This window comes from Uloborus diversus, unplaced genomic scaffold (assembly GCF_026930045.1).
Source record: "Uloborus diversus isolate 005 unplaced genomic scaffold, Udiv.v.3.1 scaffold_575, whole genome shotgun sequence".
Lineage (NCBI taxonomy): Eukaryota > Metazoa > Arthropoda > Arachnida > Araneae > Uloboridae > Uloborus > Uloborus diversus.
In genome coordinates this window covers 1-122,245 of record NW_026558764.1, presented here as the reverse complement: position 1 = coordinate 122,245, position 122,245 = coordinate 1, and the positions used below count along the sequence as shown (strand labels likewise).

Below are 122,245 nucleotides of genomic sequence, written 5' to 3'. Positions count from 1 at the left end.
TTTTTCCCTTTATCGCACTTATCGGTCACAAAGTCCCACAAACAACTGCTCTCGTGGAAACCCGAGGATTTCATTGAATCTTTTTTGGATGACCTGACGATTAACTGAAATGTTCACTGTTCGTTTTTGTACACTTTTCGGACATCGACTATCATTTCCAAACCACTTGAAACGGCATGCCGTTTCAAATGCTGTTTGTCGAGGTACAACAAGGAAAAGAACTGTTGTTCTACTTGGTTAAACAACTTAAAATAGCAGGCATTTCGCTTAAAATTGTAAGAAAACCAAAAAACAATACATAAACTAATTAATATATTGTAAATTATTTCCTAATAAAGTGAGAAACAAAAATAAATTATGTACTCATTAAAATGAAATTACCTTTCTTCCATTCGATGGTACAATTTTTGTCCGATATTTTTTTTACCGCACCCTGTATACTGCCGTGCTAAGCAAAAAAGGGGACTTAGCAGTTGGACTCAAGCTGAGATATTGTATTTTAAAGTGTAGCTCTTCCATATATTTGAGTCATTCTTGATCAAATGATCCTAAAACATTTTATTTATTAAGTAAAATACGAAACAGAGAACAACTTGGTTACAATAACTCAAATTTGTTCAAAAGGGCTGGTATGACTACTTTTACTACTGTGCTTAGCACGGCCGGGTGAATAAACTTAAACTCCAGTTTAATTTTGGTTCAGCTTAAGAAAAACCAGTTTAGTTTTGATTTGGACTTAGATTGGATTGGAAAAAATCAAAACTCAATAGCTTTCATTTTCAGAAAGTAACATTGTATTATTTTCTTCCAAAAAAAAAAATATCAATCATGTTTGAAAGTCGAAAATTTCAGAAGTTTCAAAGGCAATCTAAAATAGAAAATGTAATTGTTATGATTAGACACACATTAGCCAATATTATTGGTTGAGTGACGACTTGACTTATTTCTGGGTTTGACCATGAAAGCCCTCTACTCAGTAGTAAAATAAAAAGGTTTTTTCTTCTAATTAATCTTACATTTATGTGTATTTCTGTCAAGCAGAAAAAGAAGATGTGTGGATAGCATATATTTTTTAATACTTAACCCTTTATATGTTACAAGAAACACGGAACTGTTAAGAAACCCAAATTTTATTCATAAAGAAATCAAATTTCCCATTTTTTCCTATTTTTCCCGAAAAAAACCGGTTTTTTTCCACCACTTAAAAATTTCCGGAAATTTTACATCTCTAATTGTAATATTTGAAATCAACATGAAATTGAGTTGGTTAGGTTAGAAACATAATCCAAATACTTATTTCCTATACATAAAATAAAATAATAAGCATTTCATGGTTGCTATATTATGTAATAGTTTCAAACAAAAATCATACAAAATTTTGATGTCCGATTTCGCTCATCATATCATATGTTTACAATTTCAGCCTTTTATGTTCACCAATATTGTAATTTTTCTGCCTTAGTTACTAGTATGTGAGACATGCAAGCCTTTTTCTAATTGCTTCTCGTCATCCAAACTGTTTGATAGTATTTTTTCCAAAACTGGATGAAAAGATCCTTGTGGAGAAAAATCTGAATGTTCTACAACATCTGTTGTGTAGTGTTTCACTGGAGGAGTTGTTCTTTTAGGTGTTTTTTTTTTTTTTTTTTTTTTTTTTTTTGGCACAGTTTTATTTCACAAGGAAGACATGGTTGCCACGCACCTGAAAATATGGAAAATCTGGATTTGTCATTGAAAATGAAACACCTAAAATGGTCAGGGAATTGTCAGGGAAAGTAGAATGAAATTTCTCGAAATGTCAGGAACTCTCAATTTTTGCATCTGATAGGTGAAAACTGTTAATAAAATGAATAAATAAATAATTATAAAAAAAAACAAACGTAAATTATGAAGCTCTGATTTATATCATTACATTTTATTTTGCTTCTTTTGGAAAAAAATCAAGCCATGCATTACTAGTATTTTTCGCAAAGTACATGTGATCGTACTAGCATTTTAATAGCCTTCATTTACCTTTTTTTTCTTTCTTTTTCATGAAATGAATTATCATAAAAATTTAACGCCTTAAAATTTTAGCTTTTATAGGTTAAACTTGTTTTTTTTTTTTTGGAAACTTGCCAGCATTGAAAGTGACTTTGCCAAAAATTGCTTAGTGTGTTTGAGATTTCAGTCCATATGCATCCTTTAAGTTTTTCCATCATTTCAATAGTTGGAATTTATTTTAATTAATTCTGGATTAGAATGACTTTATATATTTATTTTTGCCAACTTTAACTATTATTGAGTTTGGCACGCTTGGCTTCCTTAAGAGGTTTTCCACCTCCAGCTTAGTCACTCCTATGCCATGCTGATGAGTGCATTAATAAGCACAAAACTGCAGTCCTCGGCTAGAATTGACTGATCTGGTGTGTATTTCATGTATTATTGGTTAATTAGCAGTTACATTTTTTTTTTTTGTAAAAATACTAAATTGTAAAAGTCCATTTTAGACGAATAGTGTAATAATTTTCTATATTCTTATGTATTAAGAATATGGATTTTAAATAGAATCATCATTGCAGAGAATATTTATAGCATTATATTGTTACTTTTTAAACAGAATGAACTATAATTTTTATAGATCCTTGCTCTCCAAAGAAAGATGTTACGATTTTATCACAATGCAGATAATTTTTTCCCATGTTTATGTTACAGTTGAGAATAGTGGCAATGTCGATGTTTTGGAAACATCCATTGTGGTTTTGTTAAAACATTGATGCTTTAATTTTGAACACCTTTTTTTTTTTTAATGTCAATGTTTTTTAAAAATATGTCACACCACTTTTTGAGAGTGTAGTATCAGCAACGGTATTTTTGTCAAAAATTTGAAAGAAAAGTAGCATTATGAACTGGCGAAATGCTGTTATTCATGCTGTAATGAGGGAGGGAGACTTAAATCAAATGGGATTTCTTATAACAGGGTTCGTACGCCCTTGAAAAACCTTGAAAGTGCTTGAAAAAAAAAAAGTCATTTTCAAGTGCTTGAAAACTTTGAAAAAGTTTTAAAACCTTGAAAAAGTTTCTTAGTGCTAAAATTCTCTCAAAAATCAACGAATTGTGCTTAGAAGTTTTAAAAAAGTATTTCACCAATGCAATTTTCTGAACATGTGTTCAGTATGCAACATCGCGAAAATTGCTTCCGTGTTTGGGATTTCAATCCTTTTGTATCTTGTAAATATTTTGATGTTTTTTACAACCGAAAGATATTTTGACATATGGTACCTTAGATTAGTTTATTTTTTGTTTGATTTCATTAATTAACAAAGAAATTAATTTGGAAACCATGACAACATTGAACTTACTCGGGTTTCGCGGAAAATTGCTCTTGTGTTTGAAATTTCAATCTTTTTGCATCCTGCAAATATTTAAATATTTTGGCTAATCAAATGTTAGTTTTGCATATGCTACCTTAGATTAGTATATTTTTTGTTTAATTTTAATAAAAAAACAAATAAATTTATTTCATGGGAAACATGCCACGTCGAACGAACTCAGACTTTGCGAAAAATTGCTTCTCGTGTTTGAAATTTCAATCTTTTTGCATCTTGCAAATATTTAAATATATTCACTAATCATCTACGGTAGCAAATTTTCATATTTGCTACCGTAGATTAGCATATTTTATGTTTAATTTCAGTAAAATATAAGTTTATTTTATGGGAAATATGACAACATTAAACTTAAGAGTCATTGTCTGTAAGAATCAGGCAGTTTAAAGCATTTGTGATTGTTGACATTTTTAATTTTTTTTATTTTCACATATGTTGTTCCTTATCATAAATGTAATGTAAATCCGAAATTTGAGCTTTGTCTGACTCACCGTTTTTGAGAAAACAATTTTTTTTTGTTTAGGGGGCGTGGCACATTTTTGCCGGTTTTTCAAATTTGCAGATTTTAATGTGCTTGTTGCTTGAAGCGCCCTTATAATGACATGGATTTTTTAATTCCATATTACTATATGGTCTTGTTAGATACTGTTACAGCTGTCAAATAGGTGACACTAAGATGGCGACGCCCACAAACTCCGTTTAAAAATGACCGAAAATGAATTTTTTTCTATATTCAAGGCCAATTTTCTCAAAGCGCCTTCATGATGACACCAACATTTTTAGATCATTTTCTAGCCACACTTACATACATCAAAAATATGTATCAAAATCGGTGTCACTATAAGGGCGTCAGCTGATATTGGAACTTTTATTCAATAAATTTCACAGAAACACAAATATTTAAAATCTAATTACAACTGTCGCCCTCATAGCAGATATCTGATACTACATTAGGTTGATAACCAACATGTTTGTCTAACATTTGCACAAAAAAAATCAGTGTCACTCCTATTATTTTTGGAAATATAATCGTTCCAAGTTAGTACGTTATGGCGGTTTTTTTAATATTTATTTATTTAATATTTTCACACCCAGATTTTTTTTGTATATATTTATTTTTAATTTAATACAAAGAAGTGTACCTTATAACATAAACAGCTTTGGGCAGCAAGAGAGTCTTTTTCTGGAATAGAAAATGCTCGTTTTGATATAGGTACCAGGTGGATCTATTGTGCATAACATGTCTAGACTATTATACCAATACTCGTCTTGTTTTTTCCGGTCAAACAAATTTATTTATTCCAATTGTTCTTGACATGCATTTGACATAAACTTGCAAATGGTCAACTTCTACTCTTTTTCTGGGATACCATGTTTTCCCATGCTTTAGTGGTACAAAATTAGCAGTTTTCAATAAGAGATGACCGTCTTTCTGAAATTGGTTTGACTTGATTCTTAATGTTTTCTTCTTTTTGGTCTAAGTTATCCTCAAATTCAGTTTCAGATTCTGAATGTTCGCTTTCTTCAATATTCTCATTTGATGTATTGAGAATGCATTCGTTTTTTTTTTTTTTTGTTTCTTCCATTGAAAAAAAGGATAGGATTTGTTTCATAGTACAATACTCGGAAGCAACGAACAGTTTTTTCCCCGTTACGAACTGCATTTCTCATCTAGTGTGCAACTTGACAGGGATGTTGTTTTTTCCCAGTATTTTCACCAATCGTAAATTGTTCTTATAAATACTCCTTCTGCTTTGAAGTGAACTTGAACTGAGCTCGTAAAGATAGGGACCATCCAATTTCATTAAATTGAACTTTTGGCAATGCAGGGGTATTTATTAGTTGAAAATTTGAAGCATTTATATAAGATGTTTGTAAGAGCTTCTCTCTATACATCTTTCGTATAAAATCCATTTGCAAGTTGAGGTCAAATGTATGTCAAGAACAATTGGAATAAATAGATTTGTTTGGCTGAAAAAACAAGATGAGTATTGGTATGATAATCTAGACATATTATGCACAATACATCTGCCTGTACCTATATCAAAACGGGCATTTTCTATTCAAGAAAAAGACGCTCTTACTGCTCAAAGCTGTTTATGTTAAAAGATACACATTTTTGTATTAAATTAAAAATAAATATGTTCAAAAAACTATCTGGGGGTGAAAAGATTAAATAAATAAATATTAAAAAACGCCATAACGTACTAACTTCGAACGATTATATTTCCAAAAATAATAGGAGTGACACCGATTTTTTTTGTGCAAATGTTAGACAAACATGTTGGTTATCAACCTAATTTAGTATCAGATCTCTGCTATGAGGGCGACAGTTGTAGTTAGATTTTAAATATTTGTGTTTTTGTGAAATTTATCGAATAAAAGTTCCAATATCTTCTGGCGCCCTTATAGTGACACCGATTTTGATACATATTTTTGATGTATGTAAGTGTGGCTAGAAAATGATCTAAAAATGTTGTGTCATCATGAAGGCGCTTTGAGAAAATTGGCCTTGAATATAGAAAAAAAATCATTTTCGGTCATTTTTAAACGGAGTTCGTGGCCGTCGCCCTCGTAGTGACACCGATTTGACAGCTGTAATAGTATCTAAGAAGACCATATAATAATATAGAATTTAAAAATCCATGTCATTATAGGGGCGCTTAAAGCAACAAGAACTTTAAAATCTGCAATTTGAAAAACACGCAAAATGTGCCACGCCCCCTAAATTAAAAATTTAATTTCCCAAAAACGGTAAGGCAGACAAAGCTCATATTTTGCACAAACATTACATTCATGATAAGGAACAACATTTGCAAAAATAAAGAAAATTAAAAATGTCAACAATCACAACCTGCCTGATCCTTACAGACAATGGCTCTTAATTCGCAAAAATTTGCTTCCCTTGTTTGAGATTTCAATCCGTTTGCATTTTGTAAATATTTTTATATTTTTGGCAATTAGTAGTTATTTTGACACTGCTACATCAGATTAGCTTATTTTATTTTTTATTTTAATAACTAAAGAGTTAAAGAATTTATTACCTTGGTCTTGTTTAATTATTTGCTTATTTATTTTGTAATTTTGAAGGATTATCTTTACCTAATTTTTGGTCATAACAGATTTTTAAAAAAAAAATTTAAATTTCAGCAGTTGAGCACCTAACAAATTAACTTAAAGTTTGTATTTTAAACATAAAGTTGATTTATATAATTTTATTAATAAGTACATCATTTTTTTATGTCTGCTAAAATAAATAAGGTGTATAACAGGGGTGGTTGTGTTATGATTATTCACTTGAAATTCAGTAGTGTTCGTTTTTATGCTTTTATCTCCAATTTTCTCCTTTTCCTCAAATGTTCAAAATTACTACTTTATTAAGGTTGTGGGTACTTGGAGCTTACTGAAAGAGGCTTTAATCAGCAAAGTGGTAGATAGCTTAAGGAGGGTCATTCATCTTCATTTGGATCTAATAAATTGACCAGTACCAGCCTAGCTAGGCCCAGTGCCTGTTGCTGGTTATCAACAGGCACTGGGCATGGTATTTCTATGCAGAATATTTTGACTTAATAAACTATTTATGAATTGTATGCATAGCAAAAGCTATTGTTGTACATATGTATATTCAAGTAAAAGGGGTCTTAGTTTTAAAAATTATTCCCCCCCCCCCCTTGCCCCATTTTGCTCTTTGAAACTTTCAGGTAATTTTTTATGAACTCACAAATCACAATTACACGCTGAATATTATTGCCTTTCTAAATTTAAATTCTAATTTCAACAATAACCCATTTTTTCCCAAAATAAAACTACTTTTGTCATAATATATGTCAACTTCTTGTGAATCTTTTCAATTTCGAAATATGGCTCTATAAATCTGAACTTGTACGTTTATTGTCTATTGCAAGTTAATCAATGAAAGCTGAATAGGCTCAAGTTTGCATTCAGATTATTTATCACTGCTTAAGCTGCTTTTGTATATTTTGATGTGTAGAGACTGTACTGTGGACTTTCATAAACTTTTCTTACTTCCTATTTTTTAAATTTACTCGAGGACAGTTGAAATGCCTTATTGGCTGAACAGCTAATAAATACATACGAATAATTGATTTGCATACTTATAAATGATTTGCAAACCTAATATTTTTAGAACTTAATAGTGCAAACTGAAATAACTTTCTGGGTAGTGTTTTGTCCTAACCGCCCTTATATTGTAATAAACCACTGTATAGATATTGGAAATAAATGTTGAAACCGGGGGGGGGGGGGAGTGACTTCAAAACTCCTCTCTGGCAATGCCATTGAACTTGGTTATTTTAGTTTCTTCCCATGAAAGTTAAAAGCACTTATGAAAGGTTTTTCTTTTTTTAAGTATTAATTTGCTGATTCTAGAAAATATACAAACCTCTGACTCCTGCAACCTTTGAAAAACCTCAAATTAAACCTCTTGGTATCTGCTTCTCTTTATGACCAAACTTTTCAAACATTTTCAGAAAAACTTTCAACGCAGTAGATTTTTCACCAAAGTGTCTCTCGTTGTAGAAAAAGCAATTTTGTTTTCCTATACTTTTTTGTATTATTGCCTTATTTCTATGTGTTTGTAGTAAATGAAATCTGCATACAATATTTTTAGTACAAATTTATGATATTGCCCTTGAAAACAAAATTTTTTACCTTGAAAAGTACTTGAAAAGTGCTTGAATTTTTTTCTACCTAAAGGGTATGAACCCTGTATAATATGCTCAGTTATGCTAGAATGGTCTCTAGTACATATCATTATGCTATAGGAAAATGTTGCAAAGTAAGAAAAAGTGCTAAGAAAAAGTTTTGAGTAATAAAATGTTTGCATTGAAAGGGCAACAAACTTAAGAAAATAATTGCAGAGATTTAAAAATGAAAGTTATTAATTGGAAATTACTGGCCTTTTCAAAGCATTTCTAGTTAAATTTCAAGTTAGTCTTAACTTAAACCAGATATTGATAACAATTATCGATAATGTTTTAAAGCATTTTTTGGTTAATAAATTAGGTTTATTTACAGTAAAAATTGTATTGATATTAAATAACGTAAGGAACATTCATTATCCTGGAATTTTTCCTAAAATATGGCCCCTGTGCCTCGTTTTGACCACCCAGTATTTGTGCTTCGAACAGATCTTTTTAGTTTTATTTTAAATATGCCATTATGCAGATGCATATCCCCTAAGCAAAATCATTATTCCTTTGAGATTTTTTTTTCTTAATAAATTTCCTTTTTTTTTCATGTCAAAATTTCTTTTTATTTCTACCAAATCTTCACTTCTATCCCAAGTTAGACTAATTGAAGCAAAAATTGCATTATCTGATTTCTATTATGTACATTTTTATTTCAAAAGATTATATTTTAAATAAATATACTCTTAATAATTCTATGTACTCTTTACTTTGTAGCAAATAAAAATTTCTTTTTTCAAACTTGGTTTATACATTTCAATAATTTTCCTTAATTTTGTACGATTGAAGCAGCAATAGTGAGGATAATGAAAGCTCGAAAACGGATGGCGCATAGCATTTTGGTGGCTGAAGTAAGTTCTGTTTAATTTTGTTAAATGTGATCATCTTTTATAAATATCTGAATGAACCATCAAAGAATTCTGTTTAAAATATCATTAATCATCTCTCTTATCATAATTAATGTGCATAAAATGTAGAAAATATTTACTACAATAACCATAGGTTTATAATTGAAGTTAAAAATCCATTTTACTTTTGTTTCTTCTTAAATTTTAGTTTTGTATGTAAGAATGTGGGTTTGCTTCAATAGTGATTTTTCACCTTTTTTAACTTAGGTAACAGAACAATTGAAGTCCAGGTTTTACCCAAGTCCTATTATTATTAAGAAAAGAATAGAAGGTTTAATAGAACGAGAATATCTTGCGGAGAACAGCAGAAGACAGGTAAACTGATATTTAATTATTTCAAATTTCAATGGGTTTATACATTTTAAGAGATAGCTAAATCCATTTTGACCAAATTTGGAAAATGTCTGTGCCTATGTTTGGAAATGTTTTTTTTTTTTTTTTTTTAAATCCTCTTGCCACTCTAGAGCAAAACATACTATGTGGAATAGAACAAAATATGGCCCATATATGTACTCCATCTGAATTAGTGGTAATCAGTGTTTCTCACCAATTCATTACTCCAAGGGGTGGAGTGATAGAACTTCTTTTTCTTTTTAACAGGGTTGCCACGCACCGGGAAAACCTGGAATTGTCAGGGAAAATGAAAATGGCCGAAAATCAGGGAAATGTCAGGGGAAAATGAAAAATTGCATTTTTCCGATCGATCTTGATCATCTTGATCGTTCTTAGCGCGGCCCCCTGCGGTCCTATGACGTCCAAAAAAAAAACTTTCAACCTTGTTTTTTTTCGCCGATATTCCCATTCTTCGTTTTGTCATTCCCCTCTTTCTTCTTCCCCCTGCAGTTCTTTTTATCAACTCTCTGCCATTGGCGTGTGCTCCATAGCAGTGGGCAGCGGACATGCTCAGAAGGTTCTTTTCTTCCATGTTTGAGCGGGCTCTGTTTAAATGCTTCTTGTTTTACGTCAGCAGTTCTGAAGTTGTTATGATACACAGCACATTGTTTTGTCTGCGACTGAAGTTCTTAATGAGCTGCAATAATCCTTTCATATTTTATATTATTTTTTTTAATTGATTAATGAAATCGTATTCTTCTAAACAATTTTGTTCTGTAAATTTAGTTCATTAGACAATTTTTAAACTTAGAAAGTTTCTTTTTTTACAGAAGTATGGCTAATCTTTTAGTATTTTAGTAGTGATCTTTAAAGACTTTCAATGCCCTTCTTTTTTTCAAAATAAAAGAAATCCGATTAAAAAAAAATCTGCACATCAGAGAAGTTTCTGATCATTGCTCAAAATTTAACTTTATGACAGGGTGGCCCAAAAAAGTGATTATGGCGCAAGTTGCGCCATCAATTTTTTGGGGGGAGGGGGGGAATTTTTAATTATTTATTTTTACTTTATTTTTATTCAAATTATTTACTCATATTATTTTACTTTATTATTTTCATCTGTGTGTGTGTATTTTATTGCGGAGGAGCGAGCACACTTTTCTTTCAAAACAATAATAATTAAAAATAAATAGGTTAAAAAAAATAAAAAATGAGGGTTAAAAATAAAGTGCTAAGGCGTTCAGAAATATTGGGGGGGGGGGGGGTTGTGCCATTGAACTTGGAAGGGGGGAGCACCCCTGTTTTATGAGCAACAAACAGTAGAAAATATGTGAAGCTAAAAGATGCTTGATTTTTTTTTACAGGCCAAAGTCTAAAAGCTCTGTAAATTCAATGGATTGGAGGGGTGGAAGGCAATAATTGAAAAAGTTTAGGTTTCATATTTTTTTAGTTCAGATTATTTTAGCAATTAACTTTATTTTTGTGATACAGATGTCACAATTGTTAATTTCGCAGTTCTTTCACTTGATGTAAGGCAGTGGCTCCTCGCTATTGAAAATTAGATATGCTACATTTACATTAATTCTTTATTACAGTTATTTGCTTCACTTGTGTTAGTACATTAGGGTAGTTCAAAAAAACACTTTAAAAAAAAAGGTCTCCTAGAAAACAGGACACCACTCAATGTTTTTAGACTTGTGGATAGTAAAATGCTGGAAGAATTTTAACTTCCTATTCCAACTGAAAGCCGGTGCTCGACCCCGTCCCCAAACTTCATAAATATGGGGAGGGGGTTAAAAAAAATACATTGAACTGAAAAAACAATGTTACACACTATAATTTACACGAGTTATATGCATATTCATTGCAATAAAATAATTACTTACATAAAAAAAAAAACAGCTGGGGAAATTAAATGTTTCTAAATTTGTGACTTTTTCTATTCTAGGGCTAATGTTAAATTAAGGGGTCATTGAGCAACCTCTTAAAATTTGAGTAAGAAGCTAAAACTTTTACAGAACAATACTATTAGTAAGTTTAAAAAAGATAAGGGGTGTCTTAGACTCGACCTGAGAGAAAAAAAAAATTTGAACCACCCTAGTACATATTTTTGATTATTCCAGCTTGAGTAAATTAAATTTTTTAACCATTGTTTGTAAAGTTTGAAAATGAGGTAAGTTTTATCAAAATTTGAGATGTATATATTAATATTGAAAAATGAAGGTGGAGATCGATAACCTGGAATTTTTTTCAAAACCACCTGGAAAACCTGGAAATGTCAGGGAATTTCATTCTTGAACTTCCGTGGCAACCCTGTTTTAAGCATAACTGCTATAACTCAAAACAGTGCAAGGATTCAGGGGAGAGAATTAGTCCATTGGTGGACCTCAGAAAGAACATGCGCTAATTCTATTTTGGTGGCAATCAATTGGTAAAATAAAAAATTTTCTTGTTAATTGTAGTAGTGAACGTCCCCCATCTATTTGCTGAAAATCAGTCTTTTGAAAGTGTTGAAAGACAAAAGTGGAACTAAAAAAATACTTTTGGCAAGATAAATCAATTACGTGGGCAAAGGATTACTTGTAGGGTCAGAGCCGGATTTGGAAGTGTGGAGGCCCCCGGGGGCAACGAAGGAGTGGAGGCCCCTAATCAGGGTTCGAAAAGATCATCATATTTTTGAAAATACCCGATACTTTGATACATATCCGAATATTTTGATACACATATATAAATCCGATATTTTTGACCCGTAAAAGTTAGGATATTTTGTACACATTTTATTGTGGGGACCCCTTTGTTGTGGAGGCCCTGGGGCAGTAGCCCCGCCTGCCCTCCCCTAAATCCGGCCCTGTTTAGGGTTGCTCAAAGTTGAGTAATGCTCTTTGATCAAACCTTTTATAAACCTGACAAATTTGTACGAGCTTATATCTTTATGCTATAACTGAGATTTTTCTCAATAATACTTAAAATGCAATAGCTTCAAGCATAATGCTGCTGCTGGTCCCAAACCCAGATATCTCTCCTCTTGGCAATCTTTTCTGGGCTCCCATAAGTTGAACCTGTGGATTTTCCCTTTTCCTCTTGGTGCCCCTGGTGATGTGTTAGATGAAACATAAAGAGGGAGAGGGGGCGGCAACTGCGTGTTAGGTTAGGGCATTGTACGAGGGCAAGTCAAGTTAAAGCAATGTCTCTCCCCCCCCCCTCCCTCTGGAGGAGACCATCCAAACCTATCCTAATGTCCAGCAAATTGAAAAAATCAGCTCTAAAAAAGGAAGGAATTTTCTGTAAGAGAAAACCAGAAGAGAGATACCAAAAAGAAAGCAATATAACATTTTAGTCTGGGCACACATATCTGCTTTCTCTTGCTTACAAAAGTGGAAATAAACCAGAATAACGAAAAACTTGATCTAGGCGTTTCAAATAGATTCATTTTGTTCTCCTCTGTTCAGAGCCTCAAAAAATTACAAAAAGGAGGAGTAGTTTTTCTCACCTTTGGGAAGCAAAGGTGACACTAGCAAATCTTGTGGCAGGTCAGGCGTCTGTCATTGTTAAAGGTTGATAAGGATAAATAATTTTTCAAAAGGTTGTTCGTGGAATTCAAATGTTGCTAACGAATAGCAGTAGGGAATTTCTTCGTCACTTCAGCAATTAGAATCTATTTTTAGTTCTTTTAAACATGTGATAAATAGATAGGCTGATGTTATACTCAGATCACATCAACGGTAACAGCATAAATAATTAATATTTGAGACTAACACTGAACTAGAAACAAAAGTTGTTTCAGAAACACAAAACATTCAAAGCAGACATCTCTCTTCTCACCTTTTAAGCAAATCAGTTCCTAAATGGAAAAGTGATGTAAGCAGTATACAAGAAAGATTTTAGTTTCTCTATATAATTATATTTTCATCATAATGTTCTTTACATACAGTAAATGGTACATACACTATTTCTGTTATTGTTTTTTGCATTTTCAAAAACAACGGCTTTAGAGCGACCATCCTCCATTAACGATCACTTTGTTGAGGAATGGAGAGTGGTCGCTCCGGAGAAGTTATCTGCCTTGTGCAGGTAAACGGAAGTATCTGCAGAAATGTGTGGTGGGTTCAATACTAACAATAGGAAGATGTTGGAATTAGACTTTTTTCTTGCTTTTTTTTTCAGCGGAAACCAAATAAGCGAGCTTGTACAATAAAGATAACATACAATAGATGACAAAAATGCCAAAAAATGAAAATTTTCAGTACAATTAGCCGTTTGTACTGCAAATTTGCACCTAAAGTACAATTAGCCGTTAATATATTCAAGTATTTTTGTGAATTTGAGCTCATTAGATTTTGTGTAGCATGTGCGTAAACTTGTGAAAAAGCGCGATATAGAAACTTTTTCCTGGATTTTAAGTTGTCATAAAATCTGAACAAAAATAATTCCAAAGCTCGTGTTTTGTGATTCAATTGTAAAAATACTCGTACAGACAAACAGTATTATAAGCTCTTTTTTTTTTACATTTATCTGAAAGAACACCATCGGAAAGAAAAACTTTTTATAGGAAAAAAATATGTTCTTTCGAATGGTACCAACGAAAAGAAGATGCAAGGTGACAAACTTGAGCTACAGCGCCTTAAAAATAGGCTATTTTTTCATGTGAACCATTTTGACAGTCACTTTGGATGCCAATATTTGTTAGAAAATCAATATTTACCCTATGCAGTTATAGCCACTTAAAAAAATGTATATTGACGATATAATCACAAAGTAAGAGCTTTTGAATCACTTTTGCTCGGAATTTATGACATTCTAAAATCTGGGAAAAGTTTCTCCACTGCGTTTGTCTTGCGACTTTGCATGGGGTGCTACACGAAAGTTAATGAACTCAAATTCATAAAAATATTAAAACATCTTAACAACCAAAAGTACTTTAAGCCTCTAAAATTTCAGGCTTCCAGTGTAATAACATTTTCCACAACCTGCTCTTAAACATGGCAGTTCATTACGATAGACAGAATTTCAAGCTCAATTTTTTATCCTTAAATGAAAGAATACTTATTTTGAAAGGCTTGTACAATAAAGATAACATACAATAGATGACAAAAATGCAAAAAAATGAAAAATTTGCCATTACTGCCCTTTATCTGCACATGGCAGTTATCTCCTATATAGTTTGGTGTATATATTTTGACTAACAGTTTGGCATCCAAAAGTAAATAACATCAAAATGCATACCAAAATCATATGCAGTGAAATCCCGTTACAACGAACTTCAATGGACTGAAATCTTTGTTTGTTTGCAACAAGAATTTTGTTATAATGGAATTTCTGCAATGGAATGAAAAATAAAATGGGACTGAAAATGTTCTTGGTTGAAACAGATATTTCATATTAATAGTATTTCACGATACTATTTTTTAGATTAGTTATGCCTGAATAAAAGTTATTTTGAATGAATTTTAACTGTTTTAAAGAAAAAACAGTATTTTTTTAAATTTCAATGTTCCTGTGATATATTTATTGTATATGCTTATCAAATGTAACTTAACTAGTATATAATTATGATTCTCTGAAATTTTATTTTATTACAAAATATATTTTAAAATTTTAATTTTCTTTTAGGAAAATTTATACTTATGTAGCATGAGAACTGGAATGAAGAAATTCTTAGGTATTTGTAATGTTATAAACTTTTTATGATCATGGGGATACAAGTTATCCTTTAAAATTTTTTCATATGCTCACTTTGAACTTTGTAAATTAAGAAGCATATGGAAGTTTTCTTGAATCTTCATGTACTACATGCATTTGGCATCGATTCAACCATGTGAAGAAGGAAGCATATGTATTTTTTCTTTTTGACATTACACGCATATTTCCTTTTTGCTCATGAACTATGGACCTGAAATGGCAACATGTAGTTTTCACCCGAATCAATCCATGAAGATCGGTTGCTTAAAATAAAGCATTGTTAACTAAAGAATATAGCCTTCTATGACATCCTGAAAAATAAAGTTGATGCAATTGGTAATGAACTTCTGGTTTTTTCCTTGAACTGAAAATATCTAGCCAATTTTTTCAATTTTAATTTTTTACAATATAGAAAACTATTTTTCCTATATCATTTTATATTTAAATAATGCTACTGCAACATTTTATTTTTTTATCTTAAAGTAAAATGAAAAAAATGGCTGTAATGACATATCTTCATTACAAGTAGTATATTGCAACAAAAAAGTTATCAACAAGTAATTGCAATCTACACATCATAAGTGAAATGCAGTTCGCAATGCATCGGCCCCGATATTAAACATTTAATCCTGTTGCTTCTAATTTGTAGACCTTAGCCTTTTTATGTAAATTATAGAGTTGTGTCGATGGGGGGGGGGGGGGGGCAAGCATTTTGCTATTTATACTGACACTTCAAACATGATTTTATATGAGAACAATTTAATTCCATTAAGAACTACATGGACTGAAAAAAATGTTTCAAATTTTAATTTACCTATTTAATATAAAATCATGATGCTGTTGAGACACATTGCATTACATTGAAATCTGCTTTTAGCAGCTCTGCATAGTGTATTATATTGTAAATAAACATATATAAAATGTTATTTAAATATCAGTCAGCATGATTTATAGTTTTGCCATTTTTTCCCCCTTGAGTCATTCCACGTCAACTTGACCTAATTTTTCAAATCGTCCCCACTCGACCATCTTGGATTTGGATGACACTTTATGGAGGTGTAGAGATGTTTTTGAAACTAACCTATGCAAATCTTCAGCTTCCTATCTCAAAATCCTGAGGATCTGGGATCTCCGAAAAATGTGATCCAAAAGGGTGGATCAGCTTTCAGTGTCAATTTGCCAAGTTGAGACAAAGTTTGCAGAAAATTTTATTACGCGGGAAGCCTGAAATTTTAGGCACCTAAAGTACAATTAGCCGTTAATATATTCAAGTATTTTTGTGAATTTAAGCTCGTTAGATTTTGTGTAGCATGCACGTAAACTTGTGAAAAAGCACAATATGGAGAATTTTTCCTGGATTTTAGGTTGTCATAAAATCTGAACAAAAATAATTCAAAAGCTCGTGTTTTGTGATTCTATTGTAAAAATACTCATACGGACAAACAGTATTATAAGCTTTTTATTTTACGCTTATCTGAAAGAACACCATCGGAAAGAAAAACTTATTTATGGGGAAAAAATATGTTCTAATGGTACCAACGAAAAGAAGATGCAAGGTGACAAACTTGAGCTACAGCGCCTTAAAAATAGGCTATTTTTCATGTGAACGATTTTGACAGTCACTTTATCTGCCAATATTTGTTAGAAAATCAATATTTACCCTCTCCAGTTAAAGCCACTTAAAAAATGTATATTGACGATATAATCACAAAGTAAGAGCTTTTGAATCACTTTTGCTCGGAATTTATGACATTCTAAAATCCGGGAAAAGTTTCTCCACTGCGTTTGTCTTGCGACTTTGCATGGGTGCTACACGAAAGTTAATGAACTCAAATTCATAAAAATACTAAAACATGTTAACAACCAAAAGTACTTTAAGCCTCTAAAATTTCAGGCTTCCAGTGTAATAACATTTTCCACAACCTGCTCTTAAATAAGGCAGTTCGTTTAGAGAGACATTCGAGCTCAATTTTTCATCCTTAAATGAAAGAATACCATCGGAAAAAAAACTTATTTTGAAAGGAAAAGATCTGTTCTTTCTAATGGTTTTAATGAAAAAAAGATGCGAGGTGACTAACTTGAGCTAAAGCGCTTTGAAAATAGGCTATTTTTCACTTGAACGGTTTTGAGAGTCACTTTGGAGGACAATATCTTTTAGAAAATAAATATTTAAGCACTGTAACTGTAACCCATTAAAAACAAGTATTTTTACAATAGAATCACAAAGCTCGAGCATTTGAATTCTTTTTGTTCAGGTTTTATGACAACCTAAAATCCAGGAAAAATTTTCCATATTGTGCTTTTTCACAAGTTTACGCACATGCTGCACAAAATCTAACAAGCTCAAATTCAAAAAAATACTTGAATTTATTAACGGCCAATTGTACTTTAGGTGCCTAAAATTTCAGGCTTCCAGCATGATAAAAATTTCTGCAAACTTTATCTGAACTTGGCAAGTTGACACAGAAAGCTGATCCGCCATTTTGGATCTCATTTTTCAGGAATCCTAGATCCTCAGGATTTGGAACTAGGAAGCTGAAAATTGGTATAGGCTAGTTTCCAAGACATCTCTACACCTCTATTAAATTTCATCCAAATCGGAGACGGTCGAGTGGGGACTCCTAGGTCACTTGACATGGAATGACTCCCTTCTGTTATGTAATTAAAAACTTTTAGGGGAAATTTTCCAAGTCACTGTTACAACTTTTTTTTTAAACAATGCTTTTATGTCTACATTTACTTGTAATGGTTTATATACTGTGAAATTAAAACGTTTTATCTTGTATTTTATTTTGTATGTTATTTTATTTTAAGAAAAGTATTGACTCATGTAAAATGTTACAAAAAGTTTTTCTTTTTTTCCCCCCAAAGTCAATATGACTTGTTTAAATAAATTAAACATTAAATGTAAATAAAATTTTTAAAATACATATTGCAACACAAAAAAAAAACTAATATCAGACATATGAATGTTTAAGTTTAGTTACTTATGATTGTTTTGCTTTGAAATATAACTTGGGAAATAACTCCTCTTAAGTAGTCATTTCTTTCTGTGATTTAAAACTTCATTTTCCCTCAAAAATAAATGAAACTTTAATAATGTTACATTTATATTTGTTGATTATACCTTGTATAATAAATATTTAATTCAGTTTTAAATAGATAGCTGTATAGTTTTTTTTAATTATTTCAGATGTTAAAATTATCCTTTTAGATACTCATTGTAAAAAAAACTAATAAAACTATTGATTTGAAAGGCTTTTGTGAATGTTTTAATTCCTCTTTCTTACTTTTACCATGTTTGCAATAAAACTTTTTTTTAGCTACATTTAAATCTGTAATGAGTTGTTTCAGTTTCAAATACATTATTTTGTAGTTTAGGCTTACATTAATAGCTTTGTTACAGTCAAGTTCACTTCTTGGATCATCTGGTGGAGGAAGATTGTTATTCAATGAGTAATGTGTTTATGCCTGTTAAGTGTTACAATAATTGTTTTTAAGTTGTATATGATATTCACAAGTCTTCATTATTTTATTTATAACAATTTTCTACAGTGATTTTCTGAAAGTAAGTATCTCCCCATATTTTGCACTTATTTATTTCATGCTCCTACCGCTCCTTAGCAGTCACCGTTTTGGGTAAAATTTTAAGTTTTTGTCACAAATCTCTAAAAGTTCGGGTTTCTTTCCCTCCAAAAATTGGTTCCTCCCTCCCCTCTTTTTATTTTGCTTCAAAACCATATGAATTTTCCTTGTGAACATAATTATCCATTTGTCAAGGGCAGGTGTCATTTCCATGAAATTAATTTGCACCATCAATGTAAAGGTAGCCCAACGTATATCAGGGTTAATAACCCTTCTTATTGGGCTGCCCATTAAGAAGTAAACATTCTGAAGATCAGCGATGATACGATAGAAGTATCAAAACCATATAGAAATTAAATTGACTAAGATTTGCATGAAAGGGAGAGATATGTCAGATTTTGCTTTCTTTTAGCTTTGGATGCCATTTCTGCTTTTGTACAGCAAAAATAAAACAGTTGTTTCACATATCTACTTGACAAGTGCAAACAGGATCAGATTTCATTTATCCATTCACTCTGTTATAAATCTATTTACATAGTCATTGATTGATTCTTTTATTAATAAATTCTTAAACCCATGTTTATTTATTCATTCAGTCATGAATTCACTCGTTTTTTCAAAGAAAAACATTTTAATTGAACATGTAGAAAATAGTTCATAGGCTTTTTTTTATTGGTCGTCATACTGCGACAGACACACACGTAAGACAATCTGCAGGCACAGGGCTGGGAACCCCTGTCATAGAGTAAAAGACAAAACTGAAAGATAACAACCGTTCTTTGCATGACTGCAAGAACTGAAATGCGTTCTGAATTCCTACAGCATACTTTATGTATTTACCAAATTTGCAGATGGCACATGCCTTTTGTAATTGGTTATTTAATGTAGACTTCAAAAGTAGGGAGTGGTCTGATTAATATGACTGGCTATACATATTATTGCAAGAAAAGATTATAAAAGGTTTCGAAAGAATATAAATTTTGATGTGATTCGCTTTCTGATAAGTCACTTTTAACATTTTATTAACAAAAAATACCATAAAAACATTTGTCTATCAGATAATTACAATTAACAGTGAAATAATCACAGGAATAGTTATGACGACAAAATTGAACGTTCCATACAAAAGAATTTTAGTGTCATTAAAATAAGGTTCAAATTCGGAAAACAATATTTTATTGAAACTGGTTGAAAATATATATATATGTATGTAAATATTTGTATAAAGATTACTGGTCCATTCTCTTCATGGAATAGAAATTTGGCCCAGCATTATCTCCTCATCCAAACCTGATGCTTTGTATGAGCTGGAACACCGCTAAAAATGAAAGCAAATTTCAAACTATAAATATGCATTGTAGTTATTGTTGAAAATGAACTATTACAGTTCGGTGCTTGGGTTGCATAAGTTAATACAAAATGTACATAAAAATATTTTATGGAAACCAACTCTATATTAGGTATGAAATATAGGATTTTTTAGAAAGTTTCAGAACTGGTTCTAAAAATTCAGATTCTTAAGAAAAGTTCTAAAAACAAAACTATGAAAATTATTTTGTTTCCAATACATTGTAAGAAAATGATATGAAGATTAAATAAAAGATAAATTTGGCAAACAACAGATTTAAAAAATAGCTGCAGAAAAATATGAAATAGAATATTTCTATTTTATTTTCTATTTTGTTTCATTATTGTTGCTTAGATGAACTTTATTGCTGCAGAAAAATTCAGATGTTCTTTCTGATAGTAGGGGGAGATTGGGCACGTTGAACCGGTCTCGGTTATTTTAATACCGTTAATATTTTCTGTTTTATTTCATGACTAACAAATAGCACTATCCTACCAATCCTGTACTGAATTCTAGTGACGTGTGGTCCGCCTAAGCAAACCAAGCAATGCTTGGGCGCTCCTGCAGAGAAATTTAAAAAATAATAACTTGTTATTTTTACGCTCATTAAGGACACAAAATATGAATTTGGTAAATATTTTCTATCTTCAAAACTAGTAAAACCTGTGCAAGTTCGACCAAGATTCCCTGTGCACATTTCTCCCATCTGGCAAACAGTAAACCATGAGAATTCAACAAGTCATAATCCATGCAGAAACAGTAATGAACGGTTGTTGCCATGACAACCCACGTCACCCTAGCTTGTATCGAGCGACTGCCAAGGAAATGCGTTTTACGGTGCCAATCCAAGCCGACAGTTTGGTACTTGGGGGAAAAAGACAAAGTAGTAATTTGCTTTTGAATCTTGGACTGACTTCTATTGAATGAGAAGTTTTTAAATGCTTTGAAAGAGAGATCCCTTTTTTTTTTTGTTATTGCAACTATTTTGTTGCAAATGTACAAAAAACAGAATTCATTTGTCAATAAAGTATAAAATCCTCGTATTTGTTTCTAAAAAGGACGATATTTGAAGATGGTCTATTTTCGACACCAGTTTCGGTTAATTATGTATTTCAAATGTGTTTTTGCAATTAGTAATATTTTTTGTTTATGTTATTATAATAGTTGTTGCTGCATAACTGATTCAGCAACATTTTTCTTTTTTTTTTTTCGAATTCCGTACACATTGCTGAAAACTACAAAGTCACTTCCCATTTAGCTGCTATTGTTTGGTACGCAAAAGTGAGCTTTCAAAAAGTCCGATGCATCTCATTGAAGCATCGCTCATATAAAATGGGAAGGGAATTTTGAAGAAAAAATATTGCACTTGATAAAATTGCAAGCTGTTGCCAGTTGGTTTAATTGAGATTTAAAAAACTGGAACATTTAATAAAAGATACCTATCATCTTAAAGATTTTAGAAAAGACATTGTCAATTTAAACTTTTAAATGGTAATGAAAAATAGCAAATATTGTTTTAAAACTAACTGAAGTCTTAATCACTGGTTCATCAAATTCTTTGTGAGAACTTGAAGACTTTAGCCAGAATGCGGACCATGTATGGTACAACAAAAATTCTCTCTCAACATTGTAAAATAATCTCATACTAATCTTAAAAACTTACCAGACCCACACACCACAAATATAAATAAGCCTAAAAGCCAGGGCCCAACTGCATACTTTTCATCTTGTGCTTTCTAAAATAAAAGAATGATATACACTCAGATGTCAATGAAGATAATATAAATACTATTTTGCATTCTAAATAAGTCTTATGCTGTATAAATCCATATTTCTATGTAAGATACAGACATTGTTAAATAAAGCTTTTGAGTGTGTCATGTAGCTACTTTACTAAAAATTTTATACTTTGAATTTCAGAATCCTTGAGTTGTAAGATTTAGTCCAGGGGCAGATACAGACCAGCATTTTAATGGCGGGGAAGGGGGAGATGATGCTGAAGAAAACAATGAAACAGGAAGTATTGTTTCAACTATATACTTAAACAATTAACAATTTAAAGATTACGGCTAACATTGACGTGTTATTCATAAAGTATATGAACAGTGGAACCCGGATTACACGAATTCTGTTGGACTAGTGATAAAAGACATACCAAGCGGAGAAATGTAAAATTGGAGGTAAGACTATGCCTACATTTTTAAAAAGTGACCCTAACTCATGAACTAGGGGAAGAGATACCTTTTCTTAACAGCATCGCTCAATCTATCTGTATAATTTTATCCCATTGAGTAAGGGTTGTTATTCAATTGAGTTCCATTGATCCCCCTGTTGACAACACTTATTACCTTTTATGTTACCGTAAAGAGTGTAAAACGTATTTCATAATTTTTGGAAGTTATAAGGTCTATGATTGATGACGCTGGGAGAGGTTCGGAAGGCTCTCAAATTTTTGACTATGAGACTTTAAAAACGCTATTACAAATTTTCTTTGGGCAAGTTTATAGGAAGGAGATGGAAATTTAGTAGCTTTCCTTTCTTAAAACACATTCTAAAGTTCTCTTTGGTAATGGTAGATAAGAGGTTCCTCATGCAATGAAGAGGAAAGTTGTTTGCAATTGAAGTTCAAGAAATATGGTTTTCGATTATTTGGTACAATGGCATAAGGGGCAGGTAAGCAGCTTTTGTCCTCCCGTAAATTTTCGAAATCAAAATTCTGAAAATGCAATTTTAAGTTACTTTTAGTGATATTAGGGAGAATAGCAGGGATTAGGAACTCTGATCCGAAAATTTTCCAAGATCAATAGCCTAAAAACCTTATTTTAGACTGTCTTTGTTCCTGTCAAAAGGTTAAACCCTCTTTTAGGATCAGTGGTTAAAGTCAGAAGTTGCTGCTGTCAGGGTTGGCTCGATTTTTACCATCTGTGGTGTTTACCAATTTTATCGTGGTTCGTACTGCCTTTGGAAAAACCTGTTTTCTCCATGGTTTTTACCATCTTGGAGAGAAAAAAATATCTTCTGACTAAGCTCAATTTTTTTAACAAAACAAACATGAATTTGTCTATTTTAAGCTAACATAGGTAGTTAAACAAAAGGCAAAAGATGAAATTTTCAATCTACAGCATTGTATCCTCTTAACAGTCTAAAAAATTAAAATTTAGTGTGTGATGTGTGTCCAGTAAGACTTTAATCTACATTGCTATAACAGACGCAGCACAAATGAATTATTTTAACATTAAATTAAAATCTACAGACAAATTTCGAAAATTTAATGGAATTATCAGTTTAAGTTTTTAATCGCACAAAACTTGTCCCTCTCTCTCTTTCTCCTTATTAAAAGAAAAAATCTAGGCCTGAAACTCATAGATAGCTGCCATATTATTATTTTTCTAATGGTCTAATAGTTATTTGCTAATTAATATTTTTACAAAATAATAAATGATTAACTATAACATATGTAGATAGATGCTTGTTAGTAAACATAATAAAGCACAGCCTTCCAGAAAATAAATAAGGGCTAATAGTATTTCCTAGGTTTACTGATAAATACCTAGTTTTTCCCATGTTCTGGTAAAAACCAGTTTTTCCCGGTAAAAATCAAACCCTGGCTGCCGTGGCATGATCTGGCTCTCAGGGCTATTCCGAAATCAAAATATAAATAGGAGGTGTAGGAAATTGAAGGCCTCTTTTTTATATCAAATGTCTTTCAATACAGGGGCTTCTGCCCCAGAATGTTTAAGGATTGTAGTCTTGAAAATGCATCTTTGACGATCTTGGGTAATGTTAGAGGGAGAAGAGGTATGAGGGTAATTGTAAAACCGCAATTGTTATATCTAGGAATTATGTTAACAAAAGGGCGGTTCGGGAGCTCCCCAACGAAATATTTTTTAATTACAGCTCTTAAATCGCAATTTTAGAACATTTTTGGTGATTCTAAGGGGAAGAGAGATTCCACAGGGCCTGACCATGATCCCGCAAATTTTCTTAATTTGTAATTTTAAAAATGATTTTTAAACAACTTTTGGTATCTAAAGAGGTTCAAGCGTGCTCCCCCAGTCCTTTTTTGAAATTGCATCTTTTAAAATGCAATTGTTGCCTATCACCTATTACGCTACGGGAAGGGGGGGGGTCGGAAATTTTTTCCCCCCAAATTTTTAAGAAATCATAGTTGCTAAAACAGTTTTAAATGATCTTAGGCAATGTCAGGGAAAAGAGAGATTCAATGTCAATCCCCGGGATTTTTTTTGAAACTTAAATCTCTAGAATATGATTGTAAGACCACCTTTGCTAACGTTAAGGGGAAGGAAAATCTTTCCCAATGGAAGCTCCAGAAACATAATATTGGTAGACTTTCAATGATGTTAGTGGGAGGAGTTTTCGGAAGCTCGGAAAATTTTCCAAATTTAAGCCATAAAACCTAAATTTAAGACAATTTTGAATGATTTAGGTGAGACACATGGGGGCAGCAGAGATATCCCTCCAAAAAACTTTGAAGTTAGCTTTAAAACGCAGGTTTTGGAACATCTTTGGTAATGTTAGTGACAGGAGAGATTTGAGTACTCCTTCGGTAATTTTCGGTGATGCTTCAACAGAAATTTTTTTTGGTATTGAAGCCTAAAAACGAAAGTTCAGACCACCTTTGGTTATATGTGGAGGGAGGGAGGGGGGACATCTTGAATTTTTTCAAGTTTTAGTGCAAAAAACAAAATTTTTGACTGGAACTTAATTGTAACAATCAGAAGGAAGTATTTAGCAGCAGTAAAAAATCTCGAAGGACACATGACAATGATTGAAGGGAAATATTTATTAGACAAAATTACTACAGTTGGCATTCTAGATGAATAGTTCTCGGCGTTACAACAAATGCATAAAATTTTTGCAGACTATCAAACATCTACTACAATCAATAACTCAATGTGCTACACTTATCCCTACAATTGGTACGTCAAAACAAGATTTAACGACATTTAATAGCTCATTACTTTCAATGCAAAGTAAGTAAACTTACAAACTATCTTTTCATGTATAAGCTCACTTAATTTTGCAATGAAATAGAGGTTCCTTGTAATCCCAAAACATGTGTAGGCAGTAATCTGCAATTTTTGTACTGTATAATGTTGTTACATTTTATTTTATTTACAAGGATATTTATTCAACTTTAATTGATAAGCTTAGGAAATAAGTGGTATCCCATCACAATTTGTGATTAAAAACGTATGAAAATATTGATTATTGCATCAAAAATTCTGCAATACAAAAAAGAAAAAAACTGAACATTTTTAAAGTATGAATAGCAAAACTAAATGTTGATGCAGTGTATCTAATGACTTCAGATGCTTATTTTTATTAATAAACCAGGTGCAGATGACTTTCATATTTTAATAATAAAAATTTATTTTTTTGAAATTTTTATACCTCTACTATTTTTGCATTTGTAGAACGACTCATTTACACCAGTTCTTCTATTTTATAATAGACTAGCAAAAATACTCGGCATTGCCTGGGTTAGCAATAATTATGAGAAACAATCGTTACTTGTATTTGTCCTCTGCTTTAAGTGAAAGAACTTAAAACAAACTTTTTGACCTGATTTAAAATCTAGCTTCTTCCTTACTCATAAAACTAAAGTAGCAGTAAGTAAAAAGAGCAAAATAGTATTCATTTAGAAACGAAAACGTGAAAGCATATACAAATTTGAAGAATTTCCGAAATATGAAATTAAACTTCACATGCTTAAAAAGATTTATCAGTTAATACTTATTTTTTTTTAATGGAGTCTTACCTTCTCTGTATGTCTATTGAAGAACGAACTGTTTAAAATAATGTAGCTGCACGCCCATGTTCCCCTTAAACTTGCTTTAGTTATTTTGGAAAATTTCAATTATTGTGGGTTTTTGGTGCGATTAAAAATGTTACCGAATTTGTGGGAATCGTTTTGGGATACCTTGGATAATGCTCCCCTTCCTTACTTTGTAAAACGGTATGTTACTAATTTTTGTGAAAGAGATATTGCTAAGATCTCTTATCCATATGCTAATATACTTTTGAGCACCATAAAATGGCGCTAAACAATTTCATCCAAAATGTTTCCAAAATAAGTAGTAAAATTTGGCGATGGTTTGAATTTGTGCAAAGTCACAATAATGGAAGTTTTTGTGCTGTTTATGGATTTGCCTAATTTAGTTGCTGGATTATTTTACAGTAAAAAAATTCTTTGACTGACGATATTTTGTTTACATGGTGAAAGGTGACAAACATTATTACGTAGTCTGACTTCAAAAACCTTGACGGTTGAAAAAACTGCTAAATGCATCCGCTACTGAAATCTTTCTGCATAAATTTTGGCGAGGTTTCTGCTGTTAGATTGGATAATGATTAAAAAATCCAATAAGCACAAATAATAAAAAAAACCATTAATTACGCTAAAGTTCCGTTTAAATGGAAAATAATCAACCAAATCTAGTTATTATTAGCCAATCTTCTGGAAAAAACTTTACTTTAAGATTTGACTTGAGAAAAGCCTCAAACAGGCAGACGAAACACAAAAACATTCAACAATTCTAACTATGAACTGGGAGTTGAGATGATGCACTAAATAATGAATTGGATTGAGGAAAGCCTTCGAACATGGAACAAAAAAGCTCATAACTCTTTTTTCATACAACTTAGAGCTTTCTAACAGATGCCATCTTCAGCAGAAAAAAAAGCGCTTTAGATAGACACATAATTTTAATATGTGCACGTATTTTTTCACCGTCATATTGGGTTATGCAAAAATTTGGACAAATTAGAATAAAAAAGGAACTATCAATCGGATTTTTTTCGAACTGGTCTACAAACCTCCCCAGTACCAAAAAGAACAAACGGTGAAAGTTTAAGCCAAATCTGCCGGGTAGTTTCTGAGATCTTAGGGAACAAATTTACCAACATCCTTTTATATATATAGTCTAGCAGTACCCACACAGCGATGCCCTGCGAAAAATTTAATTTCAGTTATTAAAATTTCACCAACAGTTATAATATCTTTTAGATTGTAAAATAATCCCGCAACTCTATTGTTTATTGCCAAACTCGCGAAACAACTGCGCTACACTAACCCACCCCAATTAGCGATCCAATATTTTTAGCGAAAATGTTGAAACGAAAACTACCCTGCAGAAAAACAACGTAATTAAAAAACACACTATATCTAGGACAAAAAGGAAATTCTGTATCCCGTACCCATTAAAATGAAAGAAAATTCAAAAAATAGTCTTACATCGTCGTCATGTTGGTTCCGTCTTTTCTAATTTCTATTTTAATGGAACGTTTGCATTTATTTATAACTCGATATATTCATTTAGAAAATAATTTTACATGTTAATGGATCATTTAAAGTTTATTTGGCGAATTACTGGGGTTTCTCATTTGGCAGACGTTTTTACTTTAAATGGCTTGGTTATTTGGAAAATTACTTTTCATTTTATTAGTTTTGTTTCTTAGATATTTTCTAAGATCTATATTTTCTTTTATATTCTAAGATCTTTTATTATTATTTTTTTTTTTTTTTTTTTTTTTTTTTGGTTCCAAAAAAAAAAGTACAATCATAAAATAATGCATGATTTTGCCAAATAAATAGTTTCTACATAGGTTTTATCAATCATGCAAACAATAAGCTAAGCAAATACACTCGCCAAGATTAATAATGTGCTGTAAAGTACCTATACTGCCCTGCTAAGCACAGATGTGGTATCTGCAGTAGAGCGCAAAATGAGAAATTGATGATTAAAAGTTTTACAACTCGTTTCTTTGATTTGTGACTTAATTAAATGCTCAACTTGCGGTAGTTGTTTCGTAAATAACTTATCTAAAAACTGTAAGAGAGTATTTTTGTAAAAATCTTAATTTAAAATTAATAAATGTAGTTACGACTAATTTTCTTTTCAAAACCTTTCCATATATTAACCTATTTGCACCGTAAGTGACAATTACTAGGCATTTTTAGGGGTATCTGCACAGATACGACAAAAGTAGCTTAGAAAAACGTGCTCAATGTATCATTAAATAATACTGAAAACACCTGCTTTCTTTGGACTTAGCTGTTTCGCTTTATTTGGTAATACAAATCTAACAGAATCTATCTTCTGAAAGATACCATTTTCAAAACTCCAAACAGTTAAAACTGTAATCCATAACAATTTTCTGTTTTTTATATTCAAAGAATGTGTTTTTTTAATAATGTTTTATTTTCTAGATTCATTTTTACCGAGCATGAAGATAATTTTGGCAGCAGACGATACTTAAATAAAAATGTTACTGGCCGTAGAATGAAATGAGTTTTTTTTTTGCATGAAAGAATTAGTGAATATTTTACATGCATTTCATCTTTAGAATTCGCATTTTAAATAACCATTTAAATAGAAAAAGCTGAATATTTACTTTAACAATTATGCAAAGTTGTATTAGTTTTTATTATCAACCTGCATCAACTATTCAACGATAAACTAATTTTAATATTCTGTGTTACAATAAACTGCTACATTATTAAATTTGCTGCTTTACTAAGGTATAAAAGTCGTATCCACAAATTACTAAGGAAAAAAGTGGTAACTGCACAGATACCACATTAAAGGCTTAGTATTTGTCACTTACGTTCAAATTGCCTCAGCAAACTAAGCAAATTTGTAGTTACAACTTTTTTCTTAAAGCTTTTTTTAATATTTTGCGTTTACAAATCGCCAAAAAACTTGAGATTTAGGTAAATTAAATTACTAACGACCACCTGGTGACAATAACTCAATTTTGATAATATGTGCAGATACCACATCTGTGCTTTGCACGGCAATATAATGAAAAAAAAAACATGTCTCCGATATAATAAAGGTAACAGCTTTGAAAGAGAGACAACTCTTTAAAATCCTCCTCGTTTAGAATAGTTTCGTAAATATTTATCAGAATGGGTCTAGGAGCATTAAAAACACCCTTTGAAATAAGAGAAATATTCCTCAATATCGCCATTAAAACAAAACATACCAGTCACCCTTAAAAATAACATTAACAAAACCCATAGACTAATAATAAGAGTAGACCGAGCTATGGCAACCCTTTTGCTGCTCGCAAACCAAACCATGTGACTAGTGGGTATCCTGGCAACGGCGAACGTTGATCGTAGCAGACGACGGTCTTCCACATCTAAAGAAATCATGTTTGCCAAGCACTAAGTTAATTTTCTTATTCATAACACCCAAGTGCAAGAAAAATGCTTCACTGCTGCTGCCCATTTCCTTGCATAGAAAAATATGTAAAAGAATTACCTGTAACATTTAACAAGTATGCAGTAACATTATTACATTTTATTTCATTTCTTGCAATTATTCTTTTCCGAACTGTATTTCGATATGAAGTTCATAAATATTTCTATTAAATACTAAGTTATATCAGTGAAACTCATAGGAATACATTTTATACACTATTTTGCTAGCTTCTGGAAGTATTTTTTTATCCTCAGAGAAGTCATATGCATTTTAAAAAGGTTTTTAAGTGTTAGCAAGTTAGTCTTAATGTCGGCGACAATTTTTTTTCCGTTAATTTGAAAGATCCCAATTTTAAAATGAAAACAATCTTGATTTTTAGTTCTCTTTTATGTACACAGGGGCCAATCCAGGATTTTTTTCTCGCTACCTATTTTTGTAAAAGTATTGCATCATTTTATTTTTGTAAAAGTTTTTTTTTATCAGCATTTTGTGAATTTTTAGAGGCATCTTAAGTTTTGTAAAAAAGAAGTAGAATAAGTGAAATTTTAGTTCCAAAAGTGTAAATGTCATTTAGTATTATTTTTAACAGGTTTCGTTTTTTGGGAAGGGGGGGGGGGCTAAAAACCTAAGCAGTGCGAAAAATACCATCACAATTTCAGCTTATTGGGCTATGTAATGTGTACAATATAGGAAATTTTGAGAAAAACGGTTCCCCAAAACAGATGTTAAAAGATTGCGATAATATTGAATAAATACACTTAGGCGAGAAACAACTAAAAATTAGTTAAAATACTACAAAAAGGTTACTATTTAAGCGATTGTTCATATAAACCTGCTTAGAATTTTATTTTATGAGTAAATTTTGTTCTAAACAGAGAAACAAATTCTAAATTTTTAAATGTGAATTTTAGTGAAATTTTCAATGTTTTCGTGAAGATCCTGATTTTATTACTTGATTTTTGTGAAAGTACCGATTTCAAAACAAGCTTTTTGTGAAGGTACCGAAAAACGGTAGCAAAATCAGCCTGTATTGGGCCCTGGTACACATACTATCTTTAAATAACTCTTATTTCAATGATGAAATTTTAAAATTTTCAGGATTGTCAAATTTGATTCCTCTTAGTTTGTGGTGACACCCGTTTAATAATGCTTTGACGCTACTTAGACAGTTTGAAACACCAAACTCGTTTTGAGAAGTCAACTTATTTCTATCATATTGATTTAAGAATGTAAACTGAGAAAATAATTCAGTGTTTAGTTTACCACAGTGGCAGATTTCTAAATTGGCTACTATCTAGTATAGCTTACAGCGGACAACTTCCATAGACAGCAACTTTTTGAAATTCTAAATTCCTTCTGCATTCATTAGAAACGTAGTATCCTCTAATTTCTTTCACTATTGCAAGAAATGTAGTATAGTCAGAATGTTTCAGCAAAATATACACAGCAACTTGTTTCAACTTGTTTGCGCCGAATACTTGAAGTCAACACATAACATTACACTTAAAACGATCAGTTCCAGATGAAATAAAAGTTACTGAAAACTATTATCTAAAACTAATTACTAATGTCAAAATAATTCATAACTAAAAGAAAAACAGTTCAATCTCTGCACCAGGGAAAGAAAAAAGAAACTAATGAATGTCGATTCCATCTTAAAATAAATGTCGAGTGCCAAACTATTTTAATGCCGCCATCTAGCAACCATGCCGTCAAAGTATTCGCCAATCCCCCACACCAGTCACATGATACATGTTTGAACCAATTTTCTTCATCAGCAAGAATGAGAAAGCTCGGCCTACTCTTATTATAAGTCTGACAAAACCAGAAAGAGTCGGGTTTTTTTTGAAGACATCCATTAAATCACACATGAAAACATCGACTTGCGAAAACTAATCAAAAGGGAATTTATTTTAAATGCCCCGATACAGACAAAGCCCCAATGCGTTAAAAATCAATTACAAGAAATTTTACTTCTTGATACTCAAGCAAGATATGGTGATAAATAATATTGTTCATTTTTTCTTCAAGCTAAAATTAATCTCGCGCAAAACATGGAGGAAGAAATTTCTTTTTGAAATAAATTAATTTTTACTTTAAATGCTTATAACCTTTTTTGTAGTCATTTTTGGATGTCCGCAGCTCTAGTCCTTGCAAATATTTTTGAAATGTTTATTTTTTTCAAGCTTTCTAACAGTACAAAAACTAAAATCGGACCATTTCTTGGCATAGACGTATGTTTAAGTGGTCGTAAAATTGAGTTTTTAATTAATCTCTCCATTAATTAGCATCCTACGGAGAGAGGCTGAAATATTCGTAACCCCTTTGAATTTCGAGTTTTTTAATACCTGATTCGACCCTGAACTCGAGCCTGTTCTTGAGAATTTTGCATATGAGTGTGGAACGTTCCCCATCCCGTTTAACCCCCTTAAAATTGAAATTTCCAAAAATCTTTTCTTAGCATGCGCTTATGTTATGAAACTAACCTATGTTCCAAATTTCTGCTTTCTAGCCTCAGTAGTTTTGGTTGTGCGCTGATTGTCTGTCAGGACAAGCAGGGCCGGATTTGGAAGTGTGGAGGCCCCGGGGCAATGAAGGAGTGGAGGCCCCTAATCAACGTTTGAAAAGATCATCATATTTTCGAAAATATCCAATACATTGATATATATCCGAATAATTTGATATATGTATATATCCGATATTTTCGACTCGTGAAAGTTAAGATATTTTGTAAAAATTTTATTGTGGGGCCCCTTTGTTGTGGAGGCCCTAGGGCAGTAGCCCCACCTGCCCTCCCCTAAATCCGGCCCTGAGGACAAGCTATTTTATATATACAGATAAATGATAAAAATTTAGAAGTGAAGTCATTGTTCAAAACTTTCGAAATTCACATTAGATATAACATTTTCTTGTTGAAAATTTAATTTAGTTAATGTCGTAAACCAGCTCCTCAATATCGGAATTCGAGGAGCCATAGGTACTTCTTCTCAAAAGGTGCTTCCCAAAAGGAAATACTTCCCATACTGGTACTCTTTTGATTGGTCATTTAGTGGCTGCTTGTGTATTCAAAATTTTACGAGGCATTTTTGTATATATTTTGTCCCCCCCCCCTCTCCTAGAAGATGCATTGAATACAACCCCTTGCCCACCTCTCCCCCGGATAAATTTTGAAATGACGGGACTGATTACATCTCATTTATTTTTTCCTTTTTTATTTGTTCTTATTTTCCTTCTCTGCTAGCACTGTCCCCAGACATTTCCAGAGTTCCCGAGCAATTTACATTTGTTTAGATGCACTGAAATTTCTCTATAAGTTTTTCAATACTTTTGTGACCCAGTAGAGAATTCGGGCAAAGATTATCCTGATGAATAAAGTTTGAATACTCTCAACAATGAGCCTTGTTTCTTAAATACTTAACATAATTGCTTATCTGATATAAGAGTACATTTCAATGGTGTTTATTCAAAATCTTAAATTATGAATGAAAAAATCAGTATCTTAAAGCACATGGTATTAAATCACAATTTATTGTTAGCACGTTTTTTAGTTTTTCTTTGTATTATTCTGCTTACTTTGGGAATATTACGAAAATTGGAGGTTAATCGGGATCGTCAAATTTTGGGAACTACAATCGCTTTAATCCTATTAGCTCTCAGTCTCTGTGATTAAAAAAAAATAAAAATAAAAAAGAAACTAACAGTTGGAAACTTCGCCAAGAATTCCATTTTAACTAATCTTCCCCTGATGTTAACGTAAAACAAAATTCCTAAACCAGAGAAACTATAACAAATCAAGGTTAAGTAGTGAAAAAGAAATTTTCGGGTACTAAATATGATTTGTATACCGCAACTATGATATAAAATGAGGAGATCTCGCAGTAATTTCGTAAACAGAATCAAATAAAACTGCAATGAAGTATTGTTTGCATGTAAACATGAAACGTATGTTTTTGAAATCAAAGTAAATAATGAATAAATACCGATGTTTTTGGCACATTTCCACGCTGGGTGACATTTTTACTAGCCTTTTCGTTCGCAATTCGCATTCGTTGGCTGTTAACCATCTTGAAATCTCTGAGAAGATTATTAGTTTAATATTTTATATTTTCAACACGTAGGCAAGCGCCAGCTTTACAGCAAGTGACGTGTTTTGCTAGAAAGTCCAAAGATATAAGAAATCTGACGGTTTGCAGTTAAAACCAATATGACAGTTCAAATCATTAAGCTACAGAAGCTCCATGAGTTCAAATGGAGGCACTTTTTGGCAGAAAAATTTATTAGTGTTTCCTGAGATAACAGCTCTTTCGTAAAATGGGATACTTCAAACATTCAGAAATAGTTCTTTCAAAAAGTGCAACATCTTTCTTTTTATGCATGTTTGACTTTGGCAACACTGCCGAATCCGAAATTTAAATTTGTTTTTTTGTATTTACTTTATATTTCTGAAATTTATTTTTTGAATTTTATACTTAAATGCTTCCTTGACGTCTTTTTCAAACGAAACTAGTTTTTCTTCTGCATGGTGAGAAAAGTTTTCATTTGAACGTTGTAAGTTTTGTATATTTTTTTTCCCGCCAAAATGTTTTTCAAGACAAAACCTCTTTTCGGGCTCAAGTTTCGAACGAGTATGTAGATATCTAAAACTCTTTTTGTTTTTGTTGTAAATCTACATTATGGTCGACATACGATCGATTACCGCTCAGCATTTCGACGCTATTAATTTCAGTGAATTAAGTGAGGATTGGATAGACGAAGTGACAGAAGGTGAATATACGGATGCTGATGAGAATAGCATAAGTGCAAATGTATTATTTATTCGGGATGCAGCTTCTTGTCTGGATGATGTGGCAAATGTATGTGACGCTTGGTGCAAATTTCTTGATGGAGAGACAAATTCAAATGATATTTCTGGTTGTGAAGAGTTCACATTATGGAATGTATTGGAAGAAATGAATATCAACATACGGCAAGTTTTGGGCTTGGTATACTTGCTGTGCTATAAAGCTTCAAAGCCTGATTCTTCTATCGAAGATAAGGAGCTAGGCCTGAAATGTACAAAGTTTTATTTCAATTTATTGAAAGTGCCTGGCAGTGCAGCATATTCTGTTTATCACCCAAATTTGTTGTCTCTTTGCATAAACTGTTTTTGTGTACCAGAAATTCCTGTTGAAAATAAAATAACGTCAGAATGGAAAGAAATTGGAGACATTTTACCAGCGTATACGTCTGCTATTGAATCATTAATTCCTCTATTAAATACACTTCACCTTGGCAATGATTCAAATATAATTGAAAATATAGTCTTAAAACTTAGTGATTTGACTTCTTTCGAATCATCCTCATCCATTGATTTTGAGTCTTTATTTCTCAAGACAGGTACAAAAAAAAGAAGAAATTCATGGTCATACCTAGTTGCATCTCTAGCTTACCAAGCACTTACTTCATTAACAAAAACTGATCTGAATGGTGATATTCATGACAATTATTCACTCATCTTGGCATGTTTAAGAAAGCACATTTTGTGCTCAAAGGCTAAGAAAGCGTCTAGTATACCACATAAGTTTCTTGTCGTCAAAGATAATGCTGTATCATACATGCTTTTCAATTTAGAACAGGATCAGCCTTTGTATTCTGGAGAAACCTTAGTAGCTTTGAAACGACTCTGTCTTACAGTTTGTGACAAAACAGACTTTCGCTCCATTGTTGCTCAATCCGTTTTGAAATTGATGGTTCTTTTACTCAGTAAGGATTTTGTGGACTTCATCCAATGGTTACTTCAACTATCTGATTCGAATGACCTTAAGGATAGGATATTTGCACTTGATATTTTAAGCGAAATACTCGTTCAGAAGCCTAAAATAGACCCTGGGAGTCTTGATGAACCATTGAAAACATATTTAACAGAAATGCCAATAATTTTCCAAGTATTAACAAGGTGTGATGATACTTCAGCAGCTGTTAGGACTAAAGCTCTTGCTGTTTTGTCTCAAAACATGGATTGTATATTAAAGTTTTTCGATAAGTTTAGAGATGAACAATGGGAGCCTGAAGAGTTTGAAGAAGTGTCTGCAGTGAATGGTATTGATCGTAGTTTCTGGTACAATATATCTTCTCACCGGGAGAGATTAAACGAAATTGCATCTATACTTATTCGAAGAAATGATGATAGCAATGTGCATACAAGGAAAGCTGCTCTTCAAGCTTTGGAAAGTCTTATTTCTTTTGATAACACATATTTAAATGAAGAGAACTTGAAGGTAAGACTTTTCTGTCACTTATTTTTATTTTTTTAAGTGCAGGTTTTTCTCTTAAGTTTAGTTTTGACAAGCTTCTAACATAAAATGCTAGGAATTCTTCTAGGTTCAGTTTTTCAGTACTGAGCTGTCAAATTTTAGCAAGGGTGTAATCGCATCTCTTTATATTACACTACTCTCATTTTGGTCTTTTCCCTGCCATAGCGATCCGTAAGAGGAAAAAGAATTTTGAGTGATTTCTTTTAGTGTTTGCTTCAGCTAATAGAATAGATACCATTTACTATATGAATGTACCTAAAGTGGCTCCCAAAAGTGTTCGTACACCTTGAAATTTTGTAGTAAAACCAAAATAACGCAAAACTGAATTTGAATTTGAAGTCTAATTTTTTTTTCACATCATTCCTATGCCATTCTAAATAAAACTTAGGATTTTTTTTCAAAACATTGACCAATTTTATTTTTTAAATTTGTCAAAAAACGAAGAGACAGAGAAAAAATACGCAAAAATCCACAAAAGTCATTGTACACTGAAATATTTTCATATAAATTCATGGTTAGAGTTTTCATGTTTCGTTTTTTTTATTATTTTTGCATTTGTTCACACTGTACAGTCATTTGGCTTTAATTTTTGTTTATTCCCTTATATTCTGTTTATTATTTTTAAATGGCTGTTATTCATAAAAAACAAACACCATTTGAATTTGAATTTTTTTTTTCCTCACAGTAGCGGTAAATTGGTTTGAAATGTCTCTAAATTTGTTAATTTATGCTATTCTATAATGAAATGCTTGACAAAATGCTATAAACAAAAGAATCAAATCAAAAGCAAGGCAAGAAAAGCCAACCAGCAAATTTAACAAGGCGTGATCGGAGATTTACAGTTAAAAAAAATTATGAAAAATAGATTTTTGGGTGCTGTAAAAGTTTCTGCAGAATTTAATGAAACATTTTAAGTTCAATTTTCTCCTAAAAAAGTTCTCCGAGTACTCTGATTAGCTGGATTAAATGGGACCTCCTCCCGCAGAAATTTTCTTGTTTGTGCGAAAAAACAGAAAGCTTACGTTTTTCTTCGCAAAATCAATGATTGGCTTTATCACAAATAATCAATGGCTTAAAACGTTTTGGAATAAGGTCTTACTTACACACAAAATTAAATTCAAAATTTTTGGTTAAATTGTATAATTGTAAACAAAAAAAAAGAGAAATTTAATCTTAAGAACTTAGTTGGATCAGTTAATCAGGATGGTGAAGGTGTTCTTGGCTGAGAGTGCATATCAGTATCAAAACTTGGTAGTTTGGAATTTTTTGATGAAATAATGAATCACTCTGTTCCTTTAAATATTTTTATAAACAATTTTAAACTATTAGTCTAAAATTTGATTATCGGAAGCAACTTTGTTTTTTTTATCAAGATAACGATAAGAAGCACACGGTTTCCAACATTTGCGTCTGGTGCCTCAAAAATTGTCCTTTAGCTTAGAAAAATCTCCTCGATCACCAGATTTTCACTTAATGTAACATATTAAGAGATATCTGGAGGCTAGATTACGAAAATATGGCTTTGAAACGAAAAGAGAGCCAGAAACAGTAAGACTTGAAGAGTGGTTGAACACTTACTCAAAAATTGCACAATGGAAAGAAAAAAAAACATTGAAATCTATTTGCAGACGTTCAAATGTTGCTGTAGATGTTGAATGATATTCTACTAAGTAACAACTTAATAAAAAGTTATTATTCAATAATATAGAGACATTTTTTTACAGTGTACAAAGACTTTTGTGAGATAAAATTTCCGGCACTTTTTGGTTTTTGATTTTTTAAAAAATAAGTTTTAATATGTAAATAAAATTTAACCAATGAGTAGGGCTTATTTCATTGAAAGTTGTAGGTGTACGAACAACTTTTGGGAGCCACTGTGTGTAATGAAGAGCAATACTTACAGCGTGCGCTGGAAGAAAGTAACTGTTGGGGACTTGACTAGGTTGTCCCGCTTTTTGTCTAAGAGCAGACATACATTTCAGAAAGCTATGAAACCTTGAAATATCAAAAGAAATTTCTAGAATTCTGTGTGAGGTTTGGGGATTAACTCAAGGCCAGCTATCCAGATGAGCCAATGTAAGAGGTTATTGATATAGATAGCAATATAAGAGAAAATGGGATAGAGAGAAATATGTGACAACAGGCTGGGAATAGACCAATATGCGACTACTTTAAGGGTTAATTATGCTGTTGAGTAATGTTTTAACATGAGAGTGACCTCTCTGCACAATCAGGAACGGATTTGCAGATTAGAAGACTTGTCTCAATTCCTGTTTGGGGGATATTTGTCTGTGCATTTTTTAAATCAGCTTCAAGGGCCCCCTTTGCAATTGTAACATTGTAAGTTTGCCACTGTGCACAATGCAGTCACATTTTGGCACGGGCATGTAAGGTTGGGATTTTACAGGTAAAAATTGGTTTTTAACCAGGACTAGAGAAAAGGTACTGTTTATTTTTCAAAATATTTTTTTAATATCAATGAAGATGTTGTTCAACAACTTGAGAAATCTTTTGAAGATAATAAATACAGATTTTCCTTGAGGAAAAATGCTCCACGTGTTTTTCTTATGCGCGCCTACACGCACGCACACACACAAAACTATACACACGTAACCGCCCAGGAGAAGGGGCACTTTTGGGGGGACAGGAGCAGTTTCTAGAAACAATAACTCCAATGAGTAGGGTCCTGTTGCAACTTGTGATTGCGAAAAACCTAATTTGAAGTTAAAATATCAGAATTCAAATTAATTTTTTCTTTTACTTTTTTTTTTGCCATCGGCCATTTGGAGGAAAACTATCGACCATCTATGAACAATTGGCATCGGCCCATTGTCCAAAAAATGCCATCTGTCGAGCCCCATTATTTATAACCATTGTACCTTTAGACAAGTAATGAGCTATCTTGTAAGTTTCAAGAGAAAGAAATTTCAAAATAAGGGAAAGGAAGGGAGACAGGTTTTGGTGCTATTAAAATCTTAAACTGATAACTCCATTAAATCTTCAAAGTTTGTCAGTAGATATTAATTTAATGTGCAAATAATTCATTTGTGCTTCACATGTACATTGATGTAGATCGCCATCTTTCTCTTGCAATGAGTTCAAAAATAAGCTTGTGATGTTAATATACAGTACATTTATTGATTGTTGCATTTGACTTTTCAAATTTGTTTCATAATTTAAGAGCATGTGAAATACTTGAATGTGTCTTGTGTTTATTCCACTCTGTATTAAAGAGATGCATATTTTAATGTATAGTTTCCCTATTAATTTTCAGTTGTTTACTAGTGCCTTATCTGATAAGAATATTGTTGTTCGAAAGCAAATGATTCAGTCCATCACTGCTGTGCTAGATTCCTTTCCTACCAGTTCTTTAGTGCAGGACTGTTGGCTTAAAAGCATTCTTCCTTTGGTTCAGGATCCAGAGAATACTGTTCAGGTGAAAGCTTTTTCAGTCATAGAAGACTATTTCCTATGTAAAATTTTTTCAAACACAGAATCTGAGATGCAGTGTGCTCTTGATTTATTGAAGAAGCTCACAGGAGGAATATTTTTGGCTTATCAAAACTACGTACAGAAATCTTTTGCGTCATGGAAAGCTGAAAAGAAATTAAGGTGAATTTTGAAATATTGTAATTTTTCATATTTTTCCATTAATATCTTTTATTGTTTTAAGACTTTTATTTTTTTATTAATAGAAATAATCATCATATGATAAAACTTTGTTTAGCGTAGTGTAATTGTACTCCTGTTTTTGCAATTTTTAAATATGAATCTTTTTGAGTTACAATAAAAGGTTTAGTTTTATATATTTAAATGTTCTTTGTACTGGCACTAAAATATAAGCAAGTAGCACAATAATTTGCACTACTTGTTTATACAGGGTTCCCATGACCTTGAAAAATCATCGAATTTTATTTTACTCACTAGGAGCTTTGGAAAAGTACTTGATTTTTCAATCTATCCTTGAAATATACTGGCTTCAAAAAGTTAAGGTACAACGGTTTTTTTGCGTCTAATTTGCAAATAAATGAATGTAGAAACAAAAAATTTGGAGGATGTGTGCATTAAATAGTTTTTTATTGAATGCATCTTAAAAATTTGTATAAGTGCATTGCAAAAACAATTTATAACAAATAAAGCAAACTTTGCGGAAAAGTCCATTCTTGAAGAAAACAGAACATCACAGTGTTGTATAGCAGTGCTTCTCAACCTTTTTTACTTTGCGGCACACTTAAGAAATTTCTAGATCAACGGGGCACACTGAACTTAATTTCGCAATGATAATATAGAAATGTTTTATCATTCACTGGTAAAAAGACGGGGGGGGGAGACTTTTTTTCAAATGAATAAAACAATTATAACTAACGTAGTGTATTTAAATTTATTTGGAAAGTAGAAATATTTGAATGTATAAAGTTTGATAATGAACAAAACTACCTACAGTGGCTCCCAAAAGTGCTCGTACACCTACGACTTTCAATGAAATAGGACCCGATCCATTGGTTGGAATTAATATTTCGGAATAGGTATTTAATTATAAGATCTATGATTAATTTTCAACAAAACTACATTTTTTTTTACTTTAAATCTTAAAACTTATTTTTTTTAAATCAGAAACCACAAAGTGCCGGAAATTTTATTCCACAAAAGTCTTCGTACACTTTAAAAAATGGCTATATATTATTGAATAATCTAACTTTTTATTAAGTTATTAATTAGTAGAATATCATGCAGTATCAACAACACCTTTTAAACGTCTGGGAATATATTTCATTGTTTTTTCTTTCTTTTTTTGCGTAATTTCTGAGTAAGTGTTCAACCACACATCGAGTCTTACTGTTTCTAGCTCTAATTTCGTTTCAAAGCAGTATTTTCGCAATCTAGCCTCCAGATATCTCTAAATATGTTAGATTTTAAGTTTAAATCTGGAGATTGAGGGTGTATTTTCTAAACTCTAGGACAATTTTCGAGGCACTAGACGCAAACGTTGAAAACCATATTCTTCTTATACTTATTTTGATGAAAATCAAAGTTGTTTCCGATAACCAAGTTTTTGGCTAAGAGTTTAAAATTGGTTTTTAAAATATTTAAATGAACAGCATGATTCATTATTTCATCAAAAAATTCAAACTACCAAGTCCTGATGCTGATATGCACCCTCACACAAGAACACCTTCACCGTCCTCATTAACTGATCCAACTAAGTTCTTAAGATTAAGTTCGTCATTTTTTCTTCTATTTACAATTATGCAACAATTCAACCAAAAATGTTGAATTTATTTTCGTGTTTAAATAAGACGTAATTCCAAAACGTTTTGAGCTTATTTATCATTGATTTTGCGACGAAAAGCGTAAGCTTTCTGTTTTTTGCACGATCAAGAAAATTTCTGCGGGAAGAGTTCCCATTTCGATTCCGAGTCACAACTGACTACAACTGTATTTATGTCGAGGACTGCATACTAAGTGCCTTGCCTCCAATATTTTTTATACCGATAGATGGCAGCACCATCACCGGATCGAACAGTTAATGAGAATTTAGAACTAGACCAGAAGCTAATAGCTACCTGGTGCTAGCGCCCCCAGAGGTATCGTTTCACTTGGAGGACATTGAGACCACGAGCATATTTAACGTCGCCCAGTCCCTTTAATGACGACGGTGGATCTTCGACCATCGAGGTTCGAACTCAGGACCCTCCAGCCCCGAATCCGACACTCTACCGATCGGGCTACCACGGCCCGAGTTCCCATTTAATCCAGCTAATCAGAGAACTTGGCGAACAATTTTAGGTGAAAATTAAATGTAAAATGTTTCATTTAACTCTGCAGAAACTTTTACAATACTCAAATGTGTATTTTTCATACATTTTTTAGCTTTAAATCTCCGATCACGCTTTGTCAACTTTGCCAGTTGACCTTTTCTTACCTTGTTTTCGGTCCGATTCCTTTCTTTAAAGCATTTTATCAAGCACATTATAATAGAATGGAATAAATTAACTAATTTAGAGACATTTCAAGCCAATTTACGGCTACTGCAAGGAAAAAATTCAAACTTCGAATGGTGTTTGTTGTTTTTTACGAATACCACCCATTTTAAAGAAATAAGCACAATATTAAGGAATAAATAAACAAAAAATTTCAGCCAAATGACTTTTAAGGGTCACCACAATGCAAAAATAATAAAAAAAAACAACATATGATATTTTAATTATGAATTTACTCGAAAATATTTGAGTGTACGATGTTTTTTGTGGCGCGTTATTTCTCTGTCTCTTCGTTTTTTGATCCATTTCAAGAAGAAGATACGTCAATATTTTGAAAAAAGTACTGGGTTGTATTTAGAATGGCATAGGCATGATGTGAAAAAATATTGGATTTCATATTCGAATTCAGTTTTGCGTTATTTTGATTTTACTAAAAAATTTCAAAGTGTACGAACACTTTTGGGAGCCACTGTATATCAGACTTTGCAGAAAATAATGCTTCATATGTTTCAAAGCATGTGTCAAACATGTCATTTAAGTGCAAACTGCAGTTAAACGATTTATCAAATAATGTTTTAAGAAAGAATCAAGCAAGAAATTAAAACCAAGCACCTAATTTCCGTTTGACACTGAGCCTACCTTGAGAAGTAAAGACGTTTGATGTTCGGCTCTATGCTGGAAAGAGCTACACGAAGTTCTTGATCCAGGCTCTTTAGAGATGATCTCTTGCTGTATTTTATAAGGTGAGGGCGAAGCTGAGTTTGCAAAGATATGTAGTTGAAAATGATAGCAGCACATTAATAGCAAGACAAGAGATGGTGGGATACTCATTTTTAACCAGCAACCAAAATTCGTCCATAGGCACTTCACTCAACTTAAGTTTAAGAGTTCGGTCGCTCTTGAGGTCCATAAATTCTTCTTGCGCCTTCAAAGAAAGGTAGAATCCAGTCATACTGTTCCCCAGTGGCAGAAACGCCGCGACACGGCGACGATGTCGCGGACAACGGAACCCTATCGCGGACAGTTCTGTTCGCGCTAAAAAAAAAAAAAAAATTAAAAAAAAAATAAAAATTGTCCGCAAAAGAAAAAAAAAAAAAGCTGTCCGCACCTGTCGGACATAATGAACTGCTGACGCAGGAGAGAATGATCACACACCTGATTATTCTTGTTTGCCTGCCTGCGGCACTTATAAACCAAAACAAAACGATCTTTTTCAAATTGTTTACTGAAAAAGTAAATATAAAATCAAAATAACGTATATTTCTGTGTACAAAAAAATAAAGTCGGCATATTTGTATGATGCAAGCGATACTTAACTAACGTAGTGAATAATTTTGCTCGTTTGTTTTTATCATATTGTTAGCAGTGTTATAAAGTTCTCTAAAAACTCAGTGTAAGAACTTTTTCTTCCCGCTAATAACTTTAAAAAAAAAAAAAAAATTATCATCGCATTGAAAATGCGATCCGGCCAAATACGGTTACCAGCTTTAAAATTATCGCCATTTAGTGTCTGGTGTTAAACCTTTACACATCCTTTTTTTTTTTCAAGACTCCAAATTTTCGGTGAATATGTCAGTAATATTAATAAAATTCAATATGCACCCCTGTTAAATGGTAATTCTAAAATTATTTTATGTTAATAAACTTTTTTATTTACCTTTTTTATACTTTTATTGCTTCCATTTTGATAAATGCAATCTGATTGCATCCGATATGAGAATTGAAATTTTACTCTTTTTTTTCAACCTAACTTTGCTTCATATGGAGGCAAATAAATGAAAAGTCCATTAAAACACCATTTTAAAACGAAATTCTGTTTTTGTTTGAGTCAAAAACTTAACTGCTGAATAGATGGTTTAATTTTAGTTTTTCTGCAACTGTGTCTATAGATATTAATGAACTGTTTATCATAGGCTTCTAAAATGCAATTCTAAAACAATTTTTAAAAAATTCTTTTATGAGCCATTTTTATACTTTAAAAAAATGAATTGATTTTTCACAAATAAAATGGACCCTGTGAAAAATCCTGGACAAAGCCCTGTTCAATAGCCAACACATGTTTGCAAATGTCAGGTGCCCACCAAGGGCAGAGGGGTGAGGGGTCATTAGATTGCACCATTGAAACTTTTAGGAGGTAATTTGAGATAGATTTTAGTCTCAGTTTGGGGGGGGGGTCTCTTTCTTGGGAGGGGTGTGCTTCAAAGAATTTGGGGAAGTGAACCATCGTCTTTGGGGGGGGGGGGTCCTGCCTTATTTCAAAAATAATTATTTAAAATGACTGGTTTATTTTTTTTATTGAAACCACTCCCGAAATTTTGCAGACAGATTATGAAGTTCTAAAAGCTTGTCGCAGACAGCTACAAAACTTTGTGCCACTGGGTACTGTTCTATGTCAGTATTCCTGAAATAGTGCTTAAACTTGTCCTGAAGTATGACTAAATGCTCAGCCTCCACATTCAGCAGCTTTTCTTCCATGCCATTTCCTTCACATACCATGTTAAAGGTCCGTTTGAACATGTCCAATGAGCCACGATCAACTTCTTCTCTCCATAGCTGAATTTTTGATTTGAACCCGTTTAGCTTGTCCATACATGTAACCCAAATTCTCTCCTTGTCCTTGCATTTTCCGATTCAATTCGTTAAGGTGTTCAAAAATGTCAGCCATGTACGTTAATTTTGCCAGCCAATATTTGTCTTGCAACAAACTGGCGTACTGCATTTCGTTTTTTAAAATCAAAAATTGTTGTACCATGTCCCTCAATTCGAAAATTCTTGATAGTACCTTACCACATGAAAGCCAGCGAATCTCTGTATGAAGAACTAGGGAGTGATGATCTGCCCCCAGTTCTTCAAAGTATACAAAGGCAAGGCGAGAATTCAGTGGCCTCGATTTTATGAAATTCACGATTTTTACGACTTCAGCCAAAGCTGACTTCAGCTCTTCTGGTGAATTCTTTGCCATGAGAGCTAAACGATGGAAGAAACAGTGTATGGTTTTAATTTCTAGTTTGCTAAGTCTCAGAACCGAGCTTTGAGAAACTCCGATAAAATAAAATAAGTATCGGAACTGGAAAAGAGGAAAACAAAAGTTAAATCTGGGGCTAAAATTCTGGTCGGGAGGGTACGATCCCTGCCTGGGGAGGGGGCGATACTCTCATTTGCAAAAGATTTTTAAAAAATTCTGTATCATTAGTTGATTTTGTGGAAATTAGAATCCGTTTCCAAACTGAAAGTAATAGGAACACAAGAAGTTTAAAAGAGGCGGGGCAGCAAATCCCACCTCTCCCCTTCTTGGGTATGTTTTATTGCACATGATCCACAGGGTGAATTGAGAAGTTACAGAACGATACAAACGCTATACGGTAGTAACTTTAAAATAAAATGCATCAAGGCTCTTTCTTTTTATATAACTACGAAAATGCCGCGACACACTGGGTTCCTTGTCGCGGCGCACCAGTGTGCCGCGGCACACCGGTTGCGAAGCCCTGTTATATAGTAAAATGTCACAGAAACAATATAAAAATGGGTTGTAATAAGGAATGTGTCCCCCCTAACTTGAGTACATCGGTGGCATCAATTTTCCATGCTGTTTATTAAGTTGTCAGGCACCGGAATAGGAAGCGAAGACCAGACACAAAGTAAGCCTTGTTCCAGCTCATGTGACGACCTTGGAGGAGGATTTAAAGCAGCAGCCTACCTGCCAAGATAGTCCCAAAGATGTACTATCAGATTAAGTTCTAGAGATTGAGCTGGCCATTCCATTCGTTCCAAACCATGGTCCTCAAGATACTCCTCGACAATCCGATCTCGGTGTTGCCACCCATCAGAATTAAGTCATTACCAATATCGGGGACATATATGGGTGGTCGGTCATATTAATCAAGGATCTCAGACCAGTCAGAGTTACTCCATGGAACCACATGCAGGTCAATGTGACCACCGATGAGATCCCTGCCCAAACCATGATTCCACCATCTCTATAACTGTGCCTTTCGACAGTATTGATGGTATCTAATGTGCTGTTCCCTCCAAATCAGTAGACACCCTGAATACCTCTCCAATGTAAATCTGGACTCTTCTGTGAACAGAACAGAAACCCATTGCTGTTGGGTCAATGAAACAAGTTCTTTTGCCCAGCATAAGCGTATCCTTCGCAGTGCTTCTTTGAGCGGAACACATACAACTGGTCGTCTTGCATTGAGACCTGCATTGTGAAGACGATTTCACATCGTAGTAGTAGAGATTCTTCTTTCTAGTGCCACAAAGTGGTCTGCAACGAGCTGCAGCACAATAGCAGTTCTTCTCCTTCGGGCTGAAAAAAGTAGAAAACGGTCTTCTACAGCTGTTGTAGCTCGTGGTCGGCCTGAAACAGGTCTTCTGGTCACAGAATCTTCTGATTGATATTGATCCCAAAGTCGCTACGAGACACATTGAGACGCCTAGCAGCATCAGCCTGAAACATTGTCTCTGAGACATTTTCTAAACTCGATTGACTAATGTCACTGAAACTGCCAACAACAGTTGAAAATCAATACAACTTACACACAAAAGTACAAAAGCTTGATAATGGCATATTTTTTTCTCACTCATAAAGATATGTTCTTTTCTATAAAATAAAAGTGGCAGCTATCTTATTTTTCATAAATGGTTTTAAAGTTTGTTACTATTATTCATGCAAACTATTAGAGACGTACCGAGTAGCACTTTGGCCGAGTACCGAGTACTCGGCCGAGTTTCCCAGTACCAATTATGTTGAAAGAAGGACCACTGACACACACTGATGAATTTTGAACTTATTGAAATAGTAGTATAGACCTCCTTGTCCATATAATAGTTTTTAAACTAAGTTCCTGCTGAAATTTAACTACAAAATTTTGCAAAAATAATATTTTTTAAATTAAAAATGAATAAATAAAAGGTATGGCTTATCAAGTTGAAATTAAAACAAATTATACAAATTTATTCATTATAGATCTAGTTCGCTAAACATAAATAATTTTTAAAAGCAAAAAAACAAATGTGCAGGAACACTGCAGACACGTTTTTCTGTGTTACAAGGATCGTCTTTTCAGTGCATAACATGTGAACTAAAGAATGTAAAGGCATACGACAAAAAATTCGACTTTTGCCGGATGCCTTTAAATCAACGAACTCACATTTTGTGCATTGAAAAAGAAATTCCTCGTAACGCCAAAACACGTGTCTGCAGTGATCCTGCACTGTGCTTCTAACGTTGTTTTATTTCCTTTTATTTTTAAAGCTAAGGTATTTTTATATATCTTATAACTAATTTTAGTTTGTAGCAAAAATTCCATATTTGCACAATTTTTAACAAAAAAGTTTTAACTTTCGAGACATTCGAACCAAGATTTATTCCATTGAAGTATTTCAAACTTCATTATTCTCAAAATTTAAATTTGAATTGTAAATGGTTGCAGAAAATTATATATGCTTGAGCTTTTTTGTAAATTTTAATATATTCAATTTTTTGCAACTACTCGGTATTGGCCGAGTATCTGATCAAAATTTGGCCGAGTACCGAGTACTCGGCATATTGGCCGAGTAGGCCGAGTACCGAGTAGTTACCGAGTACTCGGTACGTCTCTACAAACTATGCATTTTATTGTTAACTGACATTTTTTTAATGGTGAGCTTCAAAAAACATGTATCAAAAACCAATTGCCTACAGCTCTAAAAATCACCCCCTTTTTTTATATACGTAATTCTACTCTTTGGACATCACTAATTTTGTGTTTACCATTATTTATTTTTTTTTTTTCAATGTATTGCAGATTCTATAGTAAAGATCTTTTACCCTTGTCATTTTTCTAGACCACACACAAATTTCAAACCAAAGGAAAACCACCATATCTTTGCTGCATTTAGTCGGAAAGTTATGCAAATTTTATGACTAGCAACTAATAATAAATGAAACTTTTATTGGAAATACGAAGGAGTTTCTTATTTGTAGAAGGAAGTTTGAGTTTAGACATCTGTGTGATATGGACAAAACTATAGAGACAATTAGATTTGTGTGGTCTAAAATCAAAGTTTGCATGTTTTTTTGTTCTGCAAATTGCGCTACATATCGATATAAATGCTTAGTAAGCAGTTGGGGAAATCACATTCTATTTTTGCAGTCATCTTGCTAGGTACAGTACTTAAAGAATTTGAGAAAAGGAAAGGTTGAAAAATTTCACTGTTCTTCCAATCCCAACCAAATTGAATAGATAGAGATCGGTCATTTAGAGATTAAAAAAAAAATTCTGGCAAATAAGGTCTACAAAGATGAAAGGGTTAGATCTTGTTTCTGTGTGTGTGAAACTAAATGATGATAAGAAGAACTTGCTGATGTGAATTTAAGTTACGATACATTGTTCAAGCTGTTCAACACAGTGGCAGCGATTCGGAGTTGCACACCCCCATCCCCCCCGAGTCGCGTCAGTCGCGTCGCAGATTTTTCAGTGACTTGCAGATAATTTTACCAAGGAACAAAAAGAAATAGATAAGAAAAACAAATAAATTAAAGGGAAAAAAAGAAAAACAACTTGGCAAAGATCGTTTTTTGACTGGAGAGGCGATGGATGCTTAATCATTTCAGCTAGAAACATAGTCGCCATATTTGGTCATTCACAAGATCGAAGTAGATAGATGCTTAAGTGCCTAAGTTTTGAAAAACAAAGCAGAATCCGGTGTTTTTTTACTAAAAACTAATGAAAATAACCTAAAATGTGCAGCAAATCTTTTTATTAATAATTTTCTTGAGAAATGAAAAATTTTGTACATTTAAAATTTCACCTTATCCTCATTGCGTTGTGCTCAGAAGCGCTAAAAACTTTTCGACTCAAGTGTTGTCTCATGAGGATTTTTATTTTTTAATTATTTTTTTGCAACAAATTCAGAAGTTTATATTTTAATTTCTGTCATAGTCGCCAGGTTTCGTTATTCCCAAGATGTTGGTATGAAAGACTCTTTAATTGTCTACGTTTTCGTAAACAGAATTGGATGTTTATTGCAATGCAAACTTTTGAAAATTATGTGAAATGTGCCATTTTTTTCGTATAATTCTTAATTGTCTTAAAAATGAAAAATTTTATCTTTAGAATATTATCTTATCTTTATTGTTTAGAGACTAATTGCTAAAAACTGACTATTTCATCTAAATTGTAGTTTTTTAAGGATTTTGATGTAACAAATTCAAAAATCTGTTTATAAGCATAAAAGTTTCACGTAAATGCCATTTTTGGCCATAAGCAATATGGCAATAGAGAAGCCTGTTACTTGCTTAAGTTTCCAAAAACAGAATTGGATCTTTACCTCAATACAAGCTATTGAAAATAACATAAAATGTACAATAAATCATGTTTTTTTTAATTATTTTCATGAAATATGTAAATTATTGTCTGCACAATTGTATTTGATCTTCATTGCTTTGGGAGTTTGCTATAAACCAAAACATTCATCTAAAATGCAGTTTCCTGCCAACTTCTCATTTACTAATTTATTTATTTATTCATTTAAAAAAAACTCAAAAACCTATTTTAACTTAAATTTTTCATATTTAAATAAATATGTATTGAGAGAATAATTGTTTTTCATAGTGCGCAGAGTTCTATTTATTTTTTATGAAAGTAGTGAAAACTTCTCTCTCCCCACACCCCTTTTTTATACTTTAAAACTAGGCGACAGTGGTGGCCACTAAGTTTTTCCGGCCAGTTGGAAAATTTCTGAGTCTTGACCTTTACCAGGGACTTGTGTATTTTATGAAAACTTAAAACAAAACTAATAATAATGCTGCAGATTATTTTCAACTGCCCAAAATAGTGTCGCAGACTGGCTAAAAAGTTTCTGCTACTGCCCCCTCTCCCCCCACTTTTTATTGGAAATTATTTTATTTTCCAATAAAAGAACCAAAACTATAAAAATTACAAAAAAAAAAAAAAAAAGAAACTTTAAAATTTTCAGAACAGGATTTACCTGTTTTACTTTTTACATCTTTTTACGGAAACATTTTGCCCCCCCCCCCTTTTTGTGGAAAATTTATGTAATTTTCCAGTTAAGGAACCAGAGCTAGAATAACAAAAAAAGCAGAAATGTCAAAATTTTCAGAACATAATTATTTGTTTTACTTTGTACATCTGTTTACAAACATTACTTAGCACAAGCAGTCGCTTTTTGCTTATGTATTCATTGTTTAGAAATCAATAAATCAATTGTTTTATTTAAACAAGCCATACTTGGTTCAATGAAGTTAATACTAAGTGCTTGTGATAACTTAAAATACTTGGAGATAAATACTGTAATTCTAATTCATGTCTAAGTTTCTTCGAGGGAAGTTATTATGTATATAATTCATCAAAATCTTAAGAAAAACATGTGTTAAGTTGTTAGATTTACGTCAATTTCCTCTTACCTGCTCTCCAAACCAGCCCTAACAAAATGCTGTACTTTTTTCTCTCTCTTTTTTTTCTAATCCCCCCCCCCATCCCTCCACACATACTTTTGAGCCCCATTTGCGGCATCTGCAGGGCTGCCACTGCAGACTAAAAAAGCAACTATTTTGAAGAATTGCAGACTATGACACTATTTTAGCCTAAAATAAGACAAAAGGGACTTTTTTGTAAAAAAGTGCTACTATTTCAGCTTAAAAGCAACCAAAAATAAAAAATACAAAGAATTAAAAAAATGAAAATGTAAAAAAATTCAACTTCAAATATCATTGGCCGAACTTTTAACTTACTCTGGTCTGCCAAAATTCGGAAAAGTTGCTTTCTTTATCGCTGAAGATAACTATAACAGCTCCCCCCCCCCTTTTTTTTTGCCATCAGACACCTGATACATATTTCTTGCCAACAATAATAACCTCATAAAGAGAAATATTACTTGTTGATTTGGTGGGGTCGAGTTGGCAATTACAACCTTGTACCTTGTACTTCCTGGTACGGAAACAAGTAGTTTAGATTTCACAAACAAATTCTAATTCAATAACAAAGCAAAGTTTAAAGGGGCTAAAGAAGCAAAGTTTAAAGGGGCCAAAGGCAATGTTTTTTAGGTATTTTAGTTACTGTGGACATTTTTACCTGCCATTTTCTCTGCGGCTGCAATATTTGGACAATGTTATTTAATGAACATAGAGTGTATTCAGCCGTTTTTACTATAACTATTTTGCTTTTTTGTTGAGGTAATTAAGACATAAATGTGTAAGTATAAAGGAAAGCTTTATCTGCAAAATGAAATGAAATTTAAGATCAGTATTAAGCATTTTTCTTTTATGATTTAAAAGAATCCATGTACTATATAAAACACTTCAGTGTGTCTTCAACACTTACTTGCTTATGTAATATTTAACTTACTTCACATTCGTAAGTACATTTAAACACTATTAATAAAGCAAAGTTTTGGAATGTGACTTGTTAAATTTTTTTAAGCACATGCTTACTAATAGCCATTACAATTATATGAGCGCTAATGTTTGCTTTGTGTTATTTAATAAACATACACCATTCAGTCTTTCTTTTTTTTTTTCGTTTCACTCTAAAGGTAAATACAACTTCAGTGCAAATGTAGATAAAAGCTATCGATTGCTTTATATGCATATGTGATTGTGAATTTAATAACCGTGTTTAGGGTGGTTTTTTTTTTTAATTTAAAAGTCCAGCATATTATAAAAAAAAGTTTCAAACACTTGATAGTTTATTGAAGTTTTTCAATTTACAAAGTTTGAACAGAACAATACCTGTCAGGTCCTCTAGTTGTTTTATAAATATCTCTAATGTATGCACACCTTTCACATTCTTATTATTGAAATAAGATTGGTACGAAACCATGTCAGGAACACCATTTATGTGTAAATGGTTAGAACTCTGCTTGTCCGTGTGAGCCCGCTTATATACCATGCAGCTGAGGTATGTCTTATTTATCAAAGTATATATAACATGATTTAATATTAATACTAATTAAAAAATAGTGGGAGACTACTTTAGATACTATTTTTCTCATTTGGCGACTATTTTGCAGACTATTTTTCATTTAAGTTGCTAGTAAAACGATTATTTTTAGGACCATAACTCAGTGGCAGCCCTGCCTCTTGTTCAACATCTTTTACAACGGGAAACAAAGTTTCATTGCAGTCAACTCCCGCTACAACACGGTTCAACTTACACGAAAGGGGTATAACGCGAATTTTTCACAAGCAACAAATTTTAGCGCTGACGCGAATTCCTTGTCGACAAAGTGAATTTTTTAGGAAGAAAGTTTCAGCTTTGTTATTGGCTACTAAACACTGATTTCATGAACGTTCTTACATCCCATTAGCATCACTGACAGCAAAAGTTCTCGCACCAAACTAGTCTATGCATCATGTTGTCAGTGCATCAAACAATCACTCATCATCTTTCTTTTTTTTTTTCATTCTACTTGTTAAAAGTTGCTAAAATAAATATAATGACACCTTAGTGCGCTGTTTCATCCAAAATTTGAAGACTACAAAACGTCGACAGTAGCACAAAAATAAATATGAGTGATTCTTCCATGGTACAATTAATTGTCGAAACAAAAAGATATTCGTAAACGTTCAGAACTTTGTTTCAATATTGAAGCTTGCAGGGTAGTCTAAGCAAAGTAAATAAATATTATGAAAATGGAAGCTGCGCTCTTGTACTGTGGATTAAAGACATCAGAAAGAGAGGCTGTTGCCATAAATGTAAAGGTTACAAAAGAAAAGGCGAAGCAATGGTATTTAAAAAGAATAACCATCTGATCATGGAGCATAAATCATCACCACTTTATTTTTCAACTCATGAATATTACTACATACTGTGTGTGCCGTGTTCCTTTACTTTATGTCTCTCCCTCTCATTGATCATTCATTTTGTGCATCTCAGAATTTTATGTTAAACTAGAGGACCCGACAGACGTTGTTCTGTTCAAATTTTGTAAATTGAAAAGTTAAAAGATTTCAATAAACTATCAGGTGTTTGAACCGTTTTGTTGAAAAAAATAAGTAAAAAGAAAATGTTTTAAGCTGCTTGGTGTGAGAATGTGTATATTTATAGCAACTTGATTTATCTAATGCAACAGAGCAGCTGTTTTATTAAATATTTTTTCTCTCGTACTTGATGGTTTGTTCCTTTAGCCATACTCAAAGGATAAAAAGCGTCCTCAGATATTAAGTGTAAAAAACTAACTACCCATCTAGAACAAACGGGAAATCCCGCTGCAACATCCCCCATATGAATCATAATTAAACAATCGAAAGGATGTCTTTTAAATAAATGATAAAGGTAAAAATAGTTCTCTGAATAAGCCAAAATCACTGATCCCCCCCCCCCCACTTCCGATGTAAAATAAAAATTCTCAACTAAAATGACTAAACACTCTTTAAAAACAAAAAACAATTCTTTGCAATTTGAAATATTTTGCCAAATTAACAAAAACTACAATAAATTATATTAACAGTAGCTTTAAAATGTAAACAAATGATCACGCAACTCTGTTTATAGCCAAAGTCGTCAAGCCACCATGTTACTGTAATCCAGCCAATCAGTGAGCAAAGCCAACTCCGACTGATTAGCGGTCCAATCTTTTGAACGAAAACTTTTAAAACTTCATATATTGCTCAATTTGTTCTTTCCACCAAAGATAAAGATCTTCCACTGCACTGATATTTTGTGTACAGAACTACCCTGTTGTAATTTATCTGGATGAAAAATAAAATTTGTTTCGTCTTTAAATTCCATCATCTTTTCCTTTAATAATGTACTGATTAGTTAGATAATCCTTAAAGTATTCATGACATTGATGCCAAAACAGATGGATTTGAGCCAAGAAGCAAATGTTGCTAGGTACGATTCTTTCTGATCAATTGGTTAGGAAAATCTACAGCACCGATCCGGTCACATGTGTTCAACTACGACAACAGAACACACGTTTTGCGTTAACTTTCCAGTACTTGACTTTAAAATATATCTCGGTCCTAAAATCGTTGCTTTCAAGAAATGAACAAAAAAAAAAGGCTTCACTCTCTCTTTATACGTTTTATCTATTCTCAATTGACATATCACAGTAGGAAATTTCATTACAAAAAGCAGAGCTGGCTTTCTTATTGTCCTTTGGCAATGGGTTAAATATTTATTTCAGTTCTTGCTCAACGATAGGTTAAAATAAATATTAATTATTTGGGAGATATAACCATCCAATGTTTACATTAATTAATTAACAAAAACACTTCCGATTCAATTCATCACGCTTCGAAACCATGCTTGCCACAACTTAATTACATACAAAAAATTTGATCAAAATCGGTCCAGCCGTTTAAAAGCCTTATGGTGACAAACATCCGCACAGAAGATTTTTATATATTAAGATAAAATGCCTTTTTTTATTTTTTAAAAACAGTAATGGTTTAATTCTTTATGTAAGAAACTGTAATCAGGGGTCGATCCAGGTTTTATTTTTTGGGTCCCCATTTTGTGAAAAAGCAAAATATTTTTGTGAAATTTCGTTATTTTTGTGAAAAAGCAAAATATTTTTGTGAATTTTCTTTATTTTTGTAAAAAAGACCTTCTCATGATTTTTTTCTTGGAAAAGATTATATTAAAGCATTTTTAGCTGTCAGATCGTTATAGAAAAGCCCTATACAGGTTTCAGGGGTGATTGCAAGTTCTTGAAGAATACCTGAAAGCTGTCAAGAGAAAATGCGCTGGGGGAGGGGGGAAGTAAGACCCTTAACATTTTATTCGTAATTTGACACATACATTACATTTATTGCTTTTTACAAATATACATATGCAAGGCACACTTTCTTAAGGTGAAAGTCTCAACAGATTTCCTGTTTGCCCCTCTCAAATACTTTAAGAGCAATGAAAATTGCACATGCAGCTGAACGTAATGATAACTCCTAATAAATACAATATGAACAGACTCAAAGATAACACATATTTCTTAACACAGAAGTGAAATACTCATTAAAGATTCCATGTATGTGTTTGAGAAACTTAAAAGTAATTAAAACCCAAAATAATACTGCACCAGCATTCAGCGTTTAATTTTTTGACATTTGACGTTCTTCCAGAGTAGGTATTTCGTTTAAAACTTTTCAATTTAATGATGTTAATAAATATATAAGAAATTTTATTTGTTTGCCTCTTAACAAGGTACAGTAAACATCAAAAATGCGAAAAATTCGTTTACCATGGTCGATGTAAGGAAATCAAGATCTTCAAAACAAATAAAAATATAAAAACATCATGTAAAATAATTTTATTTTAAGTAAAGTTATTTTAGAATTGGATTTTGAAACTCAACACAAATTAATACTAAATATATATTGCGTAATCAAAGTAAAATTTAAGATTTTCCTGAAAACAAGCTACCAATCACAAGTGTCCCTCTCCCGTCCCCCCTCTGACGCTCTCAAGCAAAAACACCTCACGCAGCAAGCAAAAAGATAAGATGGGGAAGGTGGAAGAGGCTCCCGCGTAGATGCGTACACATTTGCGGTTAAAAAATATTGTGAAAAGGCTGTCTTTTTATAAATTTTTGTGAAGGGGCTGCTTTTACGACGCGGAATTTTGTGAATGGGGCCGCTTTTGCGATGGGGAATTTTGTGAATGGGGCCGCTTCTGCGACGCGGAATTTTGTGAATGGGGCCGCTTTTGCCATGCGGAATTTTGTGAAGGGGCCGCAAAGCGGGCCCAATTTGGCGCTGGATCGACCCCTGGTAATGTATAGTTTAGGATGCTTTAAAACAGTTTAGGGGTGTTTAACAGTATCTAAAAGAATTCAGTGTGTTTCTAAAAAAAATTGTATATGTACATTTTTCTACAACGCGAAATTTTGACTTACATAAGGAGTCTTGGAACGCATCCCTCATAAAAGTCCAGACTGGACTGTATATGAAAATAATGTCATGATGGACTTTTTAGAAAGTTCATAAGAGACCCAGAGTTGAGTGTGCCAAAAATGCGTTGTTATGGGTAAAAAGTGGGATAATGTAATGTTTCTAATAAGGAAAAGTTTAATTAGAATGAACTAGATAGTTTCTGGTACTATGCTAATATTTTTTGTGCTGGGCAGAATGCATTCTGAGAGCAATATTGAGTACTGAGCAATATTTTATTACCCAAATTACTGTTAAATACGAGTTTAAACTATTTGATCCAGCAGGATAATGCCTAATGACATGTTTCTTAAACCTTACATCTGACAGGTCTTTCCAGTCTTGAGCTCATTTCTTTTGCATTGAAAAGGGTTCCTTGTAATGCCAAAACACCTGTCTGCAGTAATCTGCAATTTCTGCTTTTTGACATTGTTATTTCTTTTTTTACTTTTCAGCACAAAGGTATTTATTTAACTAAAGTTGTAAGTGGCAAAAACCTATTTTTGCCGGGTTGAAAAAAACGGTTTTTTCCACCTTTGACAAATATTTGCCAACCCTGATCCTGAAGTAGAAAGTGAGAAAATGCATTTGAGGAAGGACTACTTTTGATTTAAATTTATCAAATGCTTTTTCTTGTGTAAAATACATAAATTTAGGTTCCTTGAATTTTCTGAGTCCCTGAACATCCTTAATTTTCTTGAAAAAGTCTTTGAATTTTTTTTTAAAGATAAGATTGGAAATCCTGTTATATTTTTGGTCAAAGAAGTCCAGTTTCAAAAGTAGAAATTTTATATTAGTTTTTCTTCATGATATAATACCTCTGATAGAAATATCATCCAAATAACTTTTTGTTGATTTCAGACCACAGCTAATTATGCAGTTAGAAAAGCATTTATGTAGTGAAAATGAAGAAATTATTTGGTTTTACATTTCCATGTTTGCTGCTTACTCAGATATTCCTTCAAGAATGTTAAATCTTGTGGTTGAAGTGTTTTGCAAAAATCATGAGTCAATGACATTCCTTTCATCAATGGAGTATATTATCAAAATCTTGGACCAAGTTTCGAAAAAATTGCCAGCTGAGACATTGAAAAAGTTACAAGGTAGGGGACTAAGTGTATTTTTCTCTATAAAAATTTTTCATTTCTGTTTTAAAATATGAAATTAAATAAATTTCATTAGCTGTGTGGAACTTTGTTGTAAAGACATTATGAATGATAATAAGAAAAGCTAGGAGTTGGACGTTCGTGATATATACTGGGTTGTCTAGGGGTTTTTTTTCCCAGCTCAGAAAAAAGATGCCTTAGACAAAATATCACTTTGTTCACTTTTTCAGCATATAAGAAATTCCATACTAAAAATGAATAACTTAGCAGCAGCATGTTGTATACACACACTATCGTGTGAACTGTTGATTAGTTTATTTACAAGTTTTTTTTTTTTTTTCTTTTTTAATGATATTGCATTTATGAAATAGATGAATATTAATGTTAAGTTTTAATGCATTTAGTAGTAATCATAAAAAATTTAAATTTGTTTTTAAACACAAAAAATACATATATTTGTGTCTTAAATAAGAACCTCCGTGTAAATCCATAATATATGTCTGCCATTTTTGTTGCTATTTGTGCTTTGAACTTTGCTTCTGTTTTGGTTAGTGACAATCTGACAAATTTCGCTCATCATTATATATTTTCTGTTAAGAGCTAAAACAAAATTTACATGTTGTGCATATTTTGGTATAAGTTAAGTTCTTTATTCGCTTATGATACTTCTACTAGCGTTGGAGTTTCCTTTTCCCCAAGAGTTCATCCATTAGTTCTCTATTACTAACTCTTCACACCTTTGTTGTTTAGCCAGATTGTCTTGATACACTACTAATTTAACATCAGTGTGAAAATATTAAAGGTTAAAACAGCAATGATTCTGAACCAGTGACTGCCCATCAGTGCTTGGATTTGTAATTGGAGCGATATTGATGCATCTGTGTGTTTCTAGAATAATTTTAAACTGGTTTAATGATGTGAGATATACACCAGATTTTTGCATCGCCCAGCATTAGAATGTGCAGTATAACTTCAATTTAACGATACCGTATTTAACGATTTACTCAATTAAATGATGCATGGATTTGACTGCATTGAATGTTTACGTTCCCGGATTTAATGATATATTTGATTTAACGATAACTTTTTCCAGCTCCTTAACAATCATAAAATCGGGGTTATACTGTATAACTGAAATTTCTCGTTTATAAATGTTTAATAATATTATTTGTTTTACCCATGCCTTTACATACTCAGGGTTGCCAACTGCTCCTCATTTCACAGAGTCGCTCCGAAAAGAAACTAAATCTCCAAAACTTTTCAAAAAAGTTATTTTGCTCCTCATTTCTCACCAAATTTACTAAACGAGGTTTCTCAAGCAAGTGCGCAATTGCTTATCTAAAGTTGCCAGATGTTTCGTCATCAGACATCTTTCACCAAAGACTCCCCCCCCTCCCCCCAAAAAAAGCCACCTATCTTCCATTCTGTGACCTTTAATTTCATTGGATTATTCATTGATTTTTTTTTTTTTTGGCTATATGCATTATTGCCTCTTGTAATATTATTTTTGTTTTTAGTAATATTCTTAACCTTAAAGCTTTAACTACCATTAAAACATTCAATCATATTCAAGGTCTTTTCTTTTAGTACGAGGGGGGACCCAAAAGTATCCGGATTTTTGTTCTAAAATATTTATATATTAGTTTATTCACAAAATTTCTTTTGTCTCTTTCAAAGGGTTGAAATACACTTGTTAATTCTTTTTTTCCACTGTTAGAAGCTCCCCTGAAACTCTTTAGCTTTGACCATGTTCAGTGCCCATTGCGAAGCAGTTTTTTCAGCCTCTACATCATCAAAACGTTTTGATTTCAGAATTTTTTTCATCCTTGGGAATGGTAAAAGATCACAGGGGCCTAGGTCTGCCGTATACAGGGGTCGAGGAACGACTGACCACCCCTGAGAGTCCAAATAGCGATTAATAGTAATAGTGAAGGCTAAGTGTAGGGGACCGTTATCATGGCAAAGGAACCATTCTTCTGATCGCTCGCACAAGCACCAACTCACTCTTGTTTCTTCTAAAGTTTCGTCAATCATAAAAGGACGACTCTTGTGGATTTTTTGGCAGATTTTTTCAATGTTTTTATCATTTCGAGACAGGGTTGGCAAAAACCCGGGTTTTTTTAAAAAAGCCCATGGACCCAGGGTTTTTTGGGTTTTTTTAAATAAAACCCAAAAAAAACCCAACTAAAGCTGGGTTTTTTAAAAGAAATGTGGGTTTTTTTGTCTTTTTTTAGGGGAAAGGTGGGGTACTCGTAGCATATTGTAGCATAAGTATATGGACAAAGCACAAAAATTGTCTTGACAAAAAAAGCTGGAAAATTCAGCGTTTTCTGAAGAAAGGTATAAAAGACGACAAAATTCAAGAATGGTGAAGTTTCAGATTTTTTTAGTTTCCATGATTACTAACATTAAAAGCAAAGTTACTTCTTGAGTGATAAAACCTATTGTTTATTTGTTCGTTTTTAATTTCGACATTTTTTTTTTTTTTACTTTATTGTATTTCATTTTGTTATGCAAAACTACTGTAGAACCTCAAGTAGTTTAAATCCCTTTTTACTGAATTCCAGCTTAATCAAGACATTTCTTTGAATTTTATGTTGCCTGTTTTTCTATTTCTGTGTACGGAGTAAGAAATATTAAACTTTTTCGTAAGATAATGAAAATACTGTACATGCTATTCCGTTTTCTGTCCGACCATTTGTAAAACCTGTTAATTTCTAAAAAATATACCTTGCTTATTCGAGTTTTGTGACGTGTTGGTTTGCAGAAAATAATTCACATAAGAGCCTTTTAGCTAAAGTAGTAAGTATCCTTTGTACAATCTGCAAATATTGAGAAAATCTGACGTGACAGGACTTAGTCAAGATAATTTGAGTACCTTATTGACCAGTTGAAGGAAAAAAGTTAAATATATTTATTTAAAATCTTTGAAGCATTTTTTAATGCCCTTAAGAGTTAAGAAATACTATTAAAGTTCAAAATTCATTTTTTATGTCCATTGCCTATTGTGAAGAAGAAATAAAAAAGAAGTTTAAATTGTAAAAGTATTTAAATTAATTATTTTTAAAAAAAAGTTCTCAGAAAATTTTAAAAAACCCAAAAGTGGGCTAAATAATGGGTTTTTTTAAATGGGTTTTTTCAAAAAAACCCATTGGGTCCAACCCAATTGGGTCCAATCCGGCCAACCCTGTTTCGAGACGTTGAAGGGCGCTCAGAACGAGCATGATCTTCAACACTCATGCTACCACATTTAAAGCTCCCAAACCACTCGAAAACTTGTGTACGGCTCTTAGTATTGTCCTTAAAAGCTTGTTGAAGCATTTGGTAAGCTGTTCCATTGCCGACTCTTCAAGCAGGAAACAAAATTTCAAGCTTACAGTTTGTTCTTTCAAATATGCCATAATGAATTCACAGGCGGAAAGCAACAACACCTGAGAAAACCAACGCTACAATCAGACGTTATCAACTACACTGACGCTACTTGCACAGCTGGTTTGTGGAGGTCTCATTTTGAGCCATCTAGCTGAAGAATACTCTACTACATCTAGGATTAGCATCGCACCATTAGTTTGGTTTCTTTTGGGTCCCCCCTCGTATTATATTTTGTTATTTTAATGCTATAATGTCAGACATGTTTTGGGAAATTTGTTTATGCTCAAAGTGTGACCTAGATTTTCTAAATGTTTTATCAATTGAAAAATATTTTTTATAAAACTGTTTTAGATGATTACAGTAGAATACCTTATAACGCCAACCTATATGATGCAATTCTCTATAAAATGCACAACTTTTCAGAAGTAAACAATAGGTTTTGAAGGTAAAAAAAATTCCCACTGATTTACCTTGTAAACATGAAAACTGTTAGACAAATTAAATTATGAAAGAATTTTCATTTTCCATCTTAATTCAGAGCTTTTAAATGAAAATTAGTGTTCACAGTAAAAAGGAAATACCAGATAGTTCTTGAAAATGTAGCTGTTATGCAAACCATGAAGCTAGCAAAAGTGTAATTCGTTTTTTTTTTTTTTAATTGTAAACCATATATACAATTTTTAGTCATTCACAAATAAATACTTAGTGCTTTAATACTCATTGCAGATAGAACTCATTTGGAACTTGAAATATATACGTATCACTTTTTTTTCCATTACTGAACATAAACACGCTGAATGCGAAATGCACCTGAACTTGCTTCTCTAAGGTTGGCAATCCTGATCACTGTTTATTAAGTATGAAAATTACTAAAAGCTGTAAGAAAAAAAAACTGCTATTTATCATTAATAAAAGTTACGTATTTTAGTGTGTATGTTTACTGATGGGGGGAAAAAGATTTTCATAAACATATTTAATTTTCAGGTATGTTTCAGAAGTCACTGACTGAATTTTCTGTTCCTGTTGATTTTGTACCTTTGTATATCAATAGCTTAAGGCAAATCAATAAAAGCTTGAACGAAGAGGATGAACTACAAAAATTAGCTGATGAAGTTGTTAAGGTATGTATGTTTGTTTTTACTTTAAGGCTCAAATTTAAGACATCAAAAGAGAAAGTAGCCTTAGACAACTAGCATTACATTTTCAGATTAAAAAAAAAAATACATGTGCATTCAAAAAAAGAAATAGAAAAAAAGTGAACAACTTATTTTACAGCAGGATTGTTTAGTTTAAACCAGTTTTTTTTTTTTTTATACCGTGTGGTTTTTTCAAAAAAAAATTTTTTTTTTCTTTTTTTTTTTGAAAACTTAATTGTTTTCCCCCAAATGTTTTCATAAATTTTACGTGTTATTGCCAAGAGTAAAATAATTGATGCAAAGTAACTAGCAAAGCTATATAGTTATATATAGTCTTAATAAATGTATTATATTATTATAGACTTAATAAATTTAGAAAGTTATATTTTTTAAGGTAATGTAAGTTCGTTAAATAGTTTTTCTTTTTTTTTCTTCTATTTTTTTAATCAATGCAGCTTTCCTATTACAGTTATATAAATATGCAAGGCAAACCAACAAAGATTTTTAAAATTACATGGGGAAAAAATCTAAATTGCTCTTTTTTATTTATTCAATTATTATTATTTTTCAGTCTTTTGCATTTCAAAATAGTCCAAAAAGCATATTTCAACCAAAACTTTATTTACTTCCTAATTTGCTTGATTACTTAAGATTTATTGAGATAGATTATTCACCATTGAAGCGATGCATAGTGTATATAAATTTTAACGTTAGAATATTAACTTAGAAATTAACGTTAGAAAAAAACTAAAGAAGTCCAAGAACACTTAGAGTAGCCATAAAATTGTGCTTATACCTGCACACTTTTTGCTTCCCCGATAGACGATGCAGTCGGAGCAAGAAAAGAAAAGATATTAAGTTATGAAAGCAGAAAATATTCATGTATTTCAGCGCTCTTATAAAAAAAATTTTAAAGCCAAATTTTCACCTTTCAAAGAACTTTTTTTATCCCAATATAATAAGAGAAGTCTTGTGTAGGAATGGTGGAAGAATGAACAAACATTACTTTTTATGACAGTCTTCATTTGTAAAATATGTTAAAAGAGTATTTTTCTGAGGCTTTAAATTATTTTTTTTTTCTTTGATAAAAAAAAAAATGTATTCCTAAATGCATTAAACTGGGAGAAATAATGTCTACAATGGAAAACATAAGGATTTTTTTTAAACTGACTTGTCCTGTTTGCATAATTGTTGTCACTGATACATTAGGTAAATAAATTGAAGGGATCAGTGGATAAAGGTGTTAACTGACATTTTTAAAAACAATGAGTTTTGTTGATGGATGAAAGTTTTAAATTATTATATTTCATATAAGCTAGCATTGAAAGTCCTATTCTCATAGGCGGATTTAGGACTGAGTTCCTGGGGGGGGCAGGATTTTTTTTTTTTTTTTTTTTTTGAGCAACATTTTAAATTCCCCCCCCCCCCCAAGTTTTGGTCTGTTTTCCTTTGATGCATAAGGCCATGCTTTACTTTTTCTTTTTTTCGTTTTTAATGTGTTTTCATGCTGTCCTATTTGCAGGGGTGATTGTGTTCTGGTATTTTACCGAATTTCCGGTATTTTTATGTCCGAAAATACCGGAATTATTTTTTTTTGTTATGCTTTTATCTCCCTACCTCCGCAATTTTTTAAAATTATATAATACTCATCAAATATACCTGCAAGAGCCTTAAGATGGACACCTATCCCTTAAGATGGACAAATAAATGTCAAGATAATTTGTATAACACCAGCTCAAAAGTAACTTTGTAACCCATTAAAAATTTAATCACATGTACACACAGTATTTTGACTCAGAACTATTTAATACTATGGCAAAGATGCACTTTAGTAATAAGGGTCAAAGATTACCCCCCCCCCTGGTCTCGCTTTGAAACTTTCAGGTATTTTTTGATGAACTCACAACCCCCCCCTGTATTTGAATTGACCTGAAGAGAGGTGACTGGTATCAAGAGAGTGACGCAGGGCTCCTTTTTAAGTAGGACATAGAATGTTCCTTAATGTAGGGGGTCCGGGGGTTTGTCCCCCGGAGGAAATTTTGTAAAATGGATATAAAATTCTGCATTTCGAAGCCTTATAAGGGTTAATTGGATAGACAAAAATCTCTGGAAAAAAAAAGACAAATATATATATTTAAGTTTTATGATTTAAATGTGCGTAAGTTAATACTTTAAAGAAATGCTATACAGATTTAGAAAATATGTAACATGAGAGTAGCATACTACTTATTAGAACAATTCATAATTTATACACTTGATAAGAAATAAAATTGAAGCACACTTTGCTTAGGAGTTTCAAAGACTTGTCTAATTATTTTCAAGGTTTGGTTGGTTAGATTGGTGTTTTGGCACAAGAGCCCTAGTAGGTTATAATGCGCCAATTCTTTTCAAGGATTTTAGAACATTTAATAATTTAAGGCACCTCATTTACACTTTCCAGTCTCTGAAATTGAGTTCTAGATTATACATTTGTACAGTATTATTCAAACTTGGTAAAAAAAAAAAAAAAAAAAAAAAAAACAGCTACTTTAAGTTTAAAAGAAAAAAATAAACTATAGAATTCTCTCATTACAATAACCTTGTTTTTAATTATAAGCAGTGCAGAAAACGAAAAGGAATAGAGGTAGTGTATCATTTTTTCCGGGCTAAACAGATTAACAATATGCAGTAGAAGCAAGACAAAAGCAATCAGTACAAAAGAATTTCCAAAATACTGCATTTGGGATTAAGTAAATAGCAAGATATGAAACATCTGAGTCACAAAAATTTATTTCAAGTAATATGTTAAAAACGTAAGCACCATGATTTTTACACTTTTGATGCAGGATGTAGCAAGGAGCTGAATTTGACACATTTTGGCATTCCTCCCCCTACCATTTGTTAGAAATTTTAAAATTTCAGGTTTGTAGCCACACGTTTTCCAAATATTCAAGGTTTTCAAGCACTTGAAAATAAAATTAGTTTTTTCAAGCACTTTTCATTTTTTAAGGAACAAATCATGCAATTTTTTTGCGAGTTACGGACCCACTTCAAAGCAGTAACCTGAAGCTATGGCTTATTTATCTTATAGGCAAATCCGGCCCTATATGTAATTCACTCTTACCTGCAGATTTTTGTAATTTTTACAAAAATTCGTCAGTTTTTACGGTTAAAGGATTTTTACAATTTTACCAATCTGAACGTGTGAATTCCAGAAGGTTCTTCAAAATGTTTTGTCTGTAAGAACACAAAATATCTCATTTTTGAAGCCACGCAAATTGAAAATAAACATTCTGAGAAAGAAAACAAATCATAACGAGTAGATCGTTCTGTTAGCGCAAATGGGGCAGGGGGGTTCTTTTTGTTTTAGGTTCTAATTTAATACTTGTCAATTATTATAATAGTTGCAGCTGAATGCATAGCTTGTTTAGCCTATATTTTCATTTATATACTTGCCCAAATGGTTTTCAGTCCAAAATAGTGAATATAGGCATATATTTAGCACCCCAGTGACAGCTGTACTATTTGTATTTAATGTTCTTTTTTTTTTCTTTTCTCCCATCAGAAAAGGACATTCGCTATTCTCTTCATTTTCATTGAACTGTCCAAAAAAGAAAAATAATAATGATTTTTTTGTTTTAAGATTTTGGAAGATGTGTTCTTACTATTTTAAGTCCTCCCAAAACTGGGGTGCATTGCCCCTCTATGCCCCCCTCAATAAATCCAAATAATAATCCAAATATAAAAATTCTCTCTTCTGAACAAGTCAAAAAAGAAAAAAAAGATTTTTTAAAAATTTTTTGGAAGATGTGTTGTTACTATATAAAGTCCTCCCAAAACTGGGGGGGGCATTGCCCCCCTCTGACCCCCCATAAATCCGCCCATGCCTATTCTGTGTATTTCCAGAGATTATAGATGATAAAGGTGTTATCTAACATAAAACCGTAAATTTTTTAGTGGTTAAAAGCAGGGCTGTGGAGTCGGAGTCGAAGAGTCGGAGTCGGACTGATTTTGGGGTAAAGGAGTCGGAGTCGGAGTTGTTAGAAAACTTGCCGACTCCGACTCCGGGTTTCTTTTTTTCTTTCCTTTTCACTGACTCTCCTTGCATTTTTTAAAAACTGACTACCAATTGGTTCAATTACATGTATAAAAAGATACTAATGAGAAAATAACTGCCAATATGGCAATCAGCTAGCCTGAATGCTTACCGAACTTACTGTAGCCGTCCTCTAGTTTGCTTGCTTTTTAACTTAACTAATAGCAACTGTCAGCAAACGGTTTTGTTGCCTAACATTTTCAAGTAATCACTTTCAAATAAAAATAGAAATATAGTGTTTTGTTCGATCTCAGTTATAAAATTGCGAAAGAAACGTAACAAATTAATAAGTCGAGGCCCGTAGCTAAGGTTGAAACGTTTAAGGGTGATCGACAAATTCAAAAACGTTCTGGCGCGAAAGCACGAATCCAAAAGATCCAATGAAAAATAATCTAATGTTTTTTTTCTTTATTAAGACTATTTCTATAAGCTTGGTTCTCACTAAAAAGTATGGAACAAAATAAGTGTAAATGATTTCTTGATTGCAACACTCAATAATTGCAGCTAATCTTAAAATCTTAATATTAAGGTTAATTCTAAAGCAGACAATAAAATTTAAATTAAAAATTTAGCGAAGAAGAAATATAGGTATAGTAAAAGCTATTCGTACAAATTTGTATAGCGGCCGCATTTTGTGTAAAATTAGCTCCTGATGTATATGTACCCTATTTTCGTTGAAATTTGATTGATGAAATATAATTTAAAATATATTCGAGAAAATTTTCAGTATTAAAGTATTTATAAACTCTGAAATTAACTTTGGGTGTCATCTACCTGATGGGTGTCACCCAGGGAAAACCACCCCCTCTCAAAAACTTGGATTTAGAAAAAAAAGCTTTTTTCTCTCAAGTTACAGCTTTCAAAAATTGAAAGCACACGATTTGATCAATATCTATTTGTTAAACATTAAAGGGGGACAAATTGCAGATAATCCTTTTCAAATTTTTTAAAAGGGATTTTTAAATCATCTGACTTCTTAACTCGTAACTGTTGGAAAATTTGATTTTTAAATTGAATTTCTAACGTTGTATGCGTCTTGGGTTTACAATAAAAAACAAAATGCGAAATTTTCATGAAAAGGAATCAATATTTCAATCTCTGTTTAGAGGTTTTCCCCCTTCCCCTGAAGGGAGAGAGGGAGTTGAAAAAATACAATTAAAAAAATCAAAAACATCCGGAGTCGGAGTTGGAATCGGAAGTCGGGCGTTTCAAAATCCAGGAGTCGGAGTCGGGGTCGGAGTCGGCCATTTTCCTTCCGACTCCGCAGCCCTGGTTAAAAGTGTTTACTATGTTAACACCTTCATCCACTAGAGGGCACCCTTTTCATAGAGTTAGCACCGTTTTTGATTTGAACATTGGTTCGAAGAAAGGTTTGTGAAAGTCCTGATATTTTTGATATTCAACATGAGATATGTGAAAATTTTATTACCGATGCTAAAGTAGACATATCACCTTCTCCTGAACAATTTGAAGAGTTGACTGAAATGCTCTGCTCTAAAAACACCATCCAGAAAAAGAAAAAGAACTCCACATGCATGGAAGCGAAAAAAAGCAGCTACGGCTAGGCAGAAAGGAGAAGCTTATGTTTCCCAGACAGGCAAATTAGTAGCAGCAAAATCAGTATGTAACAGGTACTCTTTGCCATGTTAAGTGTCGTTTACAGTTTTCCTCTAAATTCAGTATTGATGACAGGACTTCCATACTAACTCAATTCAATAAACTAGGTGTGAATGCTAAAAATTGTACACTTTTTAATAGTACTGAAATTAATAGCATTAAAAAACAGAGCACAAGTGCTAGGAAAAGTAGGGCAGCTTCATACACTATTATGTCACTTTCGACTGTCAAACTATAAATATTTGCAAGACAGCTATGTGCTTTTTGTGTGGTATTTTAAAGAAAAAAGCTTGATATCATAAAAAACAGTATTTCAAATGGGTTGTCAGCACCACTTCCAGATGAAAGGGACCATCACAGTTCAAGACCACACAAAGTGGAAAATGATGTGAAAGCATATGTAATGGAGCATATAAACAGTTTCCCAGCAGAAAGTTCACATTAATCCAGGTGCTGCAATCCTCACAGAAAATACCTTTCCCCTCTTCTTAGTATCTCAAAAATGTATGCATTATATATTGAACGATGTAACGAAACTCACCAACGAGAAACCTTTTTTGTCAAAGAGTGGACATGCAGAAGTATTTTTAATAGCGAATTTAACTTGTCCTTTTCACAACCAAGAAGCAATACATGTAACACATCTGATTCCGGGAATAATGATGAAGAACATGAAGAGAATTTCAAAGCTGATTTCGAGTCAAATTTGATAGGGAATATGCAAAAAGTAATAATGGTACTGCTTTCATTACCGTTGACTTACAATAGACTATGCCATTGCCAAAATTAACATCGAAAGCCTTTTACTTGCGTCAGATGTGATTTTACAATCTAGGAGTACATATAATTTATACAGGGTGGCGACAGATCAGGGAAATCAGGGAGGTCAGGGAACTTTCTTAATCAGGGAAAAGTCAGGGAAATATCAGGGAATTTTGAAAAAATAACAAAAAATCAGGGAAAATTGATTTTATGAACAAAAAATTTTTTTGCTTTACAAAATTAAGTACTCTAATTCCCTACGCATTTTTCGCCAATTAGCTGTTCAAAAAAAATAAATAAAATTAATGAGGTACAATTATGCACTGCCACATTATTGAATCTTACTTATTAACCACAGGATGAACTTCCTAAGATAGCTTCTGTGTCTGTTAGGTTGTTTATTTTACCTAGCTTGAAATTTCCTTTTACGCTTTCAATGCTATGTAAAATAACAAACAAGGTAAAGAGGAAGCCTTCATTAATGCCTTAGCTCCTTTGCCTTTATTCCATTGTCTCGAAGTAATTAGCGTACCATGGGTCTGTCCAGGATTTTTCACAGGGTCCGTTTTTTGTGAAAAATCAAATAATTTTGTGAAAAATGAATTAATTTTGTGAAAAATCAAAAAATTTCGCAAAAAAAAAAAAAAAAAAAATTGTTAAAACGAAATTTTAGAATTTAGAGATGGCACAAACTGCATCAATTAAACTTAAAGTTGAGTGTTTTCTTCTTCTATGACGAGAAAATCATTCTGAATTTTTTTTTTCTGATATTTGGCGGGGGGGGGGGGGGGGCATCGCTCTTTCAAGTATCAATATTTATCTACCATTCTGCATTATGTTAAATTATACTAGATATATTTCTGTACAGTATTTAAAATAAGTATAACAAAAATATAAATAAATAAAACAAAATTCAGAATAGGGTTCAGCATTCAACTTTTTGACCCAAGACACTCTTAAAAAGCATGAAATTTCGTTTCTAACTTATAAATTCCGTGATTTTAACAAAAATAAAAAGAAATTTCAATTGTTTACCTCTTAACAAAGCGTAATAATCATCAAAAATTCGAAAAATCGGATTCCCATAGCGGATGCAAAGAGATCGCAATTCTCAAAGTAAAGGCATCAAAAGTATAAAAACGGCTTGTAAAAGAAATATTTTTGATAAAATTATTTTAAAATTGCATTTTAGAGTGCTATGATAACATATCATTAATATCTGTGAACACAGTTGACCCCCCCCCCCCCCCCAAAAAAAAAATAAATAATAATAAAATAAACCATCTATTCAGCATTTTAATTTTTGACTCATTACAGAAAATGGAATTTTGCTTTAAAAACTTGAAATGAGAGTTCTAACAGAAATAAAGAGACTTTTCATTTATTTGAATCCTAATAAAGCGAAGTTAGCTTGAAAAAAAGAACAAAATATGATTCTCATATCGGATGTTAAAAGATTGCATTTTTCAAAATGTAGACATCTAAAGAAAAAAAAAACGGTAATTAAAAGAGTTTACTTAAAGTTAATCATCCTTGTTAGCATCGAAAAATCAAAACCCATATAATTTTCTCCCAAAATAACAATTAAACATCGCACCGCACCGTAAAAACGCAAATATTGACAAGCCGACAAAATGATGAGAATATTTTCTAATCTCATTATAAAGGTTCAACGCCAGACGCTAAGTGGTGATATTTTTGAAGTTGGTAACCCTATCTGAAGCGATCATATTTTTTCCTCACCCTTACTATCCCTTTGCAGTTCTAAGTTCATTTCGCAGATATATATTATTATTGTTTATTAAATCATGAGCGGAGAAAAGTGCTTACCAATGCCTTTTCAGAAAAGTTTACAACAACACCGCTGCTAATTAGCTGTGATAAAACAAACAACCATTATATTTATTTGGCAGTAGCAATTATTTATCGCTTGCAGGAGCATCGGAGCATCGCAAGAGTGCCGATTTTTTCTTTTTTTTTTTTCAAAATTAGCCGATTTTGTATAAGCTGATCCCTCTAATTTGACTTAAAAAAAAAGGTTCCAAAAATTATCGGTTTATACAGAGAAATATGCGGTTTATACACAGAAATATGCGTTATTTTGCTTTCAGATTTGCTCTTTCAATAAACAATTTGTGACAGATCCGATCTTGTTTATCAGAATTTTGTGAAGGGTCCGTTTTGTTTGATCGGGATTTTGTGAAAGGTCCGTTTTGTTTGATCGGGATTTTGTGAAAGGTCCGTTTTGGTTGATCAGATTTTTGTGAAGGGTCCGTTAACGGACCCAAATATCCTCTGGCCAGACCCCTGCGTACTGTAATCACGATTTCAAGAAGAAATCTTTGGTTTTTGAATTAATACTATGAAAGCTTAAAAGTTATTACTTCTTTGCAGTTTTAATTTAATGACTAAAATTGAACTTTCAATAAAAAAAAAACTTTGTTTTTTGCCGTTATACTATTTGTTGTCACCACAGATTATAAAGATTTTCTTTTCTTCCGACTTAAGAGTGATTCTTTTATTTTATAACCAAGTTGTATTCTTCTTTTATATATTTTGAAATTAACTAATTGCTTTTTTTTTCTTGCATTTCAAAGTTTGTTACAAAAGCAATCTAAGATTTTTTTCGTTACATACTTAAATCATTTGAAATAGAGTTAACTTGCATACTTAAGTAAATATTTTTTATTGTTAAAATGCTGTATTCATTCATTAAAGCCTATGTTCTTGATTAGAGAAAAGCACCCTATGAATGGATGTCAAATGGTTTCATCTGTTTTGCATAAATATGTCAATTAGTTATATAAGAATAACTACATTACTTCTATTCTTTCACTATTACTTGTTATTCTTGCAACAATTATTATACTGTTTGAAAATTTTGTTCAAAATAATTTCAGTTACTTTTTAGTTCTATCATAAATACGCATGTTTTTAAGAGTGATTTTAATAGTTTATTAAAATTCTTATGCTAAGTGGTTTCTGGAAGTAAAGTATTTTTTTTAATTTTATTTTCTATAATCTTTCCATGTAGAAAAATTTAATATACTGTTTTGTAGGGATTTTTTTCCCCAAAAAAATTGATTTGGTATGTTTTTTTTTTAAACCATTTTATTAAAAAGTAGCATCTTTTAAAAATATATCTTTAGTTCAACAACTTTACTCAACTTAAAACGTTTCAAATACTGCATTTTATACAAAAATACAATGGATTTCAAGTAGAGCAAAGAACGAAAACCATTATCATTGGTAACGTAAATCAGGGACGATCCCTCAAGCGTAAACTATCTTAAATTCCATTATTTCCAAAGATAAATCCTTTAAAGTGACTGATTAATTAAAAAAAATAAGTCCCACTATCGATCTATAAATTACCAAATGCAATTTGAAGATGCCCTCCCCCCCCCCCCCCCCCCACATGCATCAACAAAGTAACAAAGTCCGGGAGCCATACCTCAATGAGAATCTAAGTCCAGGATTAAAGTTCAAAAAAAAAAGTCCAGTATCACAACAATGAAGAAATCCAAGTTCAAAGTCGGCCAAAAAAAATGCACAAGTTCGGCAACATCAATTCATCCAGTATGGCGATGAAGTTTCCCAACACACTAGTGTAGTAGAACATACGACCGCCCATAACCTAAAATGTTGTCTTAACCGATGCTATAGACATTGTAACGTACCAGACCATAAATACTAAAAATAAACTTTTATTTGTCTGGAGTAATTGCATACAGCTATGTACAATTAGTTTACAAAGATTGTAAATGCAGGAATATTATCCACAGAGGACTAACTTCGTTGGAAGTTCAATCCATTGGCTTTACAAACCAAACTTGGAACATTGCGTTCCCAAGAGAATTTCGGACCTCAGTCCCGGCTCGTGGCGTAACCATCTCTGCCTCCAGAAGCCTTTCAGACCCCCGAAGGAAACTTCGATTCTCACCACAGGGTGATCTGTGCTCCGAGACAAAAGAGGAGGAGCGGCGCCGTAGTGACCGCAACTTTTGCGTAATCTTGAAGGGGATCTTGTGCAAGACCGTGGGACGACTGCAGTGGTTGCGTGTGGTCTCCAAGAATGACCCCCTAACAAGACGTAATCGTGGTGGGAGGCCGAAAAGAACCGTTGAGACCTCACAGCTCCTTCCCCCTTAAAAAGGGAACTTTTCACATGGGTGGAAAGTTCAAAAATTTGGAAACAGTTCAAATAGTTTGAAATAAGTCCAACACACTGTTATGCAACTCTTGTCACACTTGAGTCATGTGTAAACAGTTCGAAATCATAGTCACGGTGATTACAGTTACACATACATGAAACAGTAATTTCTGACAAGAAGAGAGCAGTACCATTTCCATACTTGAGAGTGACTCAACCTCTTAAAACATATTTCAAAAGTTATTACAACCCGAACTAATTTAACATTAAATTTATTAATGTTATTTTCTGTACTAAAATTAACTCTAAATAATCCAAAACTATGTGATTTATCACATGAAAAATGAAAATGCATAAAAATTTCTTAGCTAAATAAAAAAAACAACAACCTTCAAACCTTTCTTTTACTGAAAGAATGAACGCCTTAGGCTGTCGACATTTTGATGTTCTTTTCCTGGCCTATGTTTGACTTCAAAATTGTAGGGCTGAAGAGCTAACGACCATCTCGTTAAACGAGGATTGGTACTTGAATTTTTATTCAACCACACGAGTGGATGATGGTCTGAAATTACCTTGAACGGTAAATTTGAATCGAGATAAAAATGTAATTTCTTTACAGCGAAAACTATTGCGGCGCACTCTTTCTCACTCGTGCAGTATTTTTGCTCGGAGGCTGAAAACTTTTTTCTTAAGTATAAAATGGGATCTTCTTCCCCATTTTCATCAAACTGCTTAAGCACTACGTCTAAACCACGATCTGACGCGTCCGTTTGCACAATGAATTCACGGTGGAAATTCGGAGCAAACAAAACTGGCTGACTCGTCAACATTTCTTTCAATTGAAGGAAGGCCTTCTCGCATTCAGGAGTTCAAACAATTTCCCCCTTTTTCGACCTCCCTTTCAACATGTCGGAGAGAGGCCAATAGCCAAAAACATCAGAATGTAGCGACTGTAGTACCCCGCTAATCCGAGGAAAGCACGAACGTGCGTCTTTGTTCGCGGAGTAGGGAAAGATCGAATGCTTTCTACTTTCGCTTCTGCTGGAGAACGGAAACCGAAACCTACTATGTGTCCCAGATACTTAACATGATTTTGCGCGAACCTGCATTTCGATGGTTTAATAGTTAGGTTAGCCTTTGAAATGCACTTGAGTACCCAATCTAATTGTTTCAAATGGGATTCCCAGGTGTTGGAATACACGGCTATATCGTCAATATACGGCACGGCGAAAGATTCACAATCTTTTAACAGTTCTGAGATAATCTTAGCAAAAATATAAGGACCATTCCGTAGCCCGAAAGGAAGCCGTAAGGGTCGAAAAGTCCCAAAATGTGTGCAAAAAGCTGCTAAATGCTGGGCTCTAGGAGTCAACCGAATTTGCCAATATCCCCTAGCAAACTCTAAAATCGTAATGTACTTGGCTGCACATACCTGTTCAACGCGTTCCTTGATATTTGGAAGCGGGAAATATTCTGTTCGAACAATTTCGTTTAATCGCCTATAATCTATGCAAGGCCTAGGATCCTTTCCAGGGACTTCAATTAGAATGAGGGGGGATAAACAGTCTGACTCCCCCCACTTCAATAATGCGTAGGTCAAGCATTCTCTGAACTTCTGCCTTCAAAATTTCATTTTGCCTATGCGAGGCACTATAAGGTTTTGAACGTATGGGTTTGTCACTTATTAATTCGATGTCATGCTCAACCAAATTAGTGAGACCCGGATCATTTGAAAAACTCTTCGAATACTTATAACTGCTCAATTTGTTCTGAATTTAGACGATCTGAAAGATTACTCGATTGAACTATTTCACTGAAATTATAGATGTTGGGGCGTTTTAACTGAATGTAAATAACGTTAAATAAATGGTAAGTAAAGAGAAGTGACAATAGCGCTGATTCTATCATCTGTTCCTTTGACTTGAAAAATTTTTTACTGACCAATTATTTTCAACCATTCTTATCTTTTGTTTTTAGAAAAGGAGGACTTGAAAGTTTGTCTTCTTGCCACACCCACTCGAAAATGTCAATGCAGTTGCATTCAAATTGATTCAAGCGAATGACATCTGTAAAAAATAATATTGTTCACCAGTTTTTGATCTTGGGTTTCTTAAGATTTTAGGCCTGAAAATTGATCTCTAGTTTTGGTTGAAGACTAGGACTGGGCGATATCAGAATTTTAATACCGTGATATATCGCTCTCCAAATATCGATATTTTCGATATATCGATACATTCATGGGAGGGGGGGTGCAAAGGATCGAAAAACGACAAAAAACATTTCTAAATATAATAATATTTCTCTAATTCAAAACTTTCCTGGGGGGGGGGAGGGCATACTCAATGGGGGGTATAGCTCAATGCATGACAAAAATGCTTCGCAACGAAGACTTGACTTGCTTTTGCTCGAGCTGGCAGGGGACACTGCCGAGCCCCCAGGTAAAACACCTAAGGATCACTAATGACATCATTGATAAATTTATCGGTTATTTGAACAAAATTTTACTGTAATCCAAGCTTTTTTACTTTTGAGTTTATATTTTTGTGGAGATTTCATGAATGAGTATTCAAACTATACATTTTTGTAATTAAATTAATTCCCGAATTTTTAAATTCCCGAGTTATACTGAATTTAAGCTTCGTTTTTGGGTAATTCATCTGTATATCTATGAAGTCAAACTAAATTTAGTTTTTAGTCAAGTTTTGATTAAAACTTTTGAGTCTATATAATTTTGTCCACCAGTGTGTTATGAGTGTTTTTTCTCTTCCTCTTTAGAAATCTATAGAATCATTATCTTGTGCAGTGTTTAAGAAATCCTCCTGTCAGAAATTAACTGAAGATGTCATGGCAAGGAAATTATGTCTGATTGTAGAAATGTGCCATTTTTATCCTTCATATATTACAGAAAATCTCCTTTTAATTTTAAAAGCATTTGTGTCATCAAGACTTACTAGTGAGTATTCAAATACTTCATATTAGTAAGTATATTATAAAACTAGTGATGTGTCAGATACCTATATTTGAATATCCAAGGGAAAATAAAGATCTGTATCCGTTTTATGTTTGGTGGATCTTAAACGGATATTTTAGTCTTACATTTTATTGCCTATTTGAAACTCTACATCTGTGCAACTATAAAATACAATAAAACTGTCTAATTTAATATTTCGTTTCTTATAAAAATTATACACGGTGGCAAGAAATAACTTGAACACAAGTGATACATTATAATTTTAATTCTAATAAAAATATTAAAACCATACTTCAAAATTAATATGAATACATTATTTCATCTAATATATTTACAAATTTTCAAAGTGGCTACCTTTAGCCTTAATACAGAGTTTTAAACATCACAAAATTTTCGACTATGGGGAGCAACTCACTTGCTGATATTTTATCCCATTTCAGTAGATGTAGTAACTTTAAACACTTGCTGCTACATCTTCTTAAACAAGTTAAAAATAATTTTTTACATTTTATTTACAAATACAGCACTGTCGCATTCCTCCTGCCTTTTCATTTGTACTGACTCTCCCATACTCTTCATATTATAACTTCTTTACGGCTATATCATTTTATTCATTATGTTTCCCTAAAGATTGATTTTTCAAAGAAGTTGTGCCTTTACACTTAGGGAATACATTCTGTGGCAAATTTTTACACTGGAAAGAAGATTAAATAGGGTAAAAATTTCGAGATCTGTATTAACGGATCTAGACACCAATGATCCGTATCCGCGGATCTATATTATTGACAATTTTGCACATCACAAATTAAATCCTCAGTTATCGAAACTCTGTTCACTAGAATTCAGTTTTTTCTTCATGGTATTGCTGCACCCTAGAGTAATGAAAGCCAGGTTATAAAACTAGTCATCAGAAGTTAGTATTCTTCAACTTGGTTAGTGTTTCCAAAATTGAATCAGTCGGTAATTTTTGCAAATTTGAAATAGAACTCATTTAAAGAAGAAAAAAATTGCATCAATGTTTTTCCTATTAACTTTAAAATGCCAAAATAAGTGAGAAATCGCCAAAATTGCAACTTAAAGCATAGTTCAGACATCATCCGCATGTCACCTTTCACCACGAGAAGCTTTCATTTGTTGCAAACGCACCTAAAGCACATGACAGTACTCTCACCCAATAGAGAGAGGGCTTATGCTCAATTTAGTTAGTATTTAAAAAATTTGGTTGATATTATTTTCGTACACTCAAAACATGTTTTTGTGCGGTAGATAGGAACCGCATTAAAAAAAAAATTGCTCCAAATTACACTATTAAGCAATTGTTTTAAAGATACGTTAGTCAATTGAGTCCCAATTTGTGTGAAATTTTCATAGACCGCACAAAAATAGGTTTGGGTGTATTTTATAAATTTTGATCATTAAAATTAGTATTTTTGACCTCCCAAACAGTTTAACCCCCTGATTATTTTAGTTAGCTGAAAAACTATTCCACTGATGCTGTTGTTGTTAGTTTATTTGACATTATTGTTGCTTGTTGAAATTTTTTCTTAAGAAGCTTATCTGAGTTTTCTTTACTAAAGAACTTGACTTCATAGACGGATTTTCTGTAAACAGCAGCTGTTCTATAAAATACTGTCAATTCATTTTTTAGACCACACAAACCGAAAAAATATTTGGATAAATTCTTCCTAAATCTTCTAAATGAGATGTAGGAAAATTTCGTTTCTGAGAACATTTCAAATTTCTTATGGTTCATTAGTTTAAAAAATACCAACTGTTGGATTAAGGACAACCGCCAGTTAAAAATAGAATTGAAATATTTTATCTTTTTATTTTGAAATTATGTGACCTTGTAATAATGCAAGTGCTATAACTTGTTGCATCATTAGAATAGAAAAAATCTTGAGTTGGAGCAAGATGATGTCAATAACGTTTTATCGTCCAGAAGAAACCAAGCGTCACCAGACACAAAACAGAATTTGGTGTTTAGATGACTGATGACCAGAATGGTTGAACACTCCAGCGGTTAAAGATTCTGATTGGTGGAAAGCACTAAAAAATTTGCTAATTTTATAGCATCTTTTTACTACGCCTCATTTTTTGCTCAAAAAATGGCAGCACTAGAATCAAATGGTATTGGGGGAAAGTGATTGTTTTTCAAGTATGTTTGGGAAGGAAAAAAGTTAAAACTATAAATTAAATTCTGCTAGTGCTAAACAAAACTTAATTTTCTTGAAAGTCAATGGCATTTCTATAGATGACTGAACACCTTGCCACTGATATGGAGCTAATATATGTACAGGGTTCGTACGGGTCATGGAAATCCTGGAAAGTCATGGAAAAAAATAACAGAATTTCAGACCTGGAAAAGTCATGGAAAATTGAAATTTTCATTGAAAGTCATGGAAATTTATTCCAAGTCATGAAAAAATGTCCTGGACAAAGAGAATAAGGAACAGTAGCTAAAGGAGCATTAGAAATCTTGAGTGATTCAACAGTATAGCACATAAAAACTATTAAAAGTGGAAAACGATCCAAAAATCAAATCTGAATTTTGAAATCTCATTGCATCCACTTCTGTCGCAGCCGCTTATTTTGAATTTTCTGTTATTTTCAATTTTCATATGTTTCATATTCTATAGTAGCAAAATTTCACGTTCTTAGTTTTGCCACGCCCCCTCAAAAAAAAAAAAGAAAAAGAAATTCAATTGCATGCGAGTTCGATTCCATCACTCGTAAGGACTTTATTATTAAATTTATCAGAGTTTATCTTAATTTGTTGAATGTTTTAGGAAATAAAGATCTTAAGTCAGGCGATAGAATACCGAAAAAGAGGAATTCTAATGCTCTAAAACAGTAGTGCCCAACATACGGCACGCAAAACTAATCCATGCGACCCACTGCTATGGTCAATGTCGGGAATTAAACGTGTTCTGGAATTTCTGAACCTATTAATTTATATGCATTTGAAAATATGCAAATTTGTAAACAAAACAAATATACTTTTGAATCAGAAGTTTGATTCATTACTGAATGGTTTTTTCAAAAAAGATCTGGTTTAGATACATAAAGAACTAAACTATGTGGCTTTACTTTAAAGAACCAAAATACTGTCAAGTTACGTGGATGATTAAAGGCATTGTTGGCTGTTGGGACACTAAAAGGTAACTTTTGAAGCAAATTTATTGAAACTTAGTGATGACTCATTCAACCTTTGTCCCACTCAATTTTATTCTGCCTGTTTAAAAAAAAAATCAGACATTTAAGCATCATCATATTTGCTTCACTGCATTTTTGCTTTACTTAAATTTATATGATGAAGACAAATAAGAATTGTGTTTAGTTTTTTAAGTGTGCACTTATATTTTTTCAATTACGAGTAAGTGCTTCAATGATGCTGTGGCATTCAATAGACGTTTTGCTAATGCTCTTTTCCAAATAATACCAAGTTGAGATTAAACAGTGCTATTCTCTTCGTATAACGTGGTCATGAAAATTTTCATTGAAGTCATGAAAAAGTCTTGGAAAAGTCATGGAATTTTTTCATCCAAATAAAGTATGAACCCTGTATGTAGTCTAATATTACTAATGTTCACCTAATGGTCGAATTCAACCATATTAAATGAATATTTGAGAAAACTTGTATGAATTTGACTATTTCCAACATTTTTATTTCTGCTCTTACTCATGTTTACTGCACATCTGAAAACATACTATTTTATACGGACACACAATACCAGAAATACTTTATTCCAATTTTGCTTTTTATCTGTTAATCTCAAAGTAAATGGGTGAGAGGGGATATTTCGGTAATGGGGGACTTTTCCAAAATTTTCAAAATATTTTTTTCTGAAAGAGCATGCTTAAAAACAAAGGTTTAAACCATTTATTGAATAATTTGAAAAAATTTAATATTTTTTTTATAAACTATTTTAATTGGTGCCTAGATTGAAATTCATTTTTTACGCTTCCGCAAATGGCATCAAAAGCGATGAAATGCCACTCATTGATGCCATTAGCGCACAGTGCAAATTATCATAACCTGAAATTGCGATTGACAGGAGAACGTAAATATTTAGCACTGCAATGGAGTCATGCACCAAAGTACATCACTTGTGACGTCATATAGACCACGCCTTATTTCCAAAATCAGACATTCAAAAAAGTTTTTAAAAAAACAACTGTTGAGAAAATAAAAAAAAATTTCTTGCTCAACATTTTTTTTTTTTTGAATGAGCAAAAAAGCTCATTCTGTCTATTTCAGTCACTAAAATTGCTGGCTTGAATAATTTTATTTTGGATGCCATGTTGCTTTGTGGTAACCCTGTGCAAATAAATATTTTCCTACTCTTTGTTTACATATGCAAAGGAAAAACATTTTTCACGCTGGCATTAGAAACAAAAAATTTCACGCCAATGGATAAAAATCGCCAATCATCCAATTTTAGAATGGAATGAAGCAGCAAAACTCAGTTTATACGTAAAACATCTGCGTGAACAATATTACTTATAAAACTTCTACTATTATTGAGTAATTTGCTTTGACATCGTCATTAGAAATATAAATTTCCAAGTATCCAATAAACGAATTCTAGTTGTGGTGACATATAACTGTCCATTCAAAAACACTGGGTGTTGTAATAATGGTACAATTTTTAAAAAAGGTCAATTTTGTGATTGTTTATGGTTGAGGGCGGTGCATAGCTAATGTCACACTTTTCAACATTTTCGACCCTCTCCCCCCTTTGTCACAAAGTTTCGCACTTCACTATACACCCTTTTCCCTTTGTCACATGTCACACTGTTTTTCATAAACCTTCCTATTAAAAAAAGGCTTGTTGTCACGTTCTCCCCATTGTATGCCCATCTTGTAACGTCTTTCCTCTCCCTTGTCACAAATTGTTACTATTTCGTAAAAAGCGGTGAAAGAACGAATGAAGGCGCTTAAAGCGGGACTTCATTCGTGGACAGCCCCTGTTTTGTGGTAACCAAACATATATTTCCCCTTGTCTTTGTTTACGTATGCAAAGAAAAAGAATTTCTCGCGCTGCAATTGGTGCCAAAATATAAAGAGCGCCAATTTCCCAACTATCAAAATCTCCCGGGATGAAATGATCCTTCAAAACTCAGATCATACGTAAAACTTCTGCATGAACAATACTTCTTTTAATAAGTTAAATATTATTGAGTAAGTTGCCTTGACCTCTACCGTTAGAATTATTCAATTCCAAACAGTCAAATGAACGAATCCTACTTGCTACATTAAAAATTGTGTTGTCAAGAGTCCCAATTGTCCCCTTTGAAATTCAAATGGAGACATTGTTGACCTTACAAATTGTGTCTAACTCCCGCAAAGAAGGTAAACACCAAGTTTAGCAGATGCCTTTCTATTTCACATTTCTATAGGTATTAAGTGAAATGAAATGTCAGAATTCAAGTTGAAAGGCTAAATCATTTTATTAATAAATCCAATAATTAACAACTGTAAATAATCTTTATCATTAATAAATGATATAAACAAGTATGAGGGATTTCAACACTACTCAAAACATCCTTCATGTTCCAAAAGAGCATCTTTTCAAAAAAACATTTGACACCCTAACATAAATTATTCTAACAATGTTTCAAAAAATTTAAGTCCCTAACTCTCATGGCGAAATTCTAAAAGCCATCCCCTAAGTGGAGGATGTCGCCTCAACAGCGAACGATCCTCTCAAAAATAGGACGATCGTCAGTCGAAAATGAGAAACGCGAGCAGAAGAAGTGATTTCCTTCTCATTTCCCCCTGCTTATATAATACAGCGCACTCAATGCACATCACACCGGATATGCCTACGTAAGAGCTCAGTCTGGATGCTTCCAGAACATTCGATTTGCCGCAGAGCTATCGGGAGTGTTGGGGAGAATTTCTAATCTAATAATATCTCCCCAATGTTTCTTTGATACTAGCAGAGTGAGTTCGGAAATAAGACTTGACAAACTATTTCTAACTTTCATGAAGTTTATTTAAACAATAATGTATATAGTTAAAAACACGCTGTAAATGATAAAAATAAATACTAACAACATAATCTCTCCACATGCTACTTCTGCATGAGATAACTAACAGTGCAACGCAAACTGCATGACTATTGACTAAAAACTTTGATGAAGTAGACCCATTGGGAAATAAGCTAAGTCCAGCTCATCATTTCTAATAAAGGGCGAACGGCACGAACAAGCAAGTTCGCATACCGATCGAGCGACCGCCTACAACAAGAGATGATCAAAGAGAGAGCAAACTAAAGCCGCGAGCAGTTTAAATATCCCCCCGGGTCATTAGCATATCAGAGTCACGTGAACGGACACATCACTGCAATCGTTAAGCACACGTGCCATCAGATTCCTTCTAGAAGCTTTCTATGACGTCTCCCACAACGGAGTTCCCGCCAAGGGTGAACGAAAGTGAAACAAACAAAGTGAAACATTCGATCGATTCGACCAATGTGAATGAGTGCTGATAAGATTCTTTTGCCCCAGTCATGCAGAATGATTGGTAATACATTATAAGTAAGGAAAAACATTCTTTTACTATTGGTGTTGTGAGGTGATGAGATAGGATTATTTACTGTTGTTATTAACAGGCATTTATGCCTAACAGGGAGATTACATCATCTCCGCTCGTGCTCTGACGTCACATCCTTCTTCCTGACGAAACACGTAGTTCGAAGTCGTTCTGATGTTTACACGTTGATTCTCCCGATACGCGATTTGAAACAAGCGTCCTTTAAGGGACAAGATTAACTGCCTTTTCATTATTAAAGAAATACAAGTGAGTAAAAACATTTACACTTAGTTTACACTTAGCTTTCAAAATGAATTGTTGAGAATATTTCTCAAATAGACGTTTTTGGCTATCAGAAATTGACATTCGTCACCTGCGCACTTGCACCCAGCTTTCCAGACAAAGCCTGTGTGACCATTATTGGGAAGCAAGAGAGCGTATCGGCAGCTAAATATTTCACTCTGTTGTTCCTGTATTGTTCCTTGTTCTGTGTATTGTGTTTGTTTTTGCTATTTTGTTCTTTGTAACCTTTTCTTGCTGCCAGCCATTGGAAAAAAAAAACATTAAAAATTGCCCATTCAAAAACACAGGACATTGCAATAATACTGAAATTTAAAAAAAAAAAAATCGTGTTTGTGATTTGTTTACGGCTTAGGGAAAACTGACAAATGAACTTTTCAAAATTTTTGATTCCTCTCCCCTTTGTCGCAAAGTTTCACACTTCACCGTACCCCATCTTCCCTTTTGCCACGTGTCACACTATTTTTCATAAACAATATTATCAAAAAAAAGCTTGATGTCCCATTCTCCCCATTGTATGTCCCTCTTGTCCTTTATTTCCTCCGCCTTGTTACAAACGGTTGCAATTTAATGAACCCCACCTTAAAGAGGGACTTCATTCGTTGTCAGTTCCTTGCAAATAGATATTTCTCTACTCTTTTTTTTTTACGAATGCAGAAGAAAAATATTTCTTGCCCTTTTATTAGTGCCAAAATGGATAAAGTTTGCCAATTTCACAGTTATGGAAGTCTTTCTGAATGAAATTATACTGCAAAACTTCCTTAATACATAAAGCTTCTGTACAAACAATATTCTTTGTAAAAGTAGAAATGATCTTTGCTGTTAAATATAAAATTTCCAACAGTCAAATGAACGAACTCTACTCACGGCAATATATAACTGTCCATGCAAAAGCACTGGACGTCGTAATAATACGCCAATTTTATCAAAAGTTTCACCTTGAGATCTCTTTGTGGTGAGAGCAAATGCAGGTATTATTGGGAGCTGGAACTAAAAGTCATCCCTCAAAATGCCCGTAGTTACCCAAAAAAGCCTCAATAATAAAAACAAATGCAAAAGAATTTCATTTCTTTATACCCAAGTGAGGAATGGCAACACGATATTATCCAGCAATTATTTCACGCTAACTATGTTGCGTGAAAAAGCAAATAAAAATGAATTTTCACTTATAATTGCTTCTAGCGCTGTTTCTAGCCAACGTAGCGAGTTCGCATTTTCGCACGGTAAAACCAGGTAGAACGTGTTTCAAAGCATTTTTCGAGAACATTCCAACCATATCATACCAAACTTGAAGCATTAAAATGCAATTTTTGTTTAGAAAAAGCAGTTTAAAAAATGAATTAAAACTTAAGGTTTCACACTTCCATCAATGAATTTCAACAATGGAAAAGAGATAAAATTAAAATTATTGAGTTTCGCTAATTAAACGCTTATAACTTTTTTCTAGTTTATTTAGGTTTGGACCTTGGACACCCTGACAATTTTTTTCGTTAGGAGTGTTTTTTGAAGACCTTTCCAACCATATCAAATTCGAAAAAATGGACCATCCGTTCACGTAAAAAGAGCCATTAAGGACGAAAATGCCTTTTTAGCCTACTTTCCCAGTAAAAATCAGAGAAAGAAGAAAAAAGCATGAAAGAAGGCTTAATACATCTTGAAAATATCCCGAAAAACAAAAAAAAGTCAAAAATAAATAAAATAGTTAGATAAATATTGAAAAATTAAAAATTGGAAAGTAGGGTATTGAGATGGGGAAAAATGTCTGTCGGTCTGTCTGTCTGTCGGTCTGTCTGTCTGTCTGTCCCCCCCTAATAACTTTTGAATGAATAGTCCGATTCGAACAAATTTTTTTTTGTTAGAAAGATCTCGGCGAGGACATCTCATTCCCATAATTCATTTTTTGATTTTAACAATCTTTCGTTCAATTTTGAACAGTTCAAAAAACTTAACATTAGCGCCTACGGGGAAATTCAAATCAAAAATAAATCTTGAACTTAGAAGCGAAGTGGCTTCAAACAAACTTTGTAGGGAAAAACTTTTGATAAAAAATATGTATCGAAAATATCTTTTTGATTTGAACAAGTTTTCGTTCAATTTTGAACAGTTCAAATCTCTTAACATTAGCGCCTAAGGGGAAACTGAAAGTCAATATAGATTCCGAACTTAAAGGCGGATTTCCTTCAAACAAACTTTGTTGGAAATAGCTCTTGACGACCTACTCCGACTCCGAGAATTTAGGGGCACCTGACACCGACTCTGACTCCTGTTCCCGACAATTAATCGGACTCCGACTCCCCGACTTCGACTCTGACTTCTTTGACGTAGCTTTGGCAAACATTTATACACGGAGGACAAATGACTGACTCCGATTCTTGGATATTCGACTTCGACTCTTTTATCCCAAAATGAGATTGACTCCGACTCCGACTCCGCTGCTGTGGTTTTAACTGTGAAATAATTATTGTTGATATGATTTGTTTTTATTTTCGCGCTCAAGTTTTAATCTAGGTATTTAGTTTTCGGTGAATAAACTCGAAAAATATGCGCAGACGATTTTTTTTTTTTTTTTGACAATGAAAATTATTTCTTTAAGTTGACATTTTATTGTTTTTTTTTTTTTGGTAAGTTATTTTGGTAAGTTCGTTTAAAAAATTATTTTTGGCAACAGGGGAAAAAGAAACGATTTTTTTTTATATGATGTATTTATTTTAACGAACTTATTATTATTATTATTTCGTTTTGAAAGCTGTTAAAAAAATTTTTTAATGGAAAGAAGTGTATTAGCTGCTTTGTTTAAAAGGTGCTGCTGTTTTATTTGTTCGTTTTTTTTTTTTGAAGAAAAGTAAGGAATATTTTATTCCTAGAAATCAGCTTAAAATATTAAAAGAAATATGTTTGAAAAAATTTGCGATTTTAGCTATTTTTGAGAATATTGATCAGGTACTAGAAAGCAGTATGGGTATACGGGAAAGTAGGCTCGTCTAGTTCTAGACGGAACTTCTTGTTTATTAATATCTCCGATAATTAGCTTTCGATTTCAAAAATTTTTTATTGATAACACTAAAACTTGGCAATAGCTACCAAACAAAAAAAGAATGAAGGAAATCGGTTCACAAACAGAGGGGAAATCGGTACCGAAAGGAAACGGCTTGCCTATTAATATATAAAGATATACAAGGTGTTCCATTTTAACCTGTAAGACCTTTATTTTGCAACAGTTAATCCTAGATGTATACTTCTATTTGCAGAAATATTCTAAATCAAATGCCGAGTTAAGATATTGAAAGTTTGAAGCAAAAACTAAAATGAGTCAAAAAATACAAAGTTTAACTTTTTATACGGGCCCTAGGTCCCCTAGCTAATATTTAGAGAAATAATCTCCATTGAAAACTGTTACTGACACAAAAAACTTGACATTTGTGAAGAATGACAGGTCGTCAAAGTAAGAGAAACAAGGTATTTATATTTTCTATTGCTATTCAAAAATAAATGCAAATGTTATGTTGTGATACGCAAAAACAAACTACAAAACCTCGAAAAAATTGAAAAACGATACCCTATGCACAAATATTATTCTTTTAAACACTTCCCCCCAGAAGGTGTTATTGACGGCAAGTGAAAAGTGGTGTAAGTCGCAAAATGCTGCATTTCATACCTCGGTGAATATTGGTGGTACTAATTTCAAATGTTTTGTGTTGGAATCATTTAATCATTTTTCAATGGAGATTATTTTCCTAAATGTACGTTAAGGTACCTGGGGCTCGTATAAAAAGTTAAATTTTGTATTTTTTGACTTTTTTTTTCACTTTAAACTTTCAATATCTTAACTCTACATGTGATTTTGAACATTTTTGCAATTGGAGGTATACATCTAGGACTAACGCTTGCAAAATAAGGTCTTGCAGGTTAAAACGGAACACCCTGTATGTAGACTACATGCTTGAAAAATATTAAAAGCGTCCTTATTTTTTTCCTGATATTTCTATAATATTGTGTGATTGATTTTTTTTTCAAAACCACTTAACAGAGTGCCTTAAACTTTGGTTTGTGATTTCATTAAAAACTTTCCTTTACAGCTCACTTAGAATTATATTTTATCTTGTACTACGCAACATATATGTTTTTGCTACGTAATGGATTTTGAAAACAATGTATTGTTGCCTCAGGGCAACATTATGTACGATATATAGATGCTTCACTTGCCAGATTGATTAACTCCATGAAACAAAAAGTCGAGAAAAGTGATGAAGAAGATAGTGTTATCCATAGGAGTGAATGGGCCCTCGTGTTACATTTTCTGCCATCGCAGGATCAGAAATGTACTGAACCAAAAGTTTAATATAAATTCACATTCTAAGCCTTGATTAAGCACAATTAAAGCAGAAATGAAGATTTTTATATAAAGTGGAGTTGATCGATTTGGCAACTGAGGCATCCATATATAGATGTACCTGTATTTAATTTATTTTAAATGGTGTCTATATTTTTCATTTGATAGCAAAAAATGATATACTTAGACTTAAGTTCTTATTTCTAAACCTGGTGTAAGCTTAAATTTATAAAATGCATTTTTTTTTCTGATGTCGATAAAAATCTATGATTCAGTGTGTACAATGACTGCTGCTTTTTTATGTTACAGAAGCAAACAATCAGTTGCCTAGCATAAGCCCTACTTTACAGAGCCATGCATTTGCAGCTTTAGGTAAACTGTGTCTTCAAGAAGAAAGCTTAGCAAAGGAACTCCTTCCTGCTCTTGCAAAAGAGATGCTGACTTCGGAGCATGGAGTAATTAGGAGTGCTGTAGTTGTCATCATGATTGAAATGTGTAAACGATATACTTCCTATGCTGATAAATATATTCCACTTATATGCCTGTGTTTCAAAGACTCGCTCTTCATTGTTCGTTTCCAAGCTGCTACAATGATTATAAATCTTTTGCAGGAAGATTACATTAAGTGGAAAAGTCCTTTGTTCTTCTGTTTATTGTCTACGATTCTTGATAAGAAGGAAGCTGTACAAGAACTTGGAAAGTATTGCTTGTGTGATCTCCTAACCAAAAAACAGCCAACACTCTTTTACGATCGTTTTCCGGAAAGTATTTTTGTATTCAATTGCTTTAAGCCTCAGAATAACAAGAATATATCTAGCTTAGTCAAGCATCTAGAAAAGTTTGCTCTTAAGGGTCCCACTAATACTGAAAAAAGAATTACTTTATATGCATTTTTACTTCAAAATATACCATATCTCAAAAGATTTTGCTTGATTCCCTCGATTGTATCAATTTTTGATAGAATTGCAGAAGGTGTTTATCCTTTAAATGAAGAGACAGAATCTATTATCAGAGATTGCTTCATGATTGTGACCTCTAAAGAACTTGAATTTCATTCTCAGAAGGTAACACCTGAAGATTCTGAAGAAAAAGAAGAAGATACTGCACCAGATGATCTGCAATTCGTTAAGCTAGTGATAATAGAGCCCCTCATGCCAAGTATTTTGAAGCTATATAATTGTGTTCACCTTGCAAAGTTAAAATTAGCTGACGATATCATACCTTTCTTAACTGAAATTTTGCAAAATCACAAATCTGAAGTGAAAGACATCCTCTCAGAAAACTTTGGATTACTCAAGGCTGTGGAAAGCCAGTATAAGAAAGAATCTATTCCAGCGCGTCCTTTTAATAAAGAGGATCATGAAGAAGGGGACGGGCAGTGTCAGCAGACACCTCAGCCACGAATGTCTATGCGATCCCAAAACATGCTTAACGTCATGCTTAATGGTGAGGATAGTTGTGCGAATGATTCAATTAACAATGCAAATAGAGAAGTTGGGGACGTGTCACTGCCCTTGAGAAAGTCTCAAAGAGGTAGCATGCGTCCGAAAAGGAATGTTGACAATATGGAATGTGAAAATGCTTCAGATCCATCTCCCGGTGATTCTGAGTCTGCAGAAGTAACTCAAGTTTTAAACGTACCTCCCATTGCAAAAGATTCCCAAGTGGCATCCACCCCTAGACTGAAAGCCTCTAGCATACCTTTCTCGAGTACACCTCGAGTTGTTTTAAAACCACTTAAGCTCCCACGATTGCAGAATCTTAGCCTCATTCAACCGTGTGACGAGGAAGATGAAGACTAACTTTTAGACTTCTTTATGAATTTGAAATATAAATACTTTCTTTCTTAATGTCATACTTTTGGTGTCTGAATGAAGCCAAGATTATGCCCAATAATAAACTAACAACATTAATTGTTTATTTATTTTTCTATATTTGTTAGCTAAATTGTTACTGAATGTTTTGGAAAACAATAAATTATCCAGTACATGTTTGTCTGAAATGCCTTTCATTAAATTTAAATTTAATTCTGCATTACATTTAGTGCTGTACTGGGAGAGGAGGGGGGAGGTACACTGTTCCTGGAAATATTTGGAGTATCATTGTCAGGGCTGTATCCAGAGGGGGAGAGGGCGACGCCCCCCACACACACACACCTAAACTTGAAATGTTTTGTACCATAAAACAGAATTTTTTTTTTTTTAATTATGTCAAGAGAAGGAAAATAGCTAAGTTTTTTTATTCTTAATTTAGTAACTATTAAACTAGTGAAAATTTGAAGAAATACAGAAAAAGCAATTCTAGTTCTCATCAGCTGCAAAGCACACTTGAAATTTAGACCCTTAATTTGTCGAGCAAGCAATTTTTATTTTGATTAATCTTGATTTGCAAAAGAATGCATAACTTTTTCAAGACTTTGCCTAATTTTCTTCATATTTTTGTTGTCTCAAGTACCTCATAAAAAAATCTGTATTTTTAGGCCTTATATCTATTTTTCAAAAAAAATTTCGGGGGAGAAACCCCCGGACCCCCTGAAATTATGGATGTTCTACATTTGACTTAATGGGACACTCTCCTGTTATCCTTACCACAACAAGGTGAATAAAAAAATAAGAAATTAAAATGAAAATAACAGTCCAACAGTGGAATCAATAAAAATCGCAACAAAAAACATCCTCTATGTTAATATTTTTATGTGTGTCAAAATGTATACATATGTGTGTGTTAGGGCAATGTGCAAAATCTGGGCACCTCCCAAAAAACAATTTCTGGATACAGCCTTGATCATTGTAAAAATAATGCAAATTTAATGTAAAAGTTTTTTTTTTTTTTTTAAATTGATGCATGCTTTAGGGATTAAAGGTGGCATAAAGTAATCTAAACTGAGTCGCTTTTTTTTACTAACTAAAATTCCTCAACCACAGCATCTACCCAACAAAAAGGTGCTTTCCTCCAAATATCTTTTCCCAACTACAGCACATATTCCATTGTCAATTTTCTTGATATCCCATGGGCATTTTTAAAAAAATCAATCGATTCATTTAAAACCACTTGAGTTTCACATAAAAGTGAATAAGACAGCATGATACACTAGCAATTAAAATGAAAATCAGAACAAATTAACAAAAGAACATAAGAAATGTTATCTTTAAAAAGAGTTCATGTAAGTTCTAGTATAGTTTGCTAATATCTTCATTCCCTGAACTCTTTGTCAAGCTCTTGGCAATTAAAATGTTTTTCATTGTCAATTGCAAATGGGAAGTGTTTTGGGGACAAATGTTTATCCTATCTCCTGTAAAGTCAGTGGCGTAACTACGTACCGCAATACCCCACAACACCGTGGGGGCTGGAAATGTTTGAGTTTTGTTTTTATTCAATTTCATTAAATTTTCCGAAAATCAAGCTTAGTTTAAAACTTTATATTGGTTCTAGGGCCCTCTATAACCCCAGAACTTATTGACCAAAATAAAATATTGGGACCTTAGGCCAAACCCTTTTTCGGGGTCCTCATAAAGGCAAACAACAATTTTTGCTAATTGCTAAAACAGTTATAGCCATTCGAGGCCCCTGAACAGAAGGGGCTCTAAGTCACGGCCTATTTGGTCTTTTCAGTACACAGGCCCTGAGTATAGAGAAGGGGGCCCATGGACCAACTTCCCTGCGCGAAATCCAAACCTCGGCACGGTGCAAAAAGTATCATACCCTCCCTACGCCTCCTGCCACGGAAAGAAGGGAAAATTCCTAAAAGAAAAGGAAAAAAAGTCGACTGTACCGGAGCACAGAAAAAGGCAGCCAAGAGAAGTTTTTGGGTAGGATCTGGATGAGGGGGGGGGGTGGAATCGCAAGGGGCCCGAAAATTTTTGAACTTTGTTTTTACTCAATCTTATTAAACTTAGTTTTGAATGCTTATGTTGGTTCTAGGCCCCTTCTAAGGCCCCAGAACTTATTGGCTTGGGGTATTGGAGGCTATGGGATTAAAATATCAGAGATCGTAGGCCCAAACTTTTTCGGCGCCCTTTTGTAGCCAAACATTACAATTCTTGCCATTTGCTAAAACTGTTTCGCCTTTTGGAGGCCCCAAATAGCAGGGCTCTAGGCCACGTCCTATTTGGCCTATTCAGTAAACAGGCCCTCTTACCCTTTTTTTTTTTTTTTTCAAAATAAATAAAAAATAGGGCCTTAGCCAAGAAGGTGGGAAAGAAGGAATCCTAAAACTAAATAATTTCTTTTTACTTTACCAAAGACAGCCTATTGTGGTTTTTTAAACTTCAATTTCGGAAACATTCTGGGAGAAAGTCTGAAAAACCTCCTTCTCCCTAATCTGTCCAAAAATCTTTTTAAATTGCTTTTTTCGAACTTCTATTCAAAAAATTCCGAACCTCATCCTTTCCCAAATTTAGGATTTTAAAATGTTAATTTTCAAAAAATTCTGGAATAGCCCCGGAACCTCATCTTTTCTCGTCTGGTCATTAAAGGTGCAATTTTGGGGGCCTCCGAACTTTAGTTCCTTTTAAAATTACCGAAGATCACATCTAAAATTGCTTATAGGGAACTTCATTATCAAAAGAATTTTCCGGAAGTTTCATCTTTGAACAGTTCGCGTTTACATAATATCTTAAAAATGCATATGTGGACCACTTTCGATGAAGTTAGGAGAAGAAATAAAGGGATTCGAAATTTTGCTCCTTAATTTTTCGCAATCAAAGTCCAAAAATGCACTTTAAAGAAGGCTTACAATCGCATTTTTAAAACTTCAACTTCGAAAAATTTACCAAGAAGGTCCCCAAAACTTGCTCTCTTCTTAATATCACCTAAATACGTCGATAATTGCGTTTATGGAACTTCAATTTCAAAAATTCTGGGCAGAGTCCTCAATTTAATCCTTTGTTGTAACGTAATCAAATGTGGCCTGCAATTGTGTTCTTTAAAGTTCCATTTCAAAAAATTTCCCGTGGAGAGCCGCCGAGCCCCCCCCCCCCCTTTCCTTTTCGTTAACATTAACGAATTTTGTCTAAAATTACGTTTTTATAACTTTAATATTGATATATTTTCGGAAAAGTCCCCGACTCCTTCCCCCAAAGGTGATTCCCAATCATGTGTGTAAAAACTTACGAAAAATTTATGGTTAAGACCCAAGAACCTACCACCCTCCTAACATCACTGACGAACGTTTAAAATCACTATTTCGGAAATTCGAAAAACTGAGTGAGAGTTCTGAACCTTATCCTTTCACCTAACGTCATCAAAGGTGGCTTATTGCATTTTTAGAAGTTCAATTTCGATAAATGTCCTGGGATAGCCGCCGAAATTCGTTTTTTCAACATCATTGAAGGTCTTTTTAAATTTGCGTTTTACGAGCTCCCCTACCAAAATATTTGTGGAAGAGAGTCACTGACCCCTTTCCATTACGTTACAAAAAATGGGTTGCAATCTCGTTTTTTAAAACTTCAATTTCGAAAAAATTACGGCAAAGGGCCCTGAACCTTCCTTTTACCACATATAGTCTGAAAAAATATTAACACGCAAGAAATAAAATGTTTAAATGTACCTGCTTGTAGCTTGTATTTATTACCCCGGGTTCCGGCTCATAATTAGTAATCAATATTTATTCACAGCATTGAGAATGAACTACCCTCTAAAAAACAACCAGGGGTGCGTACCCTTTTGAATACTATAGTATTCAAGCGTAGCTATGCTACGCTTGGGGGGGGGGGAGAGTACTCTGGTGTCCCGGTTCAACGTTTCAGAAATCTTTCAAGCCTACTTTATTTTTCCTTTTGCTTGAATAAAGCAATTCGTCAAGGTGAGTTCGATTTTTTAAAATTGTAGAAACGACTGTTAAAACCACCCCAAAGTGTAGTGGGTCATTCTCATAAAAACAGTCATTTCGAACTTATTAAGTTCAAAATAATTAAAGTTGGTGGGAATCAGATGAAACCTTTGAGATAGACATGTGTAAGGGCTTTATGAAAAAAATATTGTTCCGGTTAAAAACAAAAATATTTTTTGAATAGCATTATACCCTCAGCATTATTAAGTCACTTAGCATCATTCCCTCACTGTTGAGGGGATGACAAATTCATTAAAATTGGATTGTAGTAGGTATGCCTAACTATTTAGTTTATTTGCACACAAATGTTCTCAAACCAGGAAGCAACTTATGATCATGCAGTTTTCATGCATTATTTTATTTTATTTTTCTATAAAACAGATGTGAGGGAATGACGGAATCAGGGTTCGTACGGGTCATGGAAAGTTACGGTGGGAAAATAAGCAAAATTTTTTTCGGACTAGGAAAAGTCATGGAGAATTGAAATTTTCATTCAAAGTCATGAAATTTTATTTGAAGTCATCAAAAAATGTCCTGGGCAAAGAGAAAGCAACATTAACAAAAAGAGCATTAAAATTTTTGTGTGATTCAACACTATTGTGCATAAAAGCTATTAAAACTGGAAAAATAAATTTGAAATCTCATTGCATCCACTTCTATAGCAGCTGCCGTCTTTTTTTGTAATGTGATTTTTCTGTTTGGACATCACACATTTTGAATTTACTATTATTTTCAACTCTTCTTTCATTTTATACTAACTGCATTGCACGGTTTACCTCGAAAATAAAAGTTATGTCAAGTGAGGCATGTTCAACAATCAGGCTTCAGTTAGTGAAAAAAAAATACTATAAAATTTTTTGTCAAAATAATCATTCTTAAAGAAAGAAAACTGCAAGATGAAAATTCCAGAATAAATTAAACTCAACCCTCCATAAATTCGCAACTCCAGCGCTCGGATACGCTACCTTGGGATGATTTACAAAATCAAACAAAAAGGTAAAACATTGCATTCCACATGTGTCTGTTGGTAAACCTAGGCAGTTTGTTATAAGTATTTTATTAATGTGTTTGATGTGTCTTACATTGCTTTCAGCAACAGAAATTGTTTCATCCCTTAATGGTATTCTCGAGCTTCTCAAAATAATGTTCCTTTTCATTATTTCCCTCTAAAAAGTGAGTTGATTCTCGTAAATGGCGAAAGCGTAAACACAAGAAAACTCTGGATTTCGCGATATTTTTAAGATGCATTAAGCCTTCTTTCATTCTTTTTTCTGACTTTTACTGGGAAAGTAGGCTAAAAAACGGCTCTGCGTAAACGTGCCCCGGTCAACCCTATGCTTTTGAAAAATTGGTACACCTGTACAAAAGGTTTCTAATGAACATACTAAAAGACCTCGGTAGTAGGAGGGAGGGGCAGAGAACTAGCACCGCTCGCAATCTTGGAATCAAGATGAGTTTTTTTTTTTTTTTTTTTTTTTTTTTTGAGCAATCAGGATTGCTTATTGTTCTCTTGGCGTTACGCTGATTTTATTTTCCCAACAGCACCACCGTCGCGTCGACCGGCCTCACATTGCTGCTCCTCTTACGAAAACCGTGTCCAGGTTACCACAGTGGCGTAGCTAGGGAGGAGCGGTCCGGCCCGGGCGGCACTTTTTGAGGGGCGGCAAATTTATCATTTTGATGTGGAAAGAAACGTCTTTTCAAAATAAGGAAATTATGGTTTTAATCTGCTACTGCAGGCAAAAAGAAAATCTTCGAATAGTAAGACTTTTGTGTCTCACTACCAGATTAAAAAACTACTTTTATACAAAACTTTCTGCTTTCTCTCAAAAACTTTCAAAAGTCTTTCTTGATAGCATATCACTCAATTCCTTGTTTTTTTCTGAGAGGTGGCAGTGGACAGTCATGGGATCAATGTTTTTTTAGACTGTAGAAGTTAACTCCTGGCGAAAGAAAACAATGAAGTTTTCCAACTTTCGTAATAAGAAATAGTTAGCACTGGGTTTTAAGAGAGTTTCTTGAAAACCTACACAAATGAAACAAAAACTATTTTTTTAACTTCAGGAAAATGGTGACAGGAGTTAAGAAAAGAAGGGGGGGGGGGGGAGGTAGAAAAATGGTAACTTTTATTTATCATTCATTACAAGAGTTCTCTATTTCAGAAGAAGTAAAAGGTATTTCTGTTTTCTCTGTTCTGAGAGTAGAAAAATTATCCGATAACGTTGGATCACACGTTAGTCTATTCTTTATGGGAGGTAAACGAATTCCTATTTTCAACATTTGGTTTGGTTCCCCAACCTGGCCAAACATAAACTAAAATTGTTTTTTAGCGTATGCAGTTTCAAATTATTCCGGTTGGGAACCTCTCCTACCACCAGTCTAACTGCGTGAAAAAAAACTTCAAAATGTTTTTTCGAGGAGAACTTTCAAATTTTTCATCTCTTTTCCGTATATCCCCAAAGATATAGCTTAGAAATATGGTTTTAGACCTCAATGTTTAAAATTTTCTAGGTTGATCCCCGAACCCTGTCTTTTCCTCTAACGTAGCAAACACAACCAAAAAATTCACATTTAGGTCCTCAAATTCTGAAAATGTTCCTGGAGAAAACTCCTACTCTCTCTTCTAAAGTCTCAACGTATAGCCTAAAATTACTTTTTTAAAACTTCGATTCTTTAATTCCAATTTATGAAAACAGTATTTGAACCTTGACTATCCTTGATATCCTAACTTCATCAAAGAAAGCTTAAAATATGTTTTTAGGATTTCAGTTTAGGAATTTTTCCGAGATAGATACCTCAATCACCCCTCCCCCCCCTCATCTAACGTCTTCATAGATTAAAACTGCGTTTTGGATACTTCAATCTTGAAAACTTTCCGAGGAAGGAAAGCCAAACTCCTCAGACCTTTTCCTAACGTCCCCAAAGATAGCCTAAGATTTCGCTCATAGAAATTTGCATGGGAGGGAGAACATGCTAATCCTGCTTCCTTCTCAAAGATAGCCTAAAATGAACTTCAGCTTTAAGAAAGATTTGGGGAGGGAAACCTCACTCTACCCCCTTTTGCTCCTAACATTATCAGTATTTAACAAAGCCTGAAGTCGGGCGTCAATTCGGGAATTTTCCCATGCCTGGCTTCACAACATTTTTGATGCTATTAACCGCCTAAGTGTTAAGGAACCCTTTAACGCTACCAAACATAGCTTAGAATTGCGTTTTTGAGACTTTGGTGCAGAACAATTTTCAAAGAAAGAAGTCGAACCTTCCCATTCCAATTAATCAGCAAAGAAACCTTTAAAATTGATTTCAACTAAAAAAAAAATATTTCAGTAAGGAGAACCCTCAGCGTCCCTCTCTCCTCTAACACCTACAACTGCGTTAGAATACTCATGCAATTGCTTTGCCAAGGATATCCTAAAGTTGCATATTTCAGAGCTGAAAATTTTCGAAATGAGTATCCGATCATTCCCGATTTTCTTAACCTTTCCACAAAGTAGCCTTGGCTGCAGTTTAAAACCTTTGTTCTCGGAAATTTCCTTGCAGTGCCAACCGATCCCATAACGTCAACAATGAAATACTATGAGAGACTTTAGTTTTGAAAAAAAATCGGGAGCAAAATCAACCCGCATTTTTCCTTCGCTTTACTAAAAATTGCGATTTTTTACGTAAATTTAGCAATTTTCCATAAGTGTGGGCCACCCATCCCCCCTTCTTCTTTTTCTTTTACAAGTAAGTAGAAATTAATTATGTCTTTTTTGTCTTTAATTAAATTTCCAGTTTTAATTTAAACACCCTTGACAGTTTTATGTATTAGCTATTTTACAATGAAAGGGCGGCAAATTGAGAAACCGCCCCGGGCGGCAAACACTGTAGCTACGCCACTGGGTTACCAGTGTTGCCAGAATGGGGAAAATTTCCCCATTTTGGGGAAATCTGGTGCTCTCTGGGGAAATGGGTTTTGAGGGGAATTCTTTGGGGAAATTTTTTTTCCTTGGGGAAAACCTGGGGAAAAAATATTTTTTTCGTATTTAAATTTGCGTCTTGACATCTGGTAGTTATATTGTTTGTATCATACAGCATTGGTTTAGCTTTGCTCAACTTTATGGAATTCGCATTACGCATTATGTGGAATATTATGCTACGGAATTCGCATTAATGTGCTGCATGAGTAACTAGTTGATACGTGAAACGGGTAAAAATAAGTGTGATGAAGAATGTTCTTGGATAAATATATACAAAAATCATAGTTTAAATATACATACAGAAGCAGAGTAGTAAATGCAAGTAGGAAAAAAAAACATTTGTCTATTTCTTATCTTTCGGTCAGGCGCTTGTATTTATGACTAGTGGCATCCGCATGGCCCTTAGTAGAAAATTAAAAGGTCTTTCGGTTCCCCTGTATGTTTACAAATAATGCATGATGAATTTCTCGCCAATTGGCTTGCCCACGTTACGGTTCCACGTTATGATAGCTTGGCAATTTACTCGTCCATCTTATGATAATTTTGCTCGGGAAAATGTTCTTAAGGGGGTCTGGGACACATTTTGAAATTTTTTTTTTTATGTACTTTAGAGTTTTGAAATTTTTTTGCACTGATTCATCATTTATTTAATAAGCAAAATCATAACATAAATATGAAAAAAAAAAAATTTTATTTAAATTCAATTAGTTTTTTTCAAAAAAAAATGGGGTTGCTTTAAATTGCTACAACTCAAAATATTGTTGGTCAATTTTCAATTTTTTTTCAAAAAGTATGCACAAATATCTAAGCTTTAATTTTTATTCGGCGATTTAAAAAATATTGATTCAATAAAAAATAAAAAATATTTGAAGAAAAATTTCGAAAAATTCAAAGATACTTTTTTTTAAAAAAATCATAATTTTTGCAGTAAACGTTTTTTTCAAATTCTCCGAATAAAAATTAAAGTAAACTGTTTGAAAAGGATATGCTCCAAGTTTCATTACTTTATCTCTATCGGTTCCTGACTTATAAGAGTTTGAATGCAAGAAATCAGGAAAAATTGCATCATGGAGAAAAACGCGTTTAATGTTTTAAAGTTAAGTACACATTAGTTAGATGCATGCAACAAAAATAACTATATCTTTCGTTCTATTTAAGGTAGAAACAAGATTTAAACGTCTTCTTAAGCAGAAAGAAACGGAGCAATTTTTCAAATTGTAAAAAAAAGTTGCAAAATTTGACGATTTTTGTGTCCCGGACCCCCTTAAAATTGGAATAGAAAAGGAACAAAATCGAATTTTCGAAAATCGCTTAAAGGTGCACACCTTCGTGCTACAAACTAATTCTTTGCCAAATTTCATGAAAATCGGTCGAACGGTCTGGGTGCTATGCGCGTCACAGAGATCCGGACAGAGAAAATTTCAGCTTTATTATTAGTAAAAATAAAAAAAAAAAGATAAAGAAGACAAAAAAAAAAAGAAGCGAAAATGGGAAGAAAAAGTTGGGGAATTTCATAAGAAAATTTGGCTATTTGGGGGAGGAAAAATTTTCAAGAGACAAAAATATCAGAGGAAGTCGACTCATTTTATGAAAATATTGGTGGAAAAATAATTTTTGAATTTGGGGAATTTTGATAGAAAACATCGCTTTTGGGGGAAAAGTTGGAAGGGAGTTAGGGAAATCTGGATTTGACCATCTGGAAACACTGCAGGTTACGTCCATATCCTACACACATGCATACATACACACACACACACTCATGCCTGCACACAGACACAAACACACATGCCTACATACACACACACGAACGCCTACACGCACAGCACTGCATACACAACACTCACGCACATGCATACATACACTCACACACAGACGCTCGTGATTGCGAAAAACATAATTTGAATTCAAGATGCCAAAAATTCAAATTAATAATTTTGTTAGTTTTTGTCTCACTTCTGCAAAACTATTTACTTACGACTAATCCCATTGTTTAATCAAAGAGCATAGAATTAAGTTTAAAAATTTGTTTTTGGTTTTGTTATATCTGATAGGTACAAAGTTTACATTACGAAATTTGTTAATTAAAAAAAAACTGACAATTTCCTCTCTTTTCTATTTTTTGACTCCTTAAAAATTGATTTGATGTGATTATTTCTTTTTGGTGACACATAGTGCGGGTCATTAGAGCGATTTGATTTGTTGAAAGCAGAATGCAGGTAGGAGAGGCCTCTTTTTCGCCCTTGCGAAGCAACGGAGGAAGAGAGAAATACATTAATGCGTTCTTTTTTAACCAAAAAACTTTTCTCCCACCAGTGACTATACACATTTTCTTTGATGCTTGATCTGTGTTCTGACATTTAAATTACGTCTCTGTCTCTGTGTGTGTGTGTCTGCTCCTCCGGACGGTTAATGTGTACCAGGTAAAAATACTGTACTGATGCGGTTGGATACAGGACATCCAGGGGAAGCCATTCTGCCCTGTCTCACCTTTCTAATTCTTAAGGGGCCGGATATGTGAATTGATAAAACAGTCTATGGGTCATCTAGGAAGTCTACGGAACATATAGAGAGTGAAAAGCATAAATATCATAAATTGTCACCCGGCGCCACTGACGGATCTACAGGGGGTTATCGCCCCCCCCCTTTCCCAAAGGTTTATAAATTCGAAACATTTCCGGGAGAATGTCACCAAACTCTCCCTCCCCCCCCATCACGAAAAAATCATCTACAACTGTATCTTTACGACTTCAATTCCAAAAATTTTCCATAAGAGAGTCCCTGAACGCCCTCTCTCTTATGTCATCGACGATCGTCAAAAATTTTGAATTTTTGAAGTTTCAATTTCGAAAAAATCGCCGGGGTTAGATTCCTTGAATCTCATCCCTTTACCTAATGCTGCAAAGTTATCCTGAATTTTTAAAACTCCAGTTCCAAAAGTTTTCCGCAAGAACACTCCCCTCCTCCTAACATCACAAAAAAAAAAAAAAAAAAAAAAAACCTCAAACTATATTTTTGGACATTTTATATCAACATATTTCTGGGCAGTGGCGCAACCGGAAAAATTTGGTGGGAGAAGTTTTTGAAATCGAGAAATATTTTTTGCTTTCTTTCTCCTTCATTTATAATGTGAAAATATTTTTCGATATGTTGAATCAAACCGTTTCTGTGACTCGGTATTTATTCATTTATTTTATTTGATTGAAAATAATTACAAATAATTGTTCAAACCTATTTCGCTTGGAAAAGAAAAACACTGTTTTCCCTACCATTTTTTTTTTGGGGGGGGGGGGGAGAGATGAGAGGAGAAATGAATGTGCTGTAGTCCTGTCTGGGAGGGGTTTTAACTCCAAAAGCCTTCCCGTGGTTGTGCCACTGTTCCCGAGACAGTTTTGAACCTCATGCATGCGCCTAATGTTTTTCAAGAGGGCCTTCAATTTCGTTTATAAGACTTCAATTCCGAAAAAACTCCAAGGGAGAGCCCTATTCCTGAGCTCTTCCCCTAACATTAATGAAGATCCACAAAAATTGCGTTTTTGAAGCTTCAATATCAAAAAGTTGAGAGGTAACTCCTGACTCCATCCCTTCCCTTAACGCTACCGAAGACGGCCAACCATCGTATTTTCAAGGCTCCAATTTCGAACAATTTCCAATGGAAAGTTCCGAACTACGTTCCTTTACTTTAGATGGCTTATAACTGCGTTTTCAGGACTAAAATTTCCGGAGAGGAGCCCCCATGTCCCTCTTTCCTCATCTGTCAACATCATTCAAAGATCATCTAAAACTGCGTATTTGGAACTTCTACATCGAAACGTAGGGGAAAAGTTCTGAACCTCATGTCTCCCTGAACTCCCTGGTTTTCAGCATCACTAAAGGTATCTAAAATTGCGTTTTTGAAGCTCTAATGTCAGAAAACAACTGGGGAGAATTCCTGAGTCTTATCCTTTCCCTTCAAGCCACAAAAGATAGCAAACGATTGTTTTCAAAAATATACCCTTAAATTTTAAATATGTTCCCCAGAGGAACCTCCAAGCCTTCCTTCCTCCTATTAACCACCAAAGAGTCTAAAAATGCGTTCCTAACAAAAATTTTCAGGAGAGAATCTGCAAACACTCCTACTTATGCGCGAATATTAAACAGCTCAATCGACCAACAAATCCATAAATATCTTCAAATTTTATTTTCAACTAGAAAATCGCCCGTCAAGGTGTGACAGGTGAAAATTTCTTCTACATTTGAACGAAGCCATTGCTTGTTTGAGTATATTTTTATAGTTAAAGTTGTAACCCTAACGCCAGTAGGTAGCGTTCATTTTTGACCGTTTTTTCTTTTCTTCATGCCCCTGAAATGTTATAGTCCTCACCAGTAAAACTGTTAAGTTGCCGCATCGAGTTCAGGCTTGATAGCGTTCATAGTTTACCACTTTTTAGTTTCTTCATTTCCCTGAAATGACACAGTCTTAACAGTAAAACAGTTAAGTTACCAATCGAGTTCAGCCTTGTCACAATAAAGCCTTTCCCTGCATGTTAAACATTACCAAAACATATTATCAAATTATCATGCCGTGGCGCGAGTTTCATTGTTGAAGCACGCGGGTTACTCGATCATCGGCTATTATTTATATGAGGATTTTTGTATTTTATTATGTTAGGTAACTTTCATAAGAAAAAAAGTACAATTTGAAGACCTAAATAGCTACTGAAAATACTTTACGAGTCCTCAAACGATACAAAAGTTGAAGGGTTTAATTTGAATAATGGATCCATGATATTAGTAAAAATTTCTCTTTTTCTTTCTTCTTTTTTTTTTTTTTTTTTTTCAATTTTTTATTCTCGCTGCACTCGAAACGCTTATAACTTTCATTCAAACTCTTGGAATCATATACATAATTCGAAAAAAAAAAAAAAAAAAAAAAAAACATTACGCTTCAGTTCTTAATTTTTTTTTTAATTTTATTTTCATTAGTCCCCTCTCCCCCCATACTGCATTATTCATTCGCCCCTCTCAACAGGATCGTCTGGATCTGCCACTGGCCGCCGCAAGAGACGAACGGGGGTTGATGAGCGAAATGAGCTGGGGATCGAGCGTGTTGATGAGCGAAGCAAGCAGAGGATCGAACCTCTAAGAGTATTAATTAAAATAAGAGCCTTTTATGAAGTCTGCAGAAGGTCGCATGCTGCCTCGGGACCACACAGTCTCCATCTCTGTGAAAGGGCATAACAAATCATGTTTCTGGATGCATAAATTATTTGCCCTTGTGTCCCCGTTATAGAAATATAAGTTCATAAAATATGGCGAAATTTTAAGAAAAGTGGCCAAATTAGCGAGCAATGAGAGGCACCACTCATAACACTTTGCAGATGGATGTCCTACCAAAGGAAGCTTAAACAAGAATAGATTGCAATACCGGACCGAAAATTCAACACCGGTATTCGATGTTTTTAAAGCGTAACACCGGAATACCGATATTAATACCGGTATTTAAAATTCTTCAAAAAATGCTTGAAAAATATTGTTTTGTTGCCACACTTCATAATTTTGTACAAAAATTGTATTATTTATGAAAACGTATTGTGAACAAATATAAAACGAAGGAACAAATCTCATAACAAAAAAATCAATAATAGTAAAAAACATAATGCATTTATTGAATTGTCTAAGCCTGGAACTCATTTCAGTGCTCAACTTTCTTACAGTTGAAAATACTCTTTCTGAATTCACGCAGGTTGTTAACAATGTGCGATTCATCTACTCTTAATTGTCTGGAAGTCCTTCATCTTCAAATAATTCGGTCTCTTGCTTGTTTTTGGACAAATCCTTTGTATGTGTAATATTTCTTTTGCATTGTGTTGATTATTATTAACTTTACATCTAGTTGTAATTTCTTTCCGAGACGCGATACTTTTCCAATATTAACATCATTTTCTCTTGAGCAGGAGGAGTTTGTGTTTGCCTTTTATTAGCCCTTTGGTTTTAAATTTACGATAAACTTGATTAAATTTGATCTTGTTAGTTTCTCTTATTCGTTTTCGCTGTTTTTTTTCTTCAAAATTCTTTACAATTTTAATTATGTAAATATCTGAAAGTATGTTTCAATTAATCAAGCTTTACTTCTATGCAAAATTTCAAGGCACTATATAATTTCTAAAAGTTATCTTTCAAGTATAAAACCACATAGCGAGACAGGACAACAAACCAATACTAGTGACAACATATTACTATTCGTTATGCTAACAAGAAAAGGATTTTGTCAAAGTTAAGTATAGTTAAGAAAAAAGTATTTAAAAAAAATCAAAGTATTACTGCAATTGATGGTTGAAACAAATTTTTAACAGGCAAAAAGGAATTAAAATCACACGAAATTAGCTTTTACAAGAGGAAAGTGAGTGAGCAAGGAATGGAAAAAATAAAAACGTAGTGCACAAAAGCGCATGAAAATACGATTCATCATACCGATTCATCATACCATCTAGTAATGACAGTATCGGGTCATTCCATATAGATTCAACGGATGAGTTCGCTCGACCATTTTTAATTTTTTTGAAACTCATATCCCAAAAAGATGCATATGAATGATGTTTAAAACCACTTTTATTTTTTCTCTAACCTTTACCCTTGATTTTTTAGGGGTCATCAAAAGTGATTTTCGCAGTCAAAAATGGGACTTTTAGAGCTTTGCATTTTGGCCAAAATCTATTTGAATTACATTTATGGCAGTTAATTTTACGCTTTGATGTTAAAGTGCATAAGATGATAGTCTCACATGATGAGTTACATGGGTGTAACTTAATAATTAAAATAATGGCAACAGGTTCAAGGTCAAATGTCAAATTTTTGCTCATTTCAAAGGATTATAACTCGCTTAGGGGACGGAAACGCAAAATGAAATATGGCAAAAACTAATCACTGGAGTCACACTAATGAGAAAATATAGCTGTAATTTTGTGTTTGTTTACCCTTTACAAATTACAGCCCCTCAAAGATCAGAAAATTGAGAAAAATGACATTTTTAGATCCCTGTAAACCAAAAGGGGATGGAATTAAAAATGAAATTTCTTGGCCAATTGAATATTCCATTCAAGTACTATACATTTTATATATATTATTTTGTGTATTTGGTTTGTAAAAAAGACACAGGTCTTTGAAATTGAGCAATTTTGCTAGTTAATTTACGCACTTACGGCAGGTTGGCGTGTATGGAAATGTCCGACAGGTTCGATAGTGCAATTGTGGTTCAGTGGATAATGTTCGATAGTCGATAACAGCACAATTAGAATTTTATTCACGGACACAAACATTACACAACATAAAATATCATTTGAGTGTAGAGATGCACAAATCTTATTTCGATCTTCCTCGTTCGAGGCCAACTGTTCGAATGACAATAAAACTTACTCCAGCGCCCTCTTCAGGCAAACTTACCGAGATTTTCCACATCCTCCCCACCTGAACTTCATGAAGTTCACTAGCTGCAGGAATACAAAATACAACAATATCTTAAATGAAATATTAATACATATTAAAGTAAAATAAAATGATTATTTTTAAATGTTAAAGTCAATTATGAGGCTCATTTACAGCTTCGAGAGGATAAACTAAGTCTATTGGTCTGCGAAATAGTCCACTTTCAGTTTTTACAGTACATGCACGAACATGTCCGTCACGACCTTCAAACAGTTCCTTTACGGTACCTAGTGTCCATAAAAGTTTGTTCTTTGTGGTTCCTTCTAACAATACCACATCACCTACTTTCAGTCCTGTACCTGTGCGAGAGTTCTTAAAATTGTGAGCAGTTCTTAAGTTCATCAGGTATTGTGATTTCCATCTTGTCCACAGGTTTCTTAGCAATTTCGCTTGGTATAATTTACGCTTCTTTAAATTTGTACTAGAAGACGATTTAGTGACAAGATCCAAGAAATGTATCGGATATGTATTAGCTTCCTTTTCAAAATGTAGAAAATGCGATGGAGTGAGAGGCTGAGGTTCTTCAAAGTCGTTATAGGTGTATGTCAAGGGTCGAGAGTTCATCACAAGCTCGATTTCTGCAAGAAGAGTCAGCAATTCTTCAAATTTCAGAAGGGCCTTGCCCAACGTTTTCCGGAGGGAGTCCTTAACTGTCTTGATAAGCCGTTCATAAAACCCTCCCCACCATGCCGCTCTCTCCACTATATATTTCCAAGTGATTCCTTTGGAAGCTACGAAATTGTGAAAAGTTTTATCTCGCAGAAATTTCTGAAAACATTGAAATTCCTTATCTGTTGACTTGAACGTTTTCGCGTTGTCAGAGTATACTATGTTACAACTTTCGCGCCGCGCCAAAAATCTTCTAAAAGCCAAAATGAAGGATTCAGTTGATTGGTTCGACACCAGTTCCAAATGTACAGCTCTCGTGACTGCACACGTGAACAAAGTTATGTAAGATTTTACAGTATCAGAACCCTCCTTCACATATATGGGTCCGGCGAAGTCGATTCCACATACTGAAAAGGGCGGAGATTCAACAACTCTGTCCTTTGGCAACGGAGCCGTGATTTGATTTGCTGCTTTAGCTGAATATCTGCTGCAAATAAGACATTTTCCAATTATTCCTTTTAAGAGCTGGCGCCCCTTCGGAATCCAAAACCTCTTCCTGATGTTGATCAAAGTGATATCTACTCCACAATGCAGAACCCTTTCGTGTTCTCTTCGGACAATCAATTCGGTGAATTTGGAACTGCGTGGCAACAATATAGGATGCTTCTCATCAAAGGTGAATTTTGAATGATCTAATCTTCCTTTGATTCTCAGGATCCCTATTTCATCTAGGAAGTGAACAAAGCTAGCTATTTTTGATTCTTTATGAATCAACGCATTCTTGCTAAGAGATTTAATTTCAGAACGATATGCATAACCTTGAGTGCTCTTTATCCAAAAATTTTCTGCCTCGGCCAATTCTACTCCAGTTAGTGGTCCACTTTTCTTTGGCGAGTTTCTCGTGTTCCAAACAAACCGTTTGATCCAGGCAGTAATCCTTAGGGATTTGGTAAGCTTGCTATGTTTAGAGAGATCTAAAAGCTCCTCTGTTTGGGCTATGACTTCAAACTGCTGCGTGTAATTGTGTCGCGAGCGATATTCCAATTTTTCATCTTCAACGTTCAGTTCTTCAGATTTGGGCCAACATTGTTTTGGCTCTTGCAACCACTTGGGGCCGTGCCACCAGAAATCACTGTGATTCAACTGAGAAAACTGAGAAACTGAGCCTCTGCTGGGCATGTCTGCTGGATTTTCTTTACCAGGGCAATGTGTCCAGCGTGAAGGTTCTGTGAGTTTCTGTATCTCCTCAACTCTGTTTTTCACAAAAGGTTTAAAGTCCCTAGGTGACTTTCTTATCCAAAAGTAAGCAATGGTAGAATCAGTCCACCAATGCTTCTCTAAGGGAATCTTCAGACTTGAAGACACTCGACTACTCAACCTAGAGGCTAACAGAGCACCCAGTAGCTCCAATCTTGGCAATGAGAGTGTTTTGAGCGGGGAAACACGACTTTTAGCTGTCACTAGGTTCGTATGAACGGATCCATCATTGTATACAATTCGTAAATAGACGACCGTGGCATAGGCTCGCAAACTTGCGTCTGAAAATGAGTGCAATTCAATAGTTTCAATAACTCTTTTTGGACCTTTCAAAAAATAATACCTTGGTATTTTGATTTTCGGAATATCTTTTACATCGTTGCACCATTTAATCCATCTCGCGTTTAAGTCTCCAGATATCTGATCATCCCAATCCAAACCGGAATTCCACAATTCCTGTATGAGACATTTAATGATTATTGTAAAGGGGGCGAGAAAACCTAAGGGATCGAAAATGCGACTGGCTACCTGAAGCAAAAAACGCTTGGTATTTGTTTGTTTCTCCAAAAAAGTTTCCAGATGTTTGGAATCAAAATAAAAGTTGTCGGTGTCCGTGTTCCAAGATATTCCTAGCACCTTCAAGGAATCATTTTCTAAAACAATGTCACTTGATTCTTCCACGGACAGTCCCGATTCCCTCCAAAGATCTCTAAGCTCCTTGGAGCTCGTTTGAAACTTTCGGAGATCCATTCCAGCTTCTAAGAAAATATCCCTGCATTCCATACTGACTTGAAGCGCTCCTTCAACGTCTTCGTGACCTCCTATGAGATCATCTACATATAGGCATTCATTCAATAATTTGTAAGCTTTAGGGTGTGTCTGCTCGTATTCAGAAATGTGATATTTAATCGTTCCGGCCAAAAGGAACGGACTCGAATTTAAACCGAAAAGAACTCTTGTAAATTTCAGAGTCATCAAAATATTTTCGTCGTCAAACCAAAAGAACCGACTAACATCTCTGTCTTCCTTACAAATTTGAATTTGCAAAAATGCTTGTTTTATATCACTGATAAATCCAATGGGGAAATTCCGGAAGCGAACCAAAAGTTCGAAAATATCCGGATTCAAATTTGGTCCGGACTCTAAGCAATCGTTAAGAGAAAATCTCTCCTGGGGCATGCGGACGATGCGTCGAAAACTATTCTTAATCTACTGGTTGTTTTATCTTCTCGCACAACACATCTATGTGGTAAATAAAATATTGGATTATCAGTTGTAATATCCTGCTCATCTACAAATTCGATAATATTTTCAGCCAAATAATTATTCAATATTAATTCATAATCATGATGTAAGGACTTATTCCTCAGCAATTTATTTTTCAAATGTAAAAATCGTCTTTTAGCAACTTCTTTATTATCATCTAAATTTTGCTTCATCCCTTGTTTCCATGGTAATTTGACTGTATAACGGTTATTTTCATACTTGATAGTGGAATTAAAAGATTCCATAATATCAGATTTGGTGCTATCTACAATAGTTTCTGATTCAATCCCTAAACTTTCTAACTGCCAAAACTGCGCAATTTGATCACTAAAAGTATCTTCATCGACAAGAACATTCATTGTCAAAAGATCATTATTTGACGAATCAGTTTGTCCCTGCAAGCTCCATCCAAAAATTGTTTCTACAGCAACGAGCCTTTTATCGAGACGTTGAATTCGACCGGTAACTACATCGTAATAATAATCCGCGTCAATTAAAATCTCTATTTCCTTCGAATCAAATTCATAGGAGTCCGCGAGCTGTAATTTTTCAAGTGTTTATATTTACTGATGATATTTTTATCAGGTGTTGACAAATGTGTTGCAGAAATTTTATCGATTTCAATTGCTTCGATTTCAATATTTAAATTTGGATCATCTCTATTTTTTAATTTTATGTTAACAACGTTAAAAGTTTTGGGTTGTGTTTCTTTAAAGCCAAAAGTACTAAGTGAAAGTTTCTCTTTCCGAACTGTAGGCAATTTCAGTTTTCTACTAAGGGTTTTGGGTCAAAAATGTTCGTTGAGATCCTCCATCCAGGAAAAGACGTCAGGTCTGCTCAGTTTGTTTACCCTGAGCAACTGCAGTGCAAGTTTGAAGTAGAACGCGATGATTATTTATTTTCGCTTTAGTTTTAAAAACGGCCGAAACCACAGATTCACTTTCCAATTTCTGTTTTTCTTTTTTATAGCACAACGCAATGTTATGTCGTTTCCCTTCGCAAATCGAACACTGATCATTTTTATTTTTGCACATCTGCATAATATGAGAACGTTGTAAACAAATGTAACATCGACCTTGACTCTTCAATATTTCGCGGCGTCTATCCACACTAAGAGAACAATCCGCTGGCTTATGCTGACCTTGACAAAACAAACAGATCATTTCATTTTCGTCAGACGCGGCAGTCATAAATTCAGCGGTTGAAAAGATTTTTCCTTTATTTTTTCTCGGATCTTTTCGATATGCGTTTGAATAATTTTGCCGAAATTTATTTTCGTTTCTTTCTTTTTTAAATTTGTTGCTATTTTCTTCTGTGTTATTCCTACCAGATGTGAAAGATTCGACCTCGGGATGATTTATGCTTGCATTTGCACATTCTAATGCACATAGTTGCGCAGCCCAAAAATTCAGTTAAATCTTTGATATTATAATCGCAACTCGTGAATTTTTTCTTGAAATCAAAAACTAGGTCATGTGGAAATAATTTCAAGAGCATTGGGCACATCATGGCACTATAATTCTCAGAACAAATCCCCAGCGATTCTAAACTTCTTATTTGTGTTTGAAAATTATCATACAACTTCCGAAAAGCTTTAGTATCATCACTGCGTTTTAAAGACGGTAGATTCATTAGGTTATTCATATGCGCATTTATCAAAATGTCTTTTCGCGCGAAACGATCACTCAATAATTTTACGGCTTTGCCGTAATTTTCTGCCGAAATAGAGAATCCTTCTATAGTTCCTAACGCTGTTCCCCCAAGATGAGCTTTTAAGTAATTAAATTTGTCGATTTCGTCCAAATGTTCATTAGCGTGAATTGCTGTTTCGAAAGAATTCCAAAACGTTAGCCATTGACTTACGTCACCATAAAATTTTGGAATTGTTATTTTTGGTAGCTTAACAGTTCCACGGTAGCGAAAATCCGTTCCTAATTCTTCGTTATGTACGGGTGCTACTTCTGTTTTTGACACTTTATTAGCGCTACTGTCTAGCATACGCAAAAACTTATTTCCCCTAAATTTCCACATGACAACCTTTTCACGATATTCTTCAATAGACGGAAATTCCTTTACGAAATCCTCACTACTAAAAAAACTTTCCAGTTTATCATCTACCACTTTCAACGATTTCCATTTATCATCTAATTGTTCGAGTAACTCTTCAATTTCATTCTCATTGGCTGCCGTTTCACGAAGTTCTGTTTCTAATTTATTTATACACTTCGTGACCGATGCCCTCAAAACACCCCTTTTAGCCTTTAGTGTAGCTATTCCTTCAGCCATTGTTGTGATTCAAAATTCAATTAATTATCAAGTATATTTTCAAATAAAGTGCAACAAATATCATTCATTTTTCTTCTAAAATGCTATTATTTCAAACATTTCAAACTGTTATTCAAGCGGCAGGGTGCCAAATATTGGTGAATCAAAATGTATTCGAAATCAAAATCTTCTTACTTCATTTATCTTCTAAAAGTTTCAGGCCGATTTGCACCATATGGAAATGTCCGACAGGTTCGATAGTGCAATTGTGGTTCAGTGGATAATGTTCGATAGTCGATAACAGCACAATTAGAATTTTATTCACGGACACAAACATTACACAACATAAAATATCATTTGAGTGTAGAGATGCACAAATCTTATTTCGATCTTCCTCGTTCGAGGCCAACTGTTCGAATGACAATAAACTTACTCCAGCGCCCTCTTCAGGCAAACTTACCGAGATTTTCCACAGCGTGTTATGTTCATGAAGAAAACGAAGTTACACAAAAGTGACACATTTATTCAAACATTTTTGGACAATACAAGAAGGAAGAAGAAAATGGTAAAAATTCTAAGGATTATTTACATGTGATTCGTAGATTATGACAAGAAAATCGGGTCGTGGAAGTGTTGCGTGGTGGTAGAGTTCTTCATTTTTTGGGGATTTCGATAGTTTGTTCGTATTTCTGCTTGTTCCTGCTTTTATTTTTGATTTTTTGCTGCTGTGCGTGCAATGCATAGCACCTGTTTTTGGTTTCCTTCTGGGGAGGAGTAAGTATGGCTAATAAACGAAAAAATGGCCCAGATAGGGTCATGGAGGAAAGTGTGAAAGATAAAGTCACAAAAAGAAACGAATATGTTTACGAGGCAAGTTTGTCTCGAACGGATAAAATTCAAGCAGCGCTGGGAAATGGAGCAACTAAAAGTAAAATTGTCATTTTTGGAATAAATAAAGAATTACCGAAGAGCAAGGGAATGAACTTCCATAATGAAATTGGCAAAATAGTTAAAAAAGAAGATGACGTTTATTTCACCAGAAATGGAAACATTATTGTTACAACAAGCAGTACTGATACCATTAAGAAGGTTAGTGAAACAAATTTATTCTTAGGTATAGAAGTCGGTACAAGGTTAATAGAGGATGCAATAAGTACGAAATATGTGATTAGAAACATAGATGTAGACCTTTCAGTGGGTTTCATTGCTAAAGAACTTTCTGAAAGAGGTATGAGAGTCACTCAAGTCATCCGGTTCAAAAAAAAAGGGGCTGAAACGCCTATACCTGTGGTCCTAGTAAAAAGAGCTGGGCATCACAAACAGAGCTGAAATTAAAATAGGTTGGGTCAATTATAAAATCAGTAAATTCATAGAAAAGCCCCTTATTTGTAAAAATCGTAAAAAAATAGGGCATCCTGCCAAATATTGTAAAGGAACGGTAAGGTGTGCGGACTGTGGATTAGAACACGGAAAACTGCGGCAATTTAACTACTTGCTTTCGATGCCAAGGCAACCACAATGCAGAAAATAAGAATTGCCCTGTGTTAATAAGATTTTCAGAAAATAAAGGGAATGAACGAGGAAAAAACACAACGTATGCAGACATGGTTAAAGAAGGTAAAAAGGAGGAGGAAAATAAAGATGCAATAATTAACAATTTGAAAAAAGAGCTGAAGGATAGAGAAAAAGAAATCGTGTATCTAAAACTTGAAATAAAAAATATTAAAGAGGAACTACAAATTGTTAAATATAGCTCAAAATGTAATATCACATTAGAGAATGAAAAGTTGAATACTTCTGAAATTGCTATGATAATGCAGTACAGAGATATTATGGGAAGTAGAAGTTGTGATAAAATTCTTCCAAACCGCGGGATCTAGTCTATCGGACTCTGAGAATATGGAGGGTTTTCCCTTTGGATGGTGATCCTATGGATGCTGAGGGTGTGGTCCACAATCCTGATTAAGGGGTTGTGTCCTTTTTTTTTTTGGTCGTTTTCCTGGCTTGTTTTTTGTTATCATGGAACTGCCGCAGTTTGGCAAAAAATTTTATTTATCTGAAAAAACCTCATTTCTTGGTTATCTCCCACTATTATTTGCCTCCAAGAGACTTGGAGCAATAATTGTGACATCCCTGTAATCAATGGGTATTATTGTTTTTCAAAAGAACGTTTCTTCCCTCAGTAAAGGGGGAGGACTTTGTATATATGTTAGAAACAATTTCTCAGCCTGCGAAGTAAAGATTAACATTTTAAATTCTAATTTTGAAATTAATAGCATAAAAATTTTATATAACAAAAAATACTACCAAATCATCAATTGTTACAGGCCGCCAGGAACCTTCACAGATGCTGATTTAAATATTTTAAAAATAATACAAAAGGGAAGGAATCAGATTTTCACAGGGGACTTCAACGCAAGAAATACTATAACGGGTGACAGGAAATCTTTTCCCAGCTCTACTAAATTCTATGAGTGGATTCAGGATAACAACATTTGTATAATTAATAAAAACATTCCCACACGTATAAACAAAAAAAAAGACGATGGAATTCTTGATTTAACCATAGTAAGTGCAGAACTGGTCAGAGAGTTATTTTGGTTTAGAATCGATGAACACGGGGAAAGTGATCATTATCCTATCATAGTTAGAAATACAGAAAAGAAAAATAGCACCAAAATCAAAAGATACGTTAATTGGAACAATTTTAAAGAGAATATGAGTAAAATTATGAATAATATTGATTTTAATGGGTTTAACTGTAACAATTATATTCAATTCACTCACCTTATTGATTCGAATGTTGAAAATGTTACTAAAGTGATTAAATATAACAATAATAACTCAAATGATAATTGGTGGAACAGGGAGTGTGCAAAAAGGAAAAAACAGAAGAATCAAGCAAAAAACAAAGCCTATAGATCACAACATGTTGCTGATTGGATTGAATATAAAAAAAAATTAGCGATCTTCAGAAAATGTATAATTGAAGCCAAAAGAAAGTACTGGGAACACATAAACTACAAAATAAAACAACCTAAAGATATCTATAAGTCTGTTAACAAGCTCAAAAACATTATGAATAGAACACCAACCAATAACCTTGTTTTAATAAAGGACAATATTGAATATTTTGAAGAAGACAAACAAGTGGAGCTTTTTGCTAAACATTTTGAAAAGAAAATAGACACAATTGGAAAAAATTATGCAATAAAAAGGAAAATCAAAGGCAATACCCACATTTTTACAATAGAAGAATTGCAAAAAGAGATAAAGGAACTTAAAAACACAACAGCTGGATCAGATAAAATTTCGAATAAAATTATTAGAAATTTACCAGAAAAAGCAATTAAGATATGTCTAAATATTTTCAATTATAGTCTTAAAGAAGGAAAAATTCCAGATAATTGGAAAACATCAATGATAATACCTATATGCAAACCTGGGAGAAACCCACATGATATAGATAGTTACCGACCTATTGCCTTAACCCAATGTTTTTGCAAATTGATGGAAAAACTCATTTTGAAAAGGCTAACATGGTGGGAAGAAGAAAATAAAATATTCCCTAATTACATGCACGGATTCAGGAAAGGGAAAAGTGCTGAAGATTGTGTAGGTCAAATAATTAATTCTATAAAGTTTTTAAGAAAAGAAAAGAACACAGTTTTTCTTGTCTCTATGGATATAAAAGGAGCATACGATAACATAAACAATGAAATCCTAGTAGAAAAACTTAGGTCATTGAAAATAGAACAGGACCTTATAAACTGGATTAAAGAGTGGCTGAAGAATAGGAAACTGATAGTTAAATGGAGAAGTAAGATATCAGCAGAAAGAAATGTCGATTTTGGACTACCACAGGGGTCTATTTTATCGCCTTTTTTGTTCAATTGTTTTATGACGGATTTTTACTGTTGTAACGACACCTGCAAAGTATATATATATGCGGATGATATCTCCTGTATAATCTTTAACAAAGACAAAGACACTGCAGCAACGGCCCTCAAAAATTTTATAACTGATATTGAGAAATGGTCAGAAATCAACAAGTTATCATTCTCAGCGGAAAAGAGCAGCATCCAAGACATGACAGCCACGAGAAATAAATATACAGATATCATAAAGATAAATGGAAAAACCATTCCTTGGAAAGTTCAACATAAATTACTGGGAGTCCATATTGATCACAACCTATCATGGAGAAAACATACTAATGAAGTTGAAAGGAAAATCAATAAAAGCAGTAATGTCATTAAGTATTTGGGAAGCAGAACAGGCTTCAATAATGATAACCTTCTTAAATTATCAAACAAGTAGTACTACCGCAAATTGATTATGGAAACATTTGTAGAATTAAGGACACTAAATATAACAGAAATAAACTAGATACTATCACAAAATAAAGTTATCAGGAATGCACTAAAACTTAACAACTTCGCACCAAATGATGTTATTAGACATTTCACTAATATTGATATGTACGAGAATAGGTTGAAATGGAAAATCATAAAGTGGAAGATGAAAATAATGTATAAGGAAAATAAACAAATCAACACTGAAACACACAATCAAACAAGTTCAACAGAGGTGGAAGAAGATGTTATAAACTTCTATAAAAGCTTTATGTTCTTATATAACACCAACCACTGGAAAGATAAAAAAATTGGAAAACAACCCACCATGGTACAACAAAAAACTTAAAATAATCACGGATGAAAGAAGATTTCAACGAACACAAGTTAAAGAAGAAATAAAACAGGACTTTCTAGAATTTTTAAATGAAAATAAAGGAAAAGAAGTCTGGGCTACAGATGGTTCCAAAAACCGGAATTATGTCGGTTTTGGGATCGTGAATCAAAATAAAGATGTTAAGAGGAAAATTCAAATTCCTAGCTTTTGTTCTATTTTTACAGCTGAGCTTGCTGCCATTTACTATGCCACCAAATACTTAATTAATGCTGAGTCTCCGACTATTATTCTTACAGACAGCCTTAGTGTGATAAATGCTATTAGAAATGAAAAAAAGAATCAGGACCCCCTTGTTAGAATTACAAGAACTTATCTAGAGAAATTAACCAATAAAAATGATATTACTTTAGTATGGACCCCTAGCCACTCAGACATTGATTTAAATGAAGAAGCAGATACTCTTGCAAAAGAGGCAACAAACAATTCATTCACCCCAAGCTTAAACATCACAACATGGAAAGATACATGTAGATTTTTAACAAGTAGGCAAAATGAAGAACATCAGGAAAAATGGAAGAAATCTAAATACTTTGAAAAGTTTAAAAATAGAAAAATTCCTTCCGTTAAAGCAAACAATACAGTTAAAAATAGAAAGATGGAAATCTTCCTAAATAGATTAATTTGTGATAGTATTATCACTAAAAACAAGCTTTTCAAACTTAAATCCTCTAATTCCCCAAATTGCGATAAATGTGGAGTGATGGAAACTGTGGATCATATCCTGCACTTTTGCAGTAATACAAATAACCATAGAGAAAAGTTATTGGACTATATTTTCAAGAACAATATCAGTTATAACGGCAATTTTTTGGCTCATGATACGATCTTCTCCCCTGGAGTCGCTCAGACTTTAAGCTCTTTCTTCCTTTGACTGCTCTTTGTTGTTGCATGCTTTCTTTCTTTTTTCCCTTTGTGTCTGTTGGTTGTGCTGCTATCTCTTCGACTTTACTTTGCTTTTTGTCATGCATGTGGTTTCTAGTTTTTCTCTCTCTTTTGGTTTTCTTCTTGTCTATCTTTGCTTGTATCTGAATTTTATGCACTTCGTTTTAGTTAACCCCTTGGCGGTTGGACTTAGTTCTGACTACTTCTAAGGAACATTTGGAGAGACACATCACCTATTAGTAACAGAGGCAAGGCGTGAAATAAACGCAGTCCTCTATAATTTGTGGAAGTCGGAAGACTCGTATTCAATTCAATTCAATTGATTATCATAACGTGGAACCGTGGTTGAAATTGCGCCAAAATGCATCATTTGTGACGTCATAAAGACCACGCCTTGTTTGAAAAATTGGACATTTTAAAAAATTAATTTAAAAAAATATTGGAAAAATAAAAGTATTTTCTGGGTTCATGTAATTTTTTTTTTTTTTTTTTTGGCTCATTCTATCCATTTCAATGACTAAAAGTAGTACTTTTGACTGAAGGAAACCACAATATTAACAACCGTTTTCAAATTTTGAAAAATGAAAACAACTTTGATCATAACTTTTAAAAAGTTACACCAAAATAAATAACTGGAGTACAATAGGCAATTAAAATGAAAAAAAGAAGTAATTTTATCTTACTTGTTCGCCATCAATTCCATCTTTTGCTTTTTCTAGTGGCCTAAGCTCTTCTTCAGGATTTTCTCTGGGTTCATATGAAGATCCTGGAGGGCCAGGCGAGCCTGGTGCACCTGGTTCTCCCTGATTAAAAAGAAAAACTTCTTAGAACTCAAAACATAATCTACTGTTTTAATATTTTTAGACAAAACAAAACTTCATACAGCTACATTCAGAAAGTAGTCATTTATACAAACAAAAAAAAAGTAAAACTAATTTCTAAGATCATCTCTGATATTGGAGATATGGATCACATATTAATGAAGAATTTTCCTCAAAACTAACTAAGGAAGCATTTGAAAAACTTTATAGTAAACAAATTTGAATAAAAAGTTAGAAACACAGACAAGCTGCAGGTCTATTTACTACTTCAGTACTTAAATGGTTTAATGTTACTTTTTGAAATTCCTTTTATTGCCAGCAATTAAATACTATATATTATGAGGGAAATACGCGAAACGCTAGTTCCTATTAATAAAAAAGTTTAGTTCAAAATCAAATCATGCAAAACATTTTCTGACACTATTAGTGCACTTATTTAAAGAAGTAGTAGGAGTAGTACTTTAGCAATGGTAGCTCAACATTTCACCTTTCAAATGATATGTTTAAAAAAAATCTAAGGTGGAAAGAAGTGGAAGGGAAATTTTTTCCCCGTGACCCATAGTTGTACTCCTACGGGGACGGGGTCACCTCATTTTAACCTAGAAAACACATTCAAAACTTGCTTTGGCCTATTGTTGTCTGAAGCTACAAGCCTTTGCCCTCTGCTTGAAACTGTATAAAGAATTTCTTTAGTCCATCATTTATCTTTTTTTTTCCCAACTTTTTAAGGTTTAATCATCATTTGTCGTCTCGAGTGATTAATAAAGTTCAACATGGTAAATGCAGGTAACGTTCTTTTTTATCGGCCTAGGTTTTGACATAGAAACATTTGAAAACTAGAAAAATCTCACTAACTGAAGGCTAGGTATCTATATTTAAGTCTCAGAAAATACGTAGGTCTGACAAGTTTTAACAAGATCAACAGAAATTTTAAAAACTGAAATATGAAATCATATTTCACATTCCAAATCTCATCAAAATAAATAATTTTTAAAAATTATCTCAGTTTATATTTGGTCTGATTTCAGTCAGCACCTTCAGCAAAAACTCCCAAGAATACAGACGATAGGGTGACCCCTAAGCTTTCTTTTGTTTTTTCTTGCCATTATTTGGATTAAATAACATAAAATATGACAAAAGCATCCGTGCAGAGAATAAAATGAAGCTTCAAGTCACTAAAAACCGTGAAAAATAGGTAGCCCATTGTTGTACCCCAACATTCCCATTTTTGATAAATGTTGACTGCTTGTGGAAATTATGAAACATTTTAAGTCAACAAGTTGCTTAATTCATAACCGACAAAATAGTAAAGCAACTCTGAACTTACCAGATCTTGGAAAAAAGTATAAGTGGTTTGCCCAAAGGAGACTTTATGCTCTTTCACGAGTGAGTCGAATCATGCACTAAGAATGACTAAGTTATCTAGGGTATACAACAACAGCAATCTCTGATAAAGTCTATTTAGCTACCTAAATGATTACACTACCTAGTGATTTTTTTGGAGCTCGTAAGTTCAAAAAAGAGGCCACAAGAGAGCAAAATCATCACCATGGCAACAGTGGTCCATTGTTGCCCCCTTGGCACAAAGTTGTACCATTTTACGGTAGTATTCTATCAATTTTACAGGATTACTACACAAATTCCCCCCCCCCCCTCAAAAAAAAAATCTGGGTTTTCCCCTGTCCTTTTTTTACATAGAATTAGAGTAAAAATGCAACAATGTAACACTAGAACTTTTAAGTAGTAGCAATAAGAGTGGTTTACAAACAAAAAGGAAAAAGCCACGAAATCCCAAAACCTTAAACAAGCAGTTTAATTTAACTTATTTGAGCGTTACCATAAACATATTTTACGCTTTCTTAAATACATAAAAAGAGAAAACACGCCAAGTTTCACTAGATATCAAATCTTCTTTTTATTATTATTATTTGACTTGAAATAAATCACTTAAAATCAAATACAAATACAAAAGTGATGACCAGCAACAGGCTCTGGGCCCAGCTAGACTGGTCCTAGTCAATTTACAATCCCCAGTGAAGATCAATGGCCCTCTTAAAACTATCTACTCCTTTGCTCATTACCACCTCTTCCGGTAAACTGTTCCAAGGTTCCACTACCCTGCTAAAATAATAATTTTTCCTAACATCCATGTTAGCCTGAGATTTAAATAGCTTAAAACAATGACCCCTTGTCCTGTTTTCAGTGCTAAACTTCAGCCCCGTAACATCTTTCATTTTAATAAATTTAAACAACTGAATCATGTCCCCTTGGTCTTTTCTTTGCTCAAGACTGTACATTTTTAGCCTTCTAAGCCTGGAATCATAGTCTAAGTGAGAAAGTCCATTTATTAGCCTTGTAGCTTGCCTTTGAACCCTTTCCAATACATTAATGTCTTTCTTAAGATAAGGAGACCAAAACTGACCAGCATACTCCAACTGAGGTCTTACCAAACTTCTATATAAGGGCAGAAGAACTTCTTTAGATTTGTATGAAATAGATCTATTAATAAACCCAAGCATCTTATTGGCCTTGTTACTAGCAATGCTGCACTGTTGGCTAAACTTTAAATCCTGACTTATTAAGACCCCCCAGATCAGTAACTTTGTCTGCCTGACTAATGACTGAACCTTGCAAATAATAACTTGTACACTTATTTCCATGCCCTAAATGTAGCACTTGACATTTCCCAACATTAACAGCCATACCACATTTATCAGCCCACTCCGTAATATGATCTAGATCCTCTTGCAACTGTTTTGCAGGCTTCTTCAAAAGCAGCAAGAAGCCTGCTTTTGTTCTAATGACCTTTTCAGCTATATCTATCCCCATTTATTTGGGAATCAGAATTTTTATGGTAGTGTTAACTTTGTTTATAAAGTTTTCTTATTTCAATGGTCAGTTTTATGGACTATTGTTGAAGTTTTAATGGGGATTTTTAAGGGTGTCGTCGTTATTTTGACTGGAAGTTTTAATTTTATTTTTTTCTTTTATTTAAGCCTGATGGTTGAACATGCGTCACTTGACGTAACTATTATTTTGGAGGTAGACTGTGCAAAGCTAGACAGTGCAGCTTAAAATAAAGGAGAAAAATTAAGCCAACTTAACAGAAGGTTTGTTAGTTTTCAAACTAACTGAAACATTTATATGATGCAAAAGGATTGACATCTGGAACAAGGCATGCAATTTTCAGCAACGCACATGTTTGATGCTGGCACAATTAAAATTTTCAATTCCAATTTAACAATAAAAAATTAAATAATATGCTATAATAAAAGGGCTTAAAGACTACAAAAACTGAACATAATTCACAAACTGAATGAACAATTATGCATTTGGGATGTTGATTACCTTTTGTCCTTGTAGTCCTTCTACACCATCACCTTCTCGCCCCTTAAGTCCTTTATCACCGGGGGTGCCTTTAGGGCCCTGAAACATTGTAAAAGGATTAATCTAAAATGAAGAGGGGCACATATGATGACACCTGTAGTTGGTAATGAACAGAAATCTTAAAAATTTATCTGCAAGAGGGGTTTCTATGAAATTTGTCGGGTAAAATCATTTTTATTACAGTGTAAAGATTTACTTACAGGATATCCAGGATCCCCTCTAAATCCTTTTTCACCAAGAAATCCTGACAAGCCTAAATAACCCTACAATATAAAAAAAGAAATATTTAAATAAATGCTCAAATGAATATACACTAAAATAAAAATAATACATCAAAGTAATTTCAAAGCACAGAAAGAAACATTTTTATCAAAAGAAAGAAGAGCCGCTTCAAACTTAATGCCAAAAATAATGAATCCTTGCATTATTTAACTGCATTTTCTAAACAGAAATATTTATTAAAAATTACAAGACAGACTTTTACTCGTCAAAACTTTATTCTTGATCAAATCAGTTGGTAACAAGCATTACTTTTTGTTAAGAATTACTTGGTTTTAATAACAAAAAGTTACTTAAAATTTTAAAAAAAAGTTTTCTCTCATTTAATAAAATAATGATTTAACAAAGCTACTTTGATAAAATCTACTTTTTCTTTTATTCTGTTAAAGGAATTGTTTTAAAATTAGCAGAATAATTACTTTTACTAATGATAATAATTTGCACCAATAAGAGATGGATAACACAATAATATTGCAAAGCTGGGAAAATATTTCTTTGCAAAGTAAATTACTTCTCTCAGTGGGGGAAGTTGGATTTGTTGGACATAAGAGACATATTGAACCAATCACCATTTTTTAAATATTTTTTATGTTTCTTATTTTATCTTAAGACTGATAGCTATCTCCAGCTATTTTTCAAATCCTGTAATGGAATCACATTGCACATTGGCATTGTGCGATTTTTTTCAGCCTGGTGCAGAGCAATTTTAAGCATACAACCCTATTTATCTAGATAGGTATTATTCAAATTAAAGTATTAAAGCAAACTCTAGTACACTTACAGCTCTAATTTTAAAAACCCTTGAAGATGAAGTACTGCTCTAATTTATGAATCCCCTTGATGAAAAAAACCCTCAAAGTGTTATTTCACTTAAAAATTACTTGTAGTTCCTTAAAACTTCATGACAAAGGAAAAGCATTGCTGCATTTTTTAAATCCAAGAACATGGTATGCAGGGCCAGATTTAGGGGACGGCAGGCGGGACAACTGCCCCGTGTCCTCCACAACAAATCGGCCCCCGCAATAAAATTTTACAAAATATCCTAACTTTCACGGGTCGAAAATATTGGATACATACATATATATACATCAAAATATTCGGATATATATCAAATTATCGAATATTTTCAAAAATATGATGATCTTTTCAAACCCTGATTAGGGGCCTACACTCCTTTGTTGCCCCAGGTCCTCCACACTTCCAAATCCGGCCCTGATGGTATGTAGATTTGCATCATTTTTTTTCAAGTATCATAGTCTGTAGGTCACCCTACGGATACTAATAATTTTCTTTATAAGTAGCATCTTTTGCTTTTACGATAATATCATGAATCTAATTATGGGTGTACCTCTTTATACTCTGTAGGCAATTATTCATTTCAAGTTGCATACGTCAGAAATTTATAATAAAATTTAAGAAAATAAAAAGAGAGCAATATTTAAAAAATATACTAAATTATTTTTTACAAAAAATGTAAGTAAAATTTAAACTTTTGCAGAATTTATCTGTTATTTCAAGTTGAATTTTAATTTTTTTAAATAAATATGTATTGCTTGCTAAAATAAACATGTGGGAGCAGTTTTGAAGCATTGGTTTCGTCAGATTTTCTTTTTGTTTCTGAAAAACTAGCAAAACATTAAAACTAGTAGAAAACAAATCACTGTGTAGATCTTTAAAATGATAAATCTAGTAGTACATTTGAAAATGTTTCACTTACTAATCTCCATGTAAGTAAAAAAAGAAAAAAAAAGTCAGACAACTTTCTTCTGGTGAAATTTTTACTCATGAATGATATGAGATGAAAAGGAGAAAAGAATTTTGTTTTTTCAATAACATTTCAGTGAGGTAACAGCGAAAGTAACAGTCTTCACTTTACCAGAAACCTATGTCTGCTAAGGAAGAAGCAGGCATTTTGTAATACTCAGCAAAATACTATACTTTGGTAAATTTTTTTTTTAGAATTGAACTTCATTTTAAATCATAATTGTTGATTGATTAAGATTTCATTTTTGTTTAATATGTAGTAACTTAGCTTTTTTAAAAATTGGTTTCTTTACACAATTTTACACTCATAGAGATTTTTCCAAATGTAATAATATATAGCTAGCTGTAATAATCCTAAAAATTCATGCTTTTCATTTTTAACAAATGCAGGGGGGGGGGGTTATGATGATGATGAGGTGCAACATGAAAACTAAAAAATCATACAAAAACACCACAACTCCTAATTTTAAACTTTTTTTGCACAAAATAAAAATTACTTCATAATAAATTCTTTAAAAAAGGTAAGCTTATAACATGAGATTAAATCGAAATATGAAAAAACTTTCCACTTAGTGGAAGTGTTTTTTTTTATGAATTACATCATGTATCATGTGTATCTAATTAGTAATAGAAATTTGTCAAGTACAGTAAAGTCCCTCCAATTATGCTCACATTCCAAATACTTTTGTGATAGTGATTAAACTTTTTAAAAGGTATACTCACTGAAGTACGGAAAGAGTAAATTTTAGACAACTGCTAATAGGTAAAAAAAAAGTTAATACATCATAAAGTTTATTTTAATGCTTTTATGAGCTCTGCAATGAATATTACAATAAATAGCAATTATACTTGTTCTACCCAATTTATAATTGAATCGGCAGGTTTAAAAAGGAAATAAAGACCAAAAATGTCAATTTTTTTTTTTTCGAATCTAGAATATTTTCCAGCTTCAATCTACATGTGGGTGGTAAGAAATAAATAAAAAACATTCCCTAGAGATAGTTATAGAGCATTGAATTTCACGTCAGGTTTAAGAAGGAAACAAATCCCGGATTTATTTCCTTCTTAGAACTTATGATCAATTGGTCCGCTAGGTTGCAGCATGAGTAGTTACTCGAAATTAACCAATTGAGAAAACTATTTTAAATGTTTATTATATAATCGTTTGTTGTTGGTTTAAAAAACGTGTTTTTTCAGTGTGTCTAAGTCTATATCGTTACTTCCATCAAAGTATGATTAATTGATTATTTATTATTAACTAATTTACTACAACAATGTCATCGGGAGATTTCGATGAAGTGTCTGAAGTTTGTGGTTTCCCACAATGAAAAAAGAGGTGTTCGTAATCATCATCTTTACAAACAGGTTGTGCAGAAGACGAAGCAACTTAACGGCAAAGGATACGTCAGTACCAGCACATTCTTCTGTACCAGGGGAAAATGTTTCCGATGTTTCTTGTTCATGTAAACTTAAGTGCACTAATAAGTTTTCATTAGATGATAGAAAGTCACTTATAAAATCTGTTTACAACTGACATCCAAAAGATGAGCAAGATGCTTTCCTCATGGGACAGATTATCCGGAAGGATCCAGTGCACACAACAATCCAACAGCGAGGAGTCTCAAAAAAGAGCCAACATTTTTGATTATTATGTGATAAAATTTAATGAGCGTATTAAAGTTTGTTCACAAGCATTTTCTTTGTTGTATGCCATCAACAATAAAGCCCTCTTTCGCTTAGCATCTTTGATTGCCCAAGGAATATTATCGTGTGATGTACGAGGAAAACACTTGACTGTAAAATCTCCAGAAATATGCTGCTCCATCGACCAACATATTAGGAGTTTCCCACTGTATGAATCCCATTATTGATAGACATCGCTAAACGATATTTATCCGCGTTCTCATTCCTAATATAATGTAATATAAAATTAACTTTATTCAAATTAGATTAACTTCTCAACTCTTTCGGCACGTGTAAAGTTTCAGTTTTAGGTTGGCATCCTTTGATGCCCAATCATATGCAAATGAGGCAAGT

The 122,245-nt window shown here is 33.2% G+C and overlaps 3 protein-coding genes across 3 annotated transcripts; 1 reads left to right on the top strand and 2 right to left on the bottom strand.

The window, feature by feature from the left end:
• Positions 1 to 19,738: 19,738 nt before the first annotated feature.
• LOC129233641 (stress-associated endoplasmic reticulum protein 2-like) lies at positions 19,739 to 33,336 on the bottom strand. Its single transcript, XM_054867615.1, has 3 exons — positions 33,141 to 33,336; positions 21,591 to 21,663; positions 19,739 to 19,897 (listed from the first exon to the last, which is right to left on the bottom strand). The coding sequence occupies exons 1-3, from the start codon at positions 33,222 to 33,224 to the stop codon at positions 19,860 to 19,862; spliced, it is 195 nt and encodes a 64-aa protein (XP_054723590.1). The 5' UTR covers positions 33,225 to 33,336; the 3' UTR covers positions 19,739 to 19,859.
• A 1,418-nt stretch (positions 33,337 to 34,754) lies between these two features.
• On the top strand, positions 34,755 to 87,641 carry LOC129233643 (condensin-2 complex subunit D3-like). The gene is made up of 4 exons (XM_054867617.1): positions 34,755 to 35,417; positions 60,787 to 60,912; positions 74,310 to 74,487; positions 85,986 to 87,641. The coding sequence occupies exons 1-4, from the start codon at positions 34,755 to 34,757 to the stop codon at positions 87,476 to 87,478; spliced, it is 2,460 nt and encodes an 819-aa protein (XP_054723592.1). The 3' UTR covers positions 87,479 to 87,641.
• A 15,162-nt stretch (positions 87,642 to 102,803) lies between these two features.
• On the bottom strand, positions 102,804 to 105,575 carry LOC129233642 (uncharacterized). Its single transcript, XM_054867616.1, has 2 exons — positions 103,901 to 105,575; positions 102,804 to 102,958 (listed from the first exon to the last, which is right to left on the bottom strand). Exons 1-2 carry the CDS (start codon positions 105,573 to 105,575, stop codon positions 102,804 to 102,806), a joined length of 1,830 nt encoding a protein of 609 aa, XP_054723591.1.
• Between the last annotated feature and the right edge of the window lie 16,670 nt (positions 105,576 to 122,245).

Excerpts from the sequence above, each read along its gene's own strand:
- LOC129233643 (XM_054867617.1), top strand. The coding sequence starts at position 34,755 with ATGCTTTTCAATTTAGAACAGGATCAGCCTTTGTATTCTGGAGAAACC. Across the intron at positions 35,418-60,786 it reads TAAATGAAGAGAACTTGAAG|AAGTCACTGACTGAATTTTC; the intron begins GTAAGACTTTTC and ends GGTATGTTTCAG. Across the intron at positions 60,913-74,309 it reads TAGCTGATGAAGTTGTTAAG|AAATCTATAGAATCATTATC; the intron begins GTATGTATGTTT and ends CTTCCTCTTTAG.
- LOC129233641 (XM_054867615.1), bottom strand. The coding sequence starts at position 33,224 with ATGGTTAACAGCCAACGAATGCGAATTGCGAACGAAAAGGCTAGTAAA. Across the intron at positions 21,664-33,140 it reads GAAATGTGCCAAAAACATCG|AAAGCACAAGATGAAAAGTA; the intron begins GTATTTATTCAT and ends CTTTTATTTTAG. Across the intron at positions 19,898-21,590 it reads ATTTGTGGTGTGTGGGTCTG|CGGTGTTCCAGCTCATACAA; the intron begins GTAAGTTTTTAA and ends TTTCATTTTTAG.
- LOC129233642 (XM_054867616.1), bottom strand. The coding sequence starts at position 105,575 with ATGGAATGCAGGGATATTTTCTTAGAAGCTGGAATGGATCTCCGAAAG. Across the intron at positions 102,959-103,900 it reads ACCCATATATGTGAAGGAGG|ATATTGTTGTATTTTGTATT; the intron begins GTTCTGATACTG and ends ATTTCATTTAAG.